Genomic DNA, 125,632 nt, shown 5'->3' with positions numbered 1-125,632 from the left:
ATCATCGCCCTCCACTTCTACCGGCAGGGGATGTTCGAGCTGGGCGACTGCTTCGTCGGCGAGGCCCAGGAGAGCGAGGGTGCCGCCGCGCTCAAGCTGCCATTCTTCGAGATGTATCAGATACTGGAACACATGAGGAACAAGAACTTGGAGCCGGCGATCGAGTGGGCAAAGTCACACCACAAGGAGCTCAAAGAGAAGGGATCCTCGCTCGAGTTTAAGCTCCACCAGCTGGAGTTCGTCCAGACGCTGCTCAAGGCCGGGAGATGGGAGGCGCTGCTGTATGGGAGGAGGATCTTCGGCAAGTTCCCGGATCATTTGGGAGTGATCAAGAAGCTCATGGCGTGCATGGTCTACTTCGCGCGCGACGTCGGCTCCAATCCTTACAAGGAGCTGCTGGCGCCGTCGCACTGGGAGAGCGTGGCGCTGGAGTTTACTCGAGAGTGTTGCGGACTCCTGGGACAGGGATACGAGAGCCCGCTGCACGTAACGCTCTCGGCGGGGTCGCAGGCTCTCCCGACGCTGCTCAAGCTCTCGTCGGTGATGAGCAACAAGAAGGGCGAGTGGCAGGCGATGAAGCAGCTCCCGGTGGAGATCGAGCTGGACAAGGAGTTTCAGTTCCACTCCATCTTCGCGTGCCCGGTGTCGCGGGACCAGAGCTCCGCCGAGAACCCGCCGATGCTTCTCCCCTGCGGCCATGTCCTGTGCAAGCAGTCCATCGTCAAGCTCGCCAAAGGTAACACTCGGCCTTTCAAGTGCCCCTACTGTCCCATGGAGGCCTCGTCCAGCCATTGCCGGCAGATCCACTTCTAATATCCTCTCGCTTCTTTCTCTCGTCGCCGATCTTCTTCTCGCTTCTCCTCGTTGTTCTATTTTACTTTGATGTTCTTCTTCTTCCTCCTATGCCTTGTTCTTTCATTCTTCCTGATAGATAGCTGCTTGTAAGTATGATCATTCAGGCATCTACAGGGGCACGAAGAAAAAAAAAAGAAAAAAACAAGCAAAGTGGTGGCGAACTCGCAGAGAAATGACCATTCGTTTCTTCACAAATATTTGCGATGCCTTTGTTTCTAACGAGGGGGGAAATGGTTGTAAATAGAAATTTGCATTTAACAGCCAAAACACTAGGTTGGATGGAGGGCGAGAAGAAGAAGAGAGTGGTCTTGGTCACGGGAGCATCGTCCGGGCTGGGCTAGGAATTCGCGATCGCGTTCGCACGGCATGGATCTTATCGGGTGGTGCTCGCTGCGCGGACGGTGTGCGAGGAGATCGGGCGCGACGATGCGCGCGCTGTGGAGCTGGATGTGAGCGCAAGTGAGAGATCCATCGATGCCGCCATTGATCGGGCGTGGAGTTTCTTTGGAGGCGTGGACGTGCTCATCAACAATGCAGGCATTAGAGGCAACTCTCTCTCTCTCTCTCGCTTGCAAATTCCCTCCCGTCGCTTGTTTGTTTTTTTTTTTTTTTTTTCCCGTGAAGATTCCTTGACTCTCTTGTGATAGTAGTTTTTTTTTTTTCTTCACAGGGCCTGTAAAATCGCCTCTGGAGTTGGACGAAGAGGATTGGAACAAAACCTTTAACACGAACACGAGAGGTACATGGCTGGTTTCCAAGGCTGTCGCGAGGAGGATGGTGGCTGCCAAGAAACCCGGCTCGATCATCAATATCTCCTCCTCTGCATCATCCGGGGGCATTCTTCCCGGCGGGACGGCATACGGTTCATCCAAGGCTGCGATCAATCGCTTGACTCAGGTACCAGCCCCAGATCTTTCTTCCGTGATCGCGATTCTAACCTCTTTTAGATCATGGCCTTGGAGCTTGGCAAGTTTAAGATCCGAGTAAACGCCATCGCAGCTGGGATCTTTCGATCGGAGATCACTGAAGGCCTTCTCGATCAAGCCTGGGTCCACGACGCAGCGGCCACGATCGTTCCACTGCGCCGCTTCGGACTAGTATCTCCAGGCTTGACGTCTCTCGTGCTCATTCTCGCGAGCGATGAGCACTCGTCTTATATCACCGGCCAGATCTATCTCGAAGATGGTGGTCACACTTTGCCTGGAATCCAACTCTGGTCTTCTCTGTGAATTGATAATCCAACTCTTGTTTCATTTTCTTTTGTCAAACGGAGAACTGACTGCAGTTTCTTGAAAATTTGATATACAACTCACGATAAGGCTCATGGCTGAAGTAGTTTTTTTAATCAGCTATTTTCAGTCATGAGAGCCAGCCATAGCTGGGGCTCCAAGTATGTTGAGGAGGTTGGAGATACTTGCAAAATTTCTGTAAAAAATGGGAGTAATATACATGTTTTTGGGAGGCATGAGGATGCAAATGCAATGCTTTTAACACTGATATCTTTTGCCACATTTATACTTTTGACCAAAAAGTGTTGAACAACTCAGGTCCTCTAGCAACCTCAAAGTGAAGGAGATGTCGTCCTTTATTGTGCTAGGACGTTGATCCAGGTGTTTCTCCAACATACCATTAGCTGCCTATCCCTGGCACCGGCCACACCCTGTGGCCCGAATGGGAGTGAGTTATAATACATGTTTTTGAAGGTTTTGCATATCTCAACACTTTTGGTCTTTTTATTTCTACTAAGATCTTTGTGGGAGTGCAGCTATCAACCCATGTACTTGGCACAAATAATTACCTTGGAAAGTAACTCATGTCAAGAGGTTGTATGAGGTATATGGTAATCTTATTCCCTCTGCCTGAAATATGAACTCAAATGCCTTCTCCACAACAGCCTCACCACTATGAGATTTATTAAAGAGATGCCACATGAGATGACAAGCCCATTATTGCTCATCCATGAATTAATGTGTTTATGTGCATGGATGCTCCTTGCTCACATAGCTCTTTAACCAGCCTACTTGGTTTTCCCCTTTAAATATTGTGAATCAGGAGCTTACTTCCATTAGTAGCTACAGCATAAACCTCTATCCTCGCTTTTTAGACACAACATGACAGATCCCAATCTCATCAAAGTTGAAAATGCAATAAGGCTACTTGTTCATTAGTGCTTGCCATCTAGCATAGAAAAGTTTGATGACTGCTGGTGTGATGGCAGATGCTCAAGCACACTCCAAGATTGTGGAGAACACAAGCTCAGTTGAGAACGATGCTTTTTGAATCCATGCCAGCAACCAAGAGTAAGTTTTGATTTTTTCTTTCGCATGTCTTTGGCAACCAGGGAAGACAACAGCCAGTTGTATGGCATTACATATCCAATTTACAATGCGTCTTCTTCCACTTCCACGAAGATCTTAGTTCTACCACATTTTCACCTCGTGTACAGCCCATTGTGAAAGTATGAGTGTTGCATATAGCACACTATACTCTTATGCGCACTCTCTAATGGATCCAAAGGCTTGCAGTTATTTATCTTTTTAGCTGGAAGCTCATCATCAGAAAGAAAGACAAGAAAGAATGCTATTTATGGTGCAAGTATAAGAGCATGGACTTTTTTGTACAGGTAGGCTGTTGTTAGGGTTTGATCTAGACAAAATATTTTGCATACTAGGTAAAACTACTTTTAGAAAATGTAAGTTTTTACTTGTGAATTTATGTGTGTGTGAGAGAGAGAGAGACAGAGATCACTGTATTCAACAACATAATAAGTTGAGTGAAAAAAAGAGAATGGTGCTGAATGTTTTGAATTCCAAATATCCCTCTTATAAAACCTATAAAAAAAAATTTCTACTCAATGTGGTATTGAATCACCCCTTGAATGCACACACTATATTTCACACTATAGAAGTAAGTGACCTCCTTTGGGTAGCTCTTGGAGTGGCAAGGTGGGGTTTCTCTCCAACTAAACAGATGTTTAATTTAATTAAAATTCTATAGTATTAATACTCATAATTTTCAAGTTTAGAATTTAAATCACTATGTACTCAATACAAATTTTTTAGAATTTTCAAGAAATAACCAAATAAGATTTTGGTTTTTCTATTTTAATATGCTTTAAATAGTTTTAAAATAAACATCTTTGGATTGTACTTAAGGGCTATTTTATACTTATAAACCCATCCCAAAACATTCTCTAGCTGATCTTTTCAAGAATTAACTAATATTAGTGGATTAGTAATTTTCACTCTAAACTATATTAGAAGGCACCAAATTAATAGTCTTTTTTCATTTCAATTACTTATAAAGTGTAATTAAATCTAACAATGCTTATTTAAAATTTCAAGATGTGAGGTCCAAGTGTATAGCTACGATGCTATATATTAATATTAGCATAGTGGGATTTTGGTAATTGTTAGATTTGTTTCAATCCAGACCACTCACTTCTATACATAAACTAAGGTTTTTGGGCTAATTGATATATATATTTTCTATATCCCATTTCAATATTCCATGCACTCATATTGGTGAAGATGAGGGGTAATTTTGATTGTCCCTGAAGAGTGTCTAGATTTGGGATTCTGTTGTAGATCTAGCTTTTGCAATGTCTAGATCTCCCTTTCTTTATAGCCTTTTTAATATGTATTTTTTTGCTTTTTTCCTTTTTGTTCATTTTCATGGCAGAGCAATAACCTCCTCCTCCTTTGACTTTGGAGTAGCAATTAGTGCAATTGCTTAATGTTATGTGGTTGCAATTGAATAATCAAACTCAATTGATAGCGATATTCATGGCACGTGGTATAACTCCTCCTACTCTTACTGTCTGGCTAGAGTTTTTCCATGAGAATCCTAGAGATGATATATACTATTGGTTTGATCACTTCATAGTGATTACCACATATCATTATTAAGATGATGCTTGATGTTTGCATGAATTTCCTATATGCCTTTAAACGATAACATTGCAATAGTATAGTGGTTTGAGCACAACCACTCATGAGGATTGGAGTTTTTTCCCAAATGTCTTCAAATACGCATTTTGACATGTTGACAATTGTGATGATGCCTTTCAACAATTGCATCATTTTTGTTAAGGGCCATTTAAGTCCATGATGCAATTTAGCATTCGTTTCCAAAGCTTTTTACTTCATGTGGAGTTAAATATGTAAGAGTTGGGAATGTTGTGGCCATTAAAATCTTGTAAACAACCAAAGGGAATAACTTGAAAGATGATCCACAATGGTTCAAATATAGATGGAAAAGGCCTATAAACAAAAGTGCACCCCCTTTTTTAATTGGTTAAGTGTCCTTGGGTTTAAATAGTATTAAGTTAGATGACTTCCCAGGAAGTTTAAATTCAAGATTTTACATTTGGTATCGGAGCAAGTCTTGGGTCCGACTTTGTTAATTGGCTTAGGGGAATCACCACATATTAATTGATATTTGGTAGATCAAATTTGCTCGACCCAAGGGGTAAGATGTCAAAAGTGCAAGGCTCTCGGGAAAGCTTTACTTCTCAACTTTCATTCACGAAGGCATAAATTTATAGGGAAGTGTGGTGGATTATAAACAACCAAAGGGAATTACTCAAGGGACAATATATAGAGTTCAAATATAGAAGAAAAGAGCCAATGAATAACAGTTTTTTAATCAGTTAAGGGTCTTGAGATATTTAGGGTTAAGTGTTCTTAGGCTTGAATAGTATTGGGCTGGGTGTTGGGAAGTCTAAATTAAGAAGCTTACAAAGACTTGTGCATGCACTTGCTCCTACCACCTTTGACGATGCTTTTCGCTTAGCACAATATTATGAGATGTCGCATCTTCCACTTCTTGCTACACATTCTTCAGCTCCACGTCATATGAGAGATGGTCTTATTCTAATGGAAGTTGATGTTACTACTACCCAAGTTCAAGGACAAGGGCAGAAGATAGTTCTATTCCAATTGAGGTTGATGTTGCTGCTACCCAAGTTCAAGGACAAGGGCGAGGATATAATCATGGCCGTGATGTCTACTACTAAGCGTGTAGTCACACTTATCGGCATTGTCGGCATTTTCCGAATTAGCAACCTTTATTTTTTGGGTGGAGACTTTAGTGTTAACAATGTTCTGTTGGTGTTGTTGTAGTGGAAGGTCTGGACACCGAGATGCTTCGAGAAATGAGGAGTCACATGAGTAGCAGAGAGGATCTTGCACAAATAAGTTAGACCCCTCCATCTTTCTTTTAGGAGTATCATCAAGGGGTTCACTGTACACCAACTCATCTAATGTTTACTTTCCAAGCTCGTTTTTATAACAAGAGGTCTCATATTATTCTCTTTGTGTTGGTTGATATAGGTTCAAGTTTATCTTCTATTGCTCGACCTATTGCCACACGTTGCTATTTACATTTGCGTCATGTGGTGGAACCAGTTTTCATTCTTTATGGCAACGGCCATACACATGCATGTGCATGGGATGAGGCGGACCTGGTTGTGCGTGTGGGCAATCTCAAGCTTGAGTTCCCGTCCTTGCAGGTGGTGTCGAGTCAAGCTTTTGACTTCATCCTTAGTATGGATTGGTTTCAGCGCAATTATGCCAAGTGTGACTTTAAGGCTTCTCCCCCTTGTTTCATATTTCCTTATATTTCATCTATTCCTCTCACTTTTGTACCTTTTTGTCCTTTTACTTCTACTTTTATTTCAATTAGTTTTATCTCTCCATCACTTTTGTCTTGTTCCTTTAATCCTTATTTAAATCCCTCTGACAGTCTTTGTGTTACAATGGTTGATCAATTCATGAAGGAGTATACTAATCTTTTTAAATTTAACCTATTATCTAAGGCTAAAATTGCAATACATCATCTTATTCCAATTGGCAATGCTCACCCAATCAAGGTTTCTGTTCATTGTTAGTTACCCAAAAAAATTAAGATTTTACATGCAAACGTTAAAGAAATGTTGGAAAAAAGTGTTATTCAAAAGTTGAGGAGTCCTTGAGCATGTACAGAAGATGAGACAAACCTGGTTGTGTATATAGATGCTTTTAAACTTGAGTTGCAGTCATTACAGATAGTGCCAAGTTAAGCTTTTGACCTATCCTTGATATAGATTGGTTGCAATGCAATCATGTCAAGTGTGACTTTGAAACTTTACCCCCTTATCTCATATTTATATTTTTTCCATTCCTTTTACTTATGTTCTTCTTTGTCACTTTGCTTCTAACTTTACTTCCATCACTTTTATTTTCCCATTACTTTCTTTTATATTTCGCTTTTGTTCCTCTTTTCTCTTTTCCAATCCCTCTTATGGTTTTTGTGTTACAGTAGTTGACCAGCTCATAAAAGAGTATGCTGATCTCTTTGAATTTGACCTTTTGTTTAGGGCCAAAATTGCAACATGTCATTCTATTTTAATTGGGGATGCTCACCCAATCAAGTTTCATGTTCATTGTCTTGCACCTAAAGAAATTAAGATTGTATATGCAAATATTAAGGAGATGTTAGAAAAGGGTGTTATTTGAAAGTTGCAGAGTCATTGGGCATGTGAACCTCATTTTATGACAAAGCTTAATGGGAATATTCGTTTCTACATTGATTATCATTCTTTAAATGAAGTGACAATCCCAGATGTGTACCCTCTTCTTCACACTGTTAATATCTTGGATCATCTGGGGAGAAGTCACTAATTCACCAAGTTAGATATTACTTTTGGTTACTAACAAGTACCAATAACCAAAGATAATATTCTTAAGACTACTTTTTGTACACCATTTAGTTTGTAGGAGTTGTTGGTGATGTCGTTTGGTTTGAACAATGCTCCAACAACTTTCTAGCAGATTATGGACAAAGTTCTTTGTAATATGCCGAAGGCGACTATTAATTTTATTGAAGATGTCTTGATCCACTTGGAAGGGGAGGAACATGTCCGTGATGTTTGTAAGATGTTGAATCAACTTAGGAAGTTGGTTTAAAACTGAAGCAATCGAAGTGCATATTTGGGTCTAAGGACACGATTTATCTTGAGTATTATATTTCTCATAAGGGTTTGCAAGTTGATCATAACAAACTTATAGTTGTTCTAAAGTTCCTTACTCCAAAGTGTGTGAATGATGTGCAATGCTTCTTGAGTAGGGTGCAGTATTTCAGTCATTTTGTGGATCATCTTTCTAATCACACTGCACCATTGCGAGCATGCTAAAGTTGTCAATGTCATCTTTCATTTGGTCTACAAACTGTAAGCGGGAGTTTACAAATCTCAAAGTGCTATTGACAACTCCTTCAATTTTGGCATATCCTAATTATACTTGATTTTTTATTTTGTGTGTAGATGCTTTTGATATCAGTTTGAAAGGTGTGTTGATGCAAAAGAACCCAAGTGTGCTTGGTCAGTGCCATCCTATTGCATATATTAGCTATACATTACAACTAACAAAAGTGAACTACACCATGACAGAGTATCAGTGTTTAGTATCAATTTGGAGTTTTGAAAAACTTTATGCATATCTACATGGTTCTTGAATGTTATTAGAAGGTGATCATGTCGTAATTACATCATTATTGAAGTGGAAGAACTTGGTTGATCATATTACTTGGTGGGTTTTGAAGTTTCAGATATATAATTTTGATGTTGTTCATTGCTTAGGGAGTTCTATAGCTGATGTTGATATCCTTTCTCAAGCTCCTCTTCCAAATATTATTCTTAATATTTTAAGCTTTTAGTGAAAAATAATTTAACAAAATATATAAATTTTATAAGACTGCTAATTAAAAGTGATCTAAGATATGATACATCTAATCTATCACTATAATTATTATATTGAAAGTTTATTTAAAAGTTCATTTTATAGTATTAGTTTTGTTAACTGTATGAATATGCTGAGTTGGTTTAACAAATTTATGATGACAATAAAAGCTTTTTAAAAATCTGATAATTTTAGTATAATTCTCAAAAATGAAAATTAAAGTAGATTACTTAATGAGACCTTTTAGACTTTTAACTTAGAAAAATCACTCTAAATTATTTTATAAATTTGAGTTAAATGTTTTCTATACTTTTATTATTTATAAAAACTTTAAGTAAAAGAAGTTCCAAAGTTTCACTTTATTTGTAAATTACTAGAAATTACTCAAAATATATTTATTGCCTATTACCACTATAAATTGTGCCTTAAGAGGATATTATAATTATAATTTTTTAGAATTTAAAGCTGCAAGAATAATGGTTAAATGGTAAATGCAATTGCTTGAACATGTTCAATAACCAAAAAAAGTGGTAAGAAGTGATCAGTTTGTTTTAAAATTATTAAAATGAAATAATTTTTAACAAAAAATAAACTAATTTTATTCTAAAAATAATGATAAAATTGACAAAACTAGTAATAAAATGTTTTTTTATTTATCACTATTGTACAAATTTGTAATTTGTTTCATAAATTAGCCTATAAATAATTTTGGTAATAGTGTACTCTTATGTCAATGCAGAGAAAGATAGTAATTTTAATGTCTCATTAATGTGGATATAAAATAATTGATCTTGTTGCTTTGCACCATCAACAAGCCCCTTCACCAAACTATAAGTCAAACAAAAAACATTCTTGTAAGAACTACTAGAAATTACCAGTATTTGGTGTTTCTTCTATTGCTATAACTGGCGGAAGTTCAAACAATTTTGCAATTGCTGATAGACCTTCTCTTTTAACTGGGTTCCTTGGCTCAAATTAAATTGATGTCTAGAAGTGAATGAATTATTACTCAATCACTGTTATCAAGCAATAAATACAAAATATCAGTTACAATCATGGTAAACAGGTCCCAATCAATCGAGTTTTGGACTTGCTGCTTACTATTAGTGTGGTTTACTGATGCTGTTCACGTCTCTGTACTGTCACTTATCTCTGATGTCTCCTATACACTACCAGGTCCTTCACCTATCTGCCCTCTAGGCCTATCACTTACCTCTAGTGTCTCCTATACATTGCAAGTCCCTTCATCTATCTCACTAAACAATTTGTTCTAACGTCAGGAGTTCAAGGATTACCAACTCTTTACAGCTGTCAATATCCACTGGGGCTAGCCTTTTATCTCCTCACCGTTCACATGGACATGTGACTGATTATGTGTCTAGCTGTTTTATATCTGATAAATTCTCTAGTTTGCTCCCTGCTGTAACGTTGACACTGGCTAAGTCCTCGCTTACTCTTGGATTCAGACACTTCAGTTCTCTCATAAAGCCATCCACAATAAGCTAAGAACAGATAAAGAGTCAATAGAGGAAAAAATAAAACAAAACAAGCATGAAAATACCTTCAAAACATGGTGAATGGCTGTTTTTTCCTCAACCCCAATGTTCATGGTATCTTTGCAATAGATTTGCACATGATGTTTGTAGGTTTTAAACACCTTAATTTTGTTAATTACTTGTTAAACTCAAAGTATCACATAAAGCGATTGGATAGGGCAAAAGAGAAGGTAATTGCCCAACAAACAACTTTACTTTTCGAGAAGGAACAAACATTTCGTTTGACGGACGAGCAAAACTTCGATCCTGTTACAAAGATACAATCACTCGATGGAAATTTTTCTTCCCTCATTCACTATACACGATAACAAAAGAATTCCCTGATCGATCGATCGCTGAAAAAAACGAAGGAAAAGAAAAACCTGCGTGAGACCGAGAGAAGAACTTAGTCTAGAAGCGAGAAATGCGTAACGTACCTTACTCGCAGCCTGTACAGTAGACACAGTGTGCTCCATCGCTCCAAGCTTAGTGAGCTTCCTCCAACGTCGTGGCGAAGCTCTCTCCCTTGCTCGGCGTCGAGGCAGCCATAGTCGGCCCGCCACCGTCGTGCTCTTTGTCCAGCTGGGCCTGCCGGAGCTTGCAACACCAGCTCTCGAAAGCGTCGCTCAAGTCGGGGAAAGCCTTCCTGCTCTTGAGACACGAACCGATCCAGATCTTAAACACCGCCTCCTGGTCCACCAGCGGCAGCGTCGCCACCACCGCGCTCAGCCCCTCCTCCAAGCTCCGCTGGAGCTCGTTGTCCTTACCCATGCTATCGTCCGCGTCGTGGACGAGCTTGGCGATCACCGGCAGCCAAGTCGTGACCAGCGCCAGCCTCAAGTTCCTGGCCACCACCACCTCTCCCTTTTGCAGCGCCTGGAAGATCCTCACCAGGATGCAGAACAGCGTCTCGGTGAACGGGTTCTGGTAGATCCTCGACACCATCAGCTGCGCCAGGTCCTCCTCCTCGGCCAGCATCTTGATCGCCGTCTCGGCAATCTGGAGCGAGAACAGCTCCTCGAGCAGCCACCGCAGAGCCGAGCACGCCACATTCACCTGGTGGGAGTTCCAGGAGAAGAAGTTGACGAACTTGTTGAGCTGGATCTTGAGCGCCTCCAAGTTGGTCTGGACCTCCTTGAAGAGCGCCACCTCGTTCACCGCAGCAAAGGCCGACGACGCCGGGGCCTGGACGTTGGCGAGAAGAACTCTCTCGGTGATGTCCCTGGCCTTTGGAGGAGCTCCGTTGGAGACGAGCGACAAGAGCTCTCCCAGCACCTCCTTCATCACGTCCACGGGCTTGCAATCGGGCATGCTCCCAAGAGTACACAGCCTAGCAGCCAGATCCGGGCTGGGTCGCAAGTGGAGCGACGACACACAACTCCGGATCGCCTCCTCGGCGTCGGGGGTCCATGGAACAGCCTCCAGGTACTTCATGCACGCCGCCACACACTCGTGGAGGAGGAGCTCCGCCGCTACCTCGAGCACGGTGAGCGCGTCCTGGACATCCGCAAACGCCGAGAGCTTGAGGCGATCGGGGACGTAGAGGACCTCGAAGCAGCGGACATAGGCAGAGGGATCCTTGCACTTGTCGAGGCACAGCTCGATTGGGCGGCCGGCGCTCACATTGTTCCAGCGCTCCGAGAGGCGTGCCTCGAAATATTCCGATCGACGGAGGACGTGGGAGTGGAGGTGGAGCGGCAGTGAATTTCCGCTGATCGGCACCAGCTCTAGGTGGACATCGGCGCTGCTCACGTCGCCATACCCATACCTCGAGGAGCAGCAATTGCTGCCGCCGGTCGAATTTTGCTGCTGCTGTTGCTGCTGATCCCTTGCCGAAGACATAAATCAGCAGCGAAGACCAGTGGATCGATCAATCGACCGCGCGAGCGCTCCACTTCCGCCTGGCAATAAACCCTAACCCAGAACCTTGGAAACAAAACGTTTGCACCTCTTCACAATAAATGCGGCGCGAAAGGATTCGAACCCGCGACATTGACATTTAGGTCAAACGAAAAGTTAACTAGACAGAAGAACAGTTAGTTTTCTTTACAAAGACGAGGAAATATTTCCGAGGCAGTGGATTTCATCATCGTCGTCACCGAGCACGACTCGGCAGAAAAAAATTCTAAAAAGCATAAGAAGATTTTTTTTTTTCTTGATTCTTCCTTCTCCAGCCATCGTTATCTGAAGATGCTGCTCACGGAGCTATCATCGTAGACTCGCCAGATTGTTTCGCCCAGGAGATTTGCGACGGAGAGAATCGTGAGCTGCTTGAAGCTGTGCTTCACTGGTATGGTGTTGGTCACTATCACCTCCTCGAACAGGCCTCCAGAGAGCCTCTCGATCGCTGGTGGGCTTCGAGTGGCCGAATAGAGTTAGCAAACAAAAGAAAAAAAGAAAAAAAATGGATCAACTTCTTTACCTGAAAACGCCGTGTGTGCAGCAAGCATAGACCGCCTTTGCACCTTCTTGGCGCAAAAGTGCTGCTCCGTTTGTTATTGTTCCTGGAAAGAAACGTGTCAGATGCTACTCTGCAAAGAAGAACATCAAAACCATGCTTTCGGGCCTACCAGCGGTGTCGATCATGTCATCGACCATAATCGCGATCTTGCCTTTGACATCGCCAATCAAGTTCATGACCTGCAGTAGCAAATCAACACGCATGAGAAAACAGCCAGAAGAGGATGCCGTCTACCTCTGAAACATTGTGACCTTGTCTGCGCTTGTCGACGATGGCAAGCGGGGCATCAGACAATTTCTTGGCAAATGCCCGAGCTCTTGCGACACCACCAACATCTGGAGAAACTACTACTAAGTCATCTGCGGAGATCATTTTGCTGGCAAGGTAGTCCAAAATGACAGGCTGCAAGAAAGAGCAAAGAGATTTTTGTACGGGAATGGTGACGTTGAGAAAAATATGACGCACATACCTGTCCATAGACGTGATCAACAGGAATATCGAAGTACCCCATACTTTGTCCAGAGTGAAGGTCACACGCAAGAACACGATTTGCACCTGCCTCAGTTATAAGGTTCGCTACAAGCTTTGCAGCAATCGACTCTCGACCAAGAGTCTGGAAAGAATTCGCCAGCGTTAGAACATCCGAAGAAAACTAAGATGAGAAACTTCGCTACCTTTCTGTCAGCTCTAGCATATCCGAAGTATGGAATCACGGCAGTGATCGTTTTAGCATGCGCGCGTCTGCAAGCATCGATCATCACAAACAGCTCCATTAAGTTCTCGTTGGCAGGAGGGCAAGTCGGCTGGACCAAGAAAATATCACAGCCGCGAACGCTCTCTTCGAGATGGACATGGATTTCACCATCGGCAAACCGCTTGATCGTTCTTTTGCCCAGCTCGAGGCCCATATAGCACGCAATTTCCTGAAAGCTCGAGCGTCAGTTCGTAAGGAACCGGAAGAACAAAGAGAGTGTACCGTGGCTAACGGTAAGTTGGCAGTACCAGAGAAAATTTTCAAGCGTTCTTCAGGCCTGGAGCTATGGAGCTGGAATGCTCGGGAGTGTAGAACGTCGCGTCCCGATAAAAGTTTTCTAAGATCGGCCTGGAGAGAAGATCAAAAGAATTACAACAAAGAAAGAAGAGGAAGAATCAACACAAAGAACTTCATCCATACCTCGTAGTCGGAAGGAGAAGATTTGGGGAAAGTGAGGTGCTCGGCGACACTGGCCGTCACCGGCAAAAATCCGCGCTTGCGCGACGATCCAAGAGCCAAGCCACAAGCTCTGCATTCGCTACGGAGCTGGATTCTCCCGAGCATTGGGGAGCAAGGGCTGTTTGCAAGAAACGCAGAAGCCATAGCCGCCGACGCCGACGCGACGATCCAACGATCCAATCCAACAACAATCCGCCCCGCCGCGCGCGATCGATCGGTCGATCGACCGATGAGAAAGAAGCTGATCGCGCCTTCTTGGCCGGCGGCAAGCGTTGAATGGAGGGGAAAGAAGCTAAAAACTCTTTTACTCTTTTAGGGTTGCGCCGACAAATGCGAGCCGCGAGAAATTTCAAGGCAGGAGATCGAAGCTCCACGTCGGCACTGTGACTTGGCGCAGGAGTTCTACTATTTGGATGGCACTTCCATTTAACACATGTGCTGGTATCAAACTTTTGAATGGGAATAATCTGGCGATGTTATACAATCGATTCCATGCGCTGTAACAAAAGATCCCTTTCCGCGTTTGTTGAATCGACCAGAGGTAAACCATTATAAAAACTTGGAAATGCTCCACTAAACGATACCAAAGGCCATATAAAGAAATGCGGTGAGCGTGGATCGAACACGCGACCTTCAGATCTTCAGTCTGACGCTCTCCCAACTGAGCTATCCCCGCTTTACCTGTAGAACTTTTTGACTAAAAGAATCTAAGAAAGGTTGATAGCGTTGAATTTTTCATGATAAGCATCTTTTCTTTGGATGAAGAGAACAGCAAGCTTCAGAAATTTGATCGCTTTGAATTTTCCATAGATTTTCTATATCATATATTGTCTTGTATGATATAGATGATAAGAATGTATTCTTTGGATCAAGAGAACACGTAGGTAGAGCGAGCTTATCCCTGACACGCGTTAGAACACTTTGATGATCGCATGCTACCCGCTGGAATGGATTGGCTCTGGACTACTTTCTTGTTTTCTCTTCGGGAGGCAATGCGATGGGAACCAGATCACCAATGTCCTTGTTGTCGCCCTGAAATACAGTCAGACTTATCACTTTGATTTTGATTCCAGCGCTTGAAACTTACCATAAGTTGAGTCAGATTCCATTCGTTGCGGAAGAGAAGCACGGGACGTCCCCACTGGAAACAACAAAAAGGAGAGCATAAGTTTCTCAAAGAAATCTGCGTAGAGTTTAGAGTTTTCAAAACCTGGTCCTTGACAACCATGCAATTGTAGAGTCTTCCAGCTTTCTCGATCGCAGGCCATCCTCCTGTTACCCACCGAGCAACGCTGTAACCAAGAGGTTCCAGCTTGGTTTCGATACCGTACTCGTTTAGCATCCGATATTGCACTACCTGATCCAGTTAGCAAGGTTTTGGATATGGAAACAAAGGAGCTTTATGGTGACGTACCTCAAACTGTAATTGTCCGACTGCTGCTAGAATCGGATCGTTTTTTCCTGCGTCGACTGAGTAGAGCACCTGATTATCAACAATAGTAATCAATCCATTTGAGCTTCTCAAGTTATAAAACCTGAACAGCTCCTTCACCGAGAAGCTCGTTAATGCCTTTCTGGAACTGCTTGTACTTTGCCGGGTTCGTGTTTCGCATGTAGCTGAAGAGTTCTGGGGAGAAGGATGGAATTCCTGGGTAACGTATTTGTCGGCCAGAGAAAACTGTGTCACCGATGCAAAATGCGTTTGGATTATTAAGACCGATAACTACAACCATAACACACAACGTGCTTGTTAGATGGAGAGAGAAGGGAGAATAAAACGAACCATCTCCGGCAAATCCGTTGTCAACTATGGAGCGATCTTGCGCAAACATTTTCTGCGGCCTTGTCAGCGCGATAGTTTTGCCTGTTCTGGACACTTGAACTTTCATCCCTTTCTTGAACTGACCCGAGCATACACGAACAAAAGCAACTTTGTCTCTGTGTTTCGGATCCATGTTCGCTTGTAGCTGCAATGAGCATATTAGATGGTTCTACAAAGACAATAGTATTCACCTTAAAGACAAATCCGGAAAAGGATGGGTTTTCTGGATGGATCTCACCAATGTCGCTCGAGTGTGCTCCCGGCTTTACAGAGTACTCTAGAAAACTTTCCAAAAAGAGCTCAACCTTCAACAGAAGAACAATAAAATTTTCAGAATTGGCAGTCACTTCTCAAGATCCTTACGCCGAAGTTGTTCATGGCACTTGCAAAATATACAGGTGACAAATCGCCTGAGTGAACCTTCGAAATGTCCAGCGGCGGTGTCAACTCTTCCAGCATTTCCACTTCTTCCTACGTAAGCCGCTTCCGATGGAACACAACATGCTTACAATAAAAACCTGGGAGAAAGGCTCCTACCTCAAGCTGTTTGTAGAGATCGGTGGGTATAATTGTCTTTAGACTAGGATCCATATAATCAAGGACTCGCACTGCAGCTCCAACACTACCATGTTTGCCACCTCGTTCGAAAAGATGAACCTGTCGTCTCGGCCTATAGTAGACACCAAGAAACCTGTGCACAAAAACAAAACGTAAGTGATGAAAATCAAAACGATCAAATAATATCAAAGCAAAACACCTGTCGCCAGAACCAATTGGCCAGCTGACAGGATAAGTAGGGAGCTCAAACTCCTTTTCGATTTCATCGATGAGCTCTAGCGGTTGTAAAGCTGGTCTATCCAGCTTGTTAAAGACTGTAAACACTGGCAACTTACGCATTCTACATACCTGCGAAAGGTTTATATGAACGATTTTGAGCAAGAAGTAGTGTTACGTTACCTCAAACAACTTTCTTGTCTGCGGCTCTAAGCCTTTCCCCGCATCAACAAGCATGACAGCGTTATCTGCTGCTGCCAGGGTTCTACAAGTTAAAATCATCCAACTTCAGCAAATAGAACCAAGATTAAAAAGGAACTCCCACCTGTAAGTGTCTTCACCAAAATCCTGGAGTTTACTATTTAGATTGACAACTTCATCTACGAAACAGAAAATAGAGCCAAGTACCTGATGGCCGGGAGTGTCAAGCAACGTTATCAGCTGGCCTCTAGTTTCAAAAACCATGGCTGTGGACGTGATAGATATCCCTGGATAGAATTATACAAAAGATTATGCCCGAGAACCAAACAAACAGAGAGAATCACCTCTTTGCTTTTCGAGCTCCATCCAATCTGACGTAGCATGCCTTGAAGCTCTCCGAGCTTTGACAGCACCAGCCTCGTGTATGGCACCTCCATAGAGAAGTAGCTTTTCTGTCTACACAGAATCCTCTCTTACAAAACAAAAGAGGAAGCAAACAACTGAGACATACCAGCGTTGTTTTTCCAGCATCTGGATGCGAGATTATGGCAAAGTTGCGCCTTCTTCCAATTTCCCTGGCAAACTCCGCAGGAGAAACCTCTTCCTTTCCTGGATCTTCGCTACTAGAACAGGGTTTCTCCCCGGGCTCGATCAAATCCCTGCCACTGGCACCACTACTCACAAGAATTCTATCCTCTCCGGCCGTCACGGCCTCTACAGAACCCACCGAGCAGTGTAGCGGTGTCCAGCATTTCCTCGAATGGTAGCGGCAGTGAAAATGCGAGGACGACGGCGCCCACCCGTGCGTCAAGAGCGCCATAGCCGAGGGGTTAACCATAAGCCCTAAATTCTTACCGCAAAAAAAAATTTAAACATTCGAAAATATAAACGTTGCGGTGAGCGTGGATCGAACACGCGACCTTCAGATCTTCAGTCTGACGCTCTCCCAACTGAGCTATCCCCGCAATTCGAGTTAAAAACGTCTAACAGATGATATTAGGTGATGCGCTACGCGGACAAAGAAACTTTCAAAAATCTCTCCGTTCAAATAACGAAAGTGGAAACCGCATTAAACGGAAACCACTATTTAAAGGCGCACACTTGCAAAGTGCTTCCATTCTTTGTCTCGAGTCTTGCCTGGAGAGGCGCATTTTTTAGGGCTTGCGCCTTGGGGCTCTCTCGGACGATCGAGAAACCATGGCGCGCAGTCGATTGCCCGTGATTCCTCCGCGGTAGCCGGCATTTCCCCGCAATTGAGATCAATTGCCAGGTATGGATGCCGGAATTCGCCGCCGTCGCCGCGAGTGATGATCTCCTAGGAAAATTTTGGTAGAATTTCAGGGATCCAGGCCCTGGATTTGCTCCATTCTCGCGTCACGATGCCTGGCATTCCCTACGCCTCTCCAGCGATCGAGGCCGACGCGCTGCTGTTTGGAGGCAGGGACAGGGATTATTGGCAGCGAAGGCCCGATCATCTGGATTCGTCACGCCGCATTCCTTTGGTGGCGATCAGAAATTGCCAGCCGGAAATTCAAGCTGCCCGAAGCAAATCACGCTCCAAACTCGTGGCGGTTGCGGCGGCTCCAACGACGATACATGGCCCCGCCACTGTTCTTATGAGCAGCAGCGACAGCGAGAATGATTTGGCGGCCATGGTTCACGATTTCATGGAAAACGGGGCCGATGGCTATGATAGCAGCGACAAAGAGTCCCCAACACCCACCGGGTTCGCAGTCTTCTTTGAAAAACTCAAGGTAAGAGGGTGGTATTTTATTTTCTTCTTTACTCCTGCTGCCACTGCCACCACAAGTTTTTGACATTCTTTCCCTTGGCGTTTTTCCAATGCAGGCTTTTATCTCGACCGCGTCACCCGTTGAAAAAGAGTTGCGCAGCGCGGTGATCCGCATCTTGTGTTCCATGACCGAGGACCGGATGGATGGCTTATGCCACCGCGGAATTGATTGCAAGGGCCGCTGCCTCCGCTCCTTTCTTGTGAAACGCCTGCGAAAAGCCGGGTACGACGCTGGAATCTGCAAGTCGCGATGGCAGAGCGTGGGACGAGTTCCTGGAGGTAGGTATCTCACACACAACTTAAGTCACTCGCAACTCACAAACTTCTTCGTGGCCCATCTTTCCAGGCGAGTACGAGTACATCGACGTCGAAACCTCCCCGCCACCCGGCTCGGACTCCTCCCCCGAGCGCCTCATTGTGGACCTCGACTTCCAGTCGCACTTCGAGATTGCCCGGCCGATCCAGAGCTACAAGGCGGCCGTGAGGATTCTCCCCACGCCCCTGGTCGCCACCCCTCGGAGGCTGCGCCAGGTCTTACAGGTGATGTCTGACGCCGCCAAGTTCTCGCTCAAGCAGAACGCGATGCACTTGCCGCCATGGAGGACCTTCGACTACGTCTCCGCCAAGTGGCTCTCGCCTTACGACAGAGAGATAGGATTGCTGGGGCCAGGATCGGACAGGGCAGCGGCTGTTCGTGCCAGTGATGGGTCCTCCAAGAACACCACCACAAACAACAACAGGTACAATAACAGTGGTGTGGTGGCGGATAGAAAGGGATGCTACGAACAGCTCAAGCGGACAAAAGCGTGTCTGGCGATGGACAGATGCGCCCCGGCCACGGCAGCTCGAGCTCAATCCAGAGGCAGACACAACAGCGCTGCTGTCACTTCTCCAGAGTATCAGCGACGATCGATCCTATCTTATATCGAGTGAATCGCTGTGGAGGTATTGCTTTCTCTTCTCCTTTTCCCCTGAGAGGAGGATTTTTTTTGTGTTTTTTTTTTTTTTTTTTGGTTCTTGGAGAGCGAGACAACGATCGACCAACAACAATCCTACTAGAAGAAGAGTTTCAACAACATACGTAAATACATATATAAAGAAACAACGCGGTTTTTCCAAGATTGTACACTCGCAGGTTTTTACTGTGGATTTTCTGTGAGAATTGCGAAAAGAAAATTTTGAGGCAAAGCTTTGTTTTTCCAAAAGGTGGCAAAATTGATGATGACACAGCAGCCGTGTCAGCATGAAAGGCGCCACGCGGTGCCACCTCATTGGCGCGTTATCTCTATTGGGTCTTGAAGACTACGTCCGAGAGCTCAGCCAGGAGGAAATTTACAGTGAGCAGCACGATTGAGGAAGCAAAGATGATGCTAAGGACTACCACCGTGGTCCCAAACACTTTGCCCGGATTTGGCCACTCGATCATCCCAATCTCCTGCGCCAATCCCTCCCAAAATCCCACCGAGCTTGGCGATGGCGCGGCCTGCTTTCTCAGCTTCCGCAGAGCTTCGCCAATTTCTTGCTGCTCCTGCTGCCCGCGAGCTTGTTGAAGCTCGCCCTGTGCTGAGGAGTCCTGGGATTCCTGGGATCCTTCCTGGACCGGCAAGTCAAGAGGCGCGATGCGCGCGGATTCCTCTGCGCCAGATTCCTGCTTGGATGACGACTGGGAGCGTAACCGGCTCCTCCTCGCGGGCGCATTTCTCCCATTTACCAAGAAGAGCGAATTCTTGTGCCGCGATGGCGAGGGAGGGAGAGGGGGAAGAAAATGCGCCCTTGTCCAGCCCAGTGCTCCCATAACCTAACCCTAGGAAATAGAATGACTAGTTTTTACAAGATATATCCACAGTTCCAACTACAAGAATTTTCTTCTCCTTTTGTTCAGGGTTTAGGGTTTACCAACGAAATTCGCTTTAAGCCAGCAAAATAAGCGTCATTCCGCCAACCATCATCAAAATGAATGGCAATCGCCTCCATATCTTTTCCTGCAAAGGACGTCAAACGAGTCAAAAGGAAGACAATTTCAAAAGCTGCGGGACGACCATTTGCTACCTTGAACACCACTCTTCCTATCAAAACTGAGAGTAGCACGTTGCTGCGCTTAGCCTGCACTCAAAGTCCGCATTAGAAAAGTCCCCGGTTTGCTTTTCTTGAGCCAGAAACAAAGGAGAGAAAAGACCAAAGAAGTGGAGAAAAGAGAAAACAAAGAGAGGCAGGAAGAGATTGCTTACCGCAACAGCGTACGAGACGAGCAGGATCTCCAAGCTCTTGAGGTAGCAAATGAAGGCTACGACCTCAAACAGAGAGATGGCCAGCAGCACTGGAAAGAAGTGAATCAAAAGCGAGAATGACTTTGGGCTGTAAAAGAGAACGCAGGAGTCAGCCAAGCTATCACCTGAGAGAGATAAACAAGCCAACCTTGTGACAAGTAGATATAAAACCACGGGAACGGCCGTAAAGCCTCGTTGGAGAGCAGCAAAATTGAGAAGCGATGGTGCCAAGTGACCAGCCATTTTGTCAAGGCTGCAAAGACAATGGAGCTAAGAAGCCATAAATGAATCTCGAGAAAACGAACCTGTTACTTATGCTCAGTAACGCTGCAACACCCAGCATGAGGAGCGTCCCCTCTTCCCTTTTGCAAACTTTAGAACAGGAAAAGCGAAAAAAGAGAGAGAGAGAAATCTTTACCATTGAATCTGTGGCCACCAGGAAGAATTCCCTCCAGGAATCGCCACCGGAGGGGAGTTCTTCTCACTGAGATCCAACACGACACCATCGCCATCGGTGGAAAACTTTGGGACCTTGTCACAAGCCTTGGACGAGTTCCAAGGAAGCAAAGGAAGAACCGAGACGATCTTGCCCGGGGGCTCGTCGGATTTCTTCACCTCCACCTCCGCCGGGTGATCCAGCGCGAGGAAGTAGCCGCCGAGAGTGACCACCACGATTCCCATGAGCCCCTGCGAGCTCGGGAGCTCGTTGATGATCACATAGCTCGTAAAAACCAGAAGAACTGGAGTGAAAGCTAGATAAGGAACAGTGACCGAGAGAGGGGAGACGTGGAGAGCACGCTGGTACATGAACCCCACCAGAGCCTTGATCGCCGCGGTGACGAGGAGCGCGGCGACGTACTCGGTGTCCAGCCGCGTCAAAGAGAAGAGATCGAAGCCGCCGGAGAGGAGCGCCATGGAGGAGAGGAGCAGCGCGTCCAGGAGAGCCACCAGAGCTACGAGCTCGCGGTCCGAGAAGCGCTGGGACGCCCATTTCCTGCTGGCATCGATGCAGCTGTGGCCGATCGCGGCGCCCGCGGCGTACGCGAATCCTGCCCAGATCATTTCTCTGCTCTTCTCCGGAGCGAGCGATCGATCGATCGATCGATCGCTAGGACGATCGCTGCATTGTCGGCGAGGGCGCGATTGGTGCCACCAGAATACCTGCTCGGTTGACAATCACAGCATCCCGGCTCCTCTGCCTCCGGGGACGACCTTATGGAGACCTAATTCGCCCTAATTTCTTTTTTTCTTTCTTTCACAAGGGATGGGTGAGTCTTTTTTCATGAAAAACTCTTCACCGAAAAACAAATAATGTAATGAACTTGTTCCAAAAACAAAATTACTTCTATTCACTAATGCTTTTCATTTATCATCCATTTTTTGCTGATCGATCAGCATTTAAGAGTTTGGGCACCTCCAAAACCAATGTGATTTGTGGTGAATGTGAGATTGTCTTGATTTCGAATTTTACTCACTTCGTCCTTCCATACAAGCATTGCTTGTTCCTTTGCTTTCATAGATGCTTCCTCAATTTCCCGCTCCAACTCCATGGCGAAATCATTCTCCTCATCTACTACTGGGATGGGAAGTTCTTCCTCCATTTGCCGCACCAGCTCCATGGCAAAATTGTTTTGCTCCTCGCCCAAATCGAATCGGGTGCCCTGGCCCTGTTGGTCGCTGAACTCCCGGCTGAACTCCTCAAGACCCAGTAGTAAATCTAGATCATCACCATCATCGACATTGAAATCCTTGAGAAAGTTCTTCTCCTCGTCCTCCACAGAAGGACCCTTGTCCTCCAAATCCATTTTACACCACAATTTCTCAACCTCCTGGAAGATCTCCTCGTCTTGCACGTATCCCTCGAGGTCACAGGCGTTGACTGGCAACGACTGATCCCGGACCACGAGTTGACTAGGGCATTGACCTGTAGTGCTTGGTGATGGCCTCGCCGTTCTCCTCGAAGCTCCGCGACTTGCCCTGCGCGGGGATGCACAACCGCGACTCCCACTGGTTGCGGCCGATGGAATCATCGGCGAAGGCAACATCTCGCGAGGAAGACACTGCCCCCTTGACTTGTTCTGCTGCTGCTCCTTCTTGGGTCTCTTCCTTGGACGACCGCCATCTTCTTTCTTGGCTCGTTTCGCTCGTATTGTGCCACCCAGGGTGAAGTGCCGTTTGCACACCGTGCACTTGTAGCGCGGCTGGATCAGCATGTGGTTTTCGAAATAGTCAAACTTGGTGAGTGCCGAGCTATCGCAGCCGTGTGGGCAGAGCGGGTGCTGCTGTCGCAAGAAGGCCATGAGCTCCCCCACGCTCCCAAACGTAACAAAAGCCTGCTGTGATGTCTGTGAACCAAAAACTGGGTAGTTTTGGAGATGATGGATGTCCTTGACTAGCACGTCTCTCATTTCTGTCATTTTTACTGACTACCAAATAATCTAGGTATGCTGTTAAGGGCGATGAAAATATACTTTACATTCAAACAAATATTCTGATACAGTATCAGAATATTTGTTGGAATGTAAAGTTGAGTGAAATCTGCGCAAGAATCCATGAGGCATCCTGTTTTAACTTAAACTTCTGTGAAAATCTTTTTAAGGCTTTAGTACGGAAGAGACTTTAGACCACTTAATCCATGTCACTAGCCCACAACAAGATTATCGTCTGGATCAGATTTCCTGCTGATCCGTACAGAGTTTACAACAAGGGCAAAATCTATTTTGTTTTTGTTGTGCGGGCTAGCACAAACTCGTGCTGGGCGGAGCAGCAAGAGCAAGCTGGTTGTGGCGAAATTAAGCTTAAACCAAAAGAGGTGGATTCCTGAGAGATGAGGAGAGGTGAAACTTTCAGTGACTGGTACTTTTTTCTTGTGAGGCGACCTTTTCGTCTGGTTTAAACCAAAACTAATCTATTGTTTATTCAAACCTTTATGGAGGTAAGACTATTTAATATTTTAGAAACTTTTAAAATGTAAAGTAAAAGTCATGGTGGTGAAAATATGCTTTACTAACGATGTTTTTTCTTTTTTCCTAGAAACGTTATTCCTTTAAACTAGCAAGGCGATGGCGGCAAGCATTCTAATTCCCTTTCAGAAGAATTCCCAAAAGAGGGAAAATCCTGCATTTCTGGGATGAACAGGCTGACAGCTAGAAGCTCCTCGTCCTCGCAAAACTCCACACAAAACTCGCTAAAAAACCTCTGCACCATGGCTCGAAAGACGGGGCAATTGAGCAGCATATAGTAGCCCAGAAATTCCTCCAAGTCCACCAAATCATCAAAGCTGTCCGCTACAACCATCTCCACCACTTCGTCCCACCTCGATTTGAGCTTCATAGCCTCACTGCGCTGCACGCCAGGATGCGGTGACAAAATCTTCTTGCCTTTGCCATGCCCAAGGTCCTCCGCATCATTCTTGAACGAGAAGCTGCTGGACGAAGCCTGAGAGTCCTCTAAGTTGCGGTGGATGACTTCCTGGCGATCTAAAGCTTCCGTGCAGCTGTTCTTGAGTTTGCTGTAGCCACTAAACGACCATAAACTGCTTCCCGACTTCTTGAGCTTTTGCTTCTGCTGCTGCCTGTATGCAAAGCTCGCTCTCCAACTGATCCTGTGCTTGTTGCTGCTGCTCTTCACCAGCACCCCACGAATTGACGACCTTCTACCGATGAGTTTCATCCGCTTCAAGAGATTCTTGCAAACGCTCCGGAACTTAATGCACCAAGGAAAAGAAACCACCCGTAGCGTCCCATCGGCAGCTGTCATTTCATGAACCATCCTCCTCTGCTACTGACCAAGATGTTGACCACGCACATTGATCCGATGACGGTCCTGTGCATGGAAACAAGTCAGTGCTGTTGCCATTTATAATGGAACACTCACCTGACGTTCAAACAAATGCTTCCAATTGTCAACATCTGACACGGTAAAAATAACATAGGAAGAAAAAAAAACAGTGAAACTTATGGGTAGTCAAGCTGCTGCAGCTTTGAGCGACGCCAAAGCGCTCGCTTCGTGCTGCATCTTGAGCGCATTCACAAAAATTTCCAGACCAATCCCCTCCATAATTTGCTCAATCGCGTGTTGCGTCACTCCCACTCGATGATCAGTTACCCGACCTTGGGGAAAGTTATACGTTCTTATGCGCTCCGATCTGTCGCTTGAGCCAATCTGGAGTGACAATTTATAAAAGTAGAAAAAATAACGTTCTGCGACAATAAACTGAATTACCTGATCTTGTCGTAATTCAGACCGACTTGCCACTGCTCGGGACCGCTCGAGCTCGTACAGCCTAGCATATAAAATACTCAAAGCTTTTGCTTTGTTCTATACAATCTCAGCTCAGTTGTAGCAAAGCACGCGTGTTGAAGGGCCTACCTTGTGTTGAGAGCGTTCGTCTTGGATTGCGACCACGATACCTGTTGGAGCGTGGGTAACTCGGACTGCGCTGCAGGTAGTATTTACATGCTGTCCACCGGCTCCACCAGCTCGGTAAGTGTCTATCTTTATCTCGTCATTACGGATCTCGACATCAACCTGTCAGCATAGTCAAACTTCAGCAACAGAAAAACGAGAAAAAAAAAACATGTATCAATGGTCTATGCAAGTGCAAAGGTTTAGTAAACCTGGAGTGAACCTCATTCGCTTCGGGAAGAATAGCGACTGACGCAGTACTTGTGTGTATACGCCCAGCCTTCTCAGTGACAGGAACACGCTGCACACGGATGCATATAAAAAAAATGAAACCACGGTAATTACTTTCGTACCTGGACGCGATGAACGCCACTTTCGAACTTCAGAGCTCCATAAACACCATCTCCAGATATTACAGCACTAGCCTCCTATAAAGACAAGCTCAGATACGCCGGTGGAGAACCGGATAGTTACCTTGTAACCTCAGGTGTCGGTGGTAGTAATGCTCAGAACTTCAAACCTCCATGAGTTGTTTGCAGCGTATTTCTCATACCTGAGAGCATTCATAGAAATCCAATAAGCATTCGACATGAACCAGAAAGACGTGCCTACATCTTGAAGAGATCAGACGCAAAAATTGACGCTTCGTCACCTCCAGCTCCTAAAAATTAGATAAAACATATCAAACATCAAGCTTATGGGTTGCACTTGCCTGCTCTGACTTCGAGAATATAACCTCTGCTATCAGCTTCATCCTTAGGAATAAGCTCCAGGAGAACATCGTGCTGAGCATCTCTCACTTCTCTGGTGGCCGTTTGAAGTTCTCCAGAGGCCAGCCTACGCATTTCTTCGTCTTCAACGGACTCTTTGACCAATTCTTTCAAGCCAATTACTTCCTGCATTCAACCAAAGAGTCTCTTTTTTCCAAACTTTAGACGTCAAACCTTTTCTTTGGCTCTCAGCGCCTTGATCATATCCACGGAGTAATCCAGATTGCGAAGCTCCTTGTTCATCTTGATGAGCTTTTCTGACGCAATCCCAGGCTGAAATCATTCACGATCGTATTTTCAAGGACGAAATCCGAATCTACACTTTACCTCTAGAAGCGCTTTGGAAAGACAAGCATGGCGGTCTTCAATAGAGCTCATTCTCTTCTCCAAAATTCGCAAAATATCGTCGGGAATGGGCGCATGCTTGTCTGGAGATAGAAAATCCATGTCTCCAATCCACCTACATTTCGCAAGAACATACCCATGAGCGTGGAATACAAGCTCCTGCTTCCCAGATTCCACGCCGGGAGACGCCATCGCCATCGCCGGGCAGCTCCCAGCATCATAACCCTAAAAACCAGAGCCCAAAGTAATCCAAATCGCAGTAGAAAAGAAATGCTTGCCACGTTGCGGGCAACAGGAAGTCAATCTGGCGGCTCTCTCCGTCGGGATCGCCAGAGGATCACTGCGATTTGCCGCTCGGATCCAGAAGAGGCGATTTGGAGCTGGACGAGCGATGGGAAAGACGGCGATCGATGAGACATCGACGGATGGGGAATTCAAGCGCACCGAGTCATCGTTTCGCAGCTGGATTTCTAGCAAAGAAGGGTGTGATATTCCGGCCGTGGCCGATAGGTACCATCTCTACATCTCGTATGCGTGTCCCTGGGCTTCCCGGTGCTTCGCTACGCTCAAGCTCAAGGGCTTAGACCATGCTATTGGCGTCACGGTATGTCAAAGAAATTTCCTTCTTTCTTTTGGAAGTTAGAAGCTTTCTCGCGCTTGCATGAAGCTAGCGTTTTCTTCGATTTCCTGTGTTTCATATGGTTTGTTTGTGACAACTAAGTGTTGTTTTCTTCGATTCTTGTGCTTCATATGGTTGGCGTGTATCCTTGTTGCTTTGGACAATTCTAAGTGCTAGAAGCTTCTTCTTTTGTTTTCTTGAGGATGATCTTCACACCTTTCTCTCGTAACGTGTAGTCCACAAAACCAAAGTGGGAGAGAACCAAAGAAGGCGAGAGTCACTTTGGATGGACGTTTCCTTCCTCTGACAACGAGGAACCTGGTGCTCAGCCTGACCCCATAAACGATGCCAAGACTGTCCGTGAACTTTACGACATCGCCAATCCAAACTACACTGGAAAGTACACTGTTCCCGTGAGTACTCGCTTCCTTTCTTTCTTCGTTTCTTTCTTTCCCTTCAAGGTTTTCACAGCTTGATTGCCTGACGTAAACAGGTTCTTTGGGACAAAGCAAAGAAAACTATCGTGAACAATGAGAGCTCTGATATCATCCGCATGCTCAACAGCGAGTTCAACCATCTTGCAAAGCGTCCCGATTTCGACCTTTACCCGAGAGATCTCCAGGCCAAGATTGATGAAGTGAACGCTTGGGTGTATGACTCCATCAACAACGGAGTTTATCGCTGTGGCTTTGCAACCAAGCAGAAGCCTTATGAGGAGGTAAATCTTCAGAACTTTTCTTCTTTAGTTTTTCTTATGAATCCAAGTTCTTTTACTTGTCGCAGGCGTTTGAGGCTCTGTTCAATGCGCTGGATCGCTGCGAGGATATCCTCTCAAAGCAGAGGTATCTGTGCGGAAACGTTTTCACCGAGGCAGATCTCCGGCTCTTCAAGACGCTGATAAGATTCGACGAAGTAAGCTCTGGGGTGTTTTTTTTCTTGCTTTCTCTCGAAGTTTTATTCAAATTCATTACCTATGCCAGGTTTATGTTGTTCATTTCAAGTGCAACAAGAAGCTGATCCGTGAGTACCCAAACCTCTTCAACTTCGTCAAGGACGTGTACCAGATGGATCGGATCTCGGACACCGTCCGCATGGACCACATCAAAAAGCACTACTACGGAAGTCATCCCTCCATCAATCCGTATGGCGTCATCCCTGTTGGAAGCGTCATCGACTACTCCACTCCACACGACCGCCACAAGTTTAACACATGAGTTTTAGATTCCCAGTTATGATTGTTACCTTCGATAATATATTATTCGTTTTCCATTTCTGCTTTCTCTCTTTTGCTTTTTACGCTTTCACGATGCAGTGTCCTAAGGATCAACCAATGCCAGATCCCATGCAAGTGGATCTCTATATATTAAGTGCAACTAGCCAACCAGATGTACTTCAGCAATCTTCAACATCTTTGTGATGGTCTTCTGAGATCTTGGGGATAATATGTACCATTGGTTTTGATTCCTTTCACTCTTGTAACCAGTCTTTCAGATTCTTGAATTAATCTTCAATTATTACATGCTTTCAAGGCATTAAACCACAATGTAAGGGATAAAAGTTGATTTGCTTGTCACTCTTGGTCCCTCTAGTCTTTAGTCTTCAAAATCTTGAGGATAATATGCTAAAGCTTAAGCAAATTCCTTGCAGCATTATTCAATTGTTTTTTTTGTTAATGTATTTTTAAAAAAATCAAATTTTTCTATCACAAGAAAGAAAAATATTTTTGATACATTATTTAGCACAAAAGGCATCTAAATAAAGAAAAGCTTTTAGCAAAAGGGATCTTAGATCATTAAAACCTTTTCTTTTTTTAGAAAATTTACTAAAAAGGATATTAAAGAGAATTTAGCTAAATGGAAAGTAATGTTGAAGAATAAAATTAAAATGTTTTCTGTGTTAACTCTTTGAGATTATATAGAAGATATACTATACTACATTTGAAAAAAAAATAGTAACATTACCATACACTAAATATAAATTATATAGAAGATATACTATACTACATTTGAAAAAAAAAAAGTAACATTACCATACACTAAATATAAATTAAGGATGTTTAAACTTCCATGTATTTTCTTCTACCATCACTTATATATTTTTGTCAATTATCCCAACAAGGCCTGTGGTCTTTAACTTTTTATATATGCATTTTCTCTTGTGAATTTTTGAATGTTACAAAAACAATTAATGTTTTAAAATCCCTAGTAAATTATAATCATGTTTTTTTAATTCCATTTTCTTAATTATAGATACTTTTGTCAAGAGTGTGTAAAAAATCCTTATAAAAATAGTGTTTAAAACTTTTAAAGTTACTATCATAACCTAAAATATATTTATATTAGAATATCCTTATTACATATTGAATCCCTTTCCTCATTTTTTTTATAATTTGGTTGTGTGATGTCAATGACTTATTCAATTAGCTAAAATACAAAAGAAAAAAGTGTGAAATAATTGTTATCACAAGAGTAAGTGTAGCAAAGGTCTATTATTTATTTATAGCAAATAAAACATTTTTAAAATTTTTATATTACAAATCACTAATATTTTGATCCTTTGTATAATTTTAAAATAGATATTTAAGTAGTGAAGTTTAATTCTATAATGTGAAATGTGTTTATATAAGCTTATAACACAATTAAAAAATATTTTAAGGCATTTTATAAATAATTTTAATATTATCATCTATCATCAATAACTCTCCATTTATATTTATTATATAAATGTAAAATCGGTAATTTTGTTGTGTGAGGGCCAAGTGTACGGCTACGATGCCGTATACTAATATTAGCATAGTGGGATTTTGGTAGCCGTCGGATCGGTTTCAATCCGGACCACTCGCTCCTGTATATAAACTAGGGTTTTTGGGCTAATTGATATGCATATTTCTGTATTCCCTTTCCATATTCCATGTATTCACATTCGTGGAGGTGAGGGGCACCTTTGATTGTCTCTGGGGAGTGCTTAAATTTGGGATTTCGGTTTAGATCTAGCTTTTGCATTGTCTAGATTTAGTTTTTTCCATTTCCTTTCTTTTGTTCTTTCCTTTCAGGATTTTGGTTTAGATCTAGCTTTTTGCATTGTCTAGATCTACCATTTCTTTCCAGTTTTTTTGTCATTTCTCTTCTTTTGCTCTTTCTTTTTTTCATTCATCTTCATGGCCGATCCGCAATCTCCTCCTTTGACTCTAGAGCAGCAGTTGGTTCAATTGCTTGATGCTATGCGCTTGCAATTGAACAACCAAACTCAATTGATGGTAGTGTTCATGGCACATGGTACAACTCCTCCTGCTCTTGGTGCCAATCCTCGTGTTCGGCCGGAGTTCTTTCGTGGGACTCCTGGGGATGATGTGTACCATTGGTTCGATCACTTCACGGTGATTGCCACATATCATTCTTGGGATGATGCTCGATGTTTGCGTGAGTTCCCCACATGTCTCCAAGGGACGGCATTGCAGTGGTATAATGGATTGAGCGTAGCCACTCGTGGTGATTGGAGTGTTCTTCCGGACGTCTTCAAATGCGCCTTCGGACACGCCAACGATTGTGATGATGCCTTCCAACAATTTCATCGTCTTCGCCAAGGGCCATCTGAGTCGGTGATGCAATTTGGCGTTTGTTTCCGAAGTTTTTTGCTTCGTGCGGAGCCAAATATATCGGAGCGGATCAAGCTAGGAATGTTGTGGCCAGCACTTCGTCAAGATCTTGTCGGACTTGTGCATGCACTTGCTCCTGCCACCTTTGACGATGCTCTTCGCTTAGCACAATGTTATGAGACGTTGCTTCTTCCACTTCTTGTTACACGTCCTTCAGCTCCACTTCCTATGAGTGATGGTCCTGTTCCCATGGAGGTTGATGCTGCTGCTACTCGAGTCCAAGGACAAGGGCAAGGACGTGGTCGTGGCCGTGATGTTCGTTGCTGGGCATGTGATGAAGTTGGTCATACTTATTGGCGTTGTCGGCGCTTTCCAGATTGGCGACCTCCATTTCCTGGGTGGAGACCTTGGCGTCAGCAACGTCCCGTTGGTGCTGCTGTGGTGGAAGGTTTGGATACCGAGGTGCATTCGGGAAACGAGGAGTCGCGCGAGTAATGGAGGGACCTTGCGCGAATAAGTTAGTGACCCCTCCATCTTTCTTTCGGGAGTATCATCAAGGGGTTCACTCGGCACCGGTTCATCCAATTGTAAGCAACCAAAGGGAATGACTTGAGAGACGATCCATGGGGTTCAAATATAGAAGGAAAGGGCCCATGAATAAGAGTGCACCCCCTTTTCCAATCGGTTAAGGGTCTTGGGATATTTGGGGTTAAGCGTCCTTGAGTTTGAATAGTACTGGGCTGGGTGACCTCCCGGGAAGTCCAAACTCAGGAGCTTACATTTGGTATCAGAGAGGGTCTCAGGTTCGACTCTGTTGGTTGACTAGGGGAATCACACCACATGTTGATTGACATCTGGCTGGTCCAGTTTGCTCCCGCTGGGCTTGACCCGAGGGGTAGGGTGTCAAGAGAGTGGGGCTCTCGGGAGAGCCGCGGCTCTCAGCTTCCGTTCACGAGGGCGTGAACTTGCAGGGAAGTGTGGTGGATTGTAAGCAACCAAAGGGAACGACTTGAGAGACGATCCATGGGGTTCAAATATAGAGGGAAAGGGCCAATGAATAAGAGTGCACCCCCTTTTCCAATCGGTTAAGGGTCTTGGGATATTTGGGGTTAAGCGTCCTTGGGTTTGAATAGTACTGGGTTGGGTGACCTCCCAGGAAGTCCAAACTCAGGAGCTTACACCAGTGTTTACTTTCCAAGCTCGTTTTTATAACAAGAGGTCTCCTATTCTTCTCTTTGTGTTGGTTGATACAGGTTCGAGTTTATCTTCTATTGCTCGACCTGTTGCCACACGTTGTCGTCTACACTTGCGTCATGCGGCGGATCCAGTTTTCATTCTTTATGGCAACGGCCGTACACATGCATGTGCACGAGATGAGGCGGACTTAGTTGTGCGTGTGGGCAATCTCGAGCTTGAGTTGCAGTCGTTGCGGGTGGTGCCGAGTCAAGCTTTTGACCTCATTCTTGGTATGGATTGGTTGCAGCGCAATCATGCCAAGTGTGATTTTGAGGCTTCTCCCCCTTATCTCGTTCTTCCTTATGTTTCATCCATTCCTCTCACTTCCGTACCTCTTCATCCCTTTACTTCTACCTCTGCTTCTATTACTTTTGTTCCCCCACTGTTTCCTATTGTGTTTCCATCTTGTTCTGCTCTTCCCTTTTCCGATCCCTCCGATGATCTTTGTGTTGCAGCTGTTGACCAGCTCATGAAGGAGTATTCTGATCTCTTTGAATTTGATCTATCGTCTGGGGCCAAGATTGCCACACATCATCCCATTCCAACCGGGGATGCTCGTCCAATCAAGGTTCTTGTTCGTCGTCGGTCACCCAAGGAGATCAAGATTTTACGTGCAAACGTCAAGGAGATGTTGGAGAAGGGTGTTATTCGGAAGTTGCGGAGTCCTTGGGCATGTGAACCTCATCTTGTGACGAAGCCTGATGGGAGTATTCGTTTCTGCATCGACTATCGTCCATTAAATGAAGTGACGATCCCGGACGTGTACCCTCTTCCTCACACTGCTGATCTCTTGGATCGTCTGGAGCGAAGTCGTTAGTTCACCAAGCTAGATCTTGCTTCTGGGTATTAGCAAGTACCGATGGCCGAAGAAGATATTCCTAAGACTGCTTTTCGTACACCATTTGGTTTGTACAAGTTCTTGGTGATGCCGTTTGGTTTGAACAATGCTCCAGCAACTTTTCAGCGGATGATGGATGAGGTTCTTTGCGATATGCCGAAGGTGACGGCTGACTTTATTGATGATGTCTTGATCCACTCAGAGGGGATGTGGGAGGAGCACGTTCGTGATGTTTGTAAAGTGTTGGATCGGCTACGCGACGTTGGTTTGAAGCTGAAGCGTGTTTGGGTCCAAGGACAGAACTTATCTTAGGTACTGTATTTCTCGTAAGGGTTTGCAAGTTGACCCTGACAAACTTGTGGCTGTTCTAAAGTTCCCTACTCCGGAGTGTGTGAATGATATGTAGCGCTTTTTGGGTAAGATGCAGTATCTCAGTCGTTTTGTGGATCATCTTTCCGATCGCACTACACCATTGCGAGCGTTGCTGAAGTCATCAACGTCATCTTTCATCTGGTCTCCGGATTGTGAGCGGGCGTTCGTGAATCTCAAAGAGCTATTGACGACTCCTCCGGTTTTGGCATATCCTGACTACACTCGACCTTTTATTTTGCGTGTGGATGCTTCTGACATTGGTCTTAGAGGTGTGTTGATGCAAGAGAGCTCAAGTGTGCCTGGTCAGCGCCATCCTATTACATACATAAGCCGTACATTACAACCAGCGGAGATGAACTACTCCACGATGGAGAAGGAGTGTTTAGCAGCAGTCTGGGGTTTCGACAAACTTCATGCATATCTACATGGTTCTCGGACGTTACTTGAAGGTGACCATGCTGCTGTTACTTCATTATTGAAGCGGAAGAACCTGGTTGGTCATACGGCTCGATGGGCTTTGAAGCTTCAGATATATAATTTCGATGTTGTTCATCACCCAGGGAGTTCTATGGCTGATGCTGATGCCCTTTCTCGAGCTCCTTTTCCTTCTCCACTCACTTCTCATGTTTCTGACGAACTTGTTGTTCCAGCATCTGTGGATTTTCTAGATGAGGATTTTGTGCCGTCGGCGGTTGCTGTCCTTGACGTTCAGTGTCCACAGGGCGCAGAGCAAGATCTACCTTCTCTTGATGAGGTTCGCGAGGCTCAAAAGATTGAGCCATGGATTCGAAGGCTTCGAGATGGGTTTGAGAATTCTGCATCACTTGCTGATGACTTGCCTTTCCGGCATTTATATTCTCAATATCGCCTTGAAGATGGCCTTCTTTATTTTGTGGGGACGGATCCTGATGATCATTTACGGCTAGTGGTGCCTTCGATGTTTATTCCGCGGTTTCTCCATGCCTACCATGATTCTTCTGTTCTAGGTGGGCATATGGGACACCGTCGTGTCACCGAGAAGCTGCGCAGATCTTTCTATTGGCCAGAGATGCAATGTGATATTATCCAGTATGTGCGTAGCTGCGTTTGGTGCCAAGCTAGTAATACTCCCCCTTGTGCTGCGGAAGGATGGTTGGAGTCAATTGCAGTTTTTCGTCCGTTTGAGTTGGTGGCGTTTGATCTTATAGGACCTTTTCCACGATCGACTGCTGGCAATGAGTATGTTATTATTGCTTCTGACTACTTGACTCGTTGGGTGGAAGTTGGTGCTCTTGCTAGTGCCTCTGCAACTACTGTTGGATACTTCCTCCTCAATCGAGTGGTGTTCCAGCATTCTTGTCTAGAGTGGATTCTTTCGGATAATGGTCCTGCATTTATGGCTGAGGTATTTCATGTTTTGACATCTCGGTTGGGGATACGCCACACTTTTACGAGTGCTTATCATCCACAATCAGACAGTCTGGTGGAACGGCTTGTTCGGACATTCAAAGGGATGATTGCGAAGTATGTGAACTTTCAGCATTCGGATTGGGATGGTTATTTGCCGTCTCTTCGGTATGCCTATGTCACAGGGGTTCAGAGTTCTGTTGGTGCTTCACCATATAAACTTCTATATGGTCATGATCCAATATTACTAACAGAGTTGGGTTTACCTTCGCGATTGCCATGAGCTCTTGATGCTAGGTCATGGGATCAGTATTTGACAAGCATTTTTCCATTTGTCCAAGCAGAGTCTATTGAACACTTAGGCCGTGTACAAGTGGGACAACAACAGCGCTACAATTCCCATCATCGTCCACCTGCGGAATACAAAGTGGATGATTTGGTGTTAGTCCGTTTTCCCTATCTTACGGTACGTGGTTTAGATTGTGCATGTGCAATGGTTAAAACGCTTCATACAAAGGGATCAGGAGTAGTTAATACCATCTACAGATCCACCGATGCCTCCTTTTGACGTTCCTCCAGATCCCGGCCCATCTACAAAAGAACCTTGACGGCCTTCCATTATTCCGAGAGGAGGGGCTAATGTGAGGGCCAAGTGTACGGCTACGATGCCGTATACTAATATTAGCGTAGTGGGATTTTGGTAGCCGTCAGATTGGTTTCAATCCGGACCACTCGCTCCTGTGTATAAGTTAGAGTTTTTGGGCTAATTGATATGCACATTTCTGTATTCTTTTTTCTATATTCCATGCACTCACAGTTGTTTTATATATATTATTTAATTATTTAATTCCTGTTTGTTTTCTTTAAATATTCTAGGTTTTCTTTTGGGTTGTGTGCAAGTAAAATGGCTGTGGGCTTTCAAAACCAAGGGAATTCTTGTTCAGCCAACAGTGCTTTACAGCTCACACGCCGGAGCTCTCTAGCTTCTTCTTGAAATCAGACAGTGTAAGAGGTGAGATAGCAATCGAGTTTAGGAAAGTGGTGAGGGCGATTTGGAATAACGCAAGCAAGTCTGTAAAACCAGGGCCAAAGCTGACAAATCCGAGCGTCCAGCAGGACGCACAGGAGTATCTCGATTTTCTTTTGGGTGCCCTGGATCAAGAATTCAAGAAGCAAGAGAATCCTCCTAAAGGAAAAAAGGTGCGCCCAGAGCTCCCCTCTCCAGTCGCAGATTTCTTCGAGGGCCAAACCAAATCCACAGTGAAATGCCCGAAGTGCTCCAACATGGTCTCCTCCACGCCTGAATCTTTCACCTCTCTCTCGCTGCCAGTCCATGAGACGGCGCAGCCGGTTTCTCTGGAATCATGCATCCGGGAGTACACCAAAGACGATGTTTTGGATTCCTGGCACTGCCCAAAGTGCAAGAGAAACCAAAAGGACGCTGTCAAGAAACTGGAGCTTGGGAAGCTCCCACGGAATTTGATCCTCCATTTGGCAAGGTTTAAGTGCGATTCTTCGGGGAGTGTGGAGAAGATCGACACCACGGTGGAGTTTCCACAGATTTTGACACTTTGGGAACAGGAGTACAAACTGTATGGATTGATTAACCATATGGGAGACTCCGACTATGGGCACTACACGGCAACCATCAAACTTCCAAATGGAAAGTGGTACAGCTTTGACGATGAGGTGGTGGAAGAGATTTTTGAGCTATCGAGGTGCTCGAGCGATGCATACATTTTGTTCTATCACAAAACAAGTGTGTAAGAATTACAGTACATATTTACACAATATCTTGGCTTGCGTCTTCTTGTCGCGCTGCTCTTGTTCTACAGCTCCAACATTCCAGGAGGAGAGCATTCACGATCATGGACAATCCGAATCCCGCAAAACCGGCCAGCGAAATTGACAAGATTGGGTTCAACTTCATCTGGATCATGGATTGAAATAAGAGCTAAAAAAGTTTTAAGAGAGTGATCTTACCCAACTGTAGAAAACATGCGCAAATAGTATGACAAAACCGACCTGGAAGATGGCAAAGAGCCACATACAACGCCGCCTCACTGTGCGTCGAAAGAATCTATTGTTACAAACAGGAGCTCGAGAGAAAGAGAGAGAGACGAAATCTTACCAAGCGTTGATGCTGTGATGGCAGTGAGCATTCCAAACATGACGGCGAATGGCAGAGCTAGCATCAATGCTCGAGGGCCCTTTCGTCTCACCTGTAGTAGGCAACAAAGAATCCATCCAAGAACTTCGCAAATCAATCGAAATCATCAGAGAACTATCACCAGTAGCTGCTCGAGGAGGCAAAAGTACGTGAGCATGCTGATCATGACGAGCACGGGAACGTCATGCCAAATCCTGGAAGAACACCATGGAATCTATAAAACTATAGAGCGAGATAGACGAATCTACCTGTTGAGAGCACTCATTTGCGCCATTTGAGCTTGCTGGAGAACTTGAGTTTCAGCGTTGATATTGTTTTGGTTTTGCTGGAGCCTGACGAGCGTGACGGGGAGATTGACGACCTCCTGGCCACAAACATCGCACTCGCGGTTGCCTCAGATCCCAAACCACTTGAGAGCGCACTCCTCGTGAGCCAGCGCCAGCTCCCCTTTGCAGCTACACTCGAGCTTGAGCGTCTTGCCCTCCTCGCCCAGATCGCACAGGCAAATGCGGCACACTGCTTCCTCCTCGGGGATCTCCTCGTCCTCGCCGTCTAAAAGTTTTGAAACTTTCAGATCATGGAACCATGGTTTCCATGAACTTGATCATAGGAAGCTTACGTACCTTGGGTGTCGTTGGCATGGTCAGTGTCTTGGGCTCCATCGTCTGCTTGTGAAGTTTCCCGGGGATGAGGACGAGGAGTGGTCGGCTTGACGAGAAACGTTCCGGAGTAAAGCCGGGTGAGCTTCTTCTCCTTTTGGTGACCATCGAGCGCCGACTTGGAGCGTTTGATCTGCTTGCCCTGCGAAGACGAGATGACAAAGTTGACGATGAAAGAAAGAAAGAAAAGTTCTACCTTTGATGACGATCTGGACTCACTGCTGCGGCCCCTGTCGACGAAGAAGACGACGGAGACGCGGACGAAGAAGACGATAGCGTGAATCGCAATGGAAGAGACACTGTTCTTGCGGAGCGGGGCGTGAGGAGCCGCATGAGCGAGAAGTTTGATCGGGGTGTTGCTGCTCCTGGGGTGTTGGAGATGGATGGCGGTGGCGGCGGAAGAGCATTGACGCAGGAGTCAGCTAAGCTATCACCTGAGAGAGATAAACAAGCCAACCTTGTGACAAGTAGGTATAAAACCACGGGAACGGCCGTAAAGCCTCGTTGGAGAGCAGCAAAATTGAGAAGCGATGGTGCCAAGTGACCAGCCATTTTGTCAAGGCTGCAAAGACAATGGAGCTAAGAAGCCATAAATGAATCTCGAGAAAACGAACCTGTTACTTATGCTCAGTAACGCTGCAACACCCAGCATGAGGAGCGTCCCCTCTTCCCTTTTGCAAACTTTAGAACAGGAAAAGCGAAAAAAGAGAGAGAGAGAAATCTTTACCATTGAATCTGTGGCCACCAGGAAGAATTCCCTCCAGGAATCGCCACCGGAGGGGAGTTCTTCTCACTGAGATCCAACACGACACCATCGCCATCGGTGGAAAACTTTGGGACCTTGTCACAAGCCTTGGACGAGTTCCAAGGAAGCAAAGGAAGAACCGAGACGATCTTGCCCGGGGGCTCGTCGGATTTCTTCACCTCCACCTCCGCCGGGTGATCCAGCGCGAGGAAGTAGCCGCCGAGAGTGACCACCACGATTCCCATGAGCCCCTGCGAGCTCGGGAGCTCGTTGATGATCACATAGCTCGTAAAAACCAGAAGAACTGGAGTGAAAGCTAGATAAGGAACAGTGACCGAGAGAGGGGAGACGTGGAGAGCACGCTGGTACATGAACCCCACCAGAGCCTTGATCGCCGCGGTGACGAGGAGCGCGGCGACGTACTCGGTGTCCAGCCGCGTCAAAGAGAAGAGATCGAAGCCGCCGGAGAGGAGCGCCATGGAGGAGAGGAGCAGCGCGTCCAGGAGAGCCACCAGAGCTACGAGCTCGCGGTCCGAGAAGCGCTGGGACGCCCATTTCCTGCTGGCATCGATGCAGCTGTGGCCGATCGCGGCGCCCGCGGCGTACGCGAATCCTGCCCAGATCATTTCTCTGCTCTTCTCCGGAGCGAGCGATCGATCGATCGATCGATCGCTAGGACGATCGCTGCATTGTCGGCGAAGGCGCGATTGGTGCCACCAGAATACCTGCTCGGTTGACAATCACAGCATCGCGGCTCCTCTGCCTCCGGGGACGACCTTATGGAGACCTAATTCGCCCTAATTTCTTTTTTTCTTTCTTTCACAAGGGATGGGTGAGTCTTTTTTCACGAAAAACTCTTCACCTAATAACAAATAATGTAATGAACTTGTTCCAAAAACAAAATTACTTCTATTCACTTTTCATTTATCATCCATTTTTTGCTGATCGATCAGCATTTAAGAGTTTGGGCACCTCCAAAACCAATGTGATTTGTGGTGAATGTGAGATTGTCTTGATTTCGAATTTTACGTACTTCGTCCTTCCATACAAGCATTGCCTCCTCCTTTGCTGTCATAGATGCTTCCTCAATTTCCCGCTCCAACTCCATGGCGAAATCATTCTCCTCATCTACTACTGGGATGGGAAATTCTTCCTCCATTTGCCGCACCAGCTCCATGGCAAAATTGTTTTGCTCCTCGCCCAAATCGAATCGGGTGCCCTGGCCCTGTTGGTCGCTGAACTCCCCGCTGAACTCCTCAAGACCCAGTAGTAAATCTAGATCATCACCATCATCGACATTGAAATCCTTGAGAAAGTTCTTCTCCTCGTCCTCCACAGAAGGACCCTTGTCCTCCAAATCCATTTTACACCACAATTTCTCAACCTCCTGGAAGATCTCCTCGTCCTGCACGTATCCCTCGAGGTCACAGGCGTTGACTGGCAACGACTGATCCCGGACCACGAGTTGACTAGGGCATTGACCTGTAGTTCTTGGTGATGGCCTCGGCGTTCTCCTCGAAGCTCCGCGACTTGCCCTGCGCGGGGATGCACAACCGCGACTCCCACTGGTTGCGGCCGATGGAATCATTGACGAAGGCAACATCTCGCGAGGAAGACACTGCCCCCTTGACTTGTTCTGCTGCTGCTCCTTCTTGGGTCTCTTCCTTGGACGACCGCCATCTTCTTTCTTGGCTCGTTTCGCTCGTATTGTGCCACCCAGGGTGAAGTGCCGTTTGCACACCGTGCACTTGTAGCGCGGCTGGATCAGCATGTGGTTTTCGAAATAGTCAAACTTGGTGAGTGCCGAGCTATCGCAGCCGTGTGGGCAGAGCGGGTGCTGCTGTCGCAAAAAGGCCATGAGCTCCCCCACGCTCCCAAACGTAACAAAAGCCGATGTCTGTGAACCAAAGACTGGATAGTCTTGGAGATGATGGATGTCCTTGACCAACACGTCTCTCATTCTTGCTGACTACCAAATAATCTAGGTATGCTGTTAAGGGCGATGAAAATATACTATACATTCAAACAAATATTCTGATACGGTATAGAATATTTGTTGGAATGTATTTTATGAGTAAAATCTGCGCAAGCCTGCAAAATCCATCTGTTTTACTTAAACTTCTGTGAAAAGCTTTTTAAGGCTTTAGTACGGAAGAGACTTTAGACCATGTCACTAGCCCACAACAAGATTATCGTCTGGATCAGATTTCCTGCTGATCCATACAGAGTTTACAACAAGGGCAAAATCTATTTTGTTTTTGTCGTGCGGGCTAGCACAAACTCGTGCTGGGCGGAGCAGCAAGAGCAAGCTGGTTGTGGCGAAATTAAGCTTAAACCAAAAGAGGTGGATTCCTGAGGTGAAACTTTCAGTGACTGGTACTTTTTTCTCAGCATATAGTAGCCCAGAAATTCCTCCAAGTCCACCAAATCATCAAAGCTGTCCGCTACAACCATCTCCACCACTTCGTCCCACCTCGATTTGAGCTTCATAGCCTCACTGCGCTGCACGCCAGGATGCGGTGACAAAATCTTCTTGCCTTTGCCATGCCCAAGGTCCTCCGCATCATTCTTGAACGAGAAGCTGCTGGACGAAGCCTGAGAGTCCTCTAAGTTGCGGTGGATGACTTCCTGGCCATCTAAAGCTTCCGTGCAGCTATCACTGTTCTTGAGTTTGCTGTAGCCACTAAACGACCATAAACTGCTTCCCGACTTCTTGAGCTTTTGCTTCTGCTGCTGCCTGTATGCAAAGCTCGCTGTCCAACTGATCCTGTGCTTGTTGCTGCTCCTCTTCACCAGCACCCCACGAGTTGACGACCTTCTACCGATGAGTTTCATCCGCTTCAAGAGATTCTTGCAAACGCTCCGGAACTTAATGCACCAAGGAAAAGAAACCACCCGTAGCGTCCCATCGGCAGCCGTCATTTCATGAACCATCCTCCTCTGCTACTGACCAAGATGTTGATTCTTTCAGGAGAAACGTTTAAGTAGGTGGCCTGGCACCTCTGACTTCCCCCACTCCATTTTTTAGCTCACATCGTCGTACGAAAGAGGCCTACATGATCAGCTTCGTGCCGTCCACGCACATTGATCCGATGACGGTCCTGTGCATGGAAACAAGTCAGTGCTGTTGCCATTTATAATAGAACACTCACCTGACGTTCAAACAAATGCTTCCAATTGTCAACATCTGACACGGTAAAAAAAACATAGGAAGAAAAAAAAACAGTGAAACTTATGGGTAGTCAAGCTGCTGCAGATTTGAGCGACGCCAAAGCGCTCGCTTCGTGCTGCATCTTGAGCACATTCACAAAAATTTCCAGACCAATCCCCTCCATAATTTGCTCAATCGCGTGTTGCGTCACTCCCACTTGATGATCAGTTACCCGACCTTGGGGAAAGTTATACGTTCTTATGCGCTCCGATCTGTCGCTTGAGCCGATCTGGAGTGACAATTTATAAAAATAGAAAAAATAACGTTCTGCGACAATAAACTGAATTACCTGATCTTGTCGTAATTCAGACCGACTTGCCGCTGCTCGGGACCGCTCGAGCTCGTACAGCCTAGCATATAAAATACTCAAAGCTTTTGCTTTGTTCTATACAATCTCAACTCAGTTGTAGCAAAGCACGGGTGTTGAAGGGCCTACCTTGTGTTGAGAGCGTTCGTCTTGGATTGCGACCACGATACCTGTTGGAGCGTGAGTAACTCGGACTGCGCTGCAGGTAGTATTTACATGCTGTCCACCGGCTCCACCAGCTCGGTAAGTGTCTATCTTTATCTCGTCATTACGGATCTCGACATCAACCTGTCAGCATAGTCAAACTTCAGCAACAGAAAAACGAGAGAAAAAAAACATGTATCAATGGTCTATGCAAGTGCAAAGATTTAGTAAACCTGGAGTGAACCTCATTCGCTTCGGGAAGAATAGCGACTGACGCAGTACTTGTGTGTATACGCCCAGCCTTCTCAGTGACAGGAACACGCTGCACACGGATGCATATAAAAAAAATGAAACCACGGTAATTACTTTCGTACCTGGACGCGATGAACGCCACTTTCGAACTTCAGAGCTCCATAAACACCATCTCCAGATATTACAGCACTAGCCTCCTATAAAGACAAGCTCAGATACGCCGGTGGAGAACCGGATAGTTACCTTGTAACCTCGGGTGTCGGTGGTAGTAATGCTCAGAACTTCAAACCTCCATGAGTTGTTTGCAGTGTATTTCTCATACCTGAGAGCATTCATAGAAATCCAATAAGCATTCGACATGAACCAGAAAGACGTGCCTACATCTTGAAGAGATCAGACGCAAAAATTGACGCTTCGTCACCTCCAGCTCCTAAAAATTAGATAAAACATATCAAACATCAAGCTTATGGGTTGCACTTGCCTGCTCTGACTTCGAGAATATAACCTCTGCTATCAGCTTCATCCTTAGGAATAAGCTCCAGGAGAACATCGTGCTGAGCATCTCTCACTTCTCTGGTGGCCGTTTGAAGTTCTCCAGAGGCCAGCCTACGCATTTCTTCGTCTTCAACGGACTCTTTTACCAATTCTTTCAAGCCAATTACTTCCTGCATTCAACCAAAGAGTCTTCTTTTTCCAAACTTTCGACGTCAAACCTTTTCTTTGGCTCTCAGCGCCTTGATCATATCCACGGAGTAATCCAGCTTGCGAAGCTCCTTGTTCATCTTGATGAGCTCGTCTGACGCAATCCCAGGCTGAAATCATTCACGATCGCATTTTCAAGGACGAAATCCGAATCTACACTTAACCTCTAGAAGCGCTTTGGAAAGGCAGGCATGGCGGTCTTCAATAGAGATCATTCTCTTCTCCAAAATTCGCAAAATATCGTCGGGAATGGGCGCATGCTTGTCTGGAGATAGAAAATCCATGTCTCCAGCTCAATCCACCTACATTTCGCAAGAACATACCCATGAGCGTGGAATACAAGCTCGTGCTTCCCAGATTCCACGCCGGGAGACGCCATCGCCATCGCTGGGCGTGATATTCCGGCCATGGCCGATAGGTACCATCTCTACATCTCGTATGCGTGTCCCTGGGCTTCCCGGTGCTTCGCTACGCTCAAGCTCAAGGGCTTAGACCATGCTATTGGCGTCACGGTATTGAGACAAATCGGGATCAAAGCGCACCGCGCTAGCGGACAGAACAGGAAAACCCTAATGGACACGTGGCGAGGGTGTGTCGTGTAACACTCCCCCCCAAACCGAAGCCACTCACCAAACCAAATCTGTCACGTAGGAGCTGAAACTGGTGTGGCCCCAACGGCTTAGTGAGAAGATCGGCTGGCATATCCTGTGTCCCGAGATGTTGGACGGCGAGGGTGCCACCGTCAACCAACTCACGCACGTAGTGAAATTGGACTTCAATGTGCTTCGAGCGGGCATGGTGGACGGGGTTCTTGGACATGGCAATGCTGCTTCGGTTGTCACACCAAGAAGTAGTGGGGCCATCTTGTGCACATCCCAGCTCGGCAAGTAACCCTCGAGCCCAGACCACGTCCCTGCTACCAGTAGTGAGTGCGATGTACTCCGCTTCTGCACTAGAAAGGGCCACCACAGATTGTCGCTTGGAGGCCCACGTGATGGCACCTCCTGAGAAGGAAAGGCAAATGCCAGAAGTCGAGCGATGACCTTTGTTGTTGGCAAAACTAGCATCCGTGTAGCATGCTAATGATGCATCACCCCCTGAATAAGCAATGCCATAGTCCATAGTGCCCCGGAGGTATCTTACAATACGCTTGGCAGCTTGCCAATGTATGGTGGTTGGTGATGTGTTGTACTGACTCAAGGCAATAGTCGCATATGTGATGTCGGGGCGAGTCATTAGGGCCAAATATGTGAGGCAACCAATGAGATGCCGATAGGGAGTCCCAGTGGGTAGAGGCTCACCAGACTGCTCAACTGTGAGGTCGATAGCGCCAACGACCATCGGGGTCTTGACGGGGTGGCAATCACGCATACCAAACCGATCCAGCAAGACTTCGACTTTACGGCGTTGGCTAAGCATGTAGCCACCAGAATCAGGGTCACGTGTGACTTCAAAGCCAAGAAAGTAGGAGACTCGGCCAAGGTCCTTCATCTGGAATTGCTGGCTGAGGGCATCTTTCAGAGCAGCAATGGCATCGTTGTCATCACCCATGATGAGCAAATCATCAACGTAGAGGGCCACAATAACCATGCACTCAGCATGACCATTGACATACACATTGTGATCAGCATGACAGCGACGAAAGCCTTGAGCACGTAGGGTGGCATCAAATTTTTGATACCAAATACGGGAGCTCTGTTTTAAGCCATACAAAGCTTTCCGCAATTGCCATATAGGGCCACCAGGGGCAACATCGTCCTCAAAACCAGGAGGTATATGCATATAGATGTCCTCTTGCAAATCCCCATTCAGAAATGCAGTTTTGACATCCATATGGTGGACTGGCCATTTGCGAGCAGCCGCAAGGGCAAAAAGAGTACGGAGGCTGGCCATTTTTACAACCGGTGAGAATGTTTCATCGTAGTCAAGGCCATGGACTTGGCGAAAACCGCGAACAACCAACCGTGCCTTATAACGTACAACCTGGCCATCTTTCCCATACTTTTTGGAGAAAATCCATTTTGGATCCAAAACACGTCGTCCCGGTGGTGCTGAATCAACTGGAACATAAGTTCCGTTAGCCCGAATGGAAGAAACTTCTTCCGCAATAGCTTCCATCCAAGATGAAGCCTCAGGTCCTGAGATGGCCTCATCATAGGTCATGGGGATGCCGATGTCAACAAAGCCATAAAAGTCATCAAGCTCTGCAGCATCTGCTTCAGCATTTTCCCGGACTTTTAACGAGGGCCGACGTTCCTGGGGGTGATCAAGAACTGGCATCGGATCAGGCATGCCACGACGTCGACAAGGTGGTGGAGGTGTCGGAGGCCTGTCCTCAACTAGAGGAGCATCAGCTGGTTCAAGCATGTCCAGAAGTGGAGGATTCCCCAATGGAATCTCTGGTGGCAACTCATGAAGAGGATCTTGAGGCGGAGGCAAGAGTGGACCATCTCCCATAAGTGGGATCAAAGGAACAAGTCGAGTCTCAGCAATAAAAGAAGGATCTTGAAGAGCCTCTGTACGCATGGGAAAGTCATCTTCATTGAACATGACATCTGTGCTTACAAGAGCCTTGTGAGATGCGAGATCCCACAACTTGTAAGCTTTTCTCCCGATAGTGTCGTCTTGTGCATATCCCACGAAGATGAATTTTTTACTCTTGGGATCTAGCTTTTTCCGAAGTTGATCAGGGGTATGTGCGTATGCTGCACAACCAAAGACCCGAAAGTGGGACACATCAGGAGTAGAACCTGTCCAAAATGCCTCAGGGGTTTTTCCATCCAAAGCAGCCGTGGCAAGGCGATTTTGTACATGCATTGCTGTGGCTATGGCCTCTTGCCAAAACATCTTGTCAAGATGTGCATCGGCTAACAAAGCACGAGCAGCATTGACAAGAGTACGATTCTTTCTTTCTGCAACACCATTTTGCTGGGGGGTGTAGCGGGCTGTAGCTTGCAGTTGTATGCCTACATCACGACAAATGCCCCGAAGCTCATTGTTGAGGTATTCACCACCACCATCAACTCGAAGAGCTTTTATCTTTCGACCAAGGAGGTTTTCAACGTATGCCTTGTACGTTTGAAAGGCAGCAACTGCATCACTCTTACGCATCAAGAAGTGGATGCATGTTCGACGGCTATAGTCATCAATGAATGTGATGAAATATCTTGCGCCATCGTGACTTGGCACGTCCATGGGGCCGCAAAGATCAGAATGGACTAAGTCCAGAAGTCCAAGTGCTCGATGCTTACTCGGTGAGAAATTCCGGCGGTGATGCTTGCCTAAAACACAAGCTTCACAAAATGTAGATGGGATACGTCGGAAATCCAATCCAGTAACAATATCTTGGGATTTCATCCGTTGAAGAGATTGGTAATGAACATGACCGAGTCTTTTATGCCAAAGCTCCGCACGAGAATCTGCCTCCACAGTCTGAAAGGCCTGAACTGGGTCGACAGCAGTAATCTCATACAAGTCCCCAATGCGTGACCCACGAAGCAACTGTGTACCAAGCATATGAAAGTCGCTAGAGTCAACTAAAGAGACTCCCTTTGCATCAAAGACTACCACCGCATTTTGATCACATATCTTGGCGACGGACATTAAGTTTCGTCGTAGGGTGGAAACATGCATGGCACCATCAAAAGCCATGGTCCTCCCATGATCGAGTGAGAGCCGGAATTGCCCGATGCCGTCCACAGGGATGGTGGTATTGTCACCTAAATGAACACCACGTTTTCCAATGCTCGGCTGATAACACTCAAAAAGACTCTTCTTATTGCTCATAAGATTAGTACAACCAGAGTCTAAGAGCCACCGGCTTGGTGCAGCAATTGCCTCTGCGTTGTAGAGCTCCTCAACAGCCTCATTTGCAGTAGCAATTCCATCACGCTCAAGCAAATTAGCTTTCGCCAACGTAGCTAGTCGCTTGACAGGCTTGGGAGCAGGGCAATCTCGAGCCCAGTGGCCCATCTCCAAGCAGCGAGCACACTGATTCTTAGCAAGTCTGGGCTTGGCACGCCCAGATGCCACGGAATTTTGCCCTTTCTGGGCATTTGCAGCTGCATGCGGTTTTGCCACCTGGGCATCACCAGAAGCCTGCGAAGCATACATAGCCTGTGGCATTTCAGCTCTCTCGCTTCGCATGGCCTCAATGTTGCGAAGACTCCTCACGGCATCTGCCCAAGTCATCCCTGGTTGGAGAAGCAGGCTCTCAACTGCATTCTTCCAGCTCGCTGGCAAGGACCTGTAGAGCCGCAGCCTCTGCTGCTCATCCGTGAGACAGTGCTTCGCCCCAGCAGCTGCAAGTTGTGTGAAGAAGCCCTGGAGCTTGGCAGTGTGAGTCTGGATACTGCCATTTTCCTCTAGCCTCAAGGAATCCATTTGTGAATGGATGTTGAAGACATCCATTTCACTCTTGGTGCCATAAGTGTCACTCAGCCACTTCCAAAGCTCTGCCGCAGTGGACTTTGGAATTGATGGGGCAGCAAAGAGAACATTTGAGGACAAGCACATCACAATACTCCCTCTAGCCTTGGAATCCCGAAGGTTCCAATCACGCACCTCAGCAGTGCTAGAGCCTGGAGCCGGTGATGACTCTGTCCCATCTACAATCCCCAACAAACCATGAAACAAGAGATAGGATTCAAGATGGATCTTGAATCCCTCAAACCCTTCTCCATCAAACTCGCGGATGGATGGCTTTCCTTCCATAGCGCTATCCCAGCTCCGATACCATGAGACAAATCGGGATCAAAGCGCACCGCGCTAGCGGACAGAACAGGAAAACCCTAATGGACACGTGGCGAGGGTGTGTCGTGTAACAGGTATGTCAAAGAAATTTCCGTCTTTCTTTTGGAAGTTAAGAAGCTTTCTCGCGCTTGCATGAAGCTAGCGTTTTCTTTGATTTCCTGTGTTTCATATGGTTTGTTTGTGACAACTAAGTGTTGTTTTCTTCGATTCTTGTGCTTCATATGGTTGGCGTGTATCCTTGTTGCTTTGGACAATTCTAAGTGCTAGAAGCTTCTTCTTTTGTTTTCTTGAGGATGATCTTCACACCTTTCTCTCGTAACGTGTAGTCCACAAAACCAAAGTGGGAGAGAACCAAAGAAGGCGAGAGTCACTTTGGATGGACGTTTCCTTCCTCTGACAACGAGGAACCTGGTGCTCAGCCTGACACCATAAACAATGCCAAGACTGTCCGTGAACTCTACGACATCGCCAATCCAAACTACACTGGAAAGTACACTGTTCCCGTGAGTACTTGCTACCTTTCTTTCTTCGTTTCTTTCTTTCCTTTCAAGGTTTTCAGAGCTTGATAGCCTGACGTAAACAGGTTCTTTGGGACAAAGCAAAGAAAACTATCGTGAACAATGAGAGCTCTGATATCATCCGCATGCTCAACAGCGAGTTCAACCATCTTGCAAAGCGTCCCGACTTCGACCTTTACCCGAGAGATCTCCAGGCCAAGATTGATGAAGTGAACGCTTGGGTGTATGACTCCATCAACAACGGAGTTTATCGCTGTGGCTTTGCAACCAAGCAGAAGCCTTATGAGGAGGTAAATCTTCAGAACCTTTCTTCTTTAGTTTTTCTTCGTTCGGAAGCCATGAATCCAAGTTCTTTTACTTGTCGCAGGCGTTTGAGGCTCTGTTCAATGCGCTGGATCGCTGCGAGGATATCCTCTCAAAGCAGAGGTATCTGTGCGGAAACGTTTTCACCGAGGCAGATCTCCGGCTCTTCAAGACGCTCATAAGATTCGACGAAGTAAGCTCTGGGGTGTTTTTTTTTCTTGCTTTCTCTCGAAGTTTTATTCAAATTCATTACCTATGCCAGGTTTATGTTGTTCATTTCAAGTGCAACAAGAAGCTGATCCGTGAGTACCCAAACCTCTTCAACTTCGTCAAGGACGTGTACCAGATGGATGGGATCTCGGACACCGTCCGCATGGACCACATCAAAAAGCACTACTACGGAAGTCATCCCTCCATCAATCCGTATGGCGTCATCCCTGTTGGAAGCGTCATCGACTACTCCACTCCACACGACCGCCACAAGTTTAACACATGAGTTTTAGATTCCCAGTTATAATTGTCACCTTCGATAATATATTATTCGTTTCTCATTTCTGCTTTCTCTCTTTTGCTTTTTACGCTTTCACGATGCAGTGTCGTAAGGATCAACCAATGCCAGATCCCATGCAAGTGGATCTCTATATATTAAGTGCAACTAGCCAACCAGATGTACTTAAGCAATCTTCAACATCTTTGTGATGGTCTTCTGAGATCTTGGGGATAATATGAACCATTGGTTTTGATTCCTTTCACTCTTGTAACCAGTCTTGTAGATTCTTGAATTAATCTTCAATTATTACATGCTTTCAAGGCATTAAACCACAATGTAAGTGATACAAGTTGATTTGCTTGTCACTCTTGGTCCCTCTAGTCTTGCAGCATTATGCAATTGTTTCTTATGTTGATGTATTTGCCACAAAATCAAATTTTTATATCACAAGAAAGATAATATAGCAGTTGAGCTTGATACATTATTTAGCATAAAAGGCATCCAAATAAAGAAAAGCCTTTAGCAAAAAAAGTATTAGATCATTAAAACCTTTTCTTTTTTAGATAATATACTAAAAAGGATATTAAAGAGAATTTAGCTAGATGGAATGTAATGTTGAAGAATAAAATTAAAATGTTTTGTGTGTTACGATTATATAGGAGATATATTATACTACATCTGAAAAAAAATATTTTTTAGTAATATTACCATGCACTACATATATATTAAGGATGTTTAAATTTATTAAAACTATAAAGTTTAAAGATAAAAAGTATCATGCATTTTCTTCCACCATCATTTACATATTTTTGTCAATTATCCTAAGAAAATCTATGGTTTTTAACTTCTCATACATATGCTTTCCCTTATGAATTTTTGAATGTTACAAGAAAAAATACAATCTTTCAAAATTTGTAATAATGGTTTTTATCCCATTTTCTTAATTATAGAAACTGTTGTCAAGAGTGTGTAAAAAATCCTTATAAAACTAGTACTTAAAACTTTTAAAGTTACTCTTATAACCTAAAATATAATTATATTAGAAGATAATTATTACATATTGAATTTATTTTTTATTTTGTTTTAATTTGGTTGTATGATGTCAATGACTTACTCAATTAGCTAAAATACAAAAAATAAAATCGTGAAATATTTGCTATTACAAGAGTAAGGGTAGCAAGAGTTTGTTATTTATTTATAGCAAATAAACTATTTTTATATATTTTTTTACTATTAAAAATCACTATAATTTTAATCTTTTATATAATTTTAAATCATGTATTTGAGTAGTGAAGTTTAATTTTATAATGTGAAATGTGTTTGTATATAAGCTTATAATACAATTAAAAATAATTTATAGGTATTTTACAAATAAATTTAATATTATCATTTATCATGAATAACTCTCCATTTAAAATTTATTATAAAAATGTAGAATTGATAATTTTATTATTTTATAATGTCTGCTTGTTTTCTTTAAATATTCTAGGTTTTCTTTTGGGTTGTGTGCAAGGAAAATGGCTGTGGGCTTTCAAAACCAACAGTGCTTTACAGTGCGTTGCTCACACGCCGGAGCTCTCTAGCTTCTTCTTCAAATCAGACAGCGTAAGAGGTGAGATAGCAATCGAGTTTAGGAAAGTGGTGAGGGCGATTTGGAATAACGCAAGCAAGTCTGTAAAACCAGGGCCAAAGCTGACAAATCCGAGCGTCCAGCAGGACGCACAGGAGTATCTCGATTTTCTTTTGGGTGTCCTGGATCAAGAATTCGCAGATTTCTTCGAGGGCCAAACCAAATCCACAGTGAAATGCCCGAAGTGCTCCAACATGGTCTCCTCCACGCCTGAATCTTTCACCTCTCTCTCGCTGCCAGTCCATGAGACGGCGCAGCCGGTTTCTCTGGAATCATGCATCCGGGAGTACACCAAAGACGATGTTTTGGATTCCTGGCACTGCCCAAAGTGCAAGAGAAACCAAAAGGACGCTGTCAAGAAACTGGAGCTTGGGAAGCTCCCACGGAATTTGATCCTCCATTTGGCAAGGTTTAAGTGCGATTCTTCGGGGAGTGTGGAGAAGATCGACACCACGGTGGAGTTTCCACAGATTTTGACACTTTGGGAACAGGAGTACAAACTGTATGGATTGATTAACCATATGGGAGACTCCGACTATGGGCACTACACGGCAACCATCAAACTTCCAAATGGAAAGTGGTACAGCTTTGACGATGAGGTGGTGGAAGAGATTTTTGAGCTATCGAGGTGCTCGAGCGATGCATACATTTTGTTCTATCACAAAACAAGTGTGTGAGAATTACAGTACATATTTACACGATATCTTCGCTTGCGTCTTCTTGTCGCGCTGCTCTTGTTCTACAGCTCCAACATTCCAGGAGGAGAGCATTCACGATCATGGACAATCCGAATCCCGCAAAACCGGCCAGCGAAATTGACAAGATTGGGTTCAACTTCATCTGGATCATGGATTGAAATAAGAGCTAAAAAAGTTTTAAGAGAGTGATCTTACAAAACATGCGCAAATAGTATGACAAAACCGACCTGAAAGATGGCAAAGAGCCACATACAACGCCGCCTCACTGTGCGTCGAAAGAATCTATTGTTACAAACAGGAGCTCGAGAGAAAGAGAGAGAAACGAAATCTTACCAAGCGTTGATGCTGTGATGGCAGTGAGCATTCCAAACATGACGGCGAATGGCAGAGCTAGCATCAATGCTCGAGGGCCCTTTCGTCTCACCTGTAGTAGGCAACAAAGAAATCCATCCAAGAACTTCGCAAATCAATCGAAATCATCAGAGAATTATCACCAGTAGCTGCTCGAGGAGGCAAAAGTACGTGAGCATGATGATCATGACGAGCACGGGAACGTCATGCCAAATCCTGGAAGAACACCATGGAATCTACAAAAGTATAGAGCGAGATGGACGAATCTACCTGTTGAGAGCACTCATTTGCGCCATTTGAGCTTGCTGGAGAACTTGAGTTTCAGCGTTGATATTGTTTTGGTTTTGCTGGAGCCTGACGAGCGTGACGGGGAGATTGACGACCTCCTGGCCACAAACATCGCACTCGCGGTTGCCTCGGATCCCAAACCACTTGAGAGCGCACTCCTCGTGAGCCAGCGCCAGCTCCCCTTTGCAGCTAAACTCGAGCTTGAGCGTCTTGCCCTCCTCTCCCAGATCGCACACGCAAATGCGGCACACTGCTTCCTCCTCCGGGATCTCCTCGGCCTCGCCGTCTAAAAGTTTTGAAACTTTCAGATCATGGAACCATGGTCTCCATGAACTTGATCATAGGAAGTTTACGTACCTTGGGTGTCGTTGGCATGGTCAGTGTCTTGGGCTCCATCGTCTCCTTGTGAAGTTTCCCGGGGACGAGGACGAGGAGTGGTCGGCTTGACGAGAAACGTTCCGGAGTAAAGCCGGGTGAGCTTCTTCTCCTTTTGGTGACCATCGAGCGCCGACCTGGAGCGTTTGATCTGCTTGTCCTGCGAAGACGAGATGACAAAGTTGACGATGAAAGAAAGAAAGAAAAGTTCTACCTTTGATGACGAGATCAAATTTTCTCTAGTGGCATCTGGACTCACTGCCGCGGCCCCTGTCGACGAAGCAGACGAAGTACTCGGTGTCCAGCCGCGTCAAAGAGAAGAGATCGAAGCCGCCGGAGAGGAGCGCCATGGAGGAGAGGAGCAGCGCGTCCAGGAGAGCCACCAGAGCTACGAGCTCGCGGTCCGAGAAGCGCTGGGACGCCCATTTCCTGCTGGCATCGATGCAGCTGTGGCCGATCGCGGCGCCCGCGGCGTACGCGAATCCTGCCCAGATCATTTCTCTGCTCTTCTCCGGAGCGAGCGAGCGATCGATCGATCGATCGATCGATCGCTAGGACGATCGCTGCATTGTCGGCGAGGGCGCCACCAGAATACCTGCTCGGTTGACAATCACAGCATCGCGGCTCCTCTGCCTCCGGGGACGACCTTATGGAGACCTAATTCGCCCTAATTTCTTTTTTTCTTTCTTTCACAAGGGATGGGTGAGTCTTTTTTCACGAAAAACTCTTCACCTAATAACAAATAATGTAATGAACTTGTTCCAAAAACAAAATTACTTCTATTCGCTAATGCTTTTCATTTATCATTCATTTTTTGCTGATCGATCAGCATTTAAGAGTTTGGGCACCTCCAAAACCAATGTGATTTGTGGTGAATGTGAGATTGTCTTGATTTCGAATTTTACTCACTTCGTCCTTCCATACAAGCATTGCCTCCTCCTTTGCTTTCATAGATGCTTCCTCAATTTCCCGCTCCAACTCCATGGCGAAATCATTCTCCTCGTCTAGTGCTGGGATGGGAAATTCTTCCTCCATTTGCCACACCAGCTCCATGGCAAAATTGTTTTGCTCCTCGCCCAAATCGAATCGGGTGCCCTGGCCCTGTGGGTTGCTGAACTCCCGGCTGAACTCCTCAAGACCCAGTAGTAAATCTAGATCATCACCATCATCGACATTGAAATCCCTGAGAAAGTTCTTCTCCTCGTCCTCCACGGAAGGACCCTTGTCCTCCAAATCCATTTTACACCACAATTTCTCAACCTCCTGGAAGATCTCCGCGTCTTGCACGTATCCCTCGAGGTCACAGGCGTTGACTGGCAACGACTGATCCCGGACCACGAGTTGACTAGGGCATTGACCTGTAGTGCTTGGTGATGGCCTCGCCGTTCTCCTTGAAGCTCCGCGACTTGCCCTGTGCGGGGATGCACAACCGCGACTCCCACTGGTTGCGGCCGATGGAATCATCGACGAAGGCACCATCTCGCGAGGAAGACACTGCCCCCTTGACTTGTTCTGCTGCTGCTCCTTCTTGGGTCTCTTCCTTGGACGACCGCCATCTTCTTTCTTGGCTCGTTTCGCTCGTATTGTGCCACCCAGGGTGAAGTGCCGTTTGCACACCGTGCACTTGTAGCGCGGCTGGATCAGCATGTGGTTTTCGAAATAGTCAAACTTGGTGAGTGCCGAGCTATCGCAGCCGTGTGGGCAGAGCGGGTGCTGCTGTCGCAAGAAGGCCATGAGCTCCCCCACGCTCCCAAACGTAACAAAAGCCGATGTCTGTGAACCAAAGACTGGATAGTCTTGGAGATGATGGATGTCCTTGACCAACACGTTTCTCATTCTTGCTGACTACCAAATAATCTAGGTATGCTGTTAAGGGCGATGAAAATATACTATACATTCAAACAAATATTCTGATACGGTATAGAATATTTGTTGGAATGTAAAGTATATTTTATGAGTAAAATCTGCGCAAGCCCTCATGGCAATGCACAATCCATGAGGCATCCTGTTTTACTTAAACTTCTGTGAAAAGCTTTTTAAGGCTTTAGTATGAAAGAGACTTTAGACCACTTAATCCATGTCACTAGCCCACAACAAGATTATCGTCTGGATCAGATTTCCTGCTGATCCATACAGAGTTTACAACAAGGGTAAAATCTATTTTGTTTTTGTTGTGCGGGCTAGCACAAACTCGTGCTGGGCGGAGCAGCAAGAGCAAGCTGGTTGTGGCGAAATTAAGCTTAAACCAAAAGAGGTGGATTCCTGAGAGATGAGGAGAGGTGAAACTTTCAGTGACTGGTACTTTTTTCTTGTGAGGCGACCTTTTCGTCTGGTTTAAACCAAAACTAATCTATTGTTTATTCAAACCTTTATGGAGGTAAGACTATTTAATATTTTAGAAACTTTTCAAATGTAAAGTAAAAGTCATGGTGGTGAAAATATGCTTTACTAACGATGTTTTTTCTTTTTTCCTAGAAACGTTATTCCTTTAAACTAGCAAGGCGATGGCGGCAAGCATTCTAATTCCCTTTCAGAAGAATTCCCAAAAGAGGGAAAATCCTGCATTTCTGGGATGAACAGGCTGACAGCTAGAAGCTCCTCGTCCTCGCAAAACTCCACACAAAACTCCATCCTCCTCTGCTACTGACCAAGATGTTGATTCTTTCAGGAGAAACGTTTAAGTAGGTGGCCTGGCACCTCTGACTTCCCCCACTCCATTTTTTAGCTCACATCGTCGCACGAAAGAGGCCTACATGATCAGCTTCGTGCCGTCCACGCACATTGATCCGATGACGGTCCTGTGCATGGAAACAAGTCAGTGCTGTTGCCATTTATAATAGAACACTCATCTGACGTTCAAACAAATGCTTCCAATTGTCAACATCTGACACGGTAAAAAAACATAGGAAGAAAAAAAAACAGTGAAACTTATGGGTAGTCAAGCTGCTGCAGATTTGAGCGACGCCAAAGCGCTCGCTTCGTGCTGCATCTTGAGCGCATTCACAAAAATTTCCAGACCAATCCCCTCCATAATTTGCTCAATCGCGTGTTGCGTCACTCCCACTCGATGATCAGTTACCCGACCTTGGGGAAAGTTATACGTTCTTATGCGCTCCGATCTGTCGCTTGAGCCGATCTGGAGTGACAATTTATAAAAATAGAAAAAATAACGTTCTGCGACAATAAACTGAATTACCTGATCTTGTCGTAATTCAGACCGACTTGCCGCTGCTCGGGACCGCTCGAGCTCGTACAGCCTAGCATATAAAATACTCAAAGCTTTTGCTTTGTTCTATACAATCTCAGCTCAGTTGTAGCAAAGCACGCGTGTTGAAGGGATTACCTTGTGTCTTGGATTGCGACCACGATACCTGTTGGAGCGTGGGTAACTCGGACTGCGCTGCAGGTAGTATTTACATGCTGTCCACCGGCTCCACCAGCTCGGTAAGTGTCTATCTTTATCTCGTCATTACGGATCTCGACATCAACCTGTCAGCATAGTCAAAACTTCAGCAACAGAAAAACGAGAAAAAGAAACATGTATCAATGGTCTATGCAAGTGCAAAGGTTTAGTAAACCTGGAGTGAACCTCATTCGCTTCGGGAAGAATAGCGACTGACGCAGTACTTGTGTGTATACGCCCAGCCTTCTCAGTGACAGGAACACGCTGCACACGGATGCATATAAAAAAATGAAACCACGGCAATTACTGTCGTACCTGGACGCGATGAACGCCACTTTCGAACTTAAGAGCTCCATAAACACCATCTCCAGATATTGCAGCACTAGCCTCCTATAAAAACAAGCTTAGATACGCCCGTGGAGAACCGGATAGTTACCTTGTAACCTCGGGTGTCGGTGGTAGTAATGCTCAGAACTTCAAACCTCCATGAGTTGTTTGCAGCATATTTGTCATACCTGAGAGCATTCATAGAAATCTAATAAGCATTCGACATGAACCAGAAAGACGTGCCTACATCTTGAAGAGATCAGACGCAAAAATTGACGCTTCGTCACCTCCAGCTCCTAAAAATTAGATGAAACATATCAAACATCAAGCACATCAGAGAGCACTTGCCTGCTCTGCTTCGAGCAGCTTCATCTTTAGGTATAAGCTCCAGGAGAACATCGTGCTGAGCATCTCTCACTTCTCTGGTGGCCGTTTGAAGTTCTCCAGAGGCCAGCCTACGCATTTCTTCGTCTTCAACGGACTCTTTGACCAATTCTTTCAAGCCAATTACTTCCTGCATTCAACCAAAGAGTCTCTTTTTTCCAAACTTTAGACGTCAAACCTTTTCTTTGGCTCTCAGCGCCTTGATCATATCCACGGAGTAATCCAGATTGCGAAGCTCCTTGTTCATCTTGATGAGCTTTTCTGACGCAATCCCAGGCTGAAATCATTCACGATCGTATTTTCAAGGACGAAATCCGAATCTACACTTTACCTCTAGAAGCGCTTCGGAAAGGCAGGCATGGCGGTCTTCAATAGAGATCATTCTCTTCTCCAAAATTCGCAAAATATCGTCGGGAATGCGCGCATGCTTGTCTGGAGATAGAAAATCCATGACTCCAATCCACCTACATTTCGCAAGAACATACCCATGAGCGTGGAATACAAGCTCCTGCTTCCCAGATTCCACGCCGGGAGACGCCATCGCCATCGCTGGGCAGCTCCCAGCATCATAACCCTAAAAAACAGAGCCCAAAGTAATCCAAATCGAAGTAGAAAAGAAATGCTTGCCACGTTGCGGGCAACAGGAAGTCAATCTGGCGGCTCTCTCCGTCGGGATCGCCAGAGGATCACTGCGATTTGCCGCTCGGATCCAGAAGAGGCGATTTGGAACTGGACGAGCGATGGGAAAGACGGCGATCGATGAGACATCGACGGATGGGGAATTCAAGCGCACCGAGTCATCGTTTCGCAGCTGGATTTCTAGCAAAGAAGGGTGTGATATTCCGGCCGTGGCCGATAGGTACCATCTCTACATCTCGTATGCGTGTCCCTGGGCTTCCCGGTGCTTCGCTACGCTCAAGCTCAAGGGCTTAGACCATGCTATTGGCGTCACGGTATGTCAAAGAAATTTCCTTCTTTCTTTTGGAAGTTAGAAGCTTTCTCGCGCTTGCATGAAGCTAGCGTTTTCTTCGATTTCCTGTGTTTCATATGGTTTGTTTGTGACAACTAAGTGTTGTTTTCTTCGATTCTTGTGCTTCATATGGTTGGCGTGTATCCTTGTTGCTTTGGACAATTCTAAGTGCTAGAAGCTTCTTCTTTTGTTTTCTTGAGGATGATCTTCACACCTTTCTCTCGTAACGTGTAGTCCACAAAACCAAAGTGGGAGAGAACCAAAGAAGGCGAGAGTCACTTTGGATGGACGTTTCCTTCCTCTGACAACGAGGAACCTGGTGCTCAGCCTGACCCCATAAACGATGCCAAGACTGTCCGTGAACTTTACGACATCGCCAATCCAAACTACACTGGAAAGTACACTGTTCCCGTGAGTACTCGCTTCCTTTCTTTCTTCGTTTCTTTCTTTCCCTTCAAGGTTTTCACAGCTTGATTGCCTGACGTAAACAGGTTCTTTGGGACAAAGCAAAGAAAACTATCGTGAACAATGAGAGCTCTGATATCATCCGCATGCTCAACAGCGAGTTCAACCATCTTGCAAAGCGTCCCGACTTCGACCTTTACCCGAGAGATCTCCAGGCCAAGATTGATGAAGTGAACGCTTGGGTGTATGACTCCATCAACAACGGAGTTTATCGCTGTGGCTTTGCAACCAAGCAGAAGCCTTATGAGGAGGTAAATCTTCAGAACCTTTCTTCTTTAGTTTTTCTTCGTTCGGAAGCCATGAATCCAAGTTCTTTTACTTGTCGCAGGCGTTTGAGGCTCTGTTCAATGCGCTGGATCGCTGCGAGGATATCCTCTCAAAGCAGAGGTATCTGTGCGGAAACGTTTTCACTGAGGCAGATCTCCGGCTCTTCAAGACGCTCATAAGATTCGACGAAGTAAGCTCTGGGGTGTTTTTTTTTCTTGCTTTCTCTCGAAGTTTTATTCAAATTCATTACCTATGCCAGGTTTATGTTGTTCATTTCAAGTGCAACAAGAAGCTGATCCGTGAGTACCCAAACCTCTTCAACTTCGTCAAGGACGTGTACCAGATGGATGGGATCTCGGACACCGTCCGCATGGACCACATCAAAAAGCACTACTACGGAAGTCATCCCTCCATCAATCCGTATGGCGTCATCCCTGTTGGAAGCGTCATCGACTACTCCACTCCACACGACCGCCACAAGTTTAACACATGAGTTTTAGATTCCCAGTTATGATTGTCACCTTCGATAATATATTATTCGTTTTTCATTTCTGATTTCTCTCTTTTGCTTTTTACGCTTTCACGATGCAGTGTCCTAAGGATCAACCAATGCCAGATCCCATGCAAGTGGATCTCTCTATATTAAGTGCAACTAGCCAACCAGATGTACTTCAGCAATCTTCAACATCTTTGTGATGGCCTTCTGATATCTTGGGGATAATATGTACCATGTTTTGATTCCTTTCACTCTTGTAATTGGTCCCTCTAGTCTTCAGTCTTCAAAATCTTGAGCATAATATGCTAAAGCTTTTTGTTAATGTATTTTTCACAAAATCAAATTTTTATATCACAAGAAAGAAAAGTATTTTTGATACATTATTTAGCACAAAAGGCATCTAAATAAAGAAAAGCCTTTAGCAAAAAGGGTCTTAGATCATTAAAACCTTTTCTTCTTTTAGAAAATATACTAAAAAGGATATTAAAGAGAATTTAGCTAAAATGTTGAAGAACGAAATTGGAATGTTTTATGTGTTAACTCTTTGAAATTACATAGAGGATATATTATACTACATGTGAAAAAAAAATAGTAACATTACCATACACTAAATATAAATTAAGGATTTTTAAACTTCCATGTATTTTCTTCTACCATCACTTGTATATTTTTGTCAATTATCCTAAGAAAAATTGTGGTTTTTAGCTTTTCATATATGCATTTTCTCTTGTGAATTTTTGAATGTTACAAAAAAAAAAAAAACTTTCAAGATTCCTAGTAGATTACATTCATGTTTTTTTTATTCCATTTTCTTAATTATAAAAACTTTTGTCAAGAGTGTAAGAAATCCTTATAGAAATAGTGTTTAAAACTTTTAAAGTTACTATCATAACTTAAAATATATTTATATTAGAATATAATTATTACATATTGAATCCCTTTCCTCATATTTTTTTATTTGGTTGTGTGATACTTATTCAATTAGCTAAAATATAAAAGACAAAAGTGTGAAATAGTTTGATATTTAATCCTTTGTATAATTTTAAAAGAGATATTTAAGTAGTGAAGTTTAATTCTATAATGTGAAATTGTGAGTGCATGGAATATGGAACAGGAATATAGAAATGTGCATATCAATTAGCCCAAAAACCCTAACTTATATACAAGAGCGAATGGTCCGGATTGAAACCAATCCGACGGCTACCAAAATCCCACTATGCTAATATTAGTGTACGGCATTGTAACCGTACACTTGACCCTCACATCATCCCCTCCTCTCGGAATAATGGAAGGCTATCAGAGTTCTCTTGTAGATGGGCCGGGATCTGGAGGAATGTCAGGAGGAGGCATCGGCGGATCTGTAGATGGCATTAACTGCTCTTGATCCCTTTGTATGAAGTGTTTCAACCGCTGCACATGCACAATCTTTGGAGGATCGGCCTGCTGAATGTCATGCTGAATTTCATAAACTTGCGGTCCAACTTGCCACAACACCCGATATGGTCCTTTCCACTGCGCAAGGAGCCCCTTAGATAAACCACGTACCGTAAGATGGGGAAAATGGACTAACACCAAATCATCCACTTTGTACTCTGCAGGTGGACAATGATGGGAGTTGTAGTGCCGTTGTTGTCCCACTTGTACATGGCCTAAGTGTTCGGTAGACTTTGCTCGGACAAGTGGAAGAATGCTCGTCAAATATTGATCCCATGACCTAGCATCAAGAGCTCGTGACAATCGCGAAGGTAAACCCAGCTCCGTTGGTAATATTGGATCATGGCCATATAGAAGTTTATATGGTGAAGCACCAACAGAACTCTGCACCCCTGTGACATAGGCATACCGAAGAGACAGCAAATAACCATCCCAATCCGAATGCTGAAAGTTCACATACTTTGCAATCATCCATTTGAATGTCCGAACGAGCCGTTCCACCAGACCGTTTGATTGTGGATGATAAGCACTCGTAAAAGTGTGGTGTATCCCCAACTGAGACGTCAAAACATGAAATACCTCAGCCATAAATGCAGGACCATTATCCGAAAGAATCCGCTCTGGACAAGAATGTTAGAACACCACTCGATTGAGGAGAAAGTATCCAACAGCAGTTGCAGAGGCGCTAGCAAGAGCACCAACTTCCACCCAACGAGTCAAGTAGTCAGAAACAATAATAACATACTCATTGCTAGCAGTCGATCGTGAAAAAGTTCCCATAAGATCAAATGCCACCAACTCGAATGGACGGGAAACTGCAATTGACTCCAACCGTCCTTCCGGAGCACAACGGGGAGTATTATGAGCTTGGCACCAAACGCAGTTACGCACATACCGGATAACATCACGTCTCATCTCTGGCCAATAGAAAGACCTGCATAGCTTCTCGGTCACACGACGATGTCCCATATGCCCACCTAAAACAAGAGAATCATGGTAGGCATGGAGAAACCGTGGAATAAAGATACAAGGCACCACCAGTCGTAAATGATCATTAGGATCCGTCCCCACAAAATAAAGAAGGCCATCCTCAAGGCAATATTGAGAATGTAAATGCCGAAAAGGCAAGTCATCAGCAAGTGATGTAGGATCCTCAAACGCATCTTGAAGCCTTCGAATCCACGGCTCAATCTTTTGAGCCTCGCGAACCTCATCAAGAGAAGGTAGATCTTGCTCTACGCCTTGTGGACACTGAACATCAAGTACAGCAACCGCCAACGGCACTGAATCCTCGTATAGAAAATCCACAGATGCTAGAACAATAGGCTCATCAGAAACATGAGAAGAAAGTGGAGAAGGAAGAGGAGCACGAGAAAGGGCATCAGCATCAACCTCCATTGGAACAGGACTCTCACTCATAGGAAATGGAGCTGAAGGATGTGCAGCGAGAAGTGGAAGAGGCGACGTCTCGTAACGTTGTGCCAAGCAAAGAGCATTGTCAAGGGTGGCAGGAGCAAGTGCATGCACAAGGCCAACAAGATCTTGACGAAGTGCTGGCCACAACATTCCTAGCTTGATCCGCTCCGACATATTAGGCTTCGCACGAAGCAAAAGACTTCGGAAACGAACGCCAAATTGCATCACCGACTCAGATGGCCCTTGGCGAAGACGATGCAATTGTTGGAAGGCATCATCACAATCGTCGGCATGTCCGAATGCGTGTTTGAAGACGTCCGGAAGAACACTCCAATCCTCACAAGTGGCCGCACTCAATCCATTGTACCACTGCAACGCCGTCCCTTGGAGACACGTGGGAAACTCACGCAAACGTCGAGCATCATCCCAATAATGATATGTGGCAATCACCGTGAAGTGATCGAACCAATGGTACACATCATCCCCAAGATTCCCACGAAAGAACTCTGGCCGAACACGAGGATTGGCACCAAGAGCAGGAGGAGTTGGACCACGTGTTGTGAATGCCATCATCAATTGAGTTTGGTTGTTCAATTGCAAGCGTATAGCATCAAGCAATTGAACCAAATGTTGCTCTAGAGTCAAAGGAGGAGATTGTGGATCAGCCATGAAGATGAACGAAAAAGAAAGAGCAAAAGAAGAGAGATGACAAAAAGCTGGAAAGAAATGGTAGATCTAGACAATGCAAAAAGCTAGATCTAAACCAAAATTCTGAAAAGAAAGAACAAAAGAAAGGAAATGGAAAAAGCTAAATTTAGACGATGCAAAAGCTAGATCTAAACCGAAGTCCCAAATCCAAGCACTCCCCAGGGACAATCAAAAGTGCCCTTCATCTCCACTAATGTGAGTGCATGGAATATGGAATAGGAATACCGAAATGTGCATATCAATTAGCCCAAAAACCCTAGTTTATATATAGGAGCGAGTGGTCCAAATTGAAACCAATCCAACGGCTACCAAAATCCCATTACGCTAATATTAGTATATTAGTATACGGCATCGTAACTGTACACTTGGCCCTCACAAAATGTGTTTATATATAAGCTTATAACACAATTAAAAAATATTTTTAGGCATTTTATAAATTATTTTAATATTATCATTTATCATCAATAACTCTCCATTTAAATTTATTATTTAAATGTAAAATCGGTAATTTTGCTATTTTATAATTATTATTAAATTATTTCATGCCTGTTTGTTTTCTTTAAATATTCTAGGTTTTCTTTTGGGTTGTGTGCAAGGAAAATGGCTGTGGGCTTTCAAAACCAAGGGAATTCTTGTTCAGCCAACAGTGCTTTACAGTGCGTTGCACACACTCCGGAGCTCTCTAGCTTCTTCTTGAAATCAGACAGCGTAAGAGGTGAGATAGTAATCGAGTTTAGGAAAGTGGTGAGGGCGATTTGGAATAACGCAAGCAAGTCTGTAAAACCAGGGCCAAAGCTGACAAATCCGAGCGTCCAGCAGGACGCACAGGAGTATCTCGATTTTCTTTTGGGTGCCCTGGATCAGGAATTCAAGAAGCAAGAGAATCCCCCTAAAGGAAAAAAGGTGCGGCCAGAGCTCCCCTCTCCAGTCGCAGATTTCTTCGAGGGCCAAACCAAATCCACAGTGAAATGCCCGAAGTGCTCCAACATGGTCTCCTCCACGCCTGAATCTTTCACCTCTCTCTCGCTGCCAGTCCATGAGACGGCGCAGCCGGTTTCTCTGGGATCATGCATCCGGGAGTACACCAAAGACGATGTTTTGGATTCCTGGCACTGCCCAAAGTGCAAGAGAAACCAAAAGGACGCTGTCAAGAAACTGGAGCTTGGGAAGCTCCCACGGAATTTAATCCTCCATTTGGCAAGGTTTAAGTGCGATTCTTCGGGGAGTGTGGAGAAGATCGACACTACGGTGGAGTTTCCACAGATTTTGACACTTTGCGAACAGGAGTACAAACTGTATGGATTGATTAACCATATGGGGGACTCCGACTATGGGCACTACACGGCAACCATCAAACTTCCAAATGGAAAGTGGTACAGCTTTGACGATGAGGTGGTGGAAGAGATTTTTGAGCTATCGAGGTGCTCGAGCGATGCATACATTTTGTTCTATCACAAAACAAGTGTGTAAGAATTACAGTACATATTTATACGATATCTTGGCTTGCGTCTTCTTGTCGCGCTGCTCTTGTTCTCCAGCTCCAACATTCCAGGAGGAGAGCATTCACGATCATGGACAATCCGAATCCCGCAAAACAGGCCAGCGAAATCGACAAGATTGGGTTCAACTTCATCTGGATCATGGTTTGAAATAAGAACTAAAAAAGTTTTAAGAGAGTGATCTTACCCAACTGTAGAAAACATGCGCAAATAGTATGACAAAACCGACCTGAAAGATGGCAAAGAGCCACATACAACGCTGCCTCACTGTGCGTCGAAAGAATCTATTGTTACAGACAGGAGCTCGAGAGAAAGAGAGAGAAACGAAATCTTACCAAGCGTTGATCCTGTGATGGCAGTGAGCATTCCAAACATGACGGCGAATGGCAGAGCTAGCATCAATGCTCGAGGGCCCTTTCGTCTCACCTGTAGTAGGCAACAAAGAATCCATCCAAGAACTTCGCAAATCAATCGAAATCATCAGAGAATTATCACCAGTAGCTGCTCGAGGAGGCAAAAGTACGTGAGCATGCTGATCATGACGAGCACGGGAACGTCATGCCAAATCCTGGAAGAACACCATGGAATCTATAAAACTATAGAGCGAGATAGACGAATCTACCTGTTGGGAGCACTCATTTGCGCCATTTGAGCTTGCTGGAGAACTTGAGTTTCAGCGTTGATATTGTTTTGGTTTTGCTGGAGCCTGACGAGCGTGACGGGGAGATTGACGACCTCCTGGCCACAAACATCGCACTCGCGGTTGCCTCGGATCCCAAACCACTTGAGAGCGCACTCCTCGTGAGCCAGCGCCAGCTCCCCTTTGCAGCTACACTCGAGCTTGAGCGTCTTGCCCTCCTCGCCCAGATCGCACAGGCAAATGCGGCACACTGCTTCCTCCTCGGGGATCTCCTCGTCCTCGCCGTCTAAAAGTTTTGAAACTTTCAGATCATGGAACCATGGTCTCCATGAACTTGATCATAGGAAGTTTCCGTACCTTGGGTGTCGTTGGCATGGTCAGTGTCTTGGGCTCCATCGTCTGCTTGTGAAGTTTCCTGGGGACGAGGACGAGGAGTGGTCGGCTTGACGAGAAACGTTCCGGAGTAAAGCCGGGTGAGCTTCTTCTCCTTTTGGTGACCATCGAGCGCCGACTTGGAGCGTTTGATCTGCTTGCCCTGCGAAGACGAGATGACAAAGTTGACGATGAAAGAAAGAAAGAAAAGTTCTACCTTTGATGACGAGATCAAATTTTCTCTAATGGCATCTGGACTCACTGCCGCGGCCCCTGTCGACGAAGAAGACGACGGAGACGCGGACGAAGAAGACGATAGCGTGAATCGCAATGGAAGAGACACTGTTCTTGCGGAGCGGGGCGTGAGGAGCCGCATGAGCGAGAAGTTTGATCGGGGTGTTGCTGCTCCTGGGGTGTTGGAGATGGATGGCGGTGGCGGCGGCTGCAGCGGAAGAGCATTGACGCAGGAGTCAGCTAAGCTATCACCTGAGAGAGATAAACAAGCCAACCTTGTGACAAGTAGATATAAAACCACGGGAACGGCCGTAAAGCCTCGTTGGAGAGCGGCAAAATTGAGAAGCGATGGTGCCAAGTGACCAGCCATTTTGTCAAGGCTGCAAAGACAATGGAGCTGAGAAGCCATAAATGAATCTCGAGAAAACGAACCTGTTACTTATGCTCAGTAACGCTGCAACACCCAGCATGAGAAGCGTCCCCTCTTCCCTTTTGCAAACTTTAGAACAGGAAAAGCGAAAAAAAAAAGAGAGAAATCTTTACCATTGAATCTGTGGCCACCAGGAAGAATTCCCTCCAGGAATCGCCACCGGAGGGGAGTTCTTCTCACTGAGATCCAACACGACACCATCGCCATCGGTGGAAAACTTTGGGACCTTGTCACAAGCCTTGGACGAGTTCCAAGGAAGCAAAGGAAGAACCGAGACGATCTTGCCCGGGGACTCGTCGGATTTCTTCACCTCCACCTCCGCCGGGTGATCCAGCGCGAGGAAGTAGCCGCCGAGAGTGACCACCACGATTCCCATGAGCCCCTGCGAGCTCGGGAGCTCGTTGATGATCACATAGCTCGTAAAAACCAGAAGAACTGGAGTGAAAGCTAGATAAGGAACAGTGACCGAGAGAGGGGAGACGTGGAGAGCACGCTGGTACATGAACCCCACCAGAGCCTTGATCGCCGCGGTGACGAGGAGCGCGGCGACGTACTCGATGTCCAGCCGCGTCAAAGAGAAGAGATCGAAGCCGCCGGAGAGGAGCGCCATGGAGGAGAGGAGCAGCGCGTCCAGGAGAGCCACCAGAGCTACGAGCTCGCGGTCCGAGAAGCGCTGGGACGCCCATTTCCTGCTGGCATCGATGCAGCTGTGGCCGATCGCGGCGCCCGCGGCGTACGCGAATCCTGCCCAGATCATTTCTCTGCTCTTCTCCGGAGCGAGCGAGCGATCGATCGATCGATCGATCGATCGCTAGGACGATCGCTGCATTGTCGGCAAGGGCGCCACCAGAATACCTGCTCGGTTGACAATCACAGCATCGCGGCTCCTCTGCCTCCGGGGACGACCTTATAGAGACCTAATTCGCCCTAATTTCTTTTTTTCTTTCTTTCACAAAGGATGGGTGAGTCTTTTTTCATGAAAAACTCTTCACCTAATAACAAATAATGTAATGAACTTGTTCCAGAAACAAAATTACTTCTATTGACTAATGCTTTTCATTTATCATCCATTTATTGCTCATCGATCAGCATTTAAGAGTTTGGGGACCTCCAAAACCAATGTGATTTGTGGTGAATGTGAGATTGTCTTGATTTCTAATTTTACGCACTTCGTCCTTCCATACAAGCATTGCTTGTTTCTTTGCTGTCATAGATGCTTCCTCAATTTCCCGCTCCAACTCCATGGCGAAATCATTCTCCTCGTCTAGTGCTGGGATGGGAAATTCTTCCTCCATTTGCCGCACCAGCTCCATGGCAAAATTGTTTTGCTCCTCGCCCAAATCGAATCGGGTGCCCTGGCCCTGTGGGTTGCTGAACTCCCGGCTGAACTCCTCAAGACCCAGTAGTAAATCTAGATCATCACCATCATCGACATTGAAATCCCTGAGAAAGTTCTTCTCCTCGTCCTCCACGGAAGGACCCTTGTCCTCCAAATCCATTTTACACCACAATTTCTCAACCTCCTGGAAGATCTCCTCGTCTTGCACGTATCCCTCGAGGTCACAGGCGTTGACTGGCAACGACTGATCCCGGACCACGAGTTGACTAGGGCATTGACCTGTAGTGCTTGGTGATGGCCTCGCCGTTCTCCTCGAAGCTCCGCGACTTGCCCTGCGCGGGGATGCACAACCGCGACTCCCACTGGTTGCGGCCGATGGAATCATCGACGAAGGCAACATCTCGCGAGGAAGACACTGCCCCCTTGACTTGTTCTGCTGCTGCTCCTTCTTGGGTCTCTTCCTTGGACGACCGCCATCTTCTTTCTTGGCTCGTTTCGCTCGTATTGTGCCACCCAGGGTGAAGTGCCGTTTGCACACCGTGCACTTGTAGCGCGGCTGGATCAGCATGTGGTTTTCGAAATAGTCAAACTTGGTGAGTGCCGAGCTATCGCAGCCGTGTGGGCAGAGCGGGTGCTGCTGTCGCAAGAAGGCCATGAGCTCCCCCACGCTCCCAAACGTAACAAAAGCCGATGTCTGTGAACCAAAGACTGGATAGTCTTGGAGATGATGGATGTCCTTGACCAACACGTCTCTCATTCTTGCTGACTACCAAATAATCTAGGTATGCTGTTAAGGGCGATGAAAATATACTATACATTCAAACAAATATTCTGATACGGTATAGAATATTTGTTGGAATGTAAAGTATATTTTATGAGTAAAATCTGCGCAAGCCCTCATGGCAATGCACAATCCATGAGGCATCCTGTTTTACTTAAACTTCTGTGAAAAGCTTTTTAAGGCTTTAGTACGGAAGAGACTTTAGACCACTTAATCCATGTCACGAGCCCACAACAAGATTATCGTCTGGATCAGATTTCCTGCTGATCCATACAGAGTTTACAACAAGGGCAAAATCTATTTTGTTTTTGTCGTGCGGGCTAGCACAAACTCGTGCTGGGCGGAGCAGCAAGAGCAAGCTGGTTGTGGCGAAATTAAGCTTAAACCAAAAGAGGTGGATTCCTGAGAGATGAGGAGAGGTGAAACTTTCAGTGACTGGTACTTTTTTCTTGTGAGTAGCAAGAGGCGACCTTTTCGTCTGGTTTAAACCAAAACTAATCTATTGTTTATTCAAACCTTTATGGAGGTAAGACTCTTTAATATTTTAGAAACTTTTCAAATGTAAAGTAAAAGTCATGGAGTGCATTTTTATTTTCATTATGGTGAAAATATGCTTTACTAACGATGTTTTCGTCTTTCCTAGAAACGTTATTCCTTTAAACTAGCAAGGCGATGGCGGCAAGCATTCTAATTCCCTTTCAGAAGAATTCCCAAAAGAGGGAAAATCCTGCATTTCTGGGATGAACAGACTGACAGCTAGAAGCTCCTCGTCCTCGCAAAACTCCACACAAAACTCGCTAAAAAACCTCTGCACCATGGCTCGAAAGACGGGGCAATTGAGCAGCATATAGTAGCCCAGAAATTCCTCCAAGTCCACCAAATCATCAAAGCTGTCCGCTACAACCATCTCCACCACTTCGTCCCACCTCGATTTGAGCTTCATAGCCTCACTGCGCTGCACGCCAGGATGCGGTGACAAAATCTTCTTGCCTTTGCCATGCCCAAGGTCCTCCGCATCATTCTTGAACGAGAAGCTGCTGGACGAAGCCTGAGAATCCTCTAAGTTGCGGTGGATGACTTCCTGGCGATCTAAAGCTTCCGTGCAGCTATCACTGTTCTTGAGTTTGCTGTAAACGACCATAAACTGCTTCCCGACTTCTTGAGCTTTTGCTTCTGCTGCTGCCTGTATGCAAAGCTCGCTGTCCAACTGATCCTGTGCTTGTTGCTGCTGCTCTTCACCAGCACCCCACGAGTTGACGACCTTCTACCGATGAGTTTCATCCGCTTCAAGAGATTCTTGCAAACGCTCCGGAACTTAATGCACCAAGGAAAAGAAACCACCCGTAGCGTCCCATCGGCAGCCGTCATTTCATGAACCATCCTCCTCTGCTACTGACCAAGATGTTGATTCTTTCAGGAGAAACGTTTAAGTAGGTGGCCTGGCACCTCTGACTTCCCCCACTCCATTTTTTAGCTCACATCGTCGCACGAAAGAGGCCTACATGATCAGCTTCGTGCCGTCCACGCACATTGATCCGATGACGGTCCTGTGCATGGAAACAAGTCAGTGCTGTTGCCATTTATAATAGAACACTCACCTGACGTTCAAACAAATGCGGAATCCAATTGTCAACATCTGACACGGTAAAAAAAACATAGGAAGAAAAAAAAACAGTGAAACTTATGGGCAGTCAAGCTGCTGCAGCTTTGAGCGACGCCAAAGCGCTCGCTTCGTGCTGCATCTTGAGCGCATTCACAAAAATTTCCAGACCAATCCCCTCCATAATTTGCTCAATCGCGTGTTGCGTCACTCCCACTCGATGATCAGTTACCCGACCTTGGGGAAAGTTATACGTTCTTATGCGCTCCGATCTGTCGCTTGAGCCAATCTGGAGTGACAATTTATAAAAGTAGAAAAAATAACGTTCTGCGACAATAAACTGAATTACCTGATCTTGTCGTAATTCAGACCGACTTGCCACTGCTCGGGACCGCTCGAGCTCGTACAGCCTAGCATATAAAATACTCAAAGCTTTTGCTTTGTTCTATACAATCTCAGCTCAGTTGTAGCAAAGCACGCGTGTTGAAGGGCCTACCTTGTGTTGAGAGCGTTCGTCTTGGATTGCGACCACGATACCTGTTGGAGTGTGGGTAACTCGGACTGCGCTGCAGGTAGTATTTACATGCTGTCCACCAGCTCCACCAGCTCGGTAAGTGTCTATCTTTATCTCGTCATTACGGATCTCGACATCAATCTGTCAGCAGAGTCAAACTTCAGCAACAGAAAAACGAGAAAAAGAAACATGTATCAATGGTCTATGCAAGTGCAAAGGTTTAGTAAACCTGGAGTGAACCTCATTCGCTTCGGGAAGAATAGCGACTGACGCAGTACTTGTGTGTATACGCCCAGCCTTCTCAGTGACAGGAACACGCTGCACACGGATGCATATAAAAAAATGAAACCACGGTAATTACTTTCGTACCTGGACGCGATGAACGCCACTTTCGAACTTCAGAGCTCCATAAACACCATCTCCAGATATTGCAGCACTAGCCTCCTATAAAGACAAGCTTAGATACGCCCGTGGAGAACCGGATAGTTACCTTGTAACCTCGGGTGTCGGTGGTAGTAATGCTCAGAACTTCAAACCTCCATGAGTTGTTTGCAGCATATTTGTCATACCTGAGAGCATTCATAGAAATCTAATAAGCATTCGGAATGAACCAGAAAGACGTGCCTACATCTTGAAGAGATCAGACGCAAAAATTGACGCTTCGTCACCTCCAGCTCCTAAAAATTAGATAAAACATATCAAACATCAAGCTTATGGGTTGCACTTGCCTGCTCTGACTTCGAGAATACAACCTCTGCTATCAGCTTCATCTTTAGGTATAAGCTCCAGGAGAACGTCGTGCTGGGCATCTCTCACTTCTCTGGTGGCCGTTTGAAGTTCTCCAGAGGCCAGCCTACGCATTTCTTCGTCTTCAACGGACTCTTTTACCAATTCTTTCAAGCCAATTACTTCCTGCATTCAACCAAAGAGTCTCTTTTTTCCAAACTTTAGACGTCAAACCTTTTCTTTGGCTCTCAGCGCCTTGATCATATCCACGGAGTAATCCAGATTGCGAAGCTCCTTGTTCATCTTGATGAGCTTTTCTGACGCAATCCCAGGCTGAAATCATTCACGATCGTATTTTCAAGGACGAAATCCGAATCTACAATTTACCTCTAGAAGCGCTTTGGAAAGACAAGCATGGCGGTCTTCAATAGAGCTCATTCTCTTCTCCAAAATTCGCAAAATATCGTCGGGAATGGGCGCATGCTTGTCTGGAGATAGAAAATCCATGTCTCCAATCCACCTACATTTCGCAAGAACATACCCATGAGCGTGGAATACAAGCTCCTGCTTCCCAGATTCCACGCCGGGAGACGCCATCGCCATCGCCGGGCAGCTCCCAGCATCATAACCCTGAAAAACAGAGCCCAAAGTAATCCAAATCGAAGTCAATCTGGCGGGCAACAGGAAGTCAATCTGGCGGCTCTCTCCGTCGGGATCGCCAGAGGATCACTGCGATTTGCCGCTCGGATCCAGAAGAGGCGATTTGGAGCTGGACGAGCGATGGGAAAGACGGCGATCGATGAGACATCGACAGATGGGGAATTCAAGCGCACCGAGTCATCGTTTCGCAGCTGGATTTCTAGCAAAGAAGGGTGTGATATTCCGGCCGTGGCCGATAGGTACCATCTCTACATCTCGTATGCGTGTCCCTGGGCTTCCCGGTGCTTCGCTACGCTCAAGCTCAAGGGCTTAGACCATGCTATTGGCGTCACGGTATGTCCAAGAAATTTCCATCTTTCTTTTGGAAGTTAGAAGCTTTCTCGCGCTTGCATGAAGCTAGCGTTTTCTTCGATTTCCTGTGTTTGTTTGTGACATCAGAGTGTTGGTTTCTTCGATTCTTGTGCTTCATATGGTTGGTGTGTATTCTTGTTGCTTTGGACAATTCTAAGTGCTAGAAGCTTCTTCTTTTGTTTTCTTGAGGATGATCTTCACACCTTTCTCTCGTAACGTGTAGTCCACGAAACCAAAGTGGGAGAGAACCAAAGAAGGCGAGAGTCACTTTGGATGGACGTTTCCTTCCTCGGACAACGAAGAACCTGGTGCTCAGCCTGACCCCATAAACAATGCCAAGACTGTCCGTGAGCTCTACGACATCGCCAATCCAAACTACACTGGAAAGTACACTGTTCCCGTGAGTACTCGCTACCTTTCTTTCTTCGTTTCTTTCTTTCCTTTCAAGGTTTTCAGAGCTTGATTGCCTGATGTAAACAGGTTCTTTGGGACAAAGCAAAGAAAACTATCGTGAACAATGAGAGCTCTGATATCATTCGCATGCTCAACAGCAAGTTCAACCATCTTGCAAAGCGTCCCGACTTCGACCTTTACCCGAGAGATCTCCAGGCCAAGATTGATGAAGTGAACGCTTGGGTGTATGACTCCATCAACAACGGAGTTTATCGCTGTGGCTTTGCAACCAAGCAGAAGCCTTATGAGGAGGTAACTCTTCAGAACTTTTCTTCTTTAGTTTTTCTTCGTTCGGAAGCCATGAATCCAAGTTCTTTTACTTGTCGCAGGCGTTTGAGGCTCTGTTCAATGCGCTGGATCGCTGCGAGGATATCCTCTCAAAGCAGAGGTATCTGTGCGGAAACGTTTTCACCGAGGCAGATCTCCGGCTCTTCAAGACGCTCATAAGATTCGACGAAGTAAGCTCTGGGGTGTTTTTTTTTCTTGCTTTCTCTCGAAGTTTTATTCAAATTCATTACCTATGCCAGGTTTATGTTGTTCATTTCAAGTGCAACAAGAAGCTGATCCGTGAGTACCCAAACCTCTTCAACTTCGTCAAGGACGTGTACCAGATGGATGGGATCTCGGACACCGTCCGCATGGACCACATCAAAAAGCACTACTATGGAAGTCATCCCTCCATCAATCCGTATGGCGTCATCCCTGTTGGAAGCGTCATCGACTACTCCACTCCACACGACCGCCACAAGTTTAACACATGAGTTTTAGATTCCCAGTTATGATTGTCACTTCGATAATATATTATTCGTTTTGCATTTCCTCTTTTGCTTTTTACGCTTTCACGATGCAGTGTCCTAAGGATCAACCAATGCCAGATCCCATGCAAGTGGATCTCTATATATTAAGTGCAAGTAGCCAACCAGATGTACTTCAGCAATCTTCAACATCTTTGTGATGGTCTTCTGAGATCTTGGGGATAATATGACCATTGGTTTTGATTCCTTTCACTCTTGTAACCAATCTTGTAGATTCTTGAATTAATCTTCAATTATTACATGCTTTCAAGGTCATTTGGCAACTTGGAGGCATTAAACCACAATGTAAGTGATACAAGTTGATTTGCTTGTCACTCTTGGTCCCTCTAGTCTTCAGTCTTCAAAATCTTGAGGATAGTATGCTAAAGCTTGAGCAAATTCCTTGCAGCATTATGCAATTGTTTCATTTGTTGATGTATTATCACAAAATCAAAATTTTCAGCAGTTGTATTTAGCACAAAAGGCATCCAAATAAAGAAAAGCCTTTAGCAAAAGGGGTATTAGATCATCAAAACCTTTTCTTTTTTAGGATATTAAAGATAATTTAGCTAGATGGAATGTAATGTTGAAGAATAAAATTAAAACGTATTCTGTATTAACTCTTTGAGATTATAAAGAAGATATATTACATCTGAATTTTTTTAATACTTTTGAGTAATATTACCATGCACTAAATATAAATTAAGGATGTTTAAACTTATTAAAACTATAAAGTTTAAAGATAAAAAGTACATTACTGTAATCTACTTGGAATTTTGAAAGATTGTATTTTTTCTAGTAACATTGTTTCTTTTATCCCATTTTCTTAAGTGTAGAAACTTTCGTCAAGAGTGTGTAAAAAATCCTTATAAAAATAGTATTTAAAACTTTTAAAGTTACTCTCATAACCTAAAATAAAATCATATTAATTATTACACTTTCTCAATTTTTTAAATTTGGTTGTGTGATGTCAATGACTTATTCAATTAGCTAAAATACAAAAGATAAAAGTGTGAAATATTTGCTATTACAAGAGTGTGTAGAAAAAGTGTGAAATATTTCTTAATTTATTTATAAAAAATAAAATATTTTTTTTCTTTTTTATTATTAAAAATCACTAATATTTTAATCCTTGATATAATTTTAGAATACGTATTTGAGTAGTGAAGTTTAGTTCTATAATGTGAAGTATACAAACTTATAACACAATTAAAAATAATTTATAGGTGTGAGTGCATGGAATATGGAAAGGGAATACAGAAATGTGCATATTAATTAGCCCAAAAACCCTAGCTTATATACAGGAACGAGTGGTCCAGATTGAAACCAATCCAACGGCTACAAAAATCCCACTATGCTAATATTAGTATACGGTATTGTAACCATACACTTGGCCCTCACATCATCCCGTCCTCTCGGAATAATGGAAGGCTGTCAGGGTTCTCTTGTAGATGGGCCGGGATCTGGAGGAACGTCAGGAGGAGGCATCGGCGGATCTGTAGATGGTATTAACTGCTCCTGATCCCGTTGTATGAAGCGTTTTAACCGCTGCACATGCACAATCTCTGGAGGATCGACCTGCTGAACGTCATGCCAAACCTCATAAACTTGCGGTCCAACTTGCCGCAACACCCAATACGGTCCTTTCCACTGCGCAAGGAGCCCCTTAGATAAACCACGTACCGTAAGATGAGGAAAATGGACTAACACCAAATCATCCACTTTGTACTCTGCAGGTGGACAATGATGGGAGTTGTAGTGCCGTTGTTGTCCCACTTGTACATGGCCTAAGTGTTCGGTAGACTCTGCTCGGACAAGTGGAAGAATGCTTGTTAAATATTGATCCCATAACCTAGCATCAAGAGCTCGTGGCAATCGCGAAGGTAAACCCAGCTCTGTTGGTAATATTAGATCATGACCATATAGAAGTTTATATGGTGAAGCACCAACAAAACTCTGCACCCCTGTGACATAGATATACCGAAGAGATGGCAAATAACCATCCCAATCCGAATGCTGAAAGTTCACATACTTTGCAATCATCCCTTTGAATGTCCGAACGAGCCGTTCCACTAGACCGTCTGATTGTGGATGATAAGCACTCGTAAAAGTGTGGCGTATCCCCAACCGAGATGTCAAAACATGAAATACCTCAGCCATAAATGCAGGACCATTATCCGAAAGAATCCGCTCTGGACAAGAATGCTGGAACACCACTCAATTGAGGAGGAAGTATCCAACAGCAGTTGCAGAGGCGCTAGCAAGAGCACCAACTTCCACCCAACGAGTCAAGTAGTCAGAAGCAATAATAACATACTCATTGCCAGCAGTTGATCGTGGAAAAGGTCCCATAAGATCAAACGCCACCAACTCAAACGGACGGGAAACTGCAATTGACTCCAACCATCCTTCCGCAGCACAAGGGGGAGTATTATGAGCTTGGCACCAAACGCAGCTACGCACATACCGGATAATATCACGTCGCATCTCCGGCCAATAGAAAGACCTGTGCAGCTTCTCGGTGACACGACGGTGTCCCATATGCCCACCTAGAACAGGAGAATCATGGTAGGCATGGAGAAACCGTGGAATAAACACCGAAGGCACCACCAGCTGTAAATGATCATCAGGATCCGTCCCCACAAAATAAAGAAGGCCATCTTGAAGGTGATATTGAGAATGTAAATGCCGGAAAGGCAAGTCATCAGCAAGTGATGCAGGATTCTCAAACCCATCTCGAAGCCTTCGAATCCACGGCTCAATCTTTTGAGCCTCGCGAACCTCATCAGGAGAAGGTAGATCTTGCTCTACGCCCTGTGGACACTGAACGTCAAGGATAGCAACCGCCGCCGGCACAGAATCCTCGTATAGAAAATCCACAGATGCTGGAACAACAGGTTCGTCAGAAACATGAGAAGTGAGTGGAGAAGGAACAGGAGCTCGAGAAAGGGCATCAGCATTAGCCATAGAACTCCCTGGGCGATGAACAACATTGAAATCATATATCTGAAGCTTCAAAGCCCATCGAGCCGTACGACCAACCAGGTTCTTCCGCTTCAATAATGAAGTAACAGCAGCATGGTCACCTTCAAGTAACGTCTGAGAACCATGTAGATATGCATGAAGTTTCTCGAAACCCCAGACTGCTGCTAAACACTCCTTCTCCGTCGTGGAGTAGTTCATCTCCGCTGGTTGTAATGTACGGCTTATGTGTGCAATGGGATGGCGCTGACCAGGCACACTCGAGCTCTATTGCATCAACACACCTCCAAGACCAATGTCAAAAGCATCCACGCGCAAATTAAAAGGTCGAATGTAGTCAGGATATAGCTCTTTGAGATCCACGAACGCCCGCTCACAATCTGGAGACCAGATGAAAGATGACATGGATGACTTTAGCAACGCTCGCAATGGTGTAGTGCCATCGGAAAGATGATCCACAAAACGACTGAGATACTGCACCTTACCCAAAAAGCGCTGCACATCATTCACACACTTCGGAGGAGGGAACTTTAGAACAGCCACAAGTTTGTTAGAATCAACTTGCAAACCCTCACAAGAAATACGGTACCCAAGATAAGTTGTGTCCTTGGACCCAAACATGCATTTTGACCGCTTCAGCTTTAAACCAACGTCGCGTAGCCGATCCAACACTTTACAAACATCACGAACGTGCTCCTCCCACGTCCCCTCCGAGTGGATCAAGACATCATCAATGAAGTCAGCAGTCAGCTCCGGCATATCGCAAAGAACCTCATCCATCATCCGTTGGAAAGTTGCTGGAGCATTGTTCAAACCAAACGGCATCACCAAAAACTCGTACAAACCAAATGGTGTATGAAAAGTAGTCTTAGGAATATCTTCTTTGGCCATCAGTACTTGCCAATACCCAGAAGCAAGATCTAGCTTGGTGAACCAACGACTTCGCCCCAGACGATCCAAGAGATCAGCAGTGTGAGGAAGAGGATACACATCTGGGATCGTCACTTCGTTTAACAGACGATAGTCGATGCAGAAACAAATACTCCCATCAAGCTTCGTCACAAGATGAGGTTCATATGCCCAAGGACTCCGCGACTTCCGAATAACACCCTTCTCCAGCATTTCCTTGACGTTTGCTCGTAAAATCTTGATCTCCTTAGATGACCGATGACGAACAGGAACCTTGATTGGACGAGCATCCCCGGTTGGAATCGGATGACATGTGGCAATCTTGGCCCCAGACGATAGGTCAAATTCAAAGAGATCAGAATACTCCTTCATGAGCCGGTCAACTACTGCAACACAAAGATCGTCGGAGGGATCGGAAAAGGGAAAAGCAGAAAAAGATGGAAACACAGAAGGAAAGAGTGGGGGAACAAAAGTAATGGAAGCAGAGGTAAAAGTAGAGGGACGAAGAGGTATGGAAGTGAGAGGAATGGATGAAACATAAGGAAGTATGAGACAAGGGGGAGAAGCCTCAAAGTCACACTTGGCATGATTGCGCTGCAACCAATCCATACCAAGAATGAGGTCAAAAGCTTGACTTGGCACCACCCGCAACGACTGCAACTCAAGCTCGAGATCGCCCACACGCACAACCAGGTCCACCTCATCCCGTGCACATGCATGTGTATGGCCGTTGCCATAAAGAATGAAAACTGGTTCCACCACACGACGCAACTGTAGATGACAACGTGTGGCAACAGGTCGAGCAATAGAAGATAAATTCGAACCTATATCAACCAACATGGAGAGAATAATAGAAGACCTCTTGTTATAAAAACGAGCTTGGAAAGTAAACACTGGATGAACTGGTGCCGAGTGAACCCCTTGATGATACTCTCGAAAGAAAGATGGAGGGGTCACTAATTTATTCGTGCAAGGTCCCTTCGTTACTCGCGCGACTCCTCGTTTCCCAGATGCATCTCGGTGTCTAGACCTTCCACTGCAGCAGCACCCAGGGGATGTTCCTGACGCCAAGGTCTCCACCCAGGAAATGGAGGTCGCTAATCCGGAAAACGACGGCAACGCCGATAAGTATGACCAACTTCATCACACGCCCAACAGCAAACATCACGGCCACGACCACGTCCTCGCGCTCGTCCTTAGACTCGAGTGTAAGCCACAAATTTTTCCTTTCCAATTTGCCAGCTTATCTCGTCTATCCGTCCAACACCGCCTTGGCTTTTGCTAAGTTCCCTTGCCAAGGTTCTCGCCTATGGTACCAGCTCCTACTTGGTCTCAGCTACTCATTGCACGAGCAACGGAGTGTTAGCCATCCATCCACGGATTCCCAAATCACTCCCAATCCCCCTCCCCGGGTTAGACTGGACTTAAGGTTCGGCTACACTCCCCGCAAGCACAAGCAGCCAAGCACACCAAGCTTCCAGGTTCCTAACATCCTTTGGTACCACAAGACTTGATCATAGGACCCTCTAAATCCCAAGTCTTGAGTGCAACACTTGCTTCGGGATGCCGGGGCGAAACACCGTGGCCTAGCAGCCCGGCATGGGTACCTCTCGCCCCCCACTTCCATCCCGAAGGAAGGCCCAAGCCCCTAAGAAGGGCGAGGACCAATGAGCCGCATGGTACTCAAGTGGGGCACCACTCCACATGAGCCGGGAGCACGGCAATCGGTTTCCCTTTCGGGAGTGGGAGCTGCTCTTGAGCACTTCCTTGGATGGCCCCTCCGGCACCAACCAAGTCCATGCTCACTCCCACCCAAGGCCCCTCGGTCCCAGTCCCAACCTCAAGTCAGTTTGGGAGCCCCACTGGAGAGTCCCTTCTAAACTGGTTCCTGGACCTCACTATCCCTACTATACTTTTGGAACCCCCTGCAGCCCCCCCCCCCCCCCGGGAGACGCACGCTTTGGGCTTTCACCCCTTGACCCGTATTAGTATTTGGACTTAGTCTCTGGCTCGATCTCGGACCCGATTTCGGATCCGACTTCGGATTCGGTCTCGGACTCGATCTCGGACTCGATCTCGGACCCGATCTCGGACCCGACCTCGGACTCGACCTCGGACTCGGTCTCGGACCCGATTTCGGATCTCGGACTCCGTCTCGAACTCGGTCTCGAACTCGGACTCGAACTCGGTCCCCGAGTCGGTCTTGGACTCGATTCCGGACTCTATCTCGAACTCGGTCCTAGAGTCGGTCTTGGACTCGATCTTCGACTTGGTCCCATCCGATGAACTCTTTGTCATTTTGGTCATTCTTTCGGGGTTCCTTTAGCCTACGACACCTCGGCGAGTTGGTTCCTTACAACTCCACCACCCATAGAAGAAGTTCGATGCCCACATCGAACGCCTCGTTTTATCCTACGACTTGTTGACCATGTCTCCGGGGGCATCCCCCCACTTAGCGGTGTGCCTAAGTTAGCCTCCCCGGCCAAGAGCCCATGACAACGGAATATAGGTGTCCCTATACTCCTCCCCTCACCACGCCCTAGTATGGGGTCGGGACTTGAACCCAGCCTTGCTTTACTAGGGGTTGGGACTCGAACCCAACCTCCGTAGAATACGTTTACGGATTCGACATCCCCGCAGGGAGTCGGGCGTAGCTCCCTACGCCTGGTCGAACTAGCTAACCCATGCTAATTAGCTCACTTTCGGCGCGCCTGTTTGGTCCGTTAAGGGTAGGGCTACTCTCGAATAGTGTCTGATAAACTTTCGATAGTAGTTGCATAGCCCCAAGAACGCCCTCAACTCATGTACATTCGAAGGCCGCTCCCATTCCTGGATCGCTTGGACCTTCTTCGGGTCCACCTTGAGCCCGTCCTGGCCCACCACATGCCCGAGAAACTTTACCTCTTGTTGAGCAAAGTCACATTTGCTCTCTTTAGCATACAGTTTGTGTTCCCTTAGTTTCTCAAACACCTTCGCCAAGTGTTCGGCATACTCCTCTAGCGTCTCGCTATAGATCAGGATATCGTCGATATAGACGACCACGAAGTGATCCAGATAGGGTACAAAGATGTGGTTCATCAACGCCGAAAACGTTGCCGGCGCATTGCACAGCCCAAAGGGCATCACCAGAAACTCAAAGCTCCCATACCTCGTTCGATAGGTTGTCTTCTCGACATCTTCCTCAGCTACCCTGATATGGTAGTATCCTGACCTTAGGTCAATCCTCGAGAAGTATTTTGCCTTTCCCAACCTATCGAACAGGTCCTCGATCCTTGGCAAAGGGTACTTGTTCTTCTTGGTATACTTGTTGAGCAACCGGTAGTCTATGCACATGCGCATAGATCCATCTTTCTTTTTCACAAATAGCACCGGCGCCCCATACAGCGACTTGCTCAACCTAACATACCCTTTGTCCACCAACTCCTCTAGTTGGCTCTTGAGCTCCTTGAGTTCTTTTTCGTTCAATCGATAGGGTGGACGAACCACCGCCTCAGCACCCTCGACCAGCTCAATCTTATGTTCTATCGGTCGTGCAGGGGGCAACCCTGCCGGTAGCTCCTCTGGCATGGTATCCTGGAATTGGTCCAGCACCTGCTGGATCACTAAAGGTACTTCTTCCGTTCTTGTCTTTTTGTCACTCTTCACCGAGAGTAAGCACAAAAAGGCTGTTTTAGTTCCTTTAGTGAGTTGTCCTCTCGTGGACACCAGGTTTAAGCATGACTCTTTGGCTTTGCTTTGCCCTACCTTTAGATCCTAGGCCTCCACCCTAGATCTTCTTCCTTGGGCATTCGCCAATACCACAAAGTTCCTACCTTGTCCATGCAGGGCTACCACGAACCGATTAAACCAATCCATTCCGAAGATCACGTCAAATCCCGCCATGTCCAAGACGGTGAAATCCATGTCCACTTTCCATGTCCCCACTTCGACTCTCGCTTGTCGAAGTACCTCATCGGTGCTTTGGCTACCCTGAACAAACTCTATAGTCCTTGGTTCGCCTAGCCGCTGCACCGTTAGTCCGGCTTGCCGGACTATGTCTGCAGCCACAAAATTATCCGAAGCACTCGTGTCAATAAGGATCTTAACAAAGCTACCTCCGAGCTTCCCTCGGAGGGCTAGTAGATGTCGCGAACGACTCTCTACCAAAGTTGCTCGTGTAATGAGTAACTTTGAGTTAGGGACTGGATCACATACCTCAGTTTGGACTTCACCCGACTTGATGGCCATATTGGCTCTGGCCTTCTTCGGGTAGGGACATTCCCTCGAGAAGTGTCCCGCTTCGCCGCAGTTGTAGCATACGTTGTTTCCCACGCTGCTATACGACTTGACCTTCTTATCCGTGGGTTTGTCTTTTTTCGCTTGACTCCCCCACGTACTCGCTCGCTGGCCACCGGATTTGCCTTTCTGGAACCCCGAGGACTCATTCTTAAAGAAACTCCTTTTGAATTTCCCCTTGCTATACGTTCCCCTTGGTTTGGCCCCTTTGCTAAATGTGGATCCCAACCCCGTTGTGTTCCCCTTTCGCAGGTTATCGTTGAAATGCACCTTGATGGCCGCATCCAACGCTTCCTTGTAGTTGGTCAGGTTCCACCGCATCATCTCACCGCGAGCCCAGGTTTGCAAACCTGATATGAAGGCATGGAACGCATCTATATCCCCCATGTCCGTGACAAGTATCCTCTTTGCCATGAACCCATTCACATATTCCTGGATGGTTCCAGTCTGCTTCAGCCTACTCAGCTCATCTCTCAGATGTAGAGTGGCATTCGGAGGAACGTATGTTGCGCGGATCCTCGCCTTCATCATGTCCCAAGTGGCCACTGGTCCTTCGTTGGCCTCTGTCGTTCTCCACCAAGACTTGGCATTATCTGCCAAGTATAGTTTTGCACATGGGACCTTCTCCGAGCTCGGTAATCGCAACGCTCGGAAGTAGTCCTCCATATCGTAAAACCAATCCTCCACCACTTTATAGTCGTTCACTCCCTTGAAGACCGGTGGGGGCTTTGGTTTGTACTTGGGAACTGCCTGAGGGACTGATTCTACTTCGATCTGTTCGACCTTGTCTGGTTTTGCCTCAGTCCCGGCCGAAAGATCCGCACCTTCTGCGCTGCCAGCATCCGCAGTCTTTTTCTTTTTCTTCCGCCTCTCGTCACGCTTTAGCTTGCGTACGAGAGTTTCCAGCAGGGCATTGGTCTGTGCCAACTGTCCTTTTAGCACGTCCAATCGAGCCTTGGACGACCGAACCTCGCCACCGGACTCCTGTTTGGAAGTTTCCTCACTAGAGTTCTCCTCATGCAAGGATTCCTCATCTATAGCCTCTTGTTCGACCAGAGGCTCCAGCTCCGGCGGAGGTACCGTCTCCACCTGGGTTCGCTTACGCCCTGCCCTTGCCATCTCCCAGCAATCCGCCTCTATCCTTCGCTAGAACTGAGATAAAGGCTCCGATACCAAATTGTAAGCCACAAATTTTTCCTTTCCAATTTGCCAGCTTACCTCGTCTATCCGTCCAACACCGCCTTGGCTTTTGCTAAGTTCCCTTGCCAAGGTTCTCGCCTATGGTACCAGCTCCTACTTGGTCTCAGCTACTCACTGCACGAGCAACGGAGTGTTAGCCATCCATCCACGGATTCCCAAATCACTCCCAATCCCCCTCCCCGGGTTAGACTGGACTTAAGGTTCGGCTACACTCCCCGCAAGCACAAGCAGCCAAGCACACCAAGCTTCTAGGTTCCTAACATCCTTTGGTACCACAAGACTTGATCATAGGACCCTTTAAATCCCAAGTCTTGAGTGCAACACTTGCTTCAGGATGCCGGGGCGAAACACCGTGGCCTAGCGGCCCGGCATGGGTACCTCTCGCCCCCCACTTCCATCCCGAAGGAAGGCCCAAGCCCCTAGGAAGGGCGAGGACCAATGAGCCACATGGTACTCAAGTGGGGCACCACTCCACATGAGCCGGGAGCACCGCAATTGGTTTCCCTTTTGGGAGTGGGAGTTGCTCTTGAGCACTTCCTTGGATGGCCCCTCCGGCACCAACCAAGTCCATGCTCACTCCCACCCAAGGCCCCTCGATCCCAGTCCCAACCTCAAGTCAGTTTGGGAGCCCCACTGGAGAGTCCCTTCTAAACTGGTTCCTGGACCTTACTATCCCTACTATACTTTTGGAACCCCCTGCAGCCCCTCCCCCCCCCTGGGAGACGCACGCTTTGGGCTTTCACCCCTTGACCCGTATTAGTATTTGGACTTAGTCTCTGGCTCGATCTCGGACCCGATTTCGGATCCGACTTCGGATTCGGTCTCGGACTCGATCTCGGACTCGATCTCGGACCCGATCTTGGACCCGACCTCGGACTCGACCTCGGACTCGGTCTCGGACCCGATTTCGGATCTCGGACTCCGTCTCGAACTCGGTCTCGAACTCGGACTCGAACTCGGTCCCCGAGTCGGTCTTGGACTCGATTCCGGACTCTATCTCGAACTCGGTCCTAGAGTCGGTCTTGGACTCGATCTTCGACTTGGTCCCATCCGATGAACTCTTTGTCATTTTGGTCATTCTTTCGGGGTTCCTTTAGCCTACGACACCTCGGCGAGTTGGTTCCTTACATCGAGCAGCAGTAGCATCAACCTCCATTAGAACAGGACCATCACCCATAGGAAGTGGAGCGGAAGGACGTGCAGCAAGAAGTGGAAGAGGCAACGTCTCATAACGTTGTGCCAATCGAAGAGCATCGTCAAGGGTGGCAGGAGCAAGTGCATGCACAAGTCCGACAAGATCTTGACAAAGTGCTGGCCACAACATTCCTAGCTTGATCCGCTCCGACATATTTGGCTCCGCACGAAACAAAAGACTTCGGAAACGAATGCCAAATTGCATCACTGATTCAGATGGCCCTTGGCGAAGACGATGCAATGTTGGAAAGCATCATCACAATCATCGGCATGTCCGAAGGCGCATTTGAAGACATCCAGGAGAACACTCCAATCCCTACGAGTGGCTGCGCTCAAACCATTGTACCACTGCAACGCCGTCCCTTGGAGACACGTGGGAAACTCACGCAACCGTCGAGCATCATCCCAATAATGATATGTGGCAATCACCGTAAAGTGATCAAACCAATTGTACACATCATCCCCAGGATTCCCACGAAAAAACTCCGGCCGAACGCGAGGATTGGCACCAAGAGCAGGAGGAGTTGTACCACGTGCTGTGAATGCCGCCATCAACTGAGTTTGGTTGTTCAATTGCAAGCACATAGCATCAAGCAATTGAACCAACTGCTACTCTAAAGTCAAAGGAGGAGATTGCGGATCGGCCATGAAGATGAACGAAAAAGAAAGAGCAAAAGAAGAGAAATGACAAAAAAGCTGGAAAGAAATGGTAGATCTAGACAATGCAAAAAGCTAAATCTAAACCAAAATCCTGAAAGGAAAGAACAAAAGAAAGGAAATGGAAAAAACTAGATCTAGACGATGCAAAAGCTACATCTAAACCGAAATCCCAAATCTAAGCACTCCCTAGGGACAGTCAAAGGTGCCCCTCACCTCCACTAATGTGAGTGCATGGAATATGGAAAGGGAATACAGAAATGTGCATATCAATTAGCCCAAAAACCCTAGCTTATATACAGGAGCGAATGGTCTGGATTGAAACTAATCCAACGGCTACAAAAATCCCACTACGCTAATATTAGTATACGGCATCGTAACCGTACACTTAGCCCTCACATAGGCATTTTACAAATAATTTTAACATTATCATTTATCATCAAAAACTCTCCATTTAAAATCTATCAAAAATCGGTAATTGTATTATTTTATAATTATTACTAAACTATTTAATGCCTGTTTGTTTTCTTTAAATATTCTAGGTTTTCTTTTGGGTTGTGTGCAAGGAAAATGGCTGTGGGCTTTCAGAACCAAGGGAATTCTTGTTCAGCCAACAGTGCTTTACAGTGCGTTGCGCACACTCCGGAGCTCTCTAGCTTCTTCTTGAAATCAGACAGCGTAAGAGGTGAGATAGCAATCGAGTTTAGGAAAGTGGTGAGGGCGATTTGGAATAACGCAAGCAAGTCTGTAAAACCAGGGCCAAAGCTGACAAATCCGAGCGTCCAGCAGGACGCACAGGAGTATCTCGATTTTCTTTTGGGTGCCCTGGATCAAGAATTCAAGAAGCAAGAGAATCCCCCTAAAGGAAAAAAGGTGCGGCCAGAGCTCCCCTCTCCAGTCGCAGAGTTCTTCGAGGGCCAAACCAAATCCACAGTGAAATGCCCGAAGTGCTCCAACATGGTCTCCTCCACGCCTGAATCTTTCACCTCTCTCTCGCAGCCGGTTTCTCTGGAATCATGCATCCGGGAGTACACCAAAGACGATGTTTTGGATTCCTGGCACTGCCCAAAGTGCAAGAGAAACCAAAAGGACGCTGTCAAGAAACTGGAGCTTGGGAAGCTCCCACGGAATTTGATCCTCCATTTGGCAAGGTTTAAGTGCGATTCTTCGGGGAGTGTGGAGAAGATCGACACCACGGTGGAGTTTCCACAGATTTTGACACTTTGGGAACAGGAGTACAAACTGTATGGATTGATTAACCATATGGGAGACTCCGACTATGGGCACTACACGGCAACCATCAAACTTCCAAATGGAAAGTGGTACAGCTTTGACGATGAGGTGGTGGAAGAGATTTTTGACCTACCGAGGTGCTCGAGCGATGCATACATTTTGTTCTATCACAAAACAAGTGTGTAAGAATTACAGTACATATTTACACGATATCTTGGCTTGCGTCTTCTTGTCGCGCTGCTCTTGTTCTACAGCTCCAACATTCCAGGAGGAGAGCATTCACGATCATGGACAATCCGAATCCCGCAAAACCGGCCAGCGAAATCGACAAGATTGGGTTCAACTTCATCTGGATCATGGATTGAAATAAGAGCTAAAAAAGTTTTAAGAGAGTGATCTTACCCAACTGTAGAAAACATGCGCAAATAGTATGACAAAGCCGACCTGAAAGATGGCAAAGAGCCACATACAACGCCGCCTCACTGTGCGTCGAAAGAATCTATTGTTACAGACAGGAGCTCGAGAGAAAGAGAGAGAAACGAAATCTTACCAAGCGTTGATGCTGTGATGGCAGTGAGCATTCCAAACATGACGGCGAATGGCAGAGCTAGCATCAATGCTCGAGGGCCCTTTCGTCTCACCTGTAGTAGGCAACAAAGAAATCCATCCGCAAATCAATCGAAATCATCAGAGAATTATCACCAGTAGCTGCTCGAGGAGGCAAAAGTACGTGAGCATGCTGATCATGACGAGCACGGGAACGTCATGCCAAATCCTGGAAGAACACCATGGAATCTACAAAGCTGTAGAGCGAGATAGACGAATCTACCTGTTGAGAGCACTCATTTGCGCCATTTGAGCTTGCTGGAGAACTTGAGTTTCAGCGTTGATATTGTTTTGGTTTTGCTGGAGCCTGACGAGCGTGACGGGGAGATTGACGACCTCCTGGCCACAAACATCGCACTCGCGGTTGCCTCGAATCCCAAACCACTTGAGAGCACACTCCTCGTGAGCCAGCGCCAGCTCCCCTTTGCAGCTACACTCGAGCTTGAGCGTCTTGCCCTCCTCGCCCAGATCGCACAGGCAAATGCGGCACACTGCTTCCTCCTCGGGGATCTCCTCGTCCTCGCCGTCTAAAAGTTTTGCAACTTTCAGATCATGGAACCATGGTCTCCATGAACTTGATCATAGGAAGTTTACGTACCTTGGGTGTCGTTGGCATGGTCAGTGTCTTGGGCTCCGTCGTCTGCTTGTGAAGTTTCCCGGGGACGAGGACGAGGAGTGGTCGGCTTGACGAGAAACGTTCCGGAGTAAAGCCGGGTGAGCTTCTTCTCCTTTTGGTGACCATCGAGCGCCGACTTGGAGCGTTTGATCTGCTTGTCCTGCGAAGACGAGATGACAAAGTTGACGATGAAAGAAAGAAAGAAAAGTTCTACCTTTGATGACGAGATCAAATTTTCTCTAATGGCATCTGGACTCACTGCCGCGGCCCCTGTCGACGAAGAAGACGACGGAGACGCGGACGAAGAAGACGATAGTGTGAATCGCAATGGAAGAGACACTGTTCTTGCGGAGCGGGGAGTGAGGAGCCGCATGAGCGAGAAGTTTGATCGGGGTGTTGCTGCTCCTGGGGTGTTGGAGATGGATGGCGGTGGCGGCGGCTGCGGCGGAAGAGCATTACTGAAAGTTTGGAACTGCACGGATTTCTTGCCACTCGATCTCGGCGTGGGCGTCGCCGCCGGAGGTTTCCCGGGAACATCCGCGGGCTTGGAGGGTATCTCGAGCTTCAAGCTGGGTCTTCGTTTCTCGCTAGCAACCGGTCTGTCAATCTAGAGAGACCAAAGTTTCATGACAACACAGAGGAAAGGAAAGAATGAGTACCTCTATCTCGCAAACTTGAGGATGAACTACAGTAGCTCTATCTTCCATGATGATCTCTTAGGCTAGGCTAGAGATTTTCATCACCAGCCGGATTAGCAGTGGCGCTCCTGGCGATTGCTTAGCAGCAGCAGAGGCTCCATTCTCCTGGAGATGCCAATTACCTGAGGAGAATGTTTGCGACTTGGCATGGTAATCTCGTGCGCGAGGATCACCAGTGGCGCCACTAGCTCTTGCGGGACTATGGCGGATCATTTCTCTGGGCTCCAGTGTCCTCCCTATCTCCCTCTTTTGTGATGCGCAATGGGTAAAGAATCGATTTGGAGTCCCACTAGAGCTACTGAAGCAATCAACAGCAACAAGACAATGGCAAACATCGCTTATGCATGATTCACATGCGGACAAAGAAAAGCTCAAAGGTTCGATCCTCTCCCAAGACAAAGGATGAAGCTTCAAGCAACGATTGATTTTGGCTAATCTTAGCAGAGAAACCATAGCAAGTGTGAAGCAAAAGAGTTGTCTTTTTAAATTTCCCAAAAAACAAGAGCTTTGACCACACTCTGCCGGAGCGAAGGGTGAGTAGCAGCACTACCAGTGAGCGACACAGCCTAGGAAGCGCTCTTCCCCTTTTTCTTCTGAATCTTCTTCATGTAAAACTCGAGCTCCTTACCTTCCAGAATGTACCTGAAAGAACAAAACCACACGGGTCGGATGAGTACCAGCACGGGTTGAATGATCTGAGAGAGCTGGATGACTGGCTCGACTTACCCGTCCGCGCGTCCGCACTGCCCAGGACGGGACGCGATGCAAGCCAGCAGCCTTCCACTCGCCATTTGCTCCTCGATGTGTGGGTCGAGCTTGTGACCCTCCGCTCTATTGGCAAGCTTTCGCAGGGTGTGCTTGCTCTTGGGCTTCTCTTCCTCGGCGGCCGGGCCGGCTTCAGTTGTAGCTTCCTGAAGCGCAAAACTCGTAAAACTCAGCTCCACAAGTAAAACACCAATCAAAGAAAAGAGTAGAAACTATCAAACCACAAAAGGCATACCAAGAACACAATCAAAGAAAAGAGAAGAAACTCCAAGTCAAAACACAAAAAGCATACCACGATAACAAAAGAATCGGAAGAGCCCAAGAACACAACCAAAGCAAAGCTAGGAACTCCAAATCACAAAAGGAATCAAGCCAAACACGAAGAACGAAAAGAGCGAGAGCGCGTACCTCGCCTTCCTTCTCCTTCTTCACGGCCGAAGGCTTCTTCTTGCGCGAGAGATCCACGCCGTAGTGCTGGTTGTACCAGGCGCGGAAAGGCGTCGCGTCCACCTGGACGATGGCGCTCTTCACCAGCGTCTGGGTCCGGACGAGCTCGTTGTTGGAGGCGTTGTACACCACCTCCAGGATCCTCGTCTTGCGCGCCACCGCCTCGGTCCCCCACGAGTAGTTCCCGGCGTCGAGCCTCAGCGCGCGGAGCTTAAAGTTGCCACCGCGGACGCGAATGCGGCGGACGGTCTTGGCCGCCAGTTTGGTCATTGCCGGCTGCCTCCCGAGCTCGTATCTACACACAAAAAGGAAAATTTCCGTGTTAGAGATCCATCCCTTCGCCGAATCCGAGACTTACTTCCTCTTCTTCCTCCATGCCTTCTTCTTCCCACCGGTGGCCCTCCTCTTGTGAAGCGAATCGCGCGAGATACCTGAGCCAGCGAGTGTGAGATCCAAGATCCAATGCGCAAAATCCTACCCATGATTCGCGACGCGCCCCGCCTCGCCTCCTCCTCGCTCTAGCCTCCGGCGCCGAAGAACCCTAAAACTTAGGGCAACGAATCCTGGCCGTCTATTCTTTGGTTAGGGCTGGATTGGAAAAAATTTGGATTTGATCCCATGAGCGCCAGGCGGAGAGCGAGTGCCGCCAATAATCCGCCCGAATCGCCGCCCGGGAGCCCGCCTCCCAAGAAGGGCGGGGGCGACAAGAATGCGTGGGTTGGATTGCAGGCAGCGCTGGGGAGGAAAGAGGAGCAGCTTGTGGAGCTGCGCGAGCAGCACGATCAGCTCATCAACAGGTCTAGGGATGCGCTCCAGAATTGGGAGGCGGCAATGCAGGCCAAGGATCACGTCATCCAGCAGCTCCAAATCGCGCTTCGTGCACAGCTATCGGCGCTCGAAAGGTAATCCTGGCTTTGTGTGCTGGATTTTGTAATGTTTTGGTCTTGGATCGATCAATCCAGGCAGGAGAAGATCAATGAGGATGTTCGGCAGAAGCTGATGCACAAGGAACAGGTGGATCAGGCAAGATTTCATCAAATGTAACTGCTCTATGGTATAACTTCTCGAATTTTGTTTTGAGTGTGAGATTTTATTCGCGGTTTTTTTCGTGACCAGGAGAAAGATGTTGTTGAATCGAGAGATAAAAATGGGGATTCTATCCAGCAGCTATCATCCGATCTCCGTACTACCATCTCGGATCTCCAGCTTAAGTTAGACGACTGGAAATTCGACAAAGTTTCCAATAAGGTATGCAACCTCTCGCGGATTTCGACTTGACGTGGATGTTGTTTTGCATGCTGCAGCAGCCCGAGACTTCACAGGAAAGAGTTCACAGTTTAGAGGCGGCTTTACAGATGAAAGAAAAGGTGCGGTAAGTCCTTAGCTCGCAGTAAGAAGAAACGTTAATAAACATTTTTTTCTCCACGCCAGGAGTTTAGACAGCAGGAGAAATGTTGCAGAGAGTTGAAAGCTTCTCTGTCGAAGAAGGACCAGTTACTGCGTCTTGCTGAAACTACCATTCGCTCAGTATTCTCAAGGTACACGCCTTTTTCTCTCTATTTTTCTTTTCCTTCTTTGTACGATGGCTTAGGCAAGAGGCTTCATTTGAAGTATTTGAGTACTTGAAGGGGAAGATGGAGCAGGACAAGTCTTTTGTTAGAAAAGTAAGCACGTTCATATGAAAACTTGTCTGTCTGAATTGTGAGTTGTGGCAGACTCTGGCTGATTTAAACAACGAGATAGTTGATTCGAAATTCGATATTTGCGTGGTAGTGGCACTGCAGATTACATGTATACATACTGAGACCATTGGTTGCAGCAACCACGCGGCTCTTCGAAGTCTCCGGAAAAATCCCGATCGAGAAAAAGTTTTTCAAGGAAGCCACAAGAGAAGTATGCATTTGTTCAACATTTTCGTTTCTGATTCCTTCCAGAAGTTTGTATAGGGTGGATGACATCCTGTCACGGATTACCAAAGGTCAGGTTTCTATCAGAATGCAACCGTCCACAACGTGCTACGATTTACAGGCCGAAAGCATTGTCAAGGAGGTAGTGAAAGTATCTCTGACGATGATTCGAGCCGTGACGAGGTACATTGATCAAGTTTTTATGTACATGTTCTGATGTCTCTCGATTGAAGTGCAGTCTCCTTACTTTTGGTTGAGAGCCAGAAGACCTCAAGAAGATCTCAGCCCCCTTATAAGTAAGTTCGTTTGATCTGTATTTCCTTTCGCTCATGAACTTCGCTTGGCAGACGAGATTGGAAGACTGGAAGAGAACTGGAGAAGAACAGAAGCTAGAATGCGAGCCGAGATCTCTAGACGGGTTTGTTTGTTGAATCAAACTTACATTGTTTTATATTCGATGCTTCTTGACCTCCAGGTTCTTTCCCCAATCGGGATTCCAAACCCGGACGAGCAGCAGCAGCAACAACACTAAGGCTCCTGGTTTCTTCACAAAAGCCTGGTGAAGCTGCCAGAAAAATACATACAAACAAATCGGCGTTGTTACATGGACGCTATGTCCACTTGAATGCAACGGCGGAGTTATCTTCAAACTCTCGGGCACTTAAAAAATCTCTCGAGTCCTCCTGCGCTCCTGTCCCGCTCGTTCTAGCAGCGTTTTACTCTTTTGTCCCTGTGATCTCCCTCCACTGTTCCGTTCATAGCCTTCCTCTTGTCCGTCCCATTAAACTGATCAGCCAATTTCCCTCTCAACCGCGCGAGAGCGTCCTCCACAGTAGCCGGCCTCTTCTCCTTCCCAGGGAAAATTTTAAACTTCTGAGCCAATTTCCCCTTAAATCGCACCAAAAGGTCCTCCGTGTGACACACTATCCTGTGACCTCTTTCCGTCACCCTGTGCAAACACTCATTGAGTATATGTATCCTGTAATCCTCCATAGCCAAGGCCTTCCGGAGGTTCCTCCTCAAGAACACGGGACACCCCCGCCGCTGCTCCTCCTCCACATCCGCCAGTAGCCCCTCCACCCATTCCTGCTGCGCGTAGTACCCGATGAGCTCCCGGATCGTGTTGAGATCGCTGACACGGGAGAACTCGTCGGGAAAAAACCTCACGTTGATCGTCACCCTCCCGGGAGCGGTGTCCACAACCTCGAACTGGTAGATCCCCTCGTACGGTAGCAGCGCGAACTTGGCGTTGGCGAAGTAGCCGCCGTCGTCGATCTCGCCGCCCCGCCACCTCGCCGCCTCGATCTCGTGGAGCTGGATCGCCTGAACGGCCTTGGAATCGGGGTGGAGCTCGCGGATGTTCTTGCTGATCCTCGCCAGGAGCTCGTGGATTGTGTATACCCCGTGCCCGAGAGCACTCCTCCATTCTTCGCCGGAGCCGCGTTCTTGGAATGGATCCCTCCCGGGTGCCGAGGCGAGGAAATTCGCATAGAGTGGAAGCTTTCCCAGATCCGTGCATGTCGCCCTGGCCGAAGAGACGCGGTCGTGGAGCTTGGCGTACAGCCGAAGTAGCACGTAGAGCTCCTCCGGGCCGTAGAAGATCCGCGCGGCGCCGCCGGCGGCGCGGGGGGAGTCGTCCGTGCGGTACAGCGGCGTCCCGGCGTCCACCGGCGGTACCGGCGCCCCGAGGCCGAGGATATTCCCCAGGAAGTAGCTCCAGGCGCGGCACGGCGAGGACAGGCAGCCGTTGACCAGCGCGTTGACGTCTACGTTGACATTGTCGTCCGTGCGTATGTCGAGGGCAATGTCGGCCGGCAAGAGCGCCGACAAGAGGGAGTAGTGCGAGTGGGTCGCGGAGTTCCTGTCGTGTGCCTCGCGGATCTCGGCCACCAACGCGCTGTCGGCGGCGATGACCGGTACGTCCCCGTACGGCGCCGCGGGGTGACCGGTGTGTTCCCTGTACGCCGCGGCCCATTCCGTACGAACCTTTTCCCTGTTCTTGAGCATGGCATCCTTGGCATCCCGGAGCCGCGAGCAAACCTCCGCTGCTTCCTCCTTGCGCAGTAACTCGATCACCTGGGCCTTGCTCCACTGCAGCGCCATCGACAGTCGAGCCACCAGGAGATCCAAGTCCCTCTTCCTGCCGATTTTCGTCCTTGTTTCCGTGAGCCGCGCGATGAGATCGATCGCCCAGCCGAGGTGCCCGATCGCCATGTCGGTCTCGAATTGCTCGTCCTCGCAATCGAACAGCGCCTTCTCGTGCACCGTCTTGATGGTCGTGCGGCTCTCGATGGGCCGCTTGGCGAGGCCCAATGTAGTGTTGAGCACGCCGCCATCCCCTTTAGGGCTCTCCCGCTGCTCCAGAACCTTGTAGCTCGGCCCAAACCACTCCATCTCCAGCGGTTCTATCGCTTTCTCGCCCCCAGGCCAAAACTGCAGGAATTCCTCCCAGCAATGGGGGTGTGGAGCGAGGAGCAGTCGAATCCCCATCAAAGACTCCGTGCGGCAGTGGCGAAGATTCCGAAACAAAGTCATGAGATTGTCGAAAGTCGCCTTGGGGAGAAGATTTCGCGAACTATGGATGTAGTGACTCGCCTCCTTGTTCATGATCATCCTCCTCTGCGAGAGTGCAACCTAAAGGAATGCCTTGTGTATTAAAAAGGGCTAATTGTGCCACGTGGCATCTATTCGTTAGCACGCGTGGCGGGGATCTAGGGTTTTAGCAACTGGTGGCAATGGAAGCGAGCGCCGCGCGGGTAAGCGAGCTCCTTCGCGATTTCACCGGATCGATCGTGATTGCGTTCGTGATGCGCAGGGCGAGGCGCCGAATCTGGCGATGGCTGGAATGCGGTCGCCCGGGGGCCTCCGGGCGGTGTCGCGGCCGCTGGTAGATCGCGCTCCAATCGTCGTGCGGCGGAATTCATTTCGCGGTGCCACGGCATTCGTTTCTACGATTGGTGTCTTGCTGGTGTCGAAATTGTTCTTTAGATGGGCTTGGCAGTCGTTGCAAGTGGCAGCGTTTTGTCATTCGGCTATGACGCTTCTCGGTCGTAAGGTCAGTTGTAGTTCTTTCTTTCTTTGGTTTTGATCAAACTTGCCTTCTTTGGTTTGATCTTTGTAGTTCCGCGGCCATCCTCCACAGGAGGCGTTTCTGGGATATGTCGCTACTCCTGTAACGACACTTACGATTTCGAGACCGCTGATCCAGTGGATTTTTCCCGACCTGTATCGGACTGCTCGTTTTTGGAGGCGTTTGCTTCCTATATACACAAGGTTTGTTTACTGATTGACTTGAGCATTTGCCTGGTGTTTCTGATTATAAGTCATAGGTGTTTCTGTCCGGAAGGTATATGATCACAAAGCTGAACGCACGGAACAAGAGCCGAGACGAACGGGATAAGTTATGGGATAGACGGCACGAGTGGGGAGGGAAGATGGTCCACCAGCTTGTGCTGGATATGAGTGGATTTTATGTGAAGTCTGCTCAAATCCTTGCTTCTAAAGCTGTAAGTACGAGTGAGTCTTTGGTCTTTTGCACTAATCTGTCGTGTGTAGGAGTTTGTTCCAGGGCAATGGAGAAAATGGCTCTCGAAACACCTTGACGATGCGCCTCCAACGCCTTTCTCGCGGGTTAAAAAGAGTATCGAGAAGGAGCTTGCATTATGCCCGAAAGGCAAGGACATTGTCACCCCACTGGATGCACTTTTCTCAAATGTTGAGGAAGATCCGATTGCCGCAGCGTCGATTGCTCAGGTATATTACAACATTTTTTATTAAGGCTGATAGCTTTCAACAGGTTCATGGGGCCACGCTAATCGACGGAACACCGGTTGTAGTTAAAGTACAACATCTCGGAATGGATACTATAATGCATTCTGATCTACGAAATCTTGCAAGGGTATGCACTGTACTCTTGAAAGAATATCATCCGGAACTCCTGTTGCTGTAGGTGGCTCGTTTTCTAAAAGGACAGCTACCAGTCGATCTCACACCGGTATGTGGCTTTCGTGTTCTATCATTGTCAATCTTCTTGGTGTTTTCTAGATTGTGAAAGAAATCCAGGCGACAATACCTCTTGAATTTAACTTTGAACGAGAAGTCTGGTTCATGGTATACTCCTCATTTTCTGCGACTAATTATGTCTCTCATGTTCCTGCTCTTTTGCAGCTGCGTATTAAAAGTAGCCTTGAAACCCATGGATTTTCAAGGATTGTGTGTCCTTCGCCAATTGAAAATCTTTGCACGCAGCGACTTATAGTCATGGAGGTAAAAGCCCAAGAATTGTTTTTCGTTTTTAAATTTTTTTTTGTTCCTTTTTTACTTGCTTTTGACTCCAGAGGCTTCATGGAACACCATTTACCCACATTCTGCATCGTAATGCAGACGAGTCTTTGCAACCAAGGTACTGCTAAATTTTTTGGCATGATTTATGCATGTTTTTAAATCGTATTTCTAGAATACCAAAACTAAGAGACGTGGTAAAAAATCTCATAGAGGCTTACGGTCAGGTAAGCTACAAGCTCATGGTGAGTGGTGACTAAATTCTGGTGGTTCCTCAGATGATCCTTATAGATGGCATCTTCCATGCTGATCCGCATGCGGGAAACTTACTCTTATTAACAGATGGTCGGCTCGGTCTTCTGGATTTCGGCCAAGTAAATCATCTCGTTTTCTTTATACCTTCTAACTTGTTTTTTTGTTTTCCTTTCCAAGAGCAAGGTGCTTGGTGAAGAGTCACGAAAGCAATTTGCCAGAATGGTCATTTCACTGGCAAGTGACGACGCTGTAGCTGCCGCTCGGGTCCTTTGCGAAATGGGAATCGTTTTTGAGGATTCTTCTACGCCTTCAAAGGAAGTGAGCGTCGAAGTGCTCGTCATGATGGCCAGGATGCTCTTTGATACGTGCTACGTCGAAGAAGCAACGGTGTCACCCATGGCCGAAAACTCCATCCTACGGAAGGTCCCAATGCGTTCCTTCAATCAAGAGCTTTGGATGGTGAGCACTCAATCAATCGCTCTTTCTCTCCTTGACGCTTTTTTGTTGGTAACCCAAGGTTGTTCGTACGATCCTGATGCTCCGAGGCTTGCTCTTTTCGCTGGAAATGGATGAATCGGCAGTGGCAATTTGGAAACCATATGCGGACGTAGTTCTGAGCTAATTCTCTGAAACTCTGTTTTGTTTTGATGAAAATTAATATGAATAATGGGCACAGTTTTATTAACAGCGTGTTTATAAATAAACCACAAATATACTTTAAATTAACAAGTTATTTTAATACCTAATCAACTATAACCTTAGGGATTTGTGTTCGATGGGGTTGTGGGATACTCTGGCGCGGCTTCTGGGCCAAAAGCGAAAAGAGCATGATAAAGCAGAGGAAGCGCAAGAAGTATTAAAAGCGTCTAGATTGAAGGCAGCAAAAGCAGCTCTAGCAGCTCTAGCAGAGATTAGACAAGTCGAATCAGAGTATAAGATTTCGTTGGATAAGGCGAGTGGCAAGCGACCTGCCGACAAAATTGGTCCATCACCTTTTCGAAAGAAACCAAAACTTCTGGAGAATCCATTCACAGTCGAGGTATGTCCTTCCTTTTTCCGCAGTCTTGGTGAAGTCCTATCCTCCATTCTACAGAAGAGTAACTGCAACCGAAGGCTATTGGCCATTACCAATCCATTTCTAAAGATCAGAACCGCCTTACACTTGAAGGACATGCCCTCTGATAATGTGGTTGATGGACAGCTGATGAAAGAAGAAGCTCTTGATAAGGCCATTGATATCCTCTTGCGTCCGGTAATTACAACGAGAAAGCAGTACAAGGATAGACTTAATAAGATTGTGTACGCAAGTCTTCTCCAAAACATTAAACTGCTATGCACTGGGGATGTGGAAATCGTGGCTGGAGGCAAGAAGCTTGTGAACATAGAGCTATGGTAGTTTTTGTTTTTTTCTAATCCCTTCTCTCCAGGGGACCTTGAGCAAAAAAGTGATGAAATAAGGTATGGAAGGGATGAAGATGCTGGTGAGCTAGCGGGACTTGATCTATGCGACTTCGAGGTATTTCCACATCCCAAGTATATTAATCATGTTCATTTAGTTTCGTGTCTGGATCAGGGAAAAGTACACGATACAACACTGGGCCCTTTAGATAATTTGGTGACAGGGATAATAATCAAGTGTGATGGAAACGGCGATTCTAGGAAACTCGACCAAGGCTCGGCCTATGCCATCAAGGCTGCTATCCAGAATGCAAAGAGAGGAAGTTATACTCCAATTTACATTCACGATTGGACTAAAGAGAGTACGTCGATTATGTTGATATTATGCATGGTTGCTAACGTTTGTTTACCCATTTCCTTGCATTTGCCCAACGCGTAAAGAGTGGCGTTATGGTGTGTTAAAGTGTGAAGGCATAGTCTCTATCGTGCATAGCAAAATAAGCAAAGTTTGTTGTAAAGATCCTGTTGAAGGTTTGAGATTTGCAAAGATGGGACTTTCCTCACTTAACGTTTGTCTCTACAGGAAGATTCATACAGCACTTGAACTCCAAGCTACAGGAGTGTACTCATAACCTTCGACAACAATATTTTGCACCAAATATCTATCCAGATGGGGATTATCTCTTGGGTACACTTGATCTATGTGAGCAGGAGTTGAGTCTTCCTGTGAATATATCAAGAAATTTAGATGGAGGAGCTATTAGATTTTTCAACTCTATCATCCGAATTTTTACCGGTGATAAAGCTCTTCAGTATAGTAAACAGGATATCGAAGAGAATTGGGCGAGACGGACTTCTGAAGTAGAAGAGGAAATAAAAGCATGCACTTTCACAACAGATTTATATTACTCATGCATACAATCGGCAGGAAACATAAAAATGTGAAGTATTTTTTTCTTAAATAAAAGCCTGGTCACGCCATATTTCTAGGACTCAAGCGAAGACTGAGCGAGTAGGAGTGTTATAATCGAAATTTGTGGTCTCATGACACGTCCCTTACCTACAGAACTGGCATTTCAACCTCTACGTTCTATAGCTTTGAACAACTCAGGGCTTTTGCATCAGATTTTATTAGTTTTCGACTCTGGAAAGTTAGCGAGCTTAGAGTACGCTCAAATGGTTTTATGCTTCCCCTAGGTTTTTGAGCTTTTGACATACATTATTGAAACGTTATGCAACTTGACATGTTCAGATCATGTCTATGGTTTTGCTTAAATATGCTAGAAGTTCCCTCATTTCCAAGGAAGTAGGAGAAGGTGAGAATGCAATCTACAGTAATTTTTCTGCGCTTTGACTTTTCCTGCTGCAGTGCAGATGTTCGCATTGCTACTCGTCCTCGCTGCTTCTGCTGCTGCTGCTGCTGGGGCAGCATCTAAGCTTTCTGATGGCTCCAATCTCTGCTTTCCAGCAATGTTTGTGTTTGGAGATTCGTACCTGGATGTGGGCAACAAAGCCGCTCTGTATCCGCAAGTGTTTCAGCAACCCGTCCCTCCAGTGATCATCAGCAACGAGCTTCCGTACGGGCAGACATTCTTTGGCCACGCAACCGGACGCTTCTCCGACGGCCGGATGATCTCAGATTTCTTGGGTGATTGTCTCGAGTCCAATTTTTACTCTGAAATTTTCATTTTGCTAACCAAACTGTTTAATGGTTTCAGCTGAAGCTCTTGGATTTGAGGATTTCCCTGGTGCTTACTTTCAGCCACTCGCTTCCAGCTTCCGGTATGGTGCAAACTTTGCTCTTGGTGGAGGAACGGCTATCGAGCATAGTTTCTACGAATCTCGCAATGTCACCACCGTAGTTCCTTACTCGCTGCTCGATGAGCTCGGCTGGTTTCTAAGATTTAAGAAGCTGGCTAGGCAGCAGAGACAACACAAGCTGGTGAGTTGGGAGGGGTAAAACTTAGAATTTGATATTTTTTCTCTTTTGTTTTCTAGGCAGTGACTGCGTTCTCCAAGGGACTCTACGTAATAGGCGAGATTGGAAGCAACGATTACACAGTCGGGCTCTTTAAGGGAGGCATGAGTCCTGACGTGCTGAACTGTACGCTGTTGCCACTTGTGAGAGGATCCATAAAGCATTTCTTTGAGGTGAAACAAATTTTCTTTTGCTTTTAATTGTAAAAGCTTAGTTCCTGGTGGACATTTTTTCTACCAGGAGTTGCATGGATCCGGGGCGAGAAACTTTCTGTTCATTGGGATGCCTCCGGCAGTGGATAATCCAGCCTACAGATCGTTTGGAAATTTTGTTAACAGGGAGAAGCTCTACAACCTGACTGCTGCGCACAATGCCATGCTGAGAAAACTGGTCAAAGATCTGAAAGCCAAATACACTGATAGCTTTCTTGCATTTGCGGACTTCGAAGGAATCCACAAAGACGTCATGAACAATCCTGGAAAACACGGTAATTAAGCTTTTCGATCGTGATGTCAATAAATTCTTGTAAAACTCGCAGGATTCACTGATACGAGTTCAGCTTGCTGTGGCGCCGAGGGGCCCTTCAACTTCAACATCAGCATTGGATGCGGGCAGCCAGGCTACACTTTGTGCACAACTCCGGCCCAGTTCGTTTTCTGGGATTTCAGCCACTACACGGAAAAGTTTGCGCAGGTTGCGACCAACGCGTTTGTGTCTGGGAAGTATTTGCATCCGCCAGATGCATTCACTCGAAAATGCGGTGGCAAGCTCAAAAATCTCATATGATTGATCTTAATATATTTCGTGTTGTTTGTCATCCCAACTAATCAATTGATCTTCAGTAGCTTGTTTTGAATTATGTTATAACTTCGAAACTAATCTCACAAGTGAAACCTTCTCGACCTCATGAATGTCCAGTGGTTGCTCTCGTGGCCTAATGGACAAGGCATTTGACTTCTAATCAAGGGATTGTGGGTTCGAGTCCCACCGAGAGTGCATTTTTTTTCTTACTTTTTCTAGCTTTGTAAAAATCAATGAAAATTAATCCTGTTCGCACGGAACCTCATAAATCATGATTTTGAAAGCAATGAAAGATGCGGCCTTCCTCAAAAAATAGAAAGAAAAACAAACAAGGGGGCGAGAAAGAGAGGGCCACTCTTTTTCTTTTTCCTCCATCGATACTGTACGAGCTACGGGTCTAGGGTTCCTCCTCGAGCACTCGCGAGAGAGGGGGATTTTTGTGATCGCGCGCGACGGCAATGGGATCCTTCTGGAACTACGTTGTCCAGCTTCACACATTGGCCGGGTAGACTCTCTCACACATTTGCTATTGGAATCTCAATCTCTGTTTGAGCTCTGAGCTAACCGCGCGCTCTGTGTTCTTCAGGCCTCTGATGATGCTTCTATATCCTCTGTGAGTAGCAGCGCCATGATCGATCGATCGGTTTTGTTTTGTTTCTTCGTTAGATTGGAGGCTAATCCATGTTTCAGGTATGCATCCATTCAAGCCGTGGAGAGCCCCAACAAGGAAGACGATGTCCAGTGGCTCACTTACTGGGTTCTTTACTCCTTTGTTACGCTCCTCGAGCTTGCATTGGGAACCGTTCTGGCCTGGTAATCCGTGCTCGCTCGATCCTCTCAAAACATTTTCTTTTGCTTTCGATGCTGGGTTCTCAAAACCTCTCTTTGGTTTTCTCACTCTGTGATAGGATTCCCATCTGGCCGACTCTCAAGCTCGTCGCTGCGTGCTGGCTTGTTCTTCCGCAGTTTAAGGGCGCCGCCTACGTCTACGAGCACTTCGTCAAGGACCACCCTCTGAAAAACCAGCTGATAAGCAAGCCAGCCGCAACCTCACCGTCGGTGCACAGCAAGAAGTTTGAGAGCCTCGGCGTGGACTCGAGAAACCTGGCGTCCAAGTACGTGCTCGAGAATGGAGAGGACGCTTTCGAGAAGCTCCTTCGCGGCGTAAGTTCTTCGTGCTTCCTGATAAAATCTTATTCACTTGTTTTACCCGTTGCTTTTCAGGCGCTCAAGGATGCAAAGCATAGAGGCCCAGTCTATGACTACTAGTACAAGCTGAGCTCTTGCCGAATCCATCGCTGCGTAACTACAAACTTACCAGGTTCCGAAGCTATTTAACTTCTTTCAGTTCATGTTTGTCTCGCCTCTGGCAAAATAGAGATCCGAAAGTATCACGTAGTTTGCAGCATTCTCCGGATCCATTCTAAGTGCCTGCTCCGCCACGCGAGCTCCCCGGCCAATGTCACCGTGTAACTTACACGCCCCGAGCAAAGTTTCCCACGAGATCTTGTCTGCGGGGAATGGCATGCCAGTGATCATCCGCTCGGCTTCCTCCAGCCGCCCCGCCCGTCCCAGCAGGTCGATCATGCAGCCGTAGTGCTCGCCACTGGGAGCAATCCCGTAGACCTTGTCCATGAGCGCGAAGAAGTACTTGCCTTCGTCCACCAGCCCGGCATGGCTGCAGGCGTTGAGCACGGTCGTGAAAGTCACGTCGTTCGGGAGCGTCCGCGACGACTCCACCATCTCTCTGAAGAGCTCCACGGCCTTCTCGCCGTGCCCGTTTCGTGCGTAAGCTCCGACCATGGCCGTCCAGCAGAAGACGCTCTTGTCGGAGATGCCGTCGAAGGCGAGCTTGGCTTCGTCCACTCGGCCGCACTTGGCGTACATGTTGACGGTGGCTGTGCCGAGAACAACATCCAAGCCCGAGGAGCTCCGAGTGCTGAGGATTCGACGGTGGACTCTCCGGCCTTCCGCGAGAGCTCCCAGGCAAGCACAGGCTCCAAGGACCGCGGCGTGCGTCACGTCGTCGGGTCTCAAGCCTTCCAGGTCCATTTCCTTGTAGAGCCGCAGCGCGTCGTGGTTATGCCCGTGCTGGGCATAGGCCGCGAGCATGGCCGTCCAGCAGATCGCATTCCTGTTTTTCCTGCTGCGAAATGCGTCTCTGGCTTCCTCCAAGCTCCCTGCGCGGCTATACATGTTGACAAGCGCGCTGGCCGAGAAGTCGGATTGGATGCCACTGGAACTCAGCCGGGCATGGATCTTTCTCCCTTCCTCCAGTGCTTTGAGGTTGGAGCAGGCACCGAGTGCGTTGACGAGTGTCATCTCCTCTGCCTTGGCACCCTCCAGATCCATCCTTCTAAGCAGCTGGAGAGCTTCAAGATCGTAGCTATGGTTGGCGTATGCGGCTATCATCGACGTCCAGGAGACAACGTTGGGCCGCTCGAGTTTGTCGAAGACGTTCCTGGCTTCGGTGACGCTGCCACACCGTGAGTACATGTTGAGAAGACAAGTTCCCACGATGTGATCGCTCTCCAGTCCCTGTGAGGCTACTCTCTCGTGGACACTCCGACCGTGATCCAGGTCCCCGAGAAGAGAGCAAGCGTCTACCACCACCACGAAGGTGATAGCGTTTGGAGAGACGTCCGAGAGCCTCGTCAGGTCCTCGTAAAGTTGGAGACACTGCCGGTGATACCCACGCTGGGCATAAGCGGTAAGCATCGCGTTCCAGGACACCACAGTCTTGAGTTCCATCCCGTTGAAAACCTGTACTGCCAGTTCCGGATAGCCGCATCTCCCATACATGCTGATCACTGCCGTGGCCGCGAAGACGTGAGCTCTCAAATCTTCCAGCTTTGAAATCCGGTCATGGAGTGCCTTGCCAACTAGGACGAGCTCGGGATGCGAGCAGGCTCCCAACATCTCGATGAGGACGACTCTGTCAGGGCTGATCCCTTCCTGGTCCATGTTCCACAGGAGCTTGAGAGCTCTCAAGCCTTGTCCATTTTGGACGCAAGCCGATATCATGATGCTCCATGAGTAGAGGTTCTTGACGTGGATGCTGTCGAAGACGGAGCTGGCCTCACCAATGCTGCCACATTCTCCATACATCCTCACCAGCAGGTTGCACAGGAATCTGTCGTGGTTGCAGCCCGCTTCCACAATTCTGGCGTGAGTTTGTCTCCCTTTGGCCAGGTCCTGCGCTCTGGAGCATTCTTGCAACGCAGCTGCGTAGGAGTCTATCTCTGCTCTCGGGGCGAATGCATTGACGGGATAAATTTCCGAAGCTCGGATCATGAAAATGGTCTTGAGGCCTGCAAAGTTGAGGAGGAATGTTAAGAGAGAACCAGAATAAAGAGCAATACCAAAGTAAAACCATACCCGTCTTAAGAATTCTCCTCGGTTCTTCTATCCTCGCTCTCGTAGATGTTCGCCATCATCGTGTAGGCAGCAGCGTTGTTGTCACCCAGTCTTACAGCAGACTCGAAGGCTATCTTCCCAACTTTCTCGTTCTTCCACTTCTCACAGGCTGCAAGCAAAGTTCTCCATGCTGCTACATCCGGCTCCATGGGCATACTTCTTAACAGTGCCAGTGCCTGCTCTAGCTGGTTCGATCGTCCGAGGAGATCAACCATGCAGACGTAATGCTCGTAGCCGGGGCTTAAACCAAACTGCGAGCTCATTGCTTGGAAATATTTGTTTCCTTTGTCCACCAGACCCGAGTGAGCGCACGTAGAAAGAATGCACAGAAGTGTTGCATTGTCGGGTCGAAGGCCTTCGTCTTGCGACGCAGCAAAGAGCTCAAAGACTAGGTGGCTGTCTCCCTGGCGGCTGTAGCCTCCCATGAGAGCATTCCACCTGATGACGTCTCTAGTAGCTAGAGACGATTCAAAGACCAACTGTGCGGCAAACATGCTCCCGGATTTGCCATAGGCGTCCATCAGAGAAGCCTGTAAAATTGTTTCGCTCTCGAAGCCGAGCTTGCAGATCTGCGCATGAACGAACTTCCCCGCCTCCAGAGTTGAGCCACTAGCACAGGCCGCCTTGAGAGCAGCGGCACAAGTCAATACATTTGGAGCACAACTTCTATCAAATATCATACCTGTGAAGAGCTGTAGAGCCAAGTGACCGTTCCCATTCTCGGCGTAGCCAAGAATCATGGCATTCCATGAGACGACGGTGTGACAAGGCATCGCCTGGAAGACCCTGTGCGCGTCCCACAAGCTTCCCGAGCTTGCGTACATATCCACGAGCGTGTTCATGACAAAGTTGTTCGATGAAGGAAGGTCCGACTTCAAAGCTTGAGAATGAACCGCCATGCCTTTCTCCAACGATTCTATCTTTAAAAACTCGTCGCCAACTTGAGTCCAATCTTCGCCCAGCGTCAGGCAGGTGCAAGCCTTGAGAGCAGCAACAAAAGTTTGCGAGTTTGGAGCAAAGCCTTCTTTCTGCATCCGGCAAAACACCTCCAAAGCAACGCTTGGCTCCCCGTTGTTTACGTATCCCAGAACCAAGGCACTCCAGGAAACCACGCTCCGGCAAGGCATCCTCTCAAACGCAGCTCTAGCATCCTCCATGCTCCCACAGTTTGCGTACATGTCTACCAGTGTGTTGGAGACGAAGATGTTTAGATCACTCTTCTCCGCCATAGCTCTTGAGTGGAGAGCCATGCCTTTCTCCAGAGCTTTAGCTTTCACCATCTTTTTTTTCTCCACCTCCTGTCTTTGCTGTTCCACCGTTTTCTTCTTTTCCATGTCGACTACCATCTCAAGTCCCTGTTCTTGCTCCGCCAAGCTGCTACAGGCCTTCAATCCCGCCACGAATGTCCGAGGATTTGGCGGGCATCTCTCGAGCAGCATTCGCGAGAAAATCTCCAAGGCCGAGTTTCCATTCCCATTCTCGGCATACCCAAGGATCAGCGACGTCCAAGTCACCACGTCGTGAGCTACCATGTCGTCGAAAGCCCTGTGAGCGTCCACCATGCTCCCACACTTCGAGTACATGTAGAGCAAAGAGCTCGCCAGGAAAATATTGGATTCCAGCCCGCTGTTACGAGCAGCGGCGTGGATTGCTCTGCCGCGCTCTAAATCCCTCTCACGGCTGCATTGCTTGAGTGAATCCACGAGCAGGCATACCTTTCTCTTGATTCTCTGGTGCTGCGCCTCATCAATCTCACGGAATCCAGCGCCGCCGCTCCGGGAGTCAATCCGCCGCCAGCATTTCCCCTGGAGATCCATCTCCGGCGATCAAAGACGAAGAAACTCGCGCTCATCGCTCTCGCAAGAACCCTAAAACCTGGTCAGTGATTGTACTGACGTGGCAAACCTTGAAACAATCTGCACCGTTCATTTTGAAAGCCCCGCCGTTGGATCTTTTCCCGCCACATCAGCCAGCGCTTCAAGCCCTACGAAGGGACGCATCAAACTTGAGCTCCTTGGACGCGCCTCTCTAGGGTTCTTCGCTGCGCGCCAATGCCATTACCGCTGTGATCCCCGCGGAGAGCGATGCAGGTGAGGGATCTTGATGCTGATTTCACATGAAAAAGCGGACTAGCAAGCTGTTCTCGCCGACCGGGAGGAAGCTCAGCGCAGTTCTCGGAGGAGGATCGACATCGCCAGCAGCCGCCGCCGCCGATAATCCGTCGTCCCCAACAGTCGCCGCATCGTCGCTCCTAGCTCCTCAGCCTTCGCCCAGTCAGGGCTCTTCTTCTCCAGCAGCAGGATCTTCTCCATCGGCATCCTACAACATGACAGGGCCTCCCAGCAACGATCCCAAGGGCACGCTCGGCAAGCATCTCGCCCGGCGCCTGGTCGAGGTCGGGGTGAGGGACGTGTTCTCGGTCCCCGGGGATTTCAATCTCATCCTCCTCGACTATCTCATAGCCGACCCGGGGCTCAACGTGGTTGGGTGCTGCAACGAGCTCAATGCTGGCTATGCCGCGGATGGCTACGCCCGGATCAATGGCGTGGGCTGCTGCGTCGTCACCTTCACCGTTGGTGGCCTCAGCGTGATCAACGCCATCGCGGGAGCCTACAGCGAGAATCTGCCAGTGATATGTGTCGTCGGCGGCCCCAACTCCAACGATTTCGGGACCAACCGGATTCTCCACCACACCATTGGTATTCCGGATTTTAGCCAGGAGTTTCGATGCTTCCAGCAAGTGACTTGCGCACAGGTACGTACGTGTTCTTCCTGTAGTTCGTCTTAGTTGCTAAGACGTATAACGTTTTTTGTCTCTTGTTTTTTCCAGGCTGTAGTTCAACACATTGACGATGCACACGAACTCATCGACTACGCCATCGCCACTGCTCTCAAAGAAAGCAAGCCAGTTTATATCAGCATAAGTTGTAACCTTCCAGCCATTCCACACGCGTCCTTCAACAGGGAGCCTGTTCCCTACGCACTACACAAGAGGTGCTTTTTACTTTCATTGCGAGCTGTTGACACGTTTGATGTTTTGCTTGTCTAGCATTTGGCTGCTTCCTTGTTTTCTGATGCTTTTATGAACTCCGACAAGGTTGCATTTCTTGCTTGTGGATGTTTTAGTTCTTGTGATATTTTTTATTGCAAAAAAAGCTCCAGTTCTTTTTTACTGAGAGAGCTACATTTTACAGGCAAAGCAATCCCGCGAGTTTGGAGGCAGCTATAGAGGCAACGGCCGAGGTTCTAAACGCAGCAGTTAAGCCAGTTCTTGTCGGAGGTCCTAAGCTGCGAGTAGCCAAAGCCGGAGCAGCATTTGAGGAGCTTGCGAATGCCTCCGGCTACGCGTTGGCTTCGATGCCTTCCGCCAAAGGCCAGGTCTCAGAGACCCACGAGCATTACATTGGAACTTACTGGGGGGCCGTCAGCACTCCTTTCTGCTTGGAAATCGTGGAGTCGGCCGACTGCTACTTATTTGCAGGGCCAATCTTCAATGACTACAGCTCAGTCGGGTATTCGCTTCTCTTCAAAAAGGAAAAGGCCGTGATTGTGCAGCCGGACCGGGTCACAATTGCAAACGGTGTCGCGTTTGGCTGCTGCTTGATGAAGGACTTCCTTGAAGGCCTGGCAAAGAAAGTAAAGAGGAACACAACGGCTTTTGACAACTTCAAGCGGATCTACATTCCTGGGGGGATCGTTCCGAAAGCCATTCCTGGCGAACCACTCAGAGTTAACGTGCTCTTCAAGCACATCCAGGCAAACAACCAACCATCCTCTTTTAAAAACATCACCAACAAGGACCTTATGAGTAAGGCTGGTTTGTTCGATCCTCTGTCTGACCGTTGTAGTCTTGGTTCCAGGACATGCTTAACGAGAACACAGCCGTGATTGCCGAGACCGGAGACTCGTGGTTTAACTGCCAGAAATTGAAGCTTCCACAGGGATGTGGGTAAGTGAAACTTCGAGAATGTTTTAGCTTTCTCGTAGAGTACTAACTGCTGGCATCACACAGCTACGAGTTTCAAATGCAATATGGATCGATAGGCTGGTCAGTGGGTGCGACTTTGGGATACGCGCAAGCTGTTCCCAACAAGCGTGTCATTGCGTGCATTGGTGATGGAAGTTTCCAGGTAAGAAAAGAGTGCGCTTTGTTCGTCTTTTGAAAAGAGCAAAAAATACTATTGTGTGGCTTTCTACACAGGTGACAGCGCAGGACGTTTCAACCATGATCAGGCAAGAGCAAAAGAGCATCATCTTCCTCATTAACAACGGAGGATACACCATCGAAGTCGAAATCCACGACGGGCCGTACAACGTGATCAAGAACTGGAACTACACCGGCCTGGTAGACGCCATCCACAATGGCGAAGGAAAATCCTGGACGTGCAAGGTAATCACAGAGGTTTCTTTATATTTATTTCTCGTCTCACGATTGTGTCGATCAGGTGAAAACCGAAGAGGATCTCCTGGAAGCAATCAAGCAGGCCACCGGCGACAAGAAAGACTGCTTTTGCTTCATCGAATGCATTTGTCACAAGGACGACACGAGCAGAGAGCTCCTCGAGTGGGGGTCCCGAGTGTCCGCAGCAAATGGAAGGGCACCAAATCCACAATAAGGTTCACGAGGTTGGAATGAGAATGAAATTTTTCGCAAGTGTTTACGCTCACAAGCGAAGAGCAAATTTCTTTGTTCTTGAACCAAACAGATGCAGATGATACTTGGGTGCTCCAGTTATGTAAAATCTGGCTTTGATCCAATGGGAGATACAAAACTTTTATAAGCAACAAGCAAGGACTCTAAGGAAACCTGAAGAATACGTTAAGACAATGTACACCCACAGCCAAAGCTAGACTTTTCCTTCTCAATATCTCTCTTGGGATTCTTGCTTCGGAGATGGAAGTGGTTTCTTCTCGTTCTTCTGCGCCTGCAAGAAAGGAACATCACAAACAAAAAGCAAAGCTTTAGATCCTCGAAAGAAGAAAAAAAAGAAAAGAAAACTCACAGCCTCGGAAAGTAGCTTGTCCAGCGCATCCAATCCATTCTCGTGAATAAATCTCTCCACCGATGACCTCGTCTGGGGATCCAAGACATCGCCGACCTTCTCCTTGATCGCACCACTGTTGTTAACCACGTACTTGCGGACGAGCTGGTTGTAGACAAAGCTCGCGCCTTTAAACTGTGGAAGAACAAGCCAGCAGAGAAGCGCGAGCTTCACAGGGTACCACAAAGGAAACCTGACCACAAAAAAAATAAAAATCTAAGAGACCGAGAAGAAAAAAAAAAAGAGGGACTTTACCAGGCCAGCGCTGGAGCAGCGGCAATCTCAAGCAGCGTCATCAAAGAATACAAGATCCAGTATGTTAGCCACTGCTCGTCGTCTTCCTTGAGTGGACTCTCGATCGCCTTGACAGACGCGAGCCTGGGGAGAGATTACATGCAGACTCAGCCACGAATCGAGAGAAAAAAAGAGAGAGCGCTTACATCGGGTAGAGAACGGAGATGACCGGCCTGGATGGAAGAAATTGGGGAAAAACAAGCCAAAAGGAGTGAGATTTCCGCCCTTGAATCGATTGCGAGAGAGCTTACCCAGCGAAGGCGTGAAGCCTGGTGATCACAGCCCAGATCGCGCCCATGATTCCCTATCGATCAATTTTAGTCGCGGAAAAACCCCAAAGCCTCACAACGCACCGCAAATAAAAGCAGAGAAATGTGCTGCGATGACACGGCCTATAAACAGCGTGACATCTGGCCGCATACGTGGCCGGCTGATACTGGCGCCGACCAATTTCTAGGGTTCTTGGGAGATTCTAGGGTTTTATCGTTTTTAGGGTACTCAGAGGAAGGAGAAGTCGTTTGTTTTGCGCCATTCATAGTGTTACCCACTGATCACGGCGTGCCCATCCAGAGCGATTCTCATCATCGTACCAATCCTGACAAATTTCGAGCTGTCGTTGCCATCCGACACAGGCTTGGGGTAAAATCGATCCAATGCCTGCTATAACAGCAACAATTCTCTCTCCAAGGGGCGACTAAGGCGCGGCGAAAATCAAGACCTCGCCGCCCTACTCTCTAGCCCCTTGATCACGATCACACTGGCCATCAGGGTGTGTAACAACAGAAAACAGCGTCACAGAAAAGCAATCTCCGCCATTTCGAAAGAATCATCATCATCGGCCACAAGAAATAGAAAGCGCGGCCAATCGCCAAGAAGAATCTAGGAAACACGGTAACTGGGAGTGCTCAGGAATCGCACGCAGCCAAATTTGTTCCCGGGGATTATCGCTACAGCCACAACGCCGTGGCGGAGGCGATAGAGAATCTAAAGAGCCCTAGCCGCCCAGTACAATGTAGCTAGAACCCTAATCCATCAACACAGGATTTTATTCCCACCAGGTAAAAATCTTAGCCGTCCCTTGAATAACAGCCAATCTCGGCCGTCCGTTCGTGGCTTACTACAATCTGGCCTTGCGACTCGTGAGAAACTCTTGCTGGAGAATGGGCCGGATGTACTCTTCGTAGCCATCCGTGACCACCGTTTTGTTGAGTGGCTCCTCCCACGCATCTTTGTAGAGGTTTGGATACACATCTCCGTCGTAGCGACCAAGGATTGATCCCAGGTAGTGGTCAGTATGACCAAACGCGTCGACTAGAGCCACGGCGTTTGGCCGCACCTGGACGAACACAGAAGGATGGTGAAGATGGCTTCCAAAAAGGATCGAGTTTGTGGCGTTACCTCCGTGTATAAGTTCTGGAGCTGCTGTTTTGCCAGCGCTACTTGCGTTGGAGTCAAGCATCCCGTGGAGAGAAAGTCTCCAGCTCGGGACACGAGTAGGAAGAGGCCGTAAACTTCGCAGAGGATATCGAGCTGACGTTGGACGCCACGGCCAGGGACTCCTCGCTGCAATCTCTCCACGAATCTGGGCGCGAGGAAAATAAGCTGTAGCAAAGCAGAAAAAACTGGAAGGAGCGACTTACTTTGAGAGAACCATGAGCTCGCAATGAGCGCGAGCTGCTTCGATCAGTTCAATCGAATGCTGCTCAAATCCTGTGAAGCAGAACCATAAACATATACTATTTTAGCAAAACAAGCTTTCTTTACCTGCTTCGTTTCCAGCTTTTTGAACAAGTTGAGTAGCAACTAAAGCCAAGCGGGCTGCCCTGGCTTCGAAGGCGTAGAGAAGGTTTGAGTGGTCAAGCCAGTCCGTTCCTATAAAGTTCCAAGCAACTTTAGCAACAGAAAACACTGAGGGACGAAATGGCATACCTTGAGAAACCCGAGATCCCTGCTTCGTCAGAACGGGTAAATTTCCCAAGTAAGAAGCTGTTCCAACGGGCTTGACTCCACCTCCAAGTTGGGACAATGTTTTTAATAGAAACCTTGCAACCTGTCTCAAAACTTAGATACGCAACATGAAGACACTGTATGAAGATTTACCTGAAGAAGAAGAACGACATTGTCTCCCTCGTAGGTGCATGCAGGAACATATGCAGCATACAATTCTGGAAGACCACTGGAGCAGAGGTATCCATGCCCACCACACAACTTCCTGCATTCTTCAATTCCGTCCTGCAGAAGAACAAACAGTGACCTTAGAGAATGCCAAAAGATACGTTTTTTCAGACTTACTGCAGCAACTGACGTAGTGAGGGACTTCAATCCTGATGTACACGCGTGCACTTCTGGCAAGGTTGAAAAATCGTGGCTTTCCAATCTATTCATGACGTCCGAATAAAGCCATTTCAGCCACTGCCCGACAATACGATAAGCATATGTTGTTGCTAGCAACGGGAAAAGCCTATGTTGTTGAGTCTTATAGTCAATAACCTGTTGCGACAGAGTAAAATCCAAATCAAAATATGGAAAGAACTTGCCTGCGTCTCAGGATCATTTCCTTGACCACCGAACTGTCGACGAACGCAGCTGTATCTTACAGCTATCGTTACAGCGCGAGAAAGATATACGGACGCATCAGACACTATGCTCTGTCTAACATAAACCATTGCTCCGTAAGCGAGCTGCTTTGGGACATCCGAGGAGATATACTTTCCCTCTTTCGTAACTTTAGCAAGTCTGAAAGAAAATAAACATTAGAAAAGTCGAAGAACACATTCTAACATATCTTACTTCATTAGCATGTTATTTCGAGGTATGCGAACTTGATCAAAACGCAAAAGCCCATTGTCCATGGTGTTGTAACCAGCATTTCCAAACTTTACACCAATATCAGCAACAGTAACTCCAGGCAAAGGCTTATGATCATCCAAACTTCTAATCTGGACAATGAAGGCTGGAAACACGACGTTAAGCACTTAAGAGAAACCAAAACAAACTATACCGTGGATCCCGTAGTCGTGATTGTCGGTGATCAGTCGAGCATACACTAGAGCGTGTGTAGAGGCTTTGCCTAGACCACCAGGCCACCACTGAAAACAGCTTTATTAGAAAATGCTCGTTGCAAAGATTTGTTTACCTTTGTAGAAGTCAGGTTTGGGCTGTTCATCACAAACTCGTCGGTCGCAGGATCAAAAGTGGCAGTAGTTTCAAGGCCTTGGACATTAGATCCATGACCAAGCTCCGTCTGTGCGTAGCATCCGATCACAGCCATTTTGTAGGCAAGAGGAAGCCAGTATTTTTGCTGCTCGTCGGTTGCCTGACCTTTGATGGCTGGAACAAACATTCCCTACAAATAAAACTTATTAGCTCCATTCCAAAGATACCAGTTACGCGCTCACCCAATGCAAATCTGTAAAAGTCGGCTCGTCCACAAGAGATCTCAGCTTAAACGCTTCCTCCTCTGTTCAATGCAATCGAGAAAGTGAGAAAAAAAAAAATGGAGAAGGAAAACAAGCATCTTACCTGTTAGTTTCAGTTGCTGGATCAGCTTCCAGCCATGGGACGCTTTACGGAGACTGTTTTTGTAGAGTTCTTCTCGACTTAGCCTCGTTCGATTTGCTTTGCTGAACACCTGAGAAAGGAAACGAACAAATAAAAATTGCACCAGGAAGAAAAGCAAGGCGAACGATTTCGCTTACCGGATCCCTGGCGACAATAGCAGCAACACGCTGCGCCACGTCCAATTCGTGCTCTCCGCCCGCCAGTAGCACCTTCATTGGCTGCAAATCGAACTGCGCCTTTTGCCGCTCGCCCGACAGGTGATCGATGCGCCCAGCTTCCTCCATCTCCAGCTGAAATTTCGCGACAACGCGATCGAATCTAAGCTGCTGCGTACCTTGCAGCGTCAGAACCCTAATAGCGAACGCACCCAAGGCTCGTTAAAAACGTGGCGGTCGAAGAGCGCGTAAACGTTTTTATTTTTTGGTCGCGATTCCGTGAGCCCAAATAGAAACTCGGCAATAAAAGGAGTATGTCAGCGTTATCGCAATTTCAAATAATCAAAGGATATGCTCAATTAGTGTAAGCATATTCGCGAGATTCCTTGATTCCTTTCCAAGAACCCTAAGTTCTTTCCAATGGCGCTAGCGATGGCGAGGATTGCTCACGGCGGCGCAGCTGCGATTGTGCTGGCTGCGAATCGACCGGGCATGATAGGTCTGCTGCGAATGCGCGGATTGGGATCGAGCAGCTGCCTGGGTGGCGGCAGCAGCAGGGGATTTTTGCGCTCGGCACTTCAAAAGCCCCGATCGCGGGACAGGGCGGGCGAGGCGGCGTGGCGGAGGTTTTGCGTCAGAGCGGCGGATGTCTCCGGCCCCGGATCTGTAGATTCCTTGATCGCTGGGATGCAATCCAAGGTGGGCGATTCGATTGAGTGATTTGAGTGATTGGATTCTCTTACTTTTTCTATGGTCAGATTCAAGAGCAGCTAAACGCACAAGAGGTGACCGTCAAGGACGCGTATGGAGATGGGCGACATGTCAGGTACTGTTCTTCCCTCTTTCTTTTTTCCTTGTGGAAGTTCGTAGACGCATTTTCTTCTCCTTTTCTCTGTTGCTTGGGGAATCTCCATCATCTTCTTCTGGAATTCCATTCCTCCATGTCTTTGGTGGTTGATACTTCGATTGAAATCATCACTTTGGATTGCATCCCATCCCACAGTGACAAATTCTTTCTTTCTTTTTCTTTCTTTCCACAGCATCGAGGTTGTGGCCGAAGTTTTCGAGGGCCAATCCCAAGTAAACAGGCAAAGAATGGTATACAAGGCCATCTGGGAAGAGCTCCAGAACGCCGTTCACGCCGTGGACCAGCTCAAGACCAAAACTCCAGCCGAGGCCAAGAGCTAGAACTTAAAAAACAAAAACCCTAAAAACCAAAGCTTTAGGGGTTTATTAAAAAGACCTAAAAACAGAGTTTTAGGGTTTATGGGGTCACAGCACGACGCGCCAGAGGATGGAATTCGTGGCCTCACGCTCCTCAAGCAAGGCGCCGAAGCGGTATTTCCATTCTTCAGCTGCAATGGCGGCACAATCTCTCATTCTCCGTGGTTTTTGGCCCGCCAGCGCGTGTTTGAGACCACATTTATGGGGCGGAGAGCTGTCGTCAAGGAGAGGTTCTGCAAGAAGTACAGGCATCCATCGCTGGACACCAAGCTCTCGCAGAAGCGTCTCTACGGGGTGAGTTTACTAGATTGCTTTTGTTCTGGTCATATCTTTAAACGCGCGCTCTATCGTTCTTCGTTTGTTCGTGAAGGAAGCCAGATGCATGACAAAGGCGAGGAAGCTGGGCGTGCGGACGCCGGCATTATTTGCGGTGGATGCCGTGACGCGCTCCATAACTTTCGAGTTTGTGACTGGCTCTTCAGTCAAAGATATACTTTTACAATCCGGCTTTCCCACTCCTGGTACGATCCTCATGTTTTTCCTTTTTCTAGCTGAGGAATTGGTCGCGCAGGTGGCGAGCTGGAGAGAATTGCTGCACAGATTGGTGTCTCCATTGCGCGAATCCACGACGGCGGATTGATACACGGTGATCTTACCACGTCCAACATGTTGATACATTCGGGAGAACTGGTCTGGTTCTTTTTCTTTTTCTCTTCAAAAATCTTGTTGCTCGTACTGATGCGGTAATGGTCTTGGTGATATATTAGGTGATGATTGATTTCGGCCTGAGTTATACGTCGACGTTCCCAGAGGATAAAGCCGTGGATTTGTACGTGTTGGAGCGGGCCTTTCTTTCGTTGCACTCCACCAACGGGGACATGGTAAGCCAGGGCCGATAGTAATTCCTTTTTGACTGAGAACCCGGACACAAAATCGTTGAGTACTCATGATTTTCCATCTTCCCTTCCAGATGGGGCTCGTCCTTGCTGCATATAAGAAGGCCTCAAGGTTTTGGAGCAGCACTTTAAACAAACTAGCACAAGGTACCTGTTCGAGCTTCCGTGACCATCCGGCGTTAAGTTGTTTCTGCCTGTTGCAGTGCAAATGAGGGGACGAAAGCGCGCAATGCTTGGATGATGAATCCAACTTGGCTTGACAAAATCACAGCGTCACGGGCAAAGTCATCCATATGCAGCTCTTAATCTAACTAACAGCAGGACTGTGCTATCATTTCCCACGGAATTTAAATGAAAAAGAGCAAAAGAAGAGAAAGGCTCATGACTTTGCAATTCAATCACGCAAACTACGCACACACAGACACACACGCTCGAATGATCATGCATGCTCACGAGCAGTCAAAGCAAAGAGCTGTGTATCATGAGCCTGTTATGAATGGCAAGCGTAAGTATGAGCTACCTACAAGACACTCACGCATAAACCATGGCTGGATTGGTAGCTTCTTAGGCAGATTCGGGACGCGTACGTAGCTGCGAAAACCAATCTGCAAATCATATCATATCGTTCGTGAGTACCCGAGTTGGTTGTGGATCCGAGAAAGCAAAAGGAAGAACATACGTACGAGGAAGTTCGTCGCTCGTCGGGATAAGTGTCCATCGACAATCATGGTTTGTCCGAATGGTGCCAATGATTTGAATCGACCTCCAACTCGTACGCGAGAAATCTTCTTCCTTTCTGTAAATGGTATCCTTCCCTTTCACAGCCGCATTCACTGCTTAGTTGCGCGCTTTGCTCGCTCGTTTCTTTCGCTTCTCAGCGACATCTCCTTCCTTCCGCTAACTTAAATGTTTGTTTTTCCTCATCCCCGGCTCACCCCTCCGTCGCTGTCTGCGCTGTTGAATCCCACAAACGGGGTTCACCGGACAGCTGTTGGCAATAACTCTGAGAGCCCGGCATTGATTGCAAGAACTTAAAAAGCTTGCCTCTTTACACATCTCTCTCTCTCTCTTTCGGAGCTGCTCTTTCCATCTCGCTCCGCTCGCGATTGAGGCTTACAATCCCTGCGCGTATGAACCTTGGAGACGTACTCAAAATAACTTGACAGCAACCGGCCTTTCCACTGTTGGCGAGTGGACGTCCCTGTTGCACATCAAAACACTGGCAGCAGCGCGATTAAGGAGCGCGCATCCTTGCCCAATCAAGAAAACTTTGCAGCTTCTTAACGGAGCCAGCCTTCACAAGCAACACCACCAATCAAAGGAACCAAGAAAGAACTCACTCATCAACCACGCAAAGAAGGTAATTAAAGTCAAAACGAGATCTCTGACGTACGACAGCAACCCCGTAACAGTCCCCAGCTCTCTCACAGCAAACGTCAACGCCATGCAACAGAATCATCCACACACACACCACTGCAAGTCTGCAAGTGTAGCTACTAAGAGAAATGCAAGACTAGTAAGAAGGAGAAAAGTAGGCTCTCTCACCTCACCCGGAGGCTGGCTGTGTGTTTCCTCCTCGCAGCAGCGCTGATGTTTATGACGAGCATCCGTTACAGTGGGGACCACGAATCGCTCCTGTATGTCCTGCAATAGATGGAATACCGTGGTCCAGATTTGTTATGGCAATAGCTAGCATATCAAACCTGGAATTAGGAAAAACGATGATCTTGAGAGATGATCTTGAGACGGTGACATTAAGTATGGTGCACTCGTCGTTGTCGACGCGCTCGTTCCCTTCACAGTGCAAGAGTTAGCTAGCGAGCGAGCGAGGCACGTCTTCTATCGCTGCATTTACGAGACGAAAGGTAACTTCCGTCCGTTACCTTTGGAGAGCCCGTTTGGACACGAAAACGGAGTCGCTCGAGAGCCGCCGCTGGCCCGCTGCTGAGAGTTTTCAATGTCAACAAAGACAAAGCTCGAGTTTGCATCATGGTTTTCAAAGTTCTCAAGACAAACCTCGGTTTTGTTAAGTAAACCTCCTGGCTGTATGGCCGGCCTGCTGCAGTTTGCGATGTCCCTCCAGACGCGTACATGCATGTACCTCGCACATACTAGATAGTTTTTAGTCCTGCAACTTGGTTTAGACGAGGAAGAAAGATCAATCACTCACTATATAGCAGTGCAACTTTTCTCAGTACTTTGCACAATCGCGAATGAAAGCCAGCCATTTTTCTTGTAACGTCCGAGCTAATCACACCTGTACATGGTACCACAGCCACACCAAACGAAACTCTACGCTTCAAGTCGATCTTAATACCTCTTGATGGATGGTTTTGCGAACAATTTGCGTGATTCTGCAGCCGCGGGACCAGTTAATAAATGGACAAGTGCAATGTTGGCAGCAGCAATTGGAGAGAGCATGTCGCTCAACCTCAAAGCACAAGGTACGGCTTCATGTGCCCTTGGCAGCCTGTTTCAAGGGGGATGTGTGTTGCATCCACCGCCACCGATGGTCACAAACAGCTGACAATGTAAACAATATCGCCACCATACCTTTTTACGGAAGTTGCTATCCGCATTCCAATGCACGCCTGTCAATGCTCTGTGCTCTTTATCCTGGCAACAAGCTTCCACCATATATCAGCCACCACACCACTAGCAGCATTACATACCTTCAATCGCTCTCGTTTCTTCTTCTTGTTTATCTTCTAAACTTTGTTGTGTCCCTCGTAAGTGTTGTTTCGCCCTTAGCCTCACACTGCACTGCAAATTGTTTTACCTCAAATGGCTGATCACGCCCAGTCTGAAACGGCCAACACTTTATAGCTTCTTCCTTCGTTTCCTCACCGCCCCTTGCAAACGCTTTCCTTGTTGTAAGTGTGATCAAGAAAGTCTTGAAGGTTTATGAGAAATACCTGTCCCTTCCCATCTTCCCCGCGGCCGCTAGCTCCAGACTCCGCTTTGTCCCCAAGCGCTGTTCAATGATTTCAGACTTGGGCTGCTCGGCTCACTGAGCAGTCGTCTTCTTGTCATGTACTTCTCTGACTTCCCTCCTGTTTTCCGCCTATAGTTCCCCCTATATATTTATCCCTCCTGCACTTTCACGTTAGCAAGACAAGTTCGTTAGCTCAACAAATGCGAAGAGCGAGAAGGAGATCTCAGGAGAAGGCTGCACACTTGCTGCCAAAGATGCAGCGGTTTTAGCGATGGAATGAGCGACGCGGGCCACACAGGGAAAAGGCACGAGCACCATGCCTTTCTGTACGGGACGATGTTGGCAAGTGCTAAGGTGAAAGAGAAAGAAAGAGAGAAGAGACGAAAGCTAATGTGGGGACAGCAGGGCTAAGAAGAAGCCGAGCTCGAAAAGGAGGGACTGGCTTGCTATAAGGCTCGGCTGGCGGGCTGGCTGGCTGGTTGGCTGGCTGGGTTAAGAGGGAGAAGGGGGACCAAGAGAGTCAGGCGCTTTGTTACCTTCATCCACCGCAAATAATGCTCTCGCCACTGGCCGATGAACAGGCCCCATATGAAGCTTGTTCCTGTTCCTGCTCCTCTTTGTGAAGTGTTTGTCGCAAATCTGTAGATGCTCTCTCTCGAGTGGTTTGGACTTTTATCAGCACAAAGGACCGCCTCCATTCTGATCCTCCCTGTGCCTGCCGCCTCCATGATCCACATATGTATATAAATCCCAGACTGAGCGTAAAGCCTGCCTTCCCCTGTGCCTGTCTTTAGTCGTATCACAGCGATGTTCTGTTGTCATTTACTGTAGCCCCACTTCTACTTCCGCTTCCCGGTTGATGATTTTTGTTTCTTGCTTCTGCTGCCCATCCTTTTTTTCTTCTAACTTTGCCCGTTCTGTTTCCTGCTCTGCATTGACATTCCGATATCGCCTCTAGCTTCCACTCAGCTGCGCATGTATAAATGGCGCTTCGTCCCACCTTTTGCTCCTGTTTGGAGCGAGGATGTCTGGCCATTTTGAGATAAATGAGCCGCAGCGGCTAATCATTGTCTTTAGCTGCCCGCAAAGTTCCATACTGGGAAAACAGTTGGCCGGTCCGGTTACCAATCCCTGTGAGTTCCGCATACTATTTGAGAGAGCTCATTCACCCACCATCCACTGTGTGCGCAGCCATCTTCTCTTATAAGGCTGCACCTCTTTCTCCTTCCTCGAGAACTTCCACAAGCCATGGCGGCGGCGGCTTTCGTTTCCTCCTCGTCTTCGCTCTTCCTCCTGCTCTTGAGCTTCTGCCTCGTAGTCTTGTCTCGGTCGCAGCAGATGAACGCTCAGGAGGAGCCGGTCACAGATCCAGTCGAAGCAGCGGCCGTCTTCCAAGTCTTGCAGGGAATCAACTACGAGATTGATTGGAAGGGGATGTTCCCAGGCGATCCCTGCACCGGAGGCCCCCACGGCATAACCTGCGACATCGACTCCAACAACGTCTACCACGTCGTGGAGCTCAACCTCGGCTGGGTGTCCGACTACGTCAACAATCCTCCATGCAGCTTCAACGCCTCCATCCACCCCGCAATTTTCAGATTCAAGCACCTCAAGAAGCTCTTCTTCTACAAGTGCTTCGTCCACTCGCCTGTGTCCATACCCCCGGAGATAATCCAGCTCAAGGACACGCTCCAGCACCTCACTTTCCAGAACAATCCTTCTCTCGTAGGCACCATCCCCGTGGAACTGGGAAATCTCACCAGCTTGGAGAGGCTCGTCCTTGCGGAGAACAGTCTGGAAGGAGCGATCCCAGCGGAGGTAGGCAACTTGCAAACTCTGAGGCAGCTGGTTCTTAGTCACAATCGTCTCGCTGGTCGCGTCCCTCTAACCATTGGCGGCCTGACGAGTCTCGTCATACTCGACTTGAGTGAGAACAAGCTAACCGGAGAGATCCCGTCTCAGCTGTATTCGCTTGCGGAGCTCCGGAAGATGGACTTGAGTCACAACCGGCTACAGGGTCCAATTGCTGATGATATCTGCAACCTCCAGGCTCTCCAGTTCCTCGACTTGAGCTATAACAATCTCAGCGGCCGTCTTCCGGACAAGTTGGGACAGCTCGCCAGCCTCCAGTATCTGTTTCTCGGAAGCAATCTCATCGGTGCGGAGCTTCCGAACATCTGGGACAGTCTCGGGAACTTAATCGCAGTCGGTCTCTCCAATTCACGCTACGCCGGACCAATACCAGCGTCTATCGGTGCGTTGCAGAAGCTCAATTCCCTGTCTCTCGACGGCAACCAGTTCTCCGGACGGATCCCTTCCAACATCGGCACGCTGCCAAACCTCTACCACATGAATCTCAGCGCAAACTCCTTGTTCGGCCCGGTTCCATTCACTTCGAGTTTAGTCGGAAGGCTTGGACGCAATCTCATCGTCAGGAATAACACAGGACTGTGCTACGAGCACTCGATGGTGAGTGACGTCCCGGATGCCTTGGGATTAGCACCTTGCAGTTCACTTTCGTCCTCGACACAGGGTGGATCTCCAGCCGGTTTGCCTGCTAGCAACAGTGTAGCGAGCTTCTCGTCGGCAGTCTTTCATGTTTTCGCGATCTTGCTCCTACAGATGCAGAGGCTGTGAGGAAATATAAAAATTCACTCCACATATTGCGCGAGTACCTTGCCGACTCCACAAGTTTGGATTCTGCTGTACAGACTATAGGCTCTTGGAGATGAGTTTTTTTCTTTTGTTTTTGTTTCCTGCAAAAGTTGCGAACGTGATTTCCAATCGCATCGCTCAAACTAGTGTTCTGACTAATGACCGTGATTAATAAGACACCTATTTAAGCTAAGGTCCAAAATTCTTACTGCGCTGTCGTACACCTTGCAAAAGATCTTCGCAGATCACATCCCGCTCACATGCCAAGAAAATTCGACAAAGACATGTTAAAGCTTGCCAAACACATGCAATGTGATAAGAATAAAAATACTAAATACCGCGCGGCAGCGAACAAAAGTTGCTTTTGTTGATTCATTTGACATTGCAGCCGCGGCAGCCAGGGTACAAGGTACTTTTACACACAACGGGGAAACTAAGTCTTTCATATATCCTGAAAGAGAAAAGGAAAAATCTACACAATGTTGCAAGGATGTGAACACTTGCCTGGATTTAGAGATGTGTCTGCTCCAATCCTGTCAAAAAGAACAATAAAAAAACGAAGAAATTGATCAATCTCAAGCCTTGTATAGAGTTCAGTTTACCCGACGCTTCTTCAGGAGTCTCCATCCTGATTTGCTCAATGACGTGCTCCTGATATTTAACTTCATCCCACACAGCTTTGTAGACCATCTTCTGGCGATCTATCTTCGATTTTCCCTGGAACACCGATGCGACGACGCTGATGCTGTCAGAAAGAAAAGAACGAACAGGAAAATGTAAACAACAAGATTCCACGGGAAATTAACGAAATCCGCACCTCAGATACTCTCCATCGCCATACGCATCCTTGACCACAACATTGTCTGCTCCAAGCTTTTCCCGGATCTGAAGACACAAGCACCGCCGAGAAAACTCACAAAATGCCAGAAATATGATCGATCGAGAGCAATGCAGCACCTTGCGCTCCATCACCGAGGCGACCGGATGCCGCAATCGCTTAGGCGGCAAGGGAGAGCACCGCACAGAGCTGGGGCTCCAAGACGCCATCGCCATTGATACAAGTAAGCCAAAACCCTAGTAGGTAAATTCTGCCATAAACGCTTTGAAATTTCACTTCACTTATTTTAAAATGAAAAAAGTAATGGATTTTTTTTAGATATAGAATATAACATGTAACCTAAAGACAAAATATATCATTTTTCTTATTTTGATCATCACATATTTTTAAATTAAGTGCATATCCTCAATTGTAAATGCCATTGAAAGTTTTTGTTTTACTATTACTACTAAAGGGTTTATATATTCCCTTGAGAGTGTAGATTTTTCCATTGATTTTCCTGTTTTAAATGTTGAATTGTATGTTGAAGAAGTTGAGCAATGTGAATTTATTATTTATTTCATGCTAACCAAAGTATTTTATCATAGCAAATTTTTTATTCTCCAAGCTTTGAACATGTTTTTTATTTTTCTCCCCATTTTTATTTTGATAATTATTCAAAATTCCTCTTCCAATGCTCCTTTGTCTTTTTTCTTACTTTCTCCTTTTTTCCTTTTATATTTTAAACTTTTTTTTTTTCGAAGGAGAAGATAAAAGGAACAAACAAGAGTTTAACCTTGACAATGGAGTGAGGATGAATATAGTGAGTTTAAATGAAAATTTTTACCCCAATATAGTGAAGCTGAACAAATGCAATAATGGAGTGAAGTTGAATATAGATATTAGATAAATCTGAATGAAGCTAATGTTTCAAAACTTTTTTTTCCTTTAAGAGATATAAAGAACATGAAGGACAAATGGAGTGAGTTTGATGTTTTATATATAGTGTTAGGCAAAGACAAAAGTTATAAGTCTGAGTTAATATAGATTTTAGATATTAACTAATGAAAAAATGTAAAGGTAAGTTTTATTTATAGTTGTGAGTCCAAATTAATAGTGTTCTTGGAAAATTATCGATAGGTAAATTTAAACATGGGATGTATGTTCTCGAAGTCTTTTACTTTGCTTCAAAGTTATGGCTTTAAAGTTGGTTTTAACATTTGACAACTGCATATGGAGTTGCAATTAATTCATCAGGATTCTGTAATCAATTGATATTTATACCATGGCTTTAGGTTTTGTTTCAGTCATAGTTGTTAACAACTTTATTAGTGGTTTTAAGGGAACTGTAGATTCTTATGGTAATTTAAAATTGCCTAATAAAAGCTCTAAATGTTCCACTGGACTTATTATCATCACTTTTTCATTTTTTAAAGGTGATAAGGTTTGTAAATATATATATGAATATACATATATTACCTTAGTTAAGTATACACTAATTATAGTACTATAGCATATGGATTGTCCATTTAAGAATAAATCTAGTCCATCCATTATTGTATATAAGTAAGGGTCTAAACCTCAACTAATATACTTATTCCTAAATCCCAAGTAATTAAATAAATAAGATATTTGATGTATTATTAAAGATTAAGTTCTTAAATGTAATTAGATCATCTTAAAATGAAAATATAACTTTATACACCTTAAAAATTATATAAAATAAATTTATTGATAATGTTATGCTTGTAATTGATTGTTGATCCTTAGATATGACAATCAAAATGTGATGGCATGTTTTGGGGTGGGTGGTGTGGTAGAGAATTTTATTATACTAGAACTAAATCAACTAAAATGCATGCATGTTTGATTTATTTAAATACATATGTAATAATCTTTGAACACAACTTACAACATTGACATAGTTTTGTACATTAGTATGATATATGATTTTTAATATCAACTTAATTGCCACGTTAGAAAGTTTAGGGTTTAACACTTTTTGTACTAAGTGTGTGAATCAAATATATGAGATCACTCATTGTTTTAGATTAACTTAAAACTTGATGAGTCAATGCACAAACTCTTTACATTTTCCTAAAGTTCCAACCCCTAAAACTTGGTAGCTAACAAAGAATATGATAGTGGACATTTAGAGAATTTTGCTAGTAAATCTCTTATGTTGGTTGAGTTGGGCATGGTGTTCATTATTGATAAAGCAACCTAAAACTTTAATCCAAATATAGAAGTGCTTTGATTATGCCATATCTATGTCAAGAAAAGCAACCATAGTGTGCTTTTGGGCTATAATTGTGCAGGAAGAATGCATGAGGCATGCCAGGGTGATAGTTTGGAAGTCTTGGGAGTTTTTTTTTTAAGATATGAACATGAACTTTAATACTTAGCTAAAGAGTTCACAACATAAGTCATTACACAAGCTAGCATTCCAAGGAAAGATGAACATAATAAAGCTTTTGCTAGACAAAACAAAACTTATTAGTGACTACATGAATACTCTAGCACTCTTGAGAAGTCACTTGCTAGAGTTTAAGTTTTGTAGAGCCTCTAAGTTTTACTTTCTCAAGCAAGAAAATATATACAACTAAGAGGAGGTGTTTTGAATAATGGTTTTTTTTCTGCTATAAAGATGGTGGTTTCTTGGAGGACAAGTTGTGAAGGTGATTGTGGGAGTAAGGAAATGGTTGCATATGCAATGAGATGATTAATCAAAGTGGTTATGAGTAGATTTTTGGGGTTGATGTGGAGTAGAAGTTATGGAATTTCTTAGAGCAATAGAAAACTCAAGAGATGTTGAGGATAGTGACTAACAACTAAAAGATTAAGGGGATAAAATATGAGTATCCATGAAATTGTAAGTTAAAAAAAGTTAAAACTTCCAGACTCAATGTCATTAATTTTCTTTATAAATTCTCTAGAGAATTTGGAATGGTGGGAGTGACTTACAGTGGGAAAAGTATTAGTAATGAATATAGATTATGAGTGATTTGTAATACTAATTATAATTTGATATAACATCTAGCAAGTGAAAATTCTATCATATGGATGAAAAATTTGAGTAGAGGCCTCCTTACTTTACCATGAATTGAAGGCAAGCACAATTGCAAAGGTTGAAAGATATTCAAATGGAAAGAAAGACTAGACTTGGTAGTGTTGAAAATACTAAACTTTCAAATAGTGTTTAGTATAGATTTTTTCAACAAGTAGTTTTATATGTGAAAGACTTATCCTTGAGATTTCTTACATTTTTTATACATCTACCTAGATTGAGAATATATTTGTCAAAGAAAAGAAATATAATAAGCACAAGATGAAGTTAATTGAATCTATAAGAGACTTCCAACTTTTTTACTTCAAGAAATCAAAAATATCATTATACAAATATTCTTTTAGGGATACGTTATATTTGTTAGTGCAACTATACATGAGTTAGCTGATGAAAAAAATAAAATAAAATTTGGGTGAAAAAATGATAGATACAAGCTTTTAGGTAAAAACATTTACTGGAATCTATCTTGATGAATAGATAATGATTGAAGATAAAAGCATATATAAATCAATAATTTTTAAACTTATTTCAACAACATTGAAAATAACAACATTTTGAATACAATCATTACCTAACTTAAAATATAACTATTGATTGGAAAGTATGGACTTTTATAGTGAGGATATGAAAAATTAAACACATTACAATTAAAGATAAGTTATAAACATTTTTTAAAATTTACTATGATAAGGACTCATAAAGGAGTATGCACTTATATTTGATTCTAAAATTGGCAAGTAGTGGATCGTGATTCAATATAAATACCAATACATAAGATTGTGTTAATTTATACTATATAATTATATAACTATACATAATTTCCTTTACAAGAACATCATATTTCAAATACTAAAAGATGAACTCAAGAAAAACAAATTTAAAACAAAAAACTCAAGAAAGTAGATATAAGAAAAGAACACTTAAACTCAAGGAAAAATCTTTAATAACATCATCAACAACTACAACAAAACAAATTAAACTATATAAGTTGGTGAATTATGTCAAAATAATATAGAAAAAATCAAAGACTCAATAAAATAAAAATAGAAGATTTAGAATAAGACTTAACATCACTAAAGACTTAAGATTACACCAATAATTTTAAATCATATACAACTACCAAAAAAATAAGTTTAAACTAAAGGTAAAGAATGGCTTTTATCAACTCAAAACACTATATAACAATATAATCACTTATCTGATTTTCACTGGCAGAAAAACTAAAAGTGCCAAGAAACATCTCTAAAAATTTAACTTGATCATTAAAGTTAATTAGTAACAAGATAATAATAAACCTTATTTCTATTCACTCTTAAAGGCAAAGCACTTAAATGGTACTACAACCATAACAAAAAACTCAATTTTGGTGACAAGATAAAAAGATTCAAAGAAAAATACTAACATGGAATGACTATAGTTAAACATTTTAAATAACTCAAGAGTATCAAACAAGGCAATAAAGAAGGCATTAAAAATTATATATAAATATTCATATATTATATAAAGCACTATAAAGATTTACTAACTTAGTAACATAAATATATATAGTATATATAAAGTTTAAAGAAGTTCTATCAACAAATGATCGTAAAGATAAGTGTTAATAACAACTTAGAAACTAATATAACTATTAACAAAATTTCTAAAAAGAATAAGAATCTCAAGAAACAACTTAAAATTTTTTTGAAAAATAAATACTTAAGAAACAACAATTCATTTAAAATCAAATCAATAAAACCAAAGAGTTAACAAAACAAAATTTAGAATATTTAAAACAAAACTTACCACCACTAGTTGCATAACCAATACTTGCATAACCAAACTATAATAAAATTTCAATATTGAAGTCGACAGCTCAGATTACACAATAAAAGAGATTCTTTCATAATAATAGGAAGATCTTAAAAATAGACCAACCAACTAAAACCTCATTTGAGCTAAAATGAATTACATCACCATAGAAAAAATAAGATTTTAGAATGGTCTACACACTTTAGAAGTTTTAACATTATTTACTTGGCAATAAAGTAAATATCATGGTGGATTACATAGCAATTCTACAGCTTCTTAATAAAACCATCCTCACTAGCATAATTATTTGATAATTTTTACTCCTTTAAGAATACAACTTTGAAATTATCCATAAGCTTGGCAAATAACATGCGATAAATGATATTTACTACTACTTGACTATAGATTTAGTACACCACCTTTGACTAATACAAACAATTTATCTTGAGAATAAGACCATATTTAATTATAGGAGGAAGATAATATAAGTCAGGAAAAAATAACAAACTATGAAGTTGTGTATAATATGATGAAATTCAAGATTTACTTAAAGAAACTCATTGCAGACAAGTAGAAGGAAATTTTGTAGAAGAAATCACAGCTCAAAAGATTTTACAAGTAGAACTTTAGTGGCCAACACTCTAGCATGCTTTAGCAAAATTTTATTGAGAATGTACTATCTGTTACAGAACCAAGTATGCACTGAAAAAGTAGACTCCAGAACTTTATCCTATGACTCTTCTCAAACTTTTTCAACAATGGAAACTTAAATAAGACTATCAATATTCTAACTCAAAGAGTCCACAATAAAGTACAAAGCTTTAATACCATATTATCTAGGCCAAATTTACAAGTAAGACCCTTAAGAATATACTTAAGAAGATCATGAAAATAAATAAAAATTACTAGGATGATCTCATTCAAGATTATTTAAACTCACCTACAACCTAAAAACTTTAACACCACTCAAGTACATTGTTCCTTCATTATGAATGGTAATACAATACGAGAGCAATAAAGGGGAATCAATCAAGAAAAGATTAGTAATGTTAAAGAAACTCGATGAAGAACAATTACAAACAATCTAGATGCATAGCCATTCAAGCTAGAAAAAAATTGACTATGATACTAAAAAATACTCAAGAAAAGTGAAGAACTTAAAATTGAAGATCAAGTTCTTTAGTTTCAAGAATGTATTTCTGAGTTTTAAGGTTGTAGTTCTTGAGTGGCTGGGTTTTAAAGTTATAATTTTTGCTTATTCCTTCTTAAATCATTGTTAAGATTAGTATCCATTAATCAATATTTCCTAACCTTGTTGATATTGATAATATGAAGATATTCATTGTGAAATGTTGCAATTACTACCATTCCTAAAGTTTTAAATGGTTGAAATGATCCTTCCCATCTTGATTTTTTTTTTGAGCCAATTATCTTTAGTTAGAATCCAAGAACTTTAAGCACAAAACTCAAAACTTTGACATAGATAAAACAAAATAGAATCAAGATCAAAAT

The 125,632-nt window shown here is 46.0% G+C and overlaps 30 protein-coding genes, 1 long non-coding RNA gene, 3 other non-coding genes and 3 pseudogenes across 57 annotated transcripts in view; 17 read left to right on the top strand and 20 right to left on the bottom strand.

Moving 5' to 3' along the window:
- LOC9655249 (protein RMD5 homolog) overlaps nucleotides 1-1,071 on the top strand; it is a 1,654-nt gene extending 583 nt beyond the window's left edge. Inside the window, exon 2 of the mRNA XM_002963674.2 lies at nucleotides 1-1,071. This exon is cut by the window's left edge and continues 435 nt beyond it. Within this exon, the coding sequence (XP_002963720.1) occupies nucleotides 1-813 (813 nt within the window). The 3' untranslated portion in view covers nucleotides 814-1,071.
- LOC9643521 lies at nucleotides 1,037-2,092 on the top strand (annotated as a pseudogene).
- Nucleotides 2,093-10,278: 8,186 nt separating this feature from the next.
- LOC112344228 (BTB/POZ domain-containing protein At1g63850-like) lies at nucleotides 10,279-12,016 on the bottom strand. Of its 2 annotated transcripts, none has more exons than XM_024668627.1 (2): nucleotides 10,546-12,016; nucleotides 10,279-10,491 (listed from the first exon to the last, which is right to left on the bottom strand). In XM_024668627.1, exon 1 carries the CDS (start codon nucleotides 11,948-11,950, stop codon nucleotides 10,595-10,597), a length of 1,356 nt encoding a protein of 451 aa, XP_024524395.1. In that variant the 5' UTR covers nucleotides 11,951-12,016; the 3' UTR covers nucleotides 10,279-10,491; nucleotides 10,546-10,594. The 2 variants fall into 2 exon arrangements, with proteins under 2 accessions (XP_024524395.1, XP_024524394.1); XM_024668626.1 differs by having other exon boundaries at nucleotides 10,279-10,464.
- A 115-nt stretch (nucleotides 12,017-12,131) lies between these two features.
- LOC9643520 (ribose-phosphate pyrophosphokinase 1) lies at nucleotides 12,132-14,086 on the bottom strand. 2 transcript variants are annotated; one of them, XM_002963264.2, is made up of 8 exons: nucleotides 13,744-14,086; nucleotides 13,546-13,671; nucleotides 13,244-13,492; nucleotides 13,039-13,182; nucleotides 12,804-12,971; nucleotides 12,679-12,748; nucleotides 12,531-12,612; nucleotides 12,132-12,463 (listed from the first exon to the last, which is right to left on the bottom strand). In XM_002963264.2, the coding sequence occupies exons 1-8, from the start codon at nucleotides 13,924-13,926 to the stop codon at nucleotides 12,289-12,291; spliced, it is 1,197 nt and encodes a 398-aa protein (XP_002963310.1). In that variant the 5' UTR covers nucleotides 13,927-14,086; the 3' UTR covers nucleotides 12,132-12,288. The 2 variants fall into 2 exon arrangements, with proteins under 2 accessions (XP_002963310.1, XP_024522600.1); XM_024666832.1 differs by lacking the exon at nucleotides 13,744-14,086 and having other exon boundaries at nucleotides 13,572-13,656.
- A 299-nt stretch (nucleotides 14,087-14,385) lies between these two features.
- Nucleotides 14,386-14,458, bottom strand: TRNAF-GAA. Its single transcript has one exon. It is a non-coding gene; the product is annotated as a tRNA-Phe (tRNA).
- Nucleotides 14,459-14,559: 101 nt separating this feature from the next.
- Nucleotides 14,560-17,413, bottom strand: LOC9655248 (peptide chain release factor 3). 2 transcript variants are annotated; one of them, XM_002963263.2, is made up of 15 exons: nucleotides 17,091-17,413; nucleotides 16,924-17,035; nucleotides 16,787-16,866; nucleotides 16,704-16,726; nucleotides 16,562-16,643; nucleotides 16,362-16,510; nucleotides 16,142-16,295; nucleotides 15,968-16,075; nucleotides 15,796-15,909; nucleotides 15,566-15,749; nucleotides 15,318-15,505; nucleotides 15,197-15,265; nucleotides 14,993-15,139; nucleotides 14,870-14,923; nucleotides 14,560-14,814 (listed from the first exon to the last, which is right to left on the bottom strand). In XM_002963263.2, exons 1-15 carry the CDS (start codon nucleotides 17,397-17,399, stop codon nucleotides 14,746-14,748), a joined length of 1,842 nt encoding a protein of 613 aa, XP_002963309.1. In that variant the 5' UTR covers nucleotides 17,400-17,413; the 3' UTR covers nucleotides 14,560-14,745. The 2 variants fall into 2 exon arrangements, with proteins under 2 accessions (XP_002963309.1, XP_024522581.1); XM_024666813.1 differs by having other exon boundaries at nucleotides 16,704-16,866.
- Nucleotides 17,414-17,471: 58 nt separating this feature from the next.
- TRNAF-GAA lies at nucleotides 17,472-17,544 on the bottom strand. The gene has a single exon. It is a non-coding gene; the product is annotated as a tRNA-Phe (tRNA).
- Nucleotides 17,545-17,659: 115 nt separating this feature from the next.
- Nucleotides 17,660-19,497, top strand: LOC9643519. 2 transcript variants are annotated; one of them, XM_024666838.1, is made up of 4 exons: nucleotides 17,660-17,849; nucleotides 17,913-18,333; nucleotides 18,428-18,650; nucleotides 18,718-19,497. In XM_024666838.1, exons 2-4 carry the CDS (start codon nucleotides 17,959-17,961, stop codon nucleotides 19,302-19,304), a joined length of 1,185 nt encoding a protein of 394 aa, XP_024522606.1. In that variant the 5' UTR covers nucleotides 17,660-17,849; nucleotides 17,913-17,958; the 3' UTR covers nucleotides 19,305-19,497. The 2 variants fall into 2 exon arrangements, with proteins under 2 accessions (XP_024522606.1, XP_002963718.2); XM_002963672.2 differs by having other exon boundaries at nucleotides 17,660-18,333; nucleotides 18,718-19,316; nucleotides 19,395-19,497.
- Nucleotides 19,498-19,656: 159 nt separating this feature from the next.
- On the bottom strand, nucleotides 19,657-20,166 carry LOC9643518 (preprotein translocase subunit SECE1). Its single transcript, XM_024668468.1, has one exon. It carries the CDS (start codon nucleotides 20,164-20,166, stop codon nucleotides 19,657-19,659), a length of 510 nt encoding a protein of 169 aa, XP_024524236.1.
- On the bottom strand, nucleotides 20,161-21,918 carry LOC112340421. Its single transcript, XM_024666851.1, has 6 exons — nucleotides 21,057-21,918; nucleotides 20,944-21,000; nucleotides 20,787-20,891; nucleotides 20,600-20,726; nucleotides 20,421-20,474; nucleotides 20,161-20,353 (listed from the first exon to the last, which is right to left on the bottom strand). Exons 1-6 carry the CDS (start codon nucleotides 21,698-21,700, stop codon nucleotides 20,282-20,284), a joined length of 1,059 nt encoding a protein of 352 aa, XP_024522619.1. The 5' UTR covers nucleotides 21,701-21,918; the 3' UTR covers nucleotides 20,161-20,281.
- A 2,653-nt stretch (nucleotides 21,919-24,571) lies between these two features.
- LOC9655247 lies at nucleotides 24,572-26,405 on the bottom strand (annotated as a pseudogene).
- A 23-nt stretch (nucleotides 26,406-26,428) lies between these two features.
- Nucleotides 26,429-48,524, top strand: LOC9643517 (glutathionyl-hydroquinone reductase YqjG). Of its 2 annotated transcripts, XM_002963670.2 has the most exons (6): nucleotides 26,535-26,670; nucleotides 42,815-42,908; nucleotides 47,475-47,651; nucleotides 47,732-47,956; nucleotides 48,034-48,162; nucleotides 48,232-48,524. In XM_002963670.2, the coding sequence occupies exons 1-6, from the start codon at nucleotides 26,552-26,554 to the stop codon at nucleotides 48,463-48,465; spliced, it is 978 nt and encodes a 325-aa protein (XP_002963716.2). In that variant the 5' UTR covers nucleotides 26,535-26,551; the 3' UTR covers nucleotides 48,466-48,524. The 2 variants fall into 2 exon arrangements, with proteins under 2 accessions (XP_002963717.1, XP_002963716.2); XM_002963671.2 differs by lacking the exons at nucleotides 42,815-42,908; nucleotides 47,475-47,651; nucleotides 47,732-47,956; nucleotides 48,034-48,162; nucleotides 48,232-48,524 and adding exons at nucleotides 27,016-27,192; nucleotides 27,273-27,497; nucleotides 27,563-27,691; nucleotides 27,760-28,052 and having other exon boundaries at nucleotides 26,429-26,764.
- LOC9643516 lies at nucleotides 35,785-38,602 on the bottom strand (annotated as a pseudogene).
- On the bottom strand, nucleotides 37,207-65,751 carry LOC9643512. Of its 5 annotated transcripts, none has more exons than XM_002963256.2 (8): nucleotides 64,692-64,796; nucleotides 64,400-64,624; nucleotides 64,168-64,345; nucleotides 63,793-64,096; nucleotides 63,666-63,738; nucleotides 63,506-63,596; nucleotides 63,358-63,437; nucleotides 63,052-63,304 (listed from the first exon to the last, which is right to left on the bottom strand). In XM_002963256.2, the coding sequence occupies exons 2-8, from the start codon at nucleotides 64,556-64,558 to the stop codon at nucleotides 63,158-63,160; spliced, it is 1,032 nt and encodes a 343-aa protein (XP_002963302.2). In that variant the 5' UTR covers nucleotides 64,559-64,624; nucleotides 64,692-64,796; the 3' UTR covers nucleotides 63,052-63,157. The 5 variants fall into 5 exon arrangements, 4 of the variants coding, with proteins under 4 accessions (XP_024524369.1, XP_024524368.1, XP_002963302.2 ...); XM_024668599.1 differs by having other exon boundaries at nucleotides 64,400-64,590; nucleotides 64,692-64,698; XR_002991629.1 differs by lacking the exons at nucleotides 63,052-63,304; nucleotides 63,358-63,437; nucleotides 63,506-63,596 and adding exons at nucleotides 64,849-64,905; nucleotides 64,960-65,751 and having other exon boundaries at nucleotides 63,662-63,738.
- LOC9655246 (peptide chain release factor 1) lies at nucleotides 39,937-56,503 on the bottom strand. 5 transcript variants are annotated; one of them, XM_024668590.1, is made up of 12 exons: nucleotides 56,401-56,503; nucleotides 42,561-42,661; nucleotides 42,408-42,506; nucleotides 42,176-42,359; nucleotides 42,076-42,124; nucleotides 41,938-42,016; nucleotides 41,817-41,891; nucleotides 41,687-41,764; nucleotides 41,428-41,586; nucleotides 41,281-41,376; nucleotides 40,933-41,220; nucleotides 39,937-40,881 (listed from the first exon to the last, which is right to left on the bottom strand). In XM_024668590.1, the coding sequence occupies exons 1-11, from the start codon at nucleotides 56,483-56,485 to the stop codon at nucleotides 41,023-41,025; spliced, it is 1,203 nt and encodes a 400-aa protein (XP_024524358.1). In that variant the 5' UTR covers nucleotides 56,486-56,503; the 3' UTR covers nucleotides 39,937-40,881; nucleotides 40,933-41,022. The 5 variants fall into 5 exon arrangements, with proteins under 5 accessions (XP_024524358.1, XP_024524359.1, XP_024524360.1 ...); XM_024668591.1 differs by lacking the exon at nucleotides 39,937-40,881 and having other exon boundaries at nucleotides 41,134-41,220; nucleotides 41,281-41,341; XM_024668592.1 differs by lacking the exon at nucleotides 39,937-40,881 and having other exon boundaries at nucleotides 41,200-41,220; nucleotides 41,281-41,369.
- On the top strand, nucleotides 56,523-58,176 carry LOC9655244 (glutathionyl-hydroquinone reductase YqjG). The gene is made up of 5 exons (XM_024668602.1): nucleotides 56,523-56,868; nucleotides 57,120-57,296; nucleotides 57,377-57,601; nucleotides 57,679-57,807; nucleotides 57,877-58,176. The coding sequence occupies exons 1-5, from the start codon at nucleotides 56,656-56,658 to the stop codon at nucleotides 58,108-58,110; spliced, it is 978 nt and encodes a 325-aa protein (XP_024524370.1). The 5' UTR covers nucleotides 56,523-56,655; the 3' UTR covers nucleotides 58,111-58,176.
- LOC9643513 (putative ubiquitin carboxyl-terminal hydrolase 11) lies at nucleotides 62,272-63,165 on the top strand. Its single transcript, XM_002963668.2, has one exon. It carries the CDS (start codon nucleotides 62,272-62,274, stop codon nucleotides 63,139-63,141), a length of 870 nt encoding a protein of 289 aa, XP_002963714.1. The 3' UTR covers nucleotides 63,142-63,165.
- A 2,016-nt stretch (nucleotides 65,752-67,767) lies between the features above and the next one.
- On the bottom strand, nucleotides 67,768-70,428 carry LOC9655243 (peptide chain release factor 1). Of its 4 annotated transcripts, XM_024668595.1 has the most exons (12): nucleotides 70,348-70,428; nucleotides 70,194-70,294; nucleotides 70,041-70,139; nucleotides 69,809-69,992; nucleotides 69,709-69,757; nucleotides 69,571-69,649; nucleotides 69,450-69,524; nucleotides 69,321-69,398; nucleotides 69,063-69,221; nucleotides 68,916-69,011; nucleotides 68,565-68,855; nucleotides 67,768-68,513 (listed from the first exon to the last, which is right to left on the bottom strand). In XM_024668595.1, the coding sequence occupies exons 1-11, from the start codon at nucleotides 70,349-70,351 to the stop codon at nucleotides 68,658-68,660; spliced, it is 1,122 nt and encodes a 373-aa protein (XP_024524363.1). In that variant the 5' UTR covers nucleotides 70,352-70,428; the 3' UTR covers nucleotides 67,768-68,513; nucleotides 68,565-68,657. The 4 variants fall into 4 exon arrangements, with proteins under 4 accessions (XP_024524363.1, XP_024524364.1, XP_024524366.1 ...); XM_024668596.1 differs by lacking the exon at nucleotides 67,768-68,513 and having other exon boundaries at nucleotides 68,772-68,855; nucleotides 68,916-68,976; XM_024668598.1 differs by lacking the exons at nucleotides 67,768-68,513; nucleotides 68,565-68,855 and having other exon boundaries at nucleotides 68,916-68,998.
- Nucleotides 70,429-70,490: 62 nt separating this feature from the next.
- On the top strand, nucleotides 70,491-72,053 carry LOC9643510 (glutathionyl-hydroquinone reductase YqjG). The gene is made up of 5 exons (XM_002963667.2): nucleotides 70,491-70,799; nucleotides 71,041-71,217; nucleotides 71,298-71,522; nucleotides 71,600-71,728; nucleotides 71,798-72,053. The coding sequence occupies exons 1-5, from the start codon at nucleotides 70,587-70,589 to the stop codon at nucleotides 72,029-72,031; spliced, it is 978 nt and encodes a 325-aa protein (XP_002963713.1). The 5' UTR covers nucleotides 70,491-70,586; the 3' UTR covers nucleotides 72,032-72,053.
- Nucleotides 72,054-83,851: 11,798 nt separating this feature from the next.
- Nucleotides 83,852-84,738, top strand: LOC112344172 (putative ubiquitin carboxyl-terminal hydrolase 11). The gene has a single exon (XM_024668467.1). It carries the CDS (start codon nucleotides 83,852-83,854, stop codon nucleotides 84,698-84,700), a length of 849 nt encoding a protein of 282 aa, XP_024524235.1. The 3' UTR covers nucleotides 84,701-84,738.
- On the bottom strand, nucleotides 84,653-86,507 carry LOC9643509 (E3 ubiquitin-protein ligase MARCH11). 4 transcript variants are annotated; one of them, XM_024668586.1, is made up of 8 exons: nucleotides 86,396-86,507; nucleotides 85,951-86,343; nucleotides 85,719-85,896; nucleotides 85,344-85,647; nucleotides 85,217-85,289; nucleotides 85,065-85,155; nucleotides 84,917-84,996; nucleotides 84,653-84,863 (listed from the first exon to the last, which is right to left on the bottom strand). In XM_024668586.1, exons 1-8 carry the CDS (start codon nucleotides 86,441-86,443, stop codon nucleotides 84,717-84,719), a joined length of 1,314 nt encoding a protein of 437 aa, XP_024524354.1. In that variant the 5' UTR covers nucleotides 86,444-86,507; the 3' UTR covers nucleotides 84,653-84,716. The 4 variants fall into 4 exon arrangements, with proteins under 4 accessions (XP_024524354.1, XP_024524355.1, XP_024524356.1 ...); XM_024668587.1 differs by having other exon boundaries at nucleotides 84,653-84,887; nucleotides 84,959-84,996; XM_024668588.1 differs by having other exon boundaries at nucleotides 84,959-84,996.
- A 388-nt stretch (nucleotides 86,508-86,895) lies between these two features.
- Nucleotides 86,896-88,208, bottom strand: LOC9655242 (40S ribosomal protein S8). The gene is made up of 5 exons (XM_024668607.1): nucleotides 88,125-88,208; nucleotides 88,005-88,077; nucleotides 87,608-87,941; nucleotides 87,161-87,345; nucleotides 86,896-87,076 (listed from the first exon to the last, which is right to left on the bottom strand). The coding sequence occupies exons 1-5, from the start codon at nucleotides 88,126-88,128 to the stop codon at nucleotides 87,001-87,003; spliced, it is 672 nt and encodes a 223-aa protein (XP_024524375.1). The 5' UTR covers nucleotides 88,129-88,208; the 3' UTR covers nucleotides 86,896-87,000.
- Nucleotides 88,209-88,245: 37 nt separating this feature from the next.
- On the top strand, nucleotides 88,246-90,203 carry LOC9643508. 4 transcript variants are annotated; one of them, XM_024668605.1, is made up of 13 exons: nucleotides 88,246-88,548; nucleotides 88,609-88,700; nucleotides 88,763-88,894; nucleotides 88,951-89,013; nucleotides 89,078-89,184; nucleotides 89,238-89,310; nucleotides 89,362-89,415; nucleotides 89,466-89,539; nucleotides 89,593-89,624; nucleotides 89,675-89,736; nucleotides 89,792-89,849; nucleotides 89,901-89,971; nucleotides 90,029-90,203. In XM_024668605.1, exons 2-13 carry the CDS (start codon nucleotides 88,698-88,700, stop codon nucleotides 90,083-90,085), a joined length of 786 nt encoding a protein of 261 aa, XP_024524373.1. In that variant the 5' UTR covers nucleotides 88,246-88,548; nucleotides 88,609-88,697; the 3' UTR covers nucleotides 90,086-90,203. The 4 variants fall into 4 exon arrangements, with proteins under 4 accessions (XP_024524373.1, XP_024524372.1, XP_024524371.1 ...); XM_024668604.1 differs by having other exon boundaries at nucleotides 89,584-89,624; XM_024668603.1 differs by having other exon boundaries at nucleotides 89,581-89,624.
- Nucleotides 90,204-92,257: 2,054 nt separating this feature from the next.
- On the top strand, nucleotides 92,258-94,774 carry LOC9655240 (uncharacterized protein slr0889). The gene is made up of 14 exons (XM_002963665.2): nucleotides 92,258-92,309; nucleotides 92,369-92,608; nucleotides 92,675-92,826; nucleotides 92,900-93,059; nucleotides 93,109-93,306; nucleotides 93,350-93,451; nucleotides 93,503-93,547; nucleotides 93,598-93,663; nucleotides 93,721-93,819; nucleotides 93,891-93,955; nucleotides 94,010-94,061; nucleotides 94,113-94,208; nucleotides 94,267-94,548; nucleotides 94,607-94,774. The coding sequence occupies exons 1-14, from the start codon at nucleotides 92,289-92,291 to the stop codon at nucleotides 94,709-94,711; spliced, it is 1,683 nt and encodes a 560-aa protein (XP_002963711.2). The 5' UTR covers nucleotides 92,258-92,288; the 3' UTR covers nucleotides 94,712-94,774.
- Nucleotides 94,775-94,864: 90 nt separating this feature from the next.
- Nucleotides 94,865-98,251, top strand: LOC9655239 (GDSL esterase/lipase At1g28590). Its single transcript, XM_024668465.1, has 8 exons — nucleotides 94,865-95,464; nucleotides 95,663-95,849; nucleotides 96,554-96,666; nucleotides 96,862-97,135; nucleotides 97,206-97,429; nucleotides 97,486-97,638; nucleotides 97,706-97,952; nucleotides 98,004-98,251. Exons 1-8 carry the CDS (start codon nucleotides 94,865-94,867, stop codon nucleotides 98,249-98,251), a joined length of 2,046 nt encoding a protein of 681 aa, XP_024524233.1.
- A 137-nt stretch (nucleotides 98,252-98,388) lies between these two features.
- TRNAR-UCU lies at nucleotides 98,389-98,461 on the top strand. Its single transcript has one exon. It is a non-coding gene; the product is annotated as a tRNA-Arg (tRNA).
- A 156-nt stretch (nucleotides 98,462-98,617) lies between these two features.
- On the top strand, nucleotides 98,618-99,674 carry LOC9643507 (HVA22-like protein e). Its single transcript, XM_024668608.1, has 5 exons — nucleotides 98,618-98,771; nucleotides 98,853-98,879; nucleotides 98,957-99,079; nucleotides 99,175-99,430; nucleotides 99,491-99,674. Exons 1-5 carry the CDS (start codon nucleotides 98,725-98,727, stop codon nucleotides 99,533-99,535), a joined length of 498 nt encoding a protein of 165 aa, XP_024524376.1. The 5' UTR covers nucleotides 98,618-98,724; the 3' UTR covers nucleotides 99,536-99,674.
- LOC9643506 (pentatricopeptide repeat-containing protein At2g13600) lies at nucleotides 99,611-100,069 on the bottom strand. Its single transcript, XM_002963250.2, has one exon. It carries the CDS (start codon nucleotides 100,067-100,069, stop codon nucleotides 99,611-99,613), a length of 459 nt encoding a protein of 152 aa, XP_002963296.2.
- On the top strand, nucleotides 99,972-106,464 carry LOC9643505 (pyruvate decarboxylase 1). Of its 2 annotated transcripts, none has more exons than XM_024668582.1 (8): nucleotides 99,972-100,324; nucleotides 104,027-104,438; nucleotides 104,514-104,677; nucleotides 104,878-105,439; nucleotides 105,544-105,632; nucleotides 105,696-105,813; nucleotides 105,885-106,073; nucleotides 106,129-106,464. In XM_024668582.1, the coding sequence occupies exons 1-8, from the start codon at nucleotides 100,068-100,070 to the stop codon at nucleotides 106,297-106,299; spliced, it is 1,962 nt and encodes a 653-aa protein (XP_024524350.1). In that variant the 5' UTR covers nucleotides 99,972-100,067; the 3' UTR covers nucleotides 106,300-106,464. The 2 variants fall into 2 exon arrangements, with proteins under 2 accessions (XP_024524350.1, XP_024524351.1); XM_024668583.1 differs by lacking the exon at nucleotides 99,972-100,324 and adding an exon at nucleotides 101,991-102,052 and having other exon boundaries at nucleotides 104,040-104,438.
- On the bottom strand, nucleotides 101,525-103,522 carry LOC112344223 (pentatricopeptide repeat-containing protein At5g16860-like). Its single transcript, XM_024668585.1, has 2 exons — nucleotides 101,645-103,522; nucleotides 101,525-101,577 (listed from the first exon to the last, which is right to left on the bottom strand). Exon 1 carries the CDS (start codon nucleotides 103,498-103,500, stop codon nucleotides 101,650-101,652), a length of 1,851 nt encoding a protein of 616 aa, XP_024524353.1. The 5' UTR covers nucleotides 103,501-103,522; the 3' UTR covers nucleotides 101,525-101,577; nucleotides 101,645-101,649.
- Nucleotides 106,416-107,561, bottom strand: LOC9643504 (HVA22-like protein e). The gene is made up of 5 exons (XM_002963248.2): nucleotides 107,271-107,561; nucleotides 107,166-107,192; nucleotides 106,981-107,103; nucleotides 106,687-106,918; nucleotides 106,416-106,608 (listed from the first exon to the last, which is right to left on the bottom strand). Exons 1-5 carry the CDS (start codon nucleotides 107,315-107,317, stop codon nucleotides 106,546-106,548), a joined length of 492 nt encoding a protein of 163 aa, XP_002963294.2. The 5' UTR covers nucleotides 107,318-107,561; the 3' UTR covers nucleotides 106,416-106,545.
- An 85-nt stretch (nucleotides 107,562-107,646) lies between these two features.
- On the bottom strand, nucleotides 107,647-110,997 carry LOC9655237 (peroxisomal acyl-coenzyme A oxidase 1). The gene is made up of 14 exons (XM_002963247.2): nucleotides 110,718-110,997; nucleotides 110,542-110,650; nucleotides 110,418-110,479; nucleotides 110,156-110,365; nucleotides 110,021-110,108; nucleotides 109,810-109,972; nucleotides 109,557-109,755; nucleotides 109,312-109,509; nucleotides 109,120-109,251; nucleotides 108,949-109,069; nucleotides 108,784-108,891; nucleotides 108,660-108,729; nucleotides 108,418-108,601; nucleotides 107,647-108,355 (listed from the first exon to the last, which is right to left on the bottom strand). Exons 1-14 carry the CDS (start codon nucleotides 110,862-110,864, stop codon nucleotides 108,137-108,139), a joined length of 2,010 nt encoding a protein of 669 aa, XP_002963293.1. The 5' UTR covers nucleotides 110,865-110,997; the 3' UTR covers nucleotides 107,647-108,136.
- Nucleotides 110,998-111,137: 140 nt separating this feature from the next.
- Nucleotides 111,138-113,253, top strand: LOC9643503 (EKC/KEOPS complex subunit bud32). The gene is made up of 9 exons (XM_002963660.2): nucleotides 111,138-111,434; nucleotides 111,494-111,561; nucleotides 111,776-112,073; nucleotides 112,140-112,253; nucleotides 112,330-112,480; nucleotides 112,531-112,649; nucleotides 112,727-112,840; nucleotides 112,930-113,002; nucleotides 113,059-113,253. The coding sequence occupies exons 3-9, from the start codon at nucleotides 112,002-112,004 to the stop codon at nucleotides 113,094-113,096; spliced, it is 681 nt and encodes a 226-aa protein (XP_002963706.1). The 5' UTR covers nucleotides 111,138-111,434; nucleotides 111,494-111,561; nucleotides 111,776-112,001; the 3' UTR covers nucleotides 113,097-113,253.
- LOC9655236 lies at nucleotides 111,168-111,923 on the top strand. The gene is made up of 3 exons (XM_024668464.1): nucleotides 111,168-111,368; nucleotides 111,494-111,561; nucleotides 111,776-111,923. The coding sequence occupies exons 1-3, from the start codon at nucleotides 111,168-111,170 to the stop codon at nucleotides 111,921-111,923; spliced, it is 417 nt and encodes a 138-aa protein (XP_024524232.1).
- On the bottom strand, nucleotides 113,124-113,593 carry LOC112344220. Its single transcript, XR_002991622.1, has 2 exons — nucleotides 113,539-113,593; nucleotides 113,124-113,460 (listed from the first exon to the last, which is right to left on the bottom strand). It is a non-coding gene; the product is annotated as an uncharacterized LOC112344220 (long non-coding RNA).
- Nucleotides 113,594-116,577: 2,984 nt separating this feature from the next.
- LOC9643502 (protein TOO MANY MOUTHS) lies at nucleotides 116,578-118,638 on the top strand. Its single transcript, XM_002963659.2, has one exon. The coding sequence runs from the start codon at nucleotides 117,039-117,041 to the stop codon at nucleotides 118,425-118,427; it is 1,389 nt and encodes a 462-aa protein (XP_002963705.2). The 5' UTR covers nucleotides 116,578-117,038; the 3' UTR covers nucleotides 118,428-118,638.
- A 15-nt stretch (nucleotides 118,639-118,653) lies between these two features.
- LOC9655234 (protein BOLA4, chloroplastic/mitochondrial) lies at nucleotides 118,654-119,505 on the bottom strand. Its single transcript, XM_002963245.2, has 5 exons — nucleotides 119,403-119,505; nucleotides 119,263-119,330; nucleotides 119,048-119,190; nucleotides 118,950-118,978; nucleotides 118,654-118,896 (listed from the first exon to the last, which is right to left on the bottom strand). Exons 1-4 carry the CDS (start codon nucleotides 119,496-119,498, stop codon nucleotides 118,956-118,958), a joined length of 330 nt encoding a protein of 109 aa, XP_002963291.2. The 5' UTR covers nucleotides 119,499-119,505; the 3' UTR covers nucleotides 118,654-118,896; nucleotides 118,950-118,955.
- Nucleotides 119,506-125,632: the final 6,127 nt, after the last annotated feature.

This window comes from Selaginella moellendorffii, unplaced genomic scaffold (genome assembly GCF_000143415.4).
Source record: "Selaginella moellendorffii unplaced genomic scaffold, v1.0 SELMOscaffold_3, whole genome shotgun sequence".
Taxonomy (NCBI): domain Eukaryota; kingdom Viridiplantae; phylum Streptophyta; class Lycopodiopsida; order Selaginellales; family Selaginellaceae; genus Selaginella; species Selaginella moellendorffii.
The sequence above is the reverse complement of the archived record's forward strand: the minus strand, read 5'-3'. Positions and strand labels throughout refer to the sequence as shown.

Coding starts and splice junctions, on each gene's coding strand:
- LOC112344228 (XM_024668627.1), bottom strand. CDS start 11,950: ATGTCTTCGGCAAGGGATCAGCAGCAACAGCAGCAGCAAAATTCGACC.
- LOC9643520 (XM_002963264.2), bottom strand. CDS start 13,926: ATGGCTTCTGCGTTTCTTGCAAACAGCCCTTGCTCCCCAATGCTCGGG. Junction 12,972..13,038: donor TTGATCACGTCTATGGACAG/GTATGTGCGTCA, acceptor TCTTTCTTGCAG/CCTGTCATTTTGGACTACCT. Junction 12,749..12,803: donor AAGGTCACAATGTTTCAGAG/GTAGACGGCATC, acceptor TTGCTACTGCAG/GTCATGAACTTGATTGGCGA.
- LOC9655248 (XM_024666813.1), bottom strand. CDS start 17,399: ATGGCGCTCTTGACGCACGGGTGGGCGCCGTCGTCCTCGCATTTTCAC. Junction 15,266..15,317: donor TCGGTGAAGGAGCTGTTCAG/GTTTTATAACTT, acceptor GTTGATAATCAG/GTGCTCTACTCAGTCGACGC. Junction 14,815..14,869: donor GGAATCTGACTCAACTTATG/GTAAGTTTCAAG, acceptor ACTGTATTTCAG/GGCGACAACAAGGACATTGG.
- LOC9643519 (XM_024666838.1), top strand. CDS start 17,959: ATGCCTGGCATTCCCTACGCCTCTCCAGCGATCGAGGCCGACGCGCTG. Junction 18,334..18,427: donor TCTTCTTTGAAAAACTCAAG/GTAAGAGGGTGG, acceptor TTTCCAATGCAG/GCTTTTATCTCGACCGCGTC. Junction 18,651..18,717: donor CGTGGGACGAGTTCCTGGAG/GTAGGTATCTCA, acceptor CCATCTTTCCAG/GCGAGTACGAGTACATCGAC.
- LOC9643518 (XM_024668468.1), bottom strand. CDS start 20,166: ATGGGAGCACTGGGCTGGACAAGGGCGCATTTTCTTCCCCCTCTCCCT.
- LOC112340421 (XM_024666851.1), bottom strand. CDS start 21,700: ATGATCTGGGCAGGATTCGCGTACGCCGCGGGCGCCGCGATCGGCCAC. Junction 20,892..20,943: donor TTACTGAGCATAAGTAACAG/GTTCGTTTTCTC, acceptor TTGTCTTTGCAG/CCTTGACAAAATGGCTGGTC. Junction 20,354..20,420: donor TAGGAAGAGTGGTGTTCAAG/GTAGCAAATGGT, acceptor CGTCCTTTGCAG/GAAAAGATATGGAGGCGATT.
- LOC9643517 (XM_002963670.2), top strand. CDS start 26,552: ATGGGAAAGACGGCGATCGATGAGACATCGACGGATGGGGAATTCAAG. Junction 47,652..47,731: donor CTGGAAAGTACACTGTTCCC/GTGAGTACTTGC, acceptor TGACGTAAACAG/GTTCTTTGGGACAAAGCAAA. Junction 48,163..48,231: donor CGCTCATAAGATTCGACGAA/GTAAGCTCTGGG, acceptor TACCTATGCCAG/GTTTATGTTGTTCATTTCAA.
- LOC9655246 (XM_024668590.1), bottom strand. CDS start 56,485: ATGATGCTGGGAGCTGCCCAGCGATGGCGATGGCGTCTCCCGGCGTGG. Junction 42,507..42,560: donor TTTCCAAAGCGCTTCTAGAG/GTTAAGTGTAGA, acceptor GAATGATTTCAG/CCTGGGATTGCGTCAGACGA. Junction 42,360..42,407: donor CGCTGAGAGCCAAAGAAAAG/GTTTGACGTCGA, acceptor GGTTGAATGCAG/GAAGTAATTGGCTTGAAAGA.
- LOC9655244 (XM_024668602.1), top strand. CDS start 56,656: ATGGGAAAGACGGCGATCGATGAGACATCGACGGATGGGGAATTCAAG. Junction 57,297..57,376: donor CTGGAAAGTACACTGTTCCC/GTGAGTACTCGC, acceptor TGACGTAAACAG/GTTCTTTGGGACAAAGCAAA. Junction 57,602..57,678: donor AGCAGAAGCCTTATGAGGAG/GTAAATCTTCAG, acceptor TACTTGTCGCAG/GCGTTTGAGGCTCTGTTCAA.
- LOC9643513 (XM_002963668.2), top strand. CDS start 62,272: ATGGCTGTGGGCTTTCAAAACCAAGGGAATTCTTGTTCAGCCAACAGT.
- LOC9643512 (XM_002963256.2), bottom strand. CDS start 64,558: ATGCGGCTCCTCACGCCCCGCTCCGCAAGAACAGTGTCTCTTCCATTG. Junction 64,097..64,167: donor CCATGCCAACGACACCCAAG/GTACGGAAACTT, acceptor CAAAACTTTTAG/ACGGCGAGGACGAGGAGATC. Junction 63,597..63,665: donor GCCTCCTCGAGCAGCTACTG/GTGATAATTCTC, acceptor TGCCTACTACAG/GTGAGACGAAAGGGCCCTCG.
- LOC9655243 (XM_024668595.1), bottom strand. Junction 70,140..70,193: donor TTTCCAAAGCGCTTCTAGAG/GTAAATTGTAGA, acceptor GAATGATTTCAG/CCTGGGATTGCGTCAGAAAA. Junction 69,758..69,808: donor TATTCTCGAAGTCAGAGCAG/GCAAGTGCAACC, acceptor TCTAATTTTTAG/GAGCTGGAGGTGACGAAGCG.
- LOC9643510 (XM_002963667.2), top strand. CDS start 70,587: ATGGGAAAGACGGCGATCGATGAGACATCGACAGATGGGGAATTCAAG. Junction 70,800..71,040: donor ACCATGCTATTGGCGTCACG/GTATGTCCAAGA, acceptor CGTAACGTGTAG/TCCACGAAACCAAAGTGGGA. Junction 71,523..71,599: donor AGCAGAAGCCTTATGAGGAG/GTAACTCTTCAG, acceptor TACTTGTCGCAG/GCGTTTGAGGCTCTGTTCAA.
- LOC112344172 (XM_024668467.1), top strand. CDS start 83,852: ATGGCTGTGGGCTTTCAGAACCAAGGGAATTCTTGTTCAGCCAACAGT.
- LOC9643509 (XM_024668586.1), bottom strand. CDS start 86,443: ATGGAAGATAGAGCTACTGTAGTTCATCCTCAAGTTTGCGAGATAGAG. Junction 85,648..85,718: donor CCATGCCAACGACACCCAAG/GTACGTAAACTT, acceptor CAAAACTTTTAG/ACGGCGAGGACGAGGAGATC. Junction 84,864..84,916: donor CGCATGTTTTCTACAGTTGG/GTAAGATCACTC, acceptor TCCATGATCCAG/ATGAAGTTGAACCCAATCTT.
- LOC9655242 (XM_024668607.1), bottom strand. Junction 87,346..87,607: donor AGAAGGAGAAGGAAGGCGAG/GTACGCGCTCTC, acceptor TTTGCGCTTCAG/GAAGCTACAACTGAAGCCGG. Junction 87,077..87,160: donor CAGTGCGGACGCGCGGACGG/GTAAGTCGAGCC, acceptor TTGTTCTTTCAG/GTACATTCTGGAAGGTAAGG.
- LOC9643508 (XM_024668603.1), top strand. Junction 89,540..89,580: donor TCAAGGAAGCCACAAGAGAA/GTATGCATTTGT, acceptor GATTCCTTCCAG/AAGTTTGTATAGGGTGGATG. Junction 89,737..89,791: donor ATGATTCGAGCCGTGACGAG/GTACATTGATCA, acceptor ATTGAAGTGCAG/TCTCCTTACTTTTGGTTGAG.
- LOC9655240 (XM_002963665.2), top strand. CDS start 92,289: ATGGAAGCGAGCGCCGCGCGG. Junction 93,307..93,349: donor CCGCAGCGTCGATTGCTCAG/GTATATTACAAC, acceptor AGCTTTCAACAG/GTTCATGGGGCCACGCTAAT. Junction 94,062..94,112: donor TCATAGAGGCTTACGGTCAG/GTAAGCTACAAG, acceptor GTGGTTCCTCAG/ATGATCCTTATAGATGGCAT.
- LOC9655239 (XM_024668465.1), top strand. CDS start 94,865: ATGGGGTTGTGGGATACTCTGGCGCGGCTTCTGGGCCAAAAGCGAAAA. Junction 97,430..97,485: donor AGCAGAGACAACACAAGCTG/GTGAGTTGGGAG, acceptor TTTGTTTTCTAG/GCAGTGACTGCGTTCTCCAA. Junction 97,953..98,003: donor GAACAATCCTGGAAAACACG/GTAATTAAGCTT, acceptor TAAAACTCGCAG/GATTCACTGATACGAGTTCA.
- LOC9643507 (XM_024668608.1), top strand. CDS start 98,725: ATGGGATCCTTCTGGAACTACGTTGTCCAGCTTCACACATTGGCCGG. Junction 99,080..99,174: donor TTGGGAACCGTTCTGGCCTG/GTAATCCGTGCT, acceptor ACTCTGTGATAG/GATTCCCATCTGGCCGACTC. Junction 99,431..99,490: donor TCGAGAAGCTCCTTCGCGGC/GTAAGTTCTTCG, acceptor GTTGCTTTTCAG/GCGCTCAAGGATGCAAAGCA.
- LOC9643505 (XM_024668582.1), top strand. CDS start 100,068: ATGGCCGTCCAGCAGAAGACGCTCTTGTCGGAGATGCCGTCGAAGGCG. Junction 104,439..104,513: donor AGCAAGTGACTTGCGCACAG/GTACGTACGTGT, acceptor TGTTTTTTCCAG/GCTGTAGTTCAACACATTGA. Junction 104,678..104,877: donor CCCTACGCACTACACAAGAG/GTGCTTTTTACT, acceptor TACATTTTACAG/GCAAAGCAATCCCGCGAGTT.
- LOC9643506 (XM_002963250.2), bottom strand. CDS start 100,069: ATGGTCGGAGCTTACGCACGAAACGGGCACGGCGAGAAGGCCGTGGAG.
- LOC112344223 (XM_024668585.1), bottom strand. CDS start 103,500: ATGGATCTCCAGGGGAAATGCTGGCGGCGGATTGACTCCCGGAGCGGC.
- LOC9643504 (XM_002963248.2), bottom strand. CDS start 107,317: ATGGGCGCGATCTGGGCTGTGATCACCAGGCTTCACGCCTTCGCTGG. Junction 107,104..107,165: donor ATCTCCGTTCTCTACCCGAT/GTAAGCGCTCTC, acceptor ATCTCTCCCCAG/GCTCGCGTCTGTCAAGGCGA. Junction 106,609..106,686: donor ACAAGCTACTTTCCGAGGCT/GTGAGTTTTCTT, acceptor CCTTTCTTGCAG/GCGCAGAAGAACGAGAAGAA.
- LOC9655237 (XM_002963247.2), bottom strand. CDS start 110,864: ATGGAGGAAGCTGGGCGCATCGATCACCTGTCGGGCGAGCGGCAAAAG. Junction 110,366..110,417: donor CTTTTACAGATTTGCATTGG/GTGAGCGCGTAA, acceptor TTTTATTTGTAG/GGAATGTTTGTTCCAGCCAT. Junction 109,252..109,311: donor TCACTACGTCAGTTGCTGCA/GTAAGTCTGAAA, acceptor GTTCTTCTGCAG/GACGGAATTGAAGAATGCAG.
- LOC9655236 (XM_024668464.1), top strand. CDS start 111,168: ATGGCGAGGATTGCTCACGGCGGCGCAGCTGCGATTGTGCTGGCTGCG. Junction 111,369..111,493: donor CGGCGTGGCGGAGGTTTTGC/GTCAGAGCGGCG, acceptor TTCTATGGTCAG/ATTCAAGAGCAGCTAAACGC. Junction 111,562..111,775: donor GGAGATGGGCGACATGTCAG/GTACTGTTCTTC, acceptor TTCTTTCCACAG/CATCGAGGTTGTGGCCGAAG.
- LOC9643503 (XM_002963660.2), top strand. CDS start 112,002: ATGGGGTCACAGCACGACGCGCCAGAGGATGGAATTCGTGGCCTCACG. Junction 112,074..112,139: donor TCAAGCAAGGCGCCGAAGCG/GTATTTCCATTC, acceptor TTGGCCCGCCAG/CGCGTGTTTGAGACCACATT. Junction 112,481..112,530: donor ATCCGGCTTTCCCACTCCTG/GTACGATCCTCA, acceptor TTGGTCGCGCAG/GTGGCGAGCTGGAGAGAATT.
- LOC9643502 (XM_002963659.2), top strand. CDS start 117,039: ATGGCGGCGGCGGCTTTCGTTTCCTCCTCGTCTTCGCTCTTCCTCCTG.
- LOC9655234 (XM_002963245.2), bottom strand. CDS start 119,498: ATGGCGATGGCGTCTTGGAGCCCCAGCTCTGTGCGGTGCTCTCCCTTG. Junction 119,191..119,262: donor GGCGATGGAGAGTATCTGAG/GTGCGGATTTCG, acceptor TCTTTCTGACAG/CATCAGCGTCGTCGCATCGG. Junction 118,979..119,047: donor GACTCCTGAAGAAGCGTCGG/GTAAACTGAACT, acceptor TCTTTTTGACAG/GATTGGAGCAGACACATCTC.